We start from the raw sequence: 132,173 nt of genomic DNA, 5'->3' as shown, positions 1-132,173 counted from the left end.
CTTTAGTGACACTGCAGAGGTCATTGTCAGGCGGCCCTAGAACAATCAAGCTCTCCTCTTCCTCCTTCACTTTTCTTTTTGCTGTGAATTACAGTGTCCTTGCCCAGAGGATGGCCCTGCCCTGTTTGGGGTCAGAGTCCTTCACCTGAATTCCTTTACTGAATTCCTGTTGTACTTGTAGTGATTTCACTGCTGCTTAGTGTAGATAACCAGTGTCCAGTGATCTATGATCTGAGAGGATTTCCCACAGCAGGCATAGCAACTCCCTAAAGACAAGAGCCCCATGAGCTGCAGCTCTGAGCCCTGGCATTAAACCAGAGTCTGGTCTCCTCGGGCATCTTCTGCATTATTCCCAGTGCAGGGACCATCTCAGGTAGGCCCTGGCTTGTAAAAACGCTGAGGAAATACACATAATACTCCTGCCAAATGAATGGACACTTGACAAAGGATGTCTTCCTCTACATTGTGTTGAAAATGCACAACTTATGATCAAAACCATTTATTTTTCTCCCAGTGGCCCTTGAAAATAGTTGAGAGAGAAAACCTTGCTCCTACCACTGGAAGAAAATTCTGTAGAACCTGTGACACTTCCCTTCTTAGTTCCCCATGGTGACTCTAAGATTCAAACAGTTTCAACTCACATTGGAAATGTTCAGACCTAGATAGCAATTAAATCTTTGAACTTGATTTATCATTAATATTTCTCCCTCCCTGGGCTGGACGCCTGTGGTAGAAAAGGACCAAAGTTGCCGTGTTCTCTTTTTCTCAGCCTCTCCTCTTCACAACTATATTAGTTAATTTCCTGTCACCATGACAAATATTCAAGGCAATTAATTTAGAAAAGTTAAGTTTGGGCTCTGGAGGTTCCAGGTCCAGATCAATTGACCCCATGGCTTTGGGCCTCTGGTAGGGGCAGTTATGGTGGGAGTGCATGGCAGAGCCAACCATTCCCCTCTGGAGCCAGAAAGTGAATAATAGACGGCTGAAAGCAGAAGAGACCAAGTCCCACAATCCCCTTTGATACAGGCCCCCAGTGATCTAAAACCTCCCACTAGCCCTGCCTCTTAAAGTTTCCCCTGTTGCCCAACAGTCCCATTCTGGGGACCAAGTCTTTAACACATGGGCCTTTGCAAAGGGGACATTATATCCATATTCAAACCACTGCACCATCCTACTTTCTAGCTGGTTTCAGAGGAGGTGAAGGAGACGGGTGCTAAAGATAGGAAAGGACTTCTCTGTATGGGCACCTGATAAAGTGGCTCTTGCAGGCACGTGACACTGGCTCTTTCTTGGGGTGCTTTCGTTGGCTTTTCAGGGCATTCCTGTTGGGCTCATAAGATGGAGACTCTCATACCTGGCAGGTGCCTATCTACTCTGGTTGTTGTCCATGCAGTTCTTAGTAATCAGGCATTCACCTGCTATTGGCTGCCCACTAGTCAGCATTCAAGAGGACCTCGTGTTGCTCTCACCTGGTCTACAAGAGTGGTATGGTTTGGATAAATGTCTCCCAAAGGCCTGTGTGCTAAAGGTTTGGTCACCAAACCTTTAAGAGATGGGCCCTAATTGAAGAAAGTTAGATCAATGGGGACAAGCTCTGGAGGGTGATACTGGGACCCCAGCCCCTTCCTACCTCTCACTCCTTGCTTCTCAGTCACCATGAGGTAAGAGGTTTCCTCTGCCACATCCCCCTGCCATGATGTACTGCCACACCACAGGCCTAAAAGCAAGGGGGCCAAGTGACCATGGACTGAAACCATGAGCCAAAATAAACCTTTCTTTCTTAAGTTGTTTATCTCAGGTATTTTGGTACAGTGAAGGAAAGCTAATTAACACATTTTTGGGGCCTGATCATCTCTAGGAGCTTAGCCAACTCTGACACAGCAATGCTTTCCAACCTCCCTGCAAGGCAGTTACTCCTGAGTCTCCCAGATGAGAGGTTCCCCCTGGTCCACCATACCCCATGCTGAGGGGTTACAGATCAACTCTCCAAGGAGAGGAAGAGGCTGAACCAAGTTGGTTCAGCTTTTCTCTGATAACCTTGCAAAATGCTCCTTCCCCTCCACTCTGACCCCCTTTTACATTCCTCACTTGGCTGAAGGCTTCAATAATCATGGAACTCTTTGCAGACTGCTTCCTTTACACAACTATTTTTGTTTTGTTTGGGGTTTTTGCAATGCTGGGGATTTTCATATTTTTCCACAATAAGCCTGTATAAGCAGGTTAAAAAAATCCTCCTTATGTGATTGGGGGGTCTGTTTTCCTACCACTTTCTCACTGTCCCTGTTCTATACTGCAAATGGACACTGCCCTTGGGTCCCCTGAGTCTCTTCTCAGTTTACCCCTTGTTAAGCTCTAGATGTTTTCAACCAAGGGCCAAAGACAGAAACAGGGCACCTGTGGGTGGCTTTCTGCTGGTGCCTCCTCTCCAGAGGTGGCATCTTTTGGCTCTTTGGGCTCCTTTGCACAGGACAGGCAGGGATTGGGTTGGCTAGCCAGGGCCAGTGCTGGGCCTCTCCAGAAAACTCCTGGCCTTTTCCCCAGAACTTACTCCTGCAAGCCTGCTGCTGGCCTTGGTTTCTAAGGACACTTCCTCCCACCCCCACCCCTCAGGCCTCATCTCTGCAGAGTATGATTACCACTCTCGAGAGACAAAGGGCACTCATTTTTCTGCCTGAATCATTTCCACAGTACTGACTGCTATTTCTGACTGGGAAGTTGGGTTTTATAAAGGCAAAAATCTACTCTGAGGTGGGGAATGGGTGAGCCCCAACAGCTGATTAAAGAGAAGTGGGAGGATAGCTCTATATCAGGGATTCCTGCTAGAAGAACTCTGTGAAGTTCTGGAACCTCCTAATCTTGTCCATATTTGCTCTGATTTTCAACAGCTGCCTGCTCCCTGCAATGATGAACAGGAAAACTCCTGAGCTGAAAAAAGATCTGTTTGTTTGCTTTTCCTATAGCAGCAAGAAATAGAAAAGCAGGGGAGTCAGAGCCCCATTCCTTAGCCCTTGAGAAACAGTATGAGTGGAGGCTGGGCTCAGGGACTCCCACAGGGCAGAGAAGGACCTGGGCCTGAGCAGAGGCAAGCCCAGAACAGAGTTCCCAGGACAACCCCACTGACATTGCATTAAAATCCTACATTCTAACTGAACTCCACTTAGATCATTTAAAACCTAGGACCTCCCCCTTTCGATGCTGTGAGTGCAGTTTGTCTGCCTGGCCCTTCTGTCCCCTGTCCCTGTTTTCCCCTTTGGATGATACATGGCACTCACATTTCCAGAGCAGTGGGGGTGGGGAGTCAGAGAGGCTTAATGTGCAGTGTGTGAGGAATCCTTAGGGGGTATCTGCTTTCCAAGGAGTGTGCTAACTATTCATTCTCCTGGGTGCCGGTGGCCACACTCACAGTCCTCCTTCATCCTGAGTCTAAGAAGGGAGATCCATTGACTGACAGATACCATTAGGCCAGCATTGCTCAATAAAACTTGGACCCCTAAGGAAAACAGAAGTGACTAAGCCTGACTGCTCCCTTCACAGCCCCTGAATGTTCCAAAGGTGATCAAAGGGTGGCATGTAGTAAATTGGCAGCATTTCCAGGCCAGGAGAAACACTTGGAATCTGTCTCTAAAAGTCCTTTGCTCCATTGGTATTTCACCCCAAGGGGCATTTCAAGGTAAGGTAACCAAATAGAGTCATTGTTCTACTCCTTTGATCCATTAAATTACTGGATGATAAATAATTCCTTCTCTCTGTTGACAATAAAATCTTTACCCAGAAATGATTTTGTAGAAAATCATGAAAAAATATCTAAGTTAAAAAAAAAAAGATGTATTCTGTTGTTACTTATTTCAAGGAACCCTCATATGACCGAGACCCTGGGGGAAATTGCTCATGTTTAATGGAAAGCAAATACATTAATGGAGTGAAATTAAAGCAACTGGGATCAGCCAGTGACAGATCTAAAGCTGTGCACACTGTTTACCCTAGCTTGCTTCATTTTCCCTGACTAGATGACAATGAGAGCTAACTATATTTGCAAGATTATTAACAGCCCTACCTATTACGTCCAAAGGTGAGGCGGGTCTTGAAACCTCAGCCCATCCTTCTCTTGAAATAACTTCTCAGCTGTGCCGTATGTTGGTTGTCAGTGGCTCAGCACCTCGGTTCTGTTTTGGAATGAAATACAGTGACACGGTAAGGTACAAGGACCTTGGATGGGAAATCCAAAAGATGGACTAGAAGGTATAATGGGAAAGCAGGGGATGGGAGTGGGATCCTGAGATTTTTTTTTTTACTATTTTGTTCTGTTCTGCCAGTTTTTAATATGTGCCTGAAGATTTCTTGATCTGAAGTTGTTACTAGATTGTATCTATAGAACTGAAAAAGAATTTCATTTAGGGATTCCATGGATGAGCTGTGAAATCTGGGACATCTCAAATTTGGTGTGTGAAGTTTTATTGCATATGGAGTTGGTGATTTTAAAATATGTCTACAGATTCTTTTTTTTAATATTTTATTTTTATGTGGTGCTGAGGATCGAATCTTGTGCCTCACACATGCTAGGCGAGTGCTCTACCTCTGAGCCACAACCCCAATCCCTGTCTACAGATTCTTTAATAATTTTCTTCTCAAGAGTGGAATCTAATTTCTCCTACCCTTCAGTGCAGGCTGAATTCAGCAATTTGCTTCTAGAAGACATATCATAGAAATCTTCCTCCTTGCCCTCTTTCTTGAAAGGTTACTCTGGGTGACACCACCTACTCTGACCTCAGTGTGAGTGAGCCATCTTGGAACTGGCCTCCAGTCCCAGTGCTACAGTCTGAATATCCCCCCAAGACCCACATGTTGAAGGCTTTGTTGTTAGTTTGTTACACAATTGGGAGGTGGTGAAACTTTTAGGGGGTGAAGCCTAGTGGGAGGAAGTTAGGTCATTGGGGTATGCCCTTGAAAGGGATTATGGGACCCTGGCCCTGGCCCCTTTCTCTCTGCCTTCTGCCTCTCTCTCTCTCTCTCTCTCTCTCTCTCTGTTTCTTGGTCTCCATGAAGTGAACAGACCTCCACCACACACTTCTACCATGATGTACTGTGCCACCACCGACCCAAAGCAATAGGGCTAAGCTACTGTGGACTGAAATCTCTGAAACTACGACTCCAAATAAACCCTTTCTCCTTTTAAATTGATATTTTCTTAGGTATTTTATCACAGAAATAGAAAGCTGGCTAACACACCCACTCTTTGGATCAGGGTGTCTCTGCTAACAGGTGGGGATGGATAAATTTTTTGGGGGGGTACCATGGATTGAACTCAGAGGCACTCAACTACTGAGCCACATCCCGAGCCCTATTTTGTATTTTATTTAGAGACAGGGTCTCACTGAATTGCTTAGCACCTCGCTGTTGCTGAGGCTGGCTTTGAACTTGTGATCCTCCTGTCAACATCCGAGTTGCTGAGATTACAGGCATGTGCCACCATGCTGAGCCAATGGATAACTTTTTGCTGTGAGGAGTTGTCCTATTCATCAGGAGGTTGAACACCCTGATCTCTGCTCATTGGATGCCAATAGTACACCCCTCTACTTGGTGATAATCAAATCTGTCTCTGGATACAGCTGAACATCTCCTGAAGGAGCAAAATCACCCCCATCTGAGGGCCACTGCAATAGTTGTCTACAGCTGTGGGCAACATCTTAACTTCAACCTTGTGAGCCAGAATCATCCACCTAAATGGTTTTGGAAATCCTGACTCTCAAGAAAATAATATAATAAGCCACTAAATTGTCAGGGTGATTTATTATGCAGCAATAAATTACCAATTCAATGAGTGTGTGAATTTTTAAGAGGAAGAATCCTACCTTCCTCCAGATTTTCAGGGTCATCTGGTCCTAAAAAGTTTAAGAATCCCATATCTAGGGATTCCAGCTAAGCTAAAAAATCTTTTGCACAGCATCTTTGAGTGTTGGTCAAACCAACACTATTGGAATATTTCCAATAATCCTACTTCATGTGGTCACTCAGTTTGTTGTGAAATAGAAAAATTTGATTTGTACTGAGCCAAAATCTGCTACGAACACCTATCTGTGTGGCAAATAACCTGGTGATTTTTACAAATTCCCTACCCAGCTCCCCAATCTCTATCAAAACCTAGCTTTTTACAGGCTGGAGATGTAGCTTATAGATACAGGTAGATTGCTTGCCTGGCATGCATGAAACCCTGCACTGTAAGCAAAAAAAAAAAAAAAAAAAAAAAAAATTCTAGCTTTTCTTTGCCCTGCTTTTTTATTTTAAATAGCCCTGTTAATTCCCTGTTAATTGAGTGAAATAATTCTCACCACTCTGAAAGTATCAGCTAGCAAAATGTAGTTCATGTTCTGCCCAGCACTTCTGGAATTAGAAGCATTAAATAAATCTGTTCTATGAGTGGTCTGCCCAGCACTTTTGGAACTAGGAGCATTAAACAAATATGGTCTATGAGTGGTCCTGGCTTTGTTCAAGGCTTTAGTCACAAGCAGTGCTTAGGTCATTGGGGGAACATCCTCAGAAGAGATTGTGGGATGTGGTTTGAGCTTTAATAGTGTGCTCTGACGTAAGTTCCTGCCATGATGTGCCACCTCGCCAGAGGTCCAAAGTATTGGTGCTGCCCAATCTTGGACTCATACCTCCAGAAATGTGAGCCAAATAATCTTCATTTTACTTCATAAATGTCTTGTGTCATATATTTTGTTATAGTGACAGAAAGCTGACTAATCACGTGGGCTGAAGAAATATTTAGGATTTCCTTCAATTTATTTAGAACTCCCACCAATTGTTACTCACCTGGACTTTTTCCCTAGAGGCACTTTCCATCTCTGTTAACATCCAGAATATTTTTCCTTTGCTTCTTTGAAACAGATTCATCCCTATTCCTTCTAAAGACAGCTACTGATGGTCAATACTACTTTCCAGAAACAAAATACACACAAAAAACAAGATCATAAAGATATGGAGTTCACCTTTGCAAAATTCAACCAAGGAGGGTACTAGGATACTGACTGACTGAGAGCTTATGCAGTAGGAAGAGCTTATGTATGCTCTCTGGTTCAGGGTTATCAGCACAACCTGCTCTCATTAGCTAAACATACTCTCAGAACAGGGGAAGGAAGGTCATTGAAGTACTGTGAAAGGCTGGGGATGTAGTTCAGTGGGAGAGCACTCCCTAGCATGCACAAGGCCCTGGGTTCCATCCCCAGTACCACAAAATAGATAAAGTACTGCAAATAACTGTATTTTTTTCAAGAAAAACATTTTGAAACAACCTCATATATTACTACAATTCAGATTGCCTTATATAAGGGTATGCATTCATTCATTCTTATTAGATAACAGAATAACAAAAGTATTTATTTCCTGAAAAACCATAAAAAGTAATATAATGATAAAATTTTCAGATGATTTCTACTGTCTGTGGTTATCCACAGGATGGGTATATATATAAATTCTAATTAGTTATACATGACAGTAGAATGCATTTTGATACATCATACATAAATGGAATATAACTTCTCATTCTTCTGGTTGCAGGATGGGTCTTCAACTAACAAAAGCAGTTGGTATGTTTATCTCTGTGTCCTTCTTTCAGACTGAGGTCCTAATAGGCAGGGCCTATGTCTTTGTATTCTTCCATCCTCTGTGTACAGTTTGTATACTACACAAGGATGCTAGCCACAGGGGTAAATATGGGCTGAAGTCTAGTCTGCTCTTTCTTATCAAGGTTTAGCCTTTGGGGTTGTGCCTGCCCTGAGGAGATATACTTTATCTATGTTATCTGATCTATAACTTTTCCTCTTTCCTTAACAGCAACAGTGCCCTTTGCTTTCTCATCTTAGCATTGTGGGAACCCCCCCAAAAAAATGCTTCTATCAAAAGAGAAATGAAAAAAAAAATGAATGGACACATTGTGTGTTTGTTTTTTTGGTTGTTGTTGTTTTGTTTTGTTTTTTTTTTTTGGTACTGGGCACTTGACCCCTGAGCCACATCCCCAGCCCTATTTTGTATTTTATTTAGAAACAGAGTCTCACTGAGTTGCTTAGCACCTCACTTTGGTAATGCTGGCTTTGAACTCATGATCCTCCTGCCTCAGCCTCCCGAGCCGCTGGGATTATAGTTGTGCACCACTGTGCCTGGCCAATGCAATGCTTTTGATGAAGCTGAATAGGAAAGGCAGATTCTACTGTTTTCCAGGCCAACAATCATTCCTCTCCTTCTTGATCCTCCACACATTTTTTTTTCCTGATTTCTATTCCCACCCATCACAACTTAAAATCCTAAGGAGTTTAAGCTAATGGTTCTCAATCTTGGTTGCACATTAGAATCACCTGGGGAGATTATTTTAATTCCTATGCATAGTGTGTTGGTCAGTTTTCTGTTACTGTGGCAAAATGCCTGAGATACTTTACTTATAAAAAGGAAAGGTTTACTTTGGCTCATGGTTTCAGAGGTTTTAGTCCATTATTTCTTGACCTTTTAGCTTACGGGCAAGGCAGAACATTATGGCAGGAATGCATGGTGAAATGGAGCTGCCCACCTTGTGGCAGCAGAGAAGTGAAGAGAGAGAGAGAAGGAGACAGGGTCCCAGTATCCCCTTCAAGGGCATCCCCCAAATGAAAACTTACTTCCTCCTATGGGCCCCACCTCTTCAAGCTTCCACCACCTCCCAATAGCACCACAGGCTGGTGACCAATCCTTCAACACATGAACCCTGGGGAAACACTAATCCAAACCTTAGCATCAAGAGCACCATGCACCCAATTAAAGTGGATGGTGAGGGGTAAACATTCAGGCATCAATGGTTTTCAGTGATTCCTCATACACCTGGCATCTGGTTGATAACCTGACATCATATCAGGTTAGTCATGGTGACCCCATTCCCCTTGCTAGTGCTTCCTGAGGATGAGGAAAGCACACAGCCCAGTGAAACTTGAGCAGAAGATTGCTGAAGGCTTTTGGAAAAGAGGTCCTCACTGATGGTCAGATAAGGGCATTCTGATATTTGGATACCTAGACATACTGTAACCATCAGTCCGTGTGAGAGGTATTCTCCAAGGACAAGATGATGTGTGGGAAGGCAGGGTGAAAAGAGAGAAGGGGTTGACGATAACCTCCCCAAACTGCACATCACCAGCCTAAAGCTGTCATGCCTGGGATTGTCATTACCTGATACAATATCATTCTTTATTGTTTTAAGTCATTCAACTGAGGGTTCTGTTATTTACAACAAAAGATACAACTGAGCCAGATTCAGTGGTGCACACCTGTAATCCCAGCAACTCAGGAGGCTGAGGAAGGAGGATTACAAGTTTGAGGTCAGTGAATTAAAGAAGCCCTAAGCAAGTTAGCAAGACCCTGTCTCAAAATAAAAAATTAAAAGGGCTGGGTATGGGCTGGGTTGGTGGCTCAGTGGCAGAGCGCTTGCCTAGCATGTTTGAGACACTGGGTTTGATTTTCAGCACCACGTATCAATAAATAAAATAACGGTCCATTGACAACTAAAAAAATATTTTTAAAAAAGGGGCTGGGGATGTGATTCAGTGGTTAAGTGCCCCTCAATTCAATCCCCAGTACTAAAAACAAAACAAAACAAAAATTTCCAAAATATAACTGATAAGTAAATGAGTGTGTTGGGAGAGGGAAGAGACAGAGAGAGAGATGGAGAGGGAGATTTTCCCCCCAAAGAACAGCAACGCGTAAGGAGCAAATGAAACAGACCATGAAGGGAAGAAAGGAGAAGAATAAAAAGCTGAGCACTAAACAGAAAATTCCATATAGACAATTTGAGTGAAAATTATGCTTTCGAAGAGGAATTAGAATGATACAGAAAGAAATTAGCCAAGTAACTTTGAGAACTTAAACATATTGACAATCAATAGTGATGTATTATGGTTTGTTTGCTCAATACAGAGGTCTAGGGGAAGGATTAAAATAAAGAACCAAGGCTGGGCATGGTGGCACATGCCTGTAATCCCAGCAGCTAGGGAGGCTGAGACAGGAGGATAGTGAGTTCAAAGCCAGCCTCAGCAAAAGCAAGGTGCTAAGCAACTCAGTGAGACCCTGTCTCTAAATAAAATACAAAATAGGGCTGGGGATGTGGCTTAGTGGTTGAGTGCCCCTGGGTTCAATTTGTGGTACCCCCTACCCCAAATTAAAGAACCAAGGTACCAGGGGAAACGAATTCTAGGACCAAGGGTGGGAGTCAATGAATGCACTAGTAGTTATTAAGTCCCTACTCTGTGTTTGCTCATTCAGGTGACACAATAAATCCAAGAATATTTAGAGCCAAAGTATAAGACTTGCTTTCCAAAGAAAACAAAAACAAAAAATTAAACAACTGGAGAGTGCTTTATGCTGCATGTAAGATGCATATCTTACATGGGCACAGTCATGCACACCTGTGATCCCAGCGGCTCCAGAGGCTGAGGCAGGAGGATCACAAGTTCAAAGCCAGCTTCAGCAATGTAGGGAGGCCCTAAGCAACTTAGCGAGACCCTGTCTCAAAAAATAAAAAGGGCTGGGAATGTGACTCAGTGGTTAAGTGTCCCTGGGCTCAATTCTTGGTTTAAAAAAAAAAATGCATACAACAAGTGTTTGTTTGAATCAACTAGGGACAGAGGATTTATCTGACCATAGAAGGTATAGATTTAATGACATTATCGTAGGTAAATTCTCAAATGTTGTTCCCTGGAAGTTGCTACAGGTCAAATAATTCTTATTGTTGTGATTAAAAGGCAAGTCCAGGGCTGGGGTTGTGGCTCAACAGTACAGCACTCACCTAGCATGTGCAAGGCCCTGGGTTCAATCCTCAGCACCACATAAAAATAAATAAATAAAATAAATATATTGTGTCCAACTAAAAAATAAATATTAAAAAGCAAGTCTATTATGGATGCAGTTAGAATTTGACATGTGACTAATTGTTTTTAATGTTGAAAAATGCAAAGTGTTTCATTCAAACAGAAAAATATATGGAAAAATCTTGAGAGTGACTAATAGAATCCTTGTGTGACTCATTTCAACATCAGTAATTTTTACATTTTTCAATTAATACATGGCAAAGCACAGAAGCTTAATGGAAAGAAAGACTTTGTAAAAACGTAGTGCCTGTGGTGTAGAGAATTTAGAGTTCTCAAAATTCCTCTGAGCATAGGAGAATACACTGCCATTGCTGCTCACCAGTTGTGTGACTCCAGAAAGTTCCTTAAACTGTTGGTACATTAGTAAGATAGGAATAATAACAGAACTTGTTTCAAAAGTTGTGAGGATTGATGGAGAAAAGTGCAAGTGTTAACTACTGACTAATACTAGTGGTAGGAATCTATAAATGTTTACTACTATTATTATTTTAGTGACTAGCTATAAAAAAATACCATAGGTTGGGTGGCTTACAATGGGCATTTATTTCTCCCACTTTTGAAAGCTGGGAAGCCCAAGATCAAGCCACTAGCAGATTCAGGAATCTAGTGAAGGCCCATTTCCTGGTTCATAGATGATACCTTCTCACCATTTTCACATGGTAGAAGGGGCAAAGCAGCTTTCTGGGGCCTCTTCTATAAGGGCACTAACTTCACTCAAGAGAGCTCTATCCCCATGACTTAATCACCTCCCTAAATACCATCATATTAGGGCTTTTGATTTCAACATATGAATTTTGAGGAGATGTAAACATTTAGACCATAGCTATTATTATTATTATTATTATTATTACTATTATTATTATTATAAAAATGCAAAATAGCAATTACCACAGGAATGCAAAATAATCTAAGGCATAAAATCAAGTAGACTAGGAAGAAGAGGAAAATATAACTACCAATTGCCAACAAATAACAACCAAATAACCAAAGATAGCTACAATTAATATTTATATATATTTCTTTTCAGTCTTCTTTCTATATCAGATGTTTTGGCTATAAATTGACAGTGTACACATTTTTGCATTCCACTTTTCTGGAAGCAATTTCTTAAAATCTGCCAGTTTCAAACCAATCTACAGTTTGAGCTCTATGTACAGTCTTCTTAGCTTTCTTTTTTCCAACACTTTTACTTTTGCGGAAATGCTCATGTTGTTTGTGACTCTGAAGTACTGGTCTGCTTCAGACATCCACACACTCTCTCCCCTGATCTGATTCTAGAGGAAAACAGAGACTAACCTGATTTTGCACTCACAGCTCCAAGCAGGTGCTTAGCTTTGTTCTGAATTAGATAATTTCTTTGTATTCATCTCTCTGTCACTATATATCTGTGTCTGTATGTTCCTATGTAAAATACTCAAGATAAACAACTTACAGGAGGAAGGGTTTATTTCAGCTCATAGTTTCAGAGGTTTGCTTTAGGCTTGGGGCAATGCAGTACATCATGGTGGGAGTACATATGGGGGAGATGTCACCTCATGGCAGCCAGGAAGCAAAGAAGAAGAGAATTAGACCAGCATCCTAATATCCCTTCCAGGGACCTGACTTCCTCCTACTAGGCTCCACCTCTTAAAGGTTCTATCACCTCCCAACAATGCTAAGTAGGGGACCAAACCTTTAACATGTGGCCTTTGGGTGACACTTCCAAACCATAGCACTCTCTCCCCATTGTTGCTTATGCATACATGGCAAAGCAATCATGCTTAGATTAAGAGACTGACTTTCTGGGCTGGGGATGTGGCTCAAGCGGTAGCGCGCTCGCCTGGCATGCATGCGGCCCCGGTTCGATCCTCAACACCACATACAAACAAAGATGTTGTGTCCGCCGAAAACTAAAAAATAAATATTAAAAATTTTCTCTTTCTCTCTCTCTTAAAAAAAAAAAGACACTGACTTTAATACAATGTTGGCTCTTTTCCCCAAAGTTGGATGCTAAAAGGATATCCACTAGGAAGTACAAAGTTTGATTCAGCATCATAGGCCAGTGCTTACCAGTGATGTCATTTCATACCTCTTCCTGCCTCCTGCATGGACTCAATAAATCTTCATTCCCTCTGGAATAATTTCTTGGCTCCAGATACATTCCCACTCTACCCTGTACCCTTTGTATCTTGTGTTTATCATATTCATTTATTTGTCTCTTTCACTAGATGGAAAACTTCTAGTAGAAAAGGACTTTTGTATTCTCAGTGCTTTGTACATAGGAGATGCTTAATAAATGTTCCTTGAATGAAAATGGAGGTAGTCTTGGGAAAATTATTAAACTTAAAGGAGACCCTCATCATTATACAAAATACATGTATGAAGATGTGAATTTGGTGTCAACATACCTTATACAGAATCAGAGATATGATAAATTATGGTATAATGGTGTATTAAGAATTGTAATGCAAAAATAAATAAATAAAAATTTTTAAAAAATTATTAAACTTTTCTGAGTTTCAATTCCTTCATCTATAAAATGCTGAAAATGCTGAGATAACAGATGTGAGTGAACTTAACATAAAATATACATTAACTTGTGAAATGTAAGAACTTCTGTTATAGAATACCAGCATCACCTAAATTTAAAATTGCTATATTTTCCTTAGTCATATTTATTGATGGGGCAAAAGTATCAGGCAGTTATCTGAAAAAGCTGAGGCCATAAGAGGGGACCTATACACTGAATTGCATTTATAGTAGGTGTAAGTTAGACACTGTGTGAGATGCCTTAAATGTTTTACTTTTCTATTTTTGTTACAATTTAATAAAGTGGATTGAATTATAAATATCATTGAGCAAGTGGAAGCTAGGACATAGAGGTAAAGTGACTTGTCCACAGTAACTGTGGTAATCTGATATGTTGATGGCTCCAATTTCCAGGACAGAGACTTAAGAGGTCTGGTAATTTCTGCTTTTGCATTTTTGGAAGTCTGATCCACCACTTAAGAATCTGACTATCTTGTTGGAAAGGCTGAGGAGGAAAGGTTCTCAGCCTGAGAAGAAGGCGTATTCAGCTGTTGTTGGATGAAATATTCTATAGATATCTATTAAGTTCATTTGATTAATAACATTTTTTAGGTCCCAAGAGTCTCTACTGAGTTTATTCTGGATGATCTATCTATTGGTGAAAGAATTGTGTTGAAATTACCCAGGGTTGTTGCAGTGGAGTGTGTCTGAGGCTTTAATTTGAGAAGTGTGTCTTTTATGTAATTAGGTGCTCCAGAGTATAGGGCATAAATATTTACTATAGTTATATATTTTTGTTGAATTTTCCATTTACCCATATGAAAGGATCTTCTTTGTCTCTTCTGATAATTTTGGCTTGAATTCTGCTTTGTTGGGTATGAGAGTAGCTCTTTCTTCTTGTTTGGGGGCTCCATAAGCATAGTATATAAATTTTCATTCTTTCATTTTTAACCTATGGCCATCTTTGCCTAATAGGCAAAAATCTCTTGCAAAGAGCATATAGTTGGGTCTTGTTTTTTAATCCATTCTGCCAGCCTATGTCTTTTATGTGAGGAGTTGAGACCATTTATCAATGTTATCATAGAGACATGTTTATTAATTCCTACTATTTTGATTTATTTCTAATGTTTAATTTGATCCTGTTTCTAATTTATTTAGCTACTTTTCAAATGATAATTGTTCATTTGTGAGCTCTAGGGTTTTGTATTTTTTCTGTGGGAAGTATTTCTTTAAGTAAGTTCTGTAGTGCTGGTTTAGTAGTCTGATTATCTTTGAAGATTTTAATTTCTTATTTGATTTTGAAGGATAGCTTTGCTGGAAATAGCAATCTTGGTTGAGTTTCTTTCAGGACATGGAACACATAATTCCAAGCCTACCTGGTTGTAGAGTTTGTGCTTAGAAATTAGAAATGATTCGATTACCTCTAAGTGTGACCTGACATTTTTCTCTTTAGGCTTTTAAAATTCTATCCTTATTCTGTATGTTAGGTATTTTAATTATGATGTGTTGTGAAGAGGTTCTTTTTTGATCTTGTCTATTTGGTGTTCTGAATGGGTCCTGTATTTGGATGTCCATCTCATTCTCAAAGTTTGGAGATTTTCTGTTATTATTTTTCTGAAGAGGTTATCTGTGCTATTAGCCTGCATCTCAGAACCCTCTTCAATTCCAGTGAGTCTTAAATTTGGTCTCTTAATGTTGTTCCAGAGTTCTTGTATATTCTGTAATAGTTACTTATTTTCTTTTCTTTTGTACTGTCTGAATTTTCAAGGCTGGCCACTTTTTCTTCCAGCTCTGAGATTTTATCTTCAGCATGGTCTACTTGATTACGGAGACTCTCAACTGAACATTTTATTTGATGTATTGTGTCTTTCATTTCCAAATTTCTGTTTGGTTCTTTTTCAATATCTCTATCTCTTTATTTAAATTCTTATTCATCTCTTGTACTGACTTCATTAATTCATTCAGTTGTTCTTCTGTGTTCTTTTGGAATTCACTGATCATTTTCATAATCAAACTTTAAAATTCCTTGTCTTTTTTTTTTTTTTGGTACTAGGGATTGAAGTCAGAGGCACTTGGCCACTGAGCCACATCCCCAGGCCTATTTTGTATTTTATTTAGATACAGAGTCTCATTGAGTTGTTTAGCACCTCACTTTTGCTGAGGCTGGCTTTTGAACTCACGATCCTCCTATCTCAGCCTCCAGAGCCACTGGGATTACAGGCATGTGCCACTGTGCCCTGCTAAAATTCCTTATATTATATTTCATCCACTTCAGTATCTTTGGGGTCAGTTGCTGTTGAATTATGAACTTTAGGAGGCATTGTTTTACTTTGTGTTTTTTTTTTTAAATATTTCTTGTATTTGTGTTTTGGGTTTTATGGTTTTCTCTTCCACTTTTATGTGTGGGCCTTTTTAAGGTACAGTGTTCTCTTGCCAAAATGTCCTAGAGTGATCTAGATTGATACACCCTCCTAGGAGTGGTATTCAGAGGCTTTGTGTTAAGTCTCTCTGTTTTTACTGTAGGAGTTCACATCTGTGAGTGGGATTTGAGGATCCACCCCTCGTCACTCCTACTTGGGGCCTGGTCACTAGTTTGGGTTTTTGTTTCTTTCATTCTTTGTATTAAAGCATAGCTGATGTTTGAATGTTGTTTGTATGTGGAGCAAGATGTACTGTCTTTTGATTAAGTTTAGTTCAGCAGCAGAATCTATACCCTGTGAATTTGTAGTGTCCCAGTAGGTTCTCAGCACCTCATAGAAAATGAAGAAACAAATAATAGCAACAACTCGTGCAAACTATATACAGCATTAAAATAAATACCTGGTGCCCACTATGTTCTACAACACCAATTACCATAAAATAGGAATGTGAGGTCAGAAACTGTCAACAGCAAAAACAACAATAATCATGAACTAGATCTGGCATTAAAGCAAACAGCTTTAATTCAACTGTGTCATCCACAGCAGTAATAATTGAAACATGAATGGTGGTGGCAGGAATTATATAAACTAAATTGTTCTAAAATATGGATAAATATAGTTCATTAAGAGAAAAGAATATATGAGAGGAAGGTAATGAGAGTTTAGAATGTTCAGAATGTGAACAGAGAATGAAAAAGAGATGTAGCAAGTGATGGTTATAAAGAAGGAGGAGGTTGAGTTGGAGCTGTAGCTCAATGGTAGAGCACTTGCCTGGCACGTGGGAGGTGCTGGGTTCAATCCTCAGGGCCATATAAAAATAAATAAATAAAATAAAGATATTGTGTCCATCTACAACTAAAAATATTTTTTTAAAAATCGGACTGGGGTTATGGCTTAGCAGTAGAGCACTTGCCTAGCATGTGTGAGGCCCTGGGTTTGATTCCTCAGCACCACATAAAAATAGATAAATAAAATAAAGGTATTGTGTCCAACTATAACTAAAAAATAAAATATTTTTTTTAAAAAAGGAGGAGGAGGGAAAAAATAGGAAAAACTAAGTAAAGAGAGAAAGAGAACAACAGAATTTGGTTGTTAGCAGGAAAAGAAAGAGAAATAGACAAACAAAACAAAAAATAAACCCAAAACCTTAACCCTCCAACGACAAGGCAAGAAAAAATAACTATGTTTAAAAATGCTAAAAATGAGGAAAAAATAACAAGTATGTATATGTCTATATATCCACAAACCAATCAGCACAGTAGGAACATTAAAGAGAGAGAAAGGGCTGGGGTTGTGGCTCAGAGGTAGAGCACTCACCTAGCATGTGCAAGGCCCTGGGTTCGATCCTCAGCACCACATAAAAACAAATAAAATAAAGATATTGTGTCCAACTACAAAAAAAAATGGGGGGGAAGAAAGAAATTCTTAGAGAATGACAGAAGAACTTTCTCCACTAAAGTGGTCAAAACAGTTGACAAGAATGAAGTCACTGGGGCTGGAGTTGTGGCTCAGTGACAGAGTGCCTGTCTCACACATGTGAGGCATTGGGTTTGATCCTCAACACCACATAAAAATAAATAAACAAAATAAATATATTGTGTCCATCTATAACTAAAAATTATTTAAAAAAATGAAGTCACTGCCTATGCCCAAGTGTCCTTCTTTCCATTTTTTCTTGGGCTATGGTGGGAGATGGAGGTGCAAGGGCTAGGGATTGTTAACCCCTTCCTCCTTTTGTGTTGCTCACTGAACTGCCAGTTGGAATGAAACTGGTTGAAGTAGTTCTCAGCTTCCCTTCTCACCAGTAAGATAGAATGGGAAGTACTGTTCACTGGAGTTTTGTTGGCATAGACCCAATTAATGCAACCCAGAGTAGGGTTGCTGCAGAGTCCTCTGAGGGAAGTAGATCTAATCAGGCCTTAAGGGCTTTGTTGGATGGTATCTGCTCTGGAGAGATTAGATCAACATACCTTTAGAGCCCTGCAATTGCCTTCCTCTTCCGGTAGTCTGGATTTCAAGAGCCTCCCAAAAATTCTACTCAAGAGACAGGGGAGCCAACCCAACATACACTATGCTGCCACAAACACAGCCTTCCCAGGCTTAGTCCCTGAGTGTATTCACACCCTCCTGTTCAGCTTCCTGACCCTCTTCATCTGGTCATATGAGCTGCAACTCAAAGGGGAAGCAAGTTGCACTCCCCTTTGTTTTTCTGACTTGAATCACCTTGGGTATAATCTTCTTTATACCTGTTTCACTCATATTCTGCAAGGCACACCCAAATCCACATGTTAGGTGCTTGCCAAAGCAATGTGGTGACTTTTACAATGATCTCATGGGCTTCTGAAGCAGCAAGCTATAGTGTGGTCTTCTCAAGATGGCTCCTGCCTCAGCTCTCTACTTTCTAGCTGAGAAATACAGAGTACTTCTCAAAAGTCAGTTCACTGTGCATCCTCTGGATTAGCTAAATTCAGGCTGTATATCTGATTTACAGGTTGTTTCATACCAAATATGTCCACTGTGTTTCTCTCTCTATGTTATCCTTCCTCTCTGTGGTGAACCAGCACTGCTACTATTAACATTGGAGTGTCCAGTTTGGACCCAGGTCCTTGGTGTCCCAAACAAAGAACTGAGCGAGACACACAGACATAACAGCCAAAGTACAGACTTTATTTAAGGGGAAGGTGAAAGTTGTACTCTGTAAGATATAGCAGAGTGGGTGAGAGAGAGGTTCAAGGTCCTAGGTTCAAGGTCCTAATGTCTGGAAATTCTTTTCTTATATGCTGAGCCATTAGGCGTTCTCTTCCTATATGGACCTGATTGGAGATCTTATCTCATTTACTCCCATTGGTTACTTTATGATACCTGATTAGAATACTGTCCAATTTTTGTCCATTGGTTACTTTAGTATACTTAATTAGAATACTGTCCACATTACCCCCTTGATTATTTTAGAATACCACACCTGTGCCAGGAGTTGTCATGGGTGATAAGTCCTCAGTGATGGGAGTTGTCACGGTAATGGGACTTATTGTAAACAGGAACATAATGACTCGTCTTCCTGTCTTGTCCAATAGCATTTTTCTTGGCCCCTGCCTCCACCATCTTGACATCCCTGAACACTGCCAATGCCACAACTGATTTGTCTCCCAATGTACTCTTTCTTATTCTTTGTTCAATGTACCTGAATTTCTGAGTCTCTAAGACACTCTAACTGTCCAATCTTGAATTTTAGAGAAATCTCTCACTCACCTCATTAAAAAGCAGTACTCTTGCTGCTTGAATCCTGAGCCATGGAGCAACTGGAAATGCAGCCTTCTTCTAATCCACCATCTTCATATTCTTGTTTCCTTTGCTGTGATGAAGCCTTATAATTTGATGCCATCCCTTGATTAATTCTTGGTCTTATTTCCTGAACTTTAGGAGTCCTATTGAAGAAATCCTTGCTTTTGAAGTGCTGACCCTATGTTTTCTATTAGGAGTTGCAAAGTCTCTCATCTAAATCCTAGGTCTTTTATCTATTTCTTTCTTTCTTTTTCTTTTTTGGGGGTACTGGGGATTGAACTCAGGGGCACTTAACCACTGAGCCACATCCCCATCCCTATTTTGTATTTTACTTAGAGACAGGGTCTCACTGAGTTGCTTAGCGTCTCACTTTTACTGAGGCTGGCTTTGAACTCAGATCCTCTGCCTTAACCTCCTGAGCCACTGGGATTACAGGCATGTGCCACTGTGCCGAGCTTCTTTGATCTACTCCGAGTTGACTTTTATGCAGGGTAGGGAGAGGAACCTAGTTTCATTCTTCTACAAATGGATAACCAGTTTTCCCAGCACCCTTTGTTAAAAAGGCTCTTTTCTCTGATGTATGTTTTTTGGCACCTTTGTCAGAACCTGAATCTAACTATAGTGTTTAAGCTTGTTCCCCTTTCCTGTACTAAACACTCTCTAGCAGGAATTTTGTTGGTTTTGTACTGTGTCTAATTAAGCTAGAACTTCATTCCCTAGAATTCCTTTCCTTTATGTGGGAAATATTTGTCCACAGAGAAATTTGAATGAAATATGGAAGGTGGGAGGGAAACTGAATAGCTATTAGATTCAAATGAACACTAAAGGGTGCCAGGAACCCCTGAAGTTCACTCTCTCTGTCACCCATGTACTGGCTCATATCCCTGGTGCGAGAGAGCCAATGGAGCATCAGCTCCCCGGCTCCTACCAAATCCCTTTCCTTGGTCTGACTCTCTCTCTCTCTCTCTCTGGTACCAGGAATTGAACTCAGGGGTACTCAACCACTGAGCCACATCCCCAGTCCTATTTTGTATTTTACTTAGAAACAGGGTCTCACTGAGTTGCTTAGAACCTGGCCATTGCTGAGGCTGGCTTTGAAATCACAATCCTCCTGTCTCAGCCCCTCAAGCTGCTGGGATTACAGGCCTATACTACCAAGCCCAGCCTTCCTTGGTCTCTTAATCCTAGGCCAGAAACAAGCTCCATGACAAAGGAGCTTTCTCTGCAGGTCAGAATTGGGTCTGAAGGCACTATGAGACAGACTGACATTGCAATTTGTCCTGACTCTACTCCACTCCACTTCTATCTCTTCTCATTTGCCAGCCATGCTGATCTTCATCAACTTCAGGCTCATGCTGGACCCAGAGGTAGCCAGTTTATGTAGACTCCTTCACCAGTTCCCCAATCACATTTTAATCCTAATAAAAAGCCTTATTCCACATCATCCATCATTCTTCTCTAGTTAAACTCTGACTGATACATAATTATAATGCTGTGGCACATGCCAGTAATCCAAGACAGGAGGCTGAAGCAGGAAGTCACAAGTTTGAGGCCAGCCCTAGCAATTTAATGAGACCAGGTCTCAAAATAATTTTTAAAAAGTTTGGGGATATAGCCAGTGGCAGAATACCCCTGGGCTCAATCCCCAGTACAGGGAAAAAAAAAATATGTGCCTGTGGCAATGCTAACAATGTATGCAGCTAAAAAAGAAAAAAAAATGCTAATTCTCTTATTCTTATGTATTTGTGTATGTAATAAGGTAGATTTTTTTGTTTTATAGCAATGTTTTTATTTTAATGATGACAAGTTGAAAAGTGTTTATCATTTGATGATCAAATATATTGTAACGTAATTTTACTTATTTTTACTAGAAACATTGCCTAAAAGCCTCAGCTTCAAATGACAAAGGGACTCAGGTGGAAGATCATCATTGTTGCTAGATTGATGAACTGAGTGTTGATTGCTTACTTGCTAATTTGAAATGCAGGTGTGTCCACCTTTGGTACAATGAATAATGGATATGGTCAGTGTTTATTCATTGATGAATATAATCATCCAAAAGCAAATAGAAAAATATGGCAAATTTGGGGTAAGATAATCCCCCAAAATAAAATAATGTTTACTTGAAATGTCTTTTTTTTTTTACCTACTCACTAATCAAGTGTTTTTTTGTTATTTTTTTTTTCAATATAAGTACTAAAGAGACAAAGGAAGGAAGACCAACATCAATGGGGCATGTTAGAAGATGAAATGTTTAAAATTTAATTGTTAACTTCTGTTTCCAGCAATGACAGAATAATTAGTATCATACATGCTCTCCTGCTGTTAGAAAACAGGGCAAAACATATAAAACAATTTTCATTGACATTGTACAACAAGCAATACAACAAGACTGTGATCCTTGAGAAGAGAAAGAAATGAAGTGAGCCCAAGAATCATCTAGGTTTTCTGCCTAGAGAAACTTCCTAGTCTGCTCTAATGCAAGAGGGAATATAGGCAGATTATGGTGGTTTCTCTAAGTTAAAGGACAAAGATTGGTTTAAGGAGGCTAAGGTAACTTTAATTTTCTTTCTTTTTTTTTTTTTTTTTTTTTGTACTAGGGATTGAACCAAGGGGTGCCTTACCCCTGAGTTACATACCCAGTCCTTTTCATTTTTTTATTTTGAGATAAGATCCCACTAAATTGCAGACAGTCTTGATAAATTGCTGATGCTGGCTTTGAACTTGCAGTCCTCCTGCCTCAGCCCCCCAAATTACTGGGATTACAGGCATGCACCACGGGGCCCAGCCAGGTTTAGAATTTGTAAAACAGAGTAACAGAGAGAAAGGAGCCCAGAGAAATAAGCCAAGAAAGAAAGACTCGAGGTCTTCTTGAGTCTTGTACTATAGAAATTAACTGTGTATATATAAAACATGAAATTCTACAAAGCCGGACTATAATATAACCAGGTAGTCAAGTTTTGAACAATGCCCAGAGCCCACACAGTGTTGGAAGATGTTTGAGTTCCAAATAATCCTCAGGTTCAGTAGAGATCCCACAAAGGCCACATCTGCAACCTGGGAAGGAGTAAAGCTAAAATATCCCTATAATAGTGGTTCTCAGCCAGGGATAATTTTAATCCCCAGGGAATACTTCACAATGTCTGGAGACACTTTTTATTAGCACGGCTGGGAAGGGACTACTGGTATCCAAAAGGTAGAAGCCAGAGGTGTTGCTAACCATCCTATAATGCACAGACAGCATGTACTTGGTCTGACTGTCCAACTCAACCACAGGCCCCTCTGCTGTAGCTGGAACAGAACAAAACGGCTGTAGTTCAACAATGCCTGGAAAAGCTATCAACAATTTCAATGAGCAACTCGTTATATTTCTGGCAGCAATGTGTATTCATATTAATAAAAATGAAAATAAAATTGGACTTGGGCCCCAAATGATAATAAAATTGGAACTGAATGAAAACATTGAGAAAGGGCTTTGAATCAAACCTAAAGTATTACTTTATTCAAAACAAAAAATAAGCTATTGGGCTAGGGTTGTAGCTAGCATGTGTGGGGCACTGGGTTTGAACCTCAGTGCTGCATAAAAATAAATAAATAAAATACAGGTATTTGTCCATCTACAGCTAAAAATATTTTTAATAAGCTATTATTTATAGTAGACAGCATACATTAAAATTATCTTTTCAGTTTGCTTACCAGGATTTGTTGTAGTTATCCACTAGGTCATCCAGGGGAACTTGAAGAAAATGACTCAACTGGAGTAAGAAGGCAACAAAGAGGGATTTAAAAGTTGATTTAGGAATTCCCATGTGTTATAAAGGCTTGGCCACCAGCCTGTGGCATCATTTAAAGATGGTGGAACCTTTAGGATTGGGGTCAAATATAAGGAAGTTAGGTCACAGAGGGTATGCCTTTAAAGAAATATTGAAATACTAGTCTTTTCCTCTTTCCCTTTTTGCCCCTTTACCACCATAAGGTGAACCATTTTCTCTGTCACATGCTCCCACCATGATGTACTGTGCTGCCACAGACCCAAAAGCTAGAGGGCCAAGCCACCATAGACTGAAACCATGAGCCAAAAGAAACCTGTTCTCTTTATAAGTTCTTTATCTCAAGTATTTATCACAGCAGTGGAAACACTGAATAGTACATCATGAAATAGGGTCCCATAGAACACATCAATTGTTTAACATGAATTCATTACCATTCTCAATCTTGTAGTGACTCTTCATGGTATTTTGGGTGAACATGAATTTGATTATACTTGGTTTGTGAGGAAGAATATAATTTTAGATTCAGATCCCAGTGAGATGAAGAGCTATTGTTGTTAAGTGTTATAACAATAAAGGAAGAACTAGAAGAACCTCTGAGAGTTGTTTGTACAGATTGTACAGACATTTTCTGTCTTTTTCTATTGCTGGGGATTGAACCCAGGGTCTCACATATGCTAGGCAAGCACTCTACCACTGAGCTACATCCACAGTGTTACTCTTCTTTTTAGATGATGGAACAACTTATTTGGATGAGTTTTGTTGAACATGAGAAAATATTTAGTAGGTGCAAGTGTGACTGAATGATTTTTATAAGTGCTGAAAACTTTTCTTGTTATGGTTTAGATATAAAGTGTCCCCCAAAACTCATGTGTGAAACAATACAAGAATGTTCAGAGGGAAATAATTCAATTATGAGAGTTATATGGATCAAATGGGTGGTAAATGAAGTAGAGAGGGTGTGGCTGGAGGAGCTAGCCCACTGGGGCATGCCTTTGGGGGTTTATATTTTGTCCCTGGTAAGTGGAGCTCTCTCTCCTTCCTGTTGCTATGTTCTGAGCTATTTTCCTCCACCACAATGTTCTATCTCACCTTGGACCCAGAGTTATGGAGTCAGCCAACCATGGACTCACCCTTTGAAACCATGAGCCAAAAATAAACTTTTCCTCCTCTAAATTGTTCTTATCAGTTCTTTTTGTCACAATGTCAAAAAGCTAACTAAAATGTGTCTGTATTAAACAGAATGATTTTTTAAAAATCAAATACCAGACTAGATATACTTTAGATCTAGGATTTGATTTTTTTTAAATTTAATATCTTCTGAAAGATTCAGGACTTTCATTTAACCTTTAACCTTTCCTACTATAGTAGCTCTAACCCCATGGACCACATGGGAGAGGTTATTCCAGCTCAGGGACCACAGAAATGACCACCGGGTACATCCACAGACACAGCAGATCTACTATAAGCTTGACTTTGATAAGGACTCCATTTATTATATTCTACTCTAGAGGGGATTTATGATGTCTTCTGGTCTGTAACTCTCAGTGTCAACTTAGACCTTGTGTTTTCATCAGCTTTTTCACTACTGTGACTAAAAGAACCTGACCAGAACAATTGCAGAGGAGGAAAAGTTTATTTGAGGTCTCAGAGTTTCAGAGGTCTTAGTTCATAGAAGGCTGGTTCCATTCCTCAGGGCTGGAGGTGAAGCAAAACATCAAGACAGAGGAGTATGGTAGAGGGAAGTGGCTCACATGATGATTATGAAGTAGAGAGAGAGGTCTCCACTTGCCAAATACAAATATATACCCCAAAAGCATGCCCCAAAGGATCCACTTCCTCTAGCCACACCCACCTGCCTCCAGTTAATCCCATCAGGGAGTAATTAACTGATTAGATTAAGGTTATAACACAATCATTTTTCCTCCAAACCTTGTATTCTCTCACACGTGAGCTTTTGGGGGACACTACTTAAACCATAACACTTTGCATTCAATAATTCTTGAAATATCTGGGTTTGTCACTTTCCTCATAAGTGCCTTTGGGGATTGACTGGGAATCATTATAATTATCACTTGTTGCAGTGTTAGAGTCCTTCTTCCTAGTCTGGCTAGGAATGGGTTCCAGATCTGAAAGTTGGCATAGGTCTTGGAATCAAGCAAGGGATCATGACTTTTTTCTGGGGGATTGTCCTCAATCTCCCACTCCTCTAATCTTGCCTTCTTTTGATTATAGAAAAACAACAGACTTATTAGCTGCTTCTATATCTTGCCTCTAGAAATACCATGTTCTATTAACCATTTCCATTTCCACATGTCCCACAGGTCAATTTCCATTGGCTATCCTTCAATCTTGTTGACTTCTATGGTAAAGACATAGCATACCCTCTACCTTCTCTTGTTGAGCACTGTCATCTTGCCTCTATTATATTCATCAGGGCATCTATCACACTTAGTGAGTCCAGCCTGTGACTGCCTCTCCTACCATCACCCTTGATCTGCAGAAAAGAGTCACCACTGAATTTCCCCTTAATGCTGCTATTCTTTTCACCAGCACAGGCCTGCTGGCTTTATGTCTTCTGGGCCTCCTCAAGGAACACACTCTTGAAGGGGAATCCTATTGTTTGTCAGAGAGCAGATTCTGCAGTTCTTCCAACACAGAGGAAAGATTAGCTCTTAACAGGAAGGGTTAAACACTTCTTTCACTTCTGAGTCTGCAGAGCCAAATCTTTGAGACCTCCCCACAGATGCTTCCTTTTCACGGGTCAGGGTCTATATCTTCTCCACCAGGATTCTGATATTAGCATAGGAAACCTACCTTGACTGCTTATTTAAATGTCTTTAGAGCTCGATGACAATAAGTATTAAGTCCTAAGTTTGCTCCTAAGCTGTGTCCATGCTTCGTGGAGGCACTACCAGTCTGCTTGTAAACTACCAAAGAGGCCATAGGCTCTCTGCTTAGTGTTTAGGTTGTTAATTCCTTTTTCCATTATTTCTATACAAGACATTAGTACAACTTATAATAACCAGCCAACTCCACTGTCCTTTTAAGTAGTTCTTTTCCTGTCTTGAATGCCTGAATCATCTCACCAGCAAAGATCTTCCTCTCCCCTAGAATTTTTCCCAGAACACCACCGTGACATCTTCAGCCACCTCATGGTAAGTATTCTCCAGGTCCCACATTTCACTGGGGATGGGATACACCTTGCCAGCCAGGTAAGGAGTTATCAGTCCCAAATTATCTGCTTTTCCAGACCACTCCTAATACCATGTGTTCCAGATCAGGTTCTTTGAGATGCAGGTACTAGGACAGAATCAAGTGTACAAAATATCTATTGGTTTTGGGAAACAATTTTGAAGAATAAAGAATGGAGAGAGCATGAGTATGTGGGCAGGGGTGGAGAGGAGCCTCAAATCAGAATGTTGGTCTGCAACCAGCAAGAGGAGAGAGAGAGGAAGGGAAGAAAGGACCATTGGCTGGGAGGAGCTTCAGACTACAGTGCAGCTCTGAGGAAATCCTGGCTAGGCTGATGGAAGGTTGTGTTAATTACACTTGAGTTACCTTCTGTGTTTACTTGCTGAAAGGACTTGTGACAGTTTTTACTCACATACCAAGGTTTTACCCACAAAGGATACAGTATGGTAGTAGCAGATACAATCAAGAGGCTGGAGATTTCAGATACAGGCTTTTTTTGGCCTCCCATTGCTAGGTCTCACAGGATGTGCTGTATTTCCACATCTTGAATCATCATGGGCATGCGTACCAGGACGTCCAGAGCTGACCATGGTTGGAGCTCTTAGAGTAAGCTGGTCATATAGACATCTTTCAACTCCATGACCAGCTTTAGTCATGGAAATTCTTTAAGTTCCAACGAAGAAACTACTTTTAAATGGTGCCGAAAGGATGCTACATGCAGCCTCTCAAACAATGCACAGACCAATATAGAATATAATTTGACATATTCCATAGTGGTTAGCCAAGGTTCACCATCATGCTCCAGGCAGCTCTGTGGATAAACATGTAGCCAGTTCAGATCATGCCATGCAGGAGCTCAGAGCAAAGACCCTAGTTGGGTGAAAATGGCCTGGCTCCAGCATCAATGCCAAGCTCAGTTATTGGCTAGGAGCAGCCTGAGAGAGCATGGCATTAGTGTGAATGCTGTGGTAGATCTTAGTGGGCAGCAGTTAAAGGCTATCAGTTAACAGCACCCCTCACAGCTTGTTTTAATCAGCTTTTTTTGCCGCTGCAACTTAAAGACCTGACCAGAACAACTGTAGAGGAAGAAACTTTATTTGAGGGCTCATGGTTTCAGAGGTCTTAGTCCGTAGAAGGGGCTGACTTCATTCCTCAGGGCTTGAGGTAAGGCAGAACACAATGGCGGGAGAGTGTGGTGGAGGGAAGCAGCTCACATCATGATCAGAAAGCAGAGAGAGAGATCTTCACTCTCCACCCCCATAGCTACACAACCCCCATTAACCACTTCCTCCAGCCACACCCCACCTGCCTCTATTTACCACTCAGTTAACCCCCCATCAGGGGGTTAATCCACTAATTAGGTTGAGACTCTCACAACCCAATCATTTCTCCTCTGAACCTTCTTGCATTGTCTCACACGTGAGCTTTTGAGAGACACCTCATATCTAAACCATAACACAGCTAGAGATAGGAGTGATGTACCTCCATGGCTACCAAAACCCACTTTACAACCAGGTTTTAAAAGTGCACCCCCTCATACTCTGTGTTTTCCCTGTTTCTCTCTATAGTCTTACTGAAAAAGGGAATTAGAGGCTGCTTTTGCTAAAAGCCCTGACTGTTCTCTTGGGCCTACAGATGCCCCATGGGTATAAAAACAGGATAAAAATTTAAAACAGGATAAAAATCTTAGCATCTCTGCCTTCATTTTTATCTGTCTTCTTTCTTACTTTAAACTTTGGGTCAGATTCCTACTCATCTCTGCATGTAATCATGTTAATCACTTGAGGAGTGTAATGCAAGGTTTATTAGCCTTAAATTTACCCAACCCATCTCTTCTCTCTTCAAAACCAAGGACACTGAAATGAGTAACTAAGATATTTTTAGGACTTGCAGAGAGTGACATTCATCTACCAGTTTTAACAACATCCTATTCCAGACCCCCTGGAGCAGCAACTAGAAGTCTTTAGTCATTGCCCTAAACCTGTAGTCACCTTGAATTCCAGAAACAGAGTGGTGCAGACAGATTGTTAGAGTCTGTAAACAAGTCTGGATGGCGCCTGGCAAAATGCCAGAGGGAGTGGTTTGTGAAGTAACGCCAGCGAGAGCCATTAAGTGTGGAGATTTCTTATTGGTTGACTGATGTATCTAGTTTATGCTAATTAAGATAAGCTGTGTGGAATGTATACATACCCCTCCTGTCCTACAATAAACGGCTCCCACTCCTGCTGTATCAATCTACACAAGTTGCTCCTCACCCCCCCACCCCCCCCCACCCCCGTTATTTTGCTGCAGCCAGACTGAGGCAACAGATCACTATTAGATTGTGTCAGTGTGATCAAAGAACAACTTAAAGGTGGATAAATTTATTTGGGGCTCACGGTTTCAGAGGTCTTAGTCTGACTGAGACCATTGCTGACTCCGTAGTTCTGGGCCCAGGATGAGGCAGTACATCATGGAGAAAAAGCTAGTGGAGGGAAGCCACTCAGCTCATGGCAACAAGGAAGTTGGGGAGGGAAGGAGCCAGAGGGAAGATGCATCCCCCAGTGACCTATCTCCTCTAACCATACCCCACCTGCCTACAGTTACTACCCAGTCAGTTCATTCAATCTAGGATGGACTAATTAGGTCTAGCTCTCACAATCCAATCATTTCACCTCTGAATGTTCCTGCAGAAACACAGGAGTTTTGGGGGGACACCTCACATGAAAACCATAACAATCACCACATCATGAGATCATGCCCCTAAGCAGGAGCAGTTGTCCCATGACAGGAACTGAGGCTTGCCTCCCTAAGCAAGACTATTTCATGGGAACCAAATTGTTCCCCTACAGTGATAAGGACTTCTCTGAAGCCCCACCTGGCAGAACCAGAACAGATACAAAGACCAATCAGACCAGCAAGGCTCAGTGGCACACACCTGTAATCCCAGTGGCTCAGGAGGCTGAGGCAGAAGGATCATGACTTCAAAGACAGCCTGAGCAACTTAGGGAGGCCCTAAACAACTCAGCAAGACCCCATCTCTAAATAAAATATTAAAAAGCTGAGGATGTGGCTCAGTGATTTGGCACCTCTGGGTTCAATTCCTGGTACTCATCCCCCCACCCCCAATCAATCAGACCACAGTTTGACCAAGATTACTTAATTATGAATATCTTTAGCTCTCTGCCCCTATTCATTCTCTATGTAAACTTGAAGTGCATATTAGTGCCCTGAAGACAGGGTCAAGATGCTTGATTTCACCTCATCTTCCCAGTATGGCTGTAAAAATTCATGTTCCTTTCTTGCTTTTCCCCTTTACTTTTTCCATTTGGTTTTTGGGTGAGTGGCTGAACCTGATTTGTTAGGACCCTCTGGCCTAGGACTCTAGTAACATTACCTCTTGTCACACTTCATCTTAAATACCAAATTCCTGGAATAAAAACTATGCCTTTGTGCATGCCTCTCTGCCATTAATACTTCTTCTTACATTTCCTCTCCCTAACTTCAACTTATCCCCCAATTTATTTAAGAAATTCTGGACAGTGATTGAGAGTGTTTGTGTGTGGTGAGTATCTCTCTCTACTTTCCTTCCCATAGAATAATCTCTCATAACTTTTTAAAAAAAAAAAACATTTTTTTTAACACAATGCCTTTATTTTTATGTGGTGCTGAGGATCAAACCCGGGTCCCGCCCATGCTCAGGGAGCACTCTACTGCTGAGCCACAATCCCAGCCCTTTCTTATAACTTTTTATAGTTTGTTACAAAAGATATCTGGCAAAAGAGGTTACTGCTATTCCTTCAAGGAAGTGTTGTTCTTCCTCATCCTGGCTTCATTATGCAAATTGGAAACAAAGAGACTTCCATAAATAACCTGGGATATACCAGTAAATTTTGCCAAGAACAATGTCTTTAGAAGCAGTATCTTGGAAAAGAGCTAACAATATTTAGTCCCTTCTGGGTATAACTTAGGAAAGCAGGACATAAGATAGAGTGGTAGAGGGCTAGTGTTTATGTGCTGGGATGTGAGCCAAGTATTTTACATAAGTGATCTCATTTAATTCTCACTATAGCCCTAAGAGACAGGTTTAATAATCCCCTCCTCCACTTTAACCAAATGGTCCATTCACCTGGATCTCAGGAGATACAGGTATTTTGATGACCCTCCTAGGACTCATTCTAAAAAAGCAGGATCTGTTAGGAATTCAGTTTGCATCTTCCTGTAGCCACTTGGGTCCAACAGGAAAAGCAGTTTCTCTTTCTAGCATATTTGCAGACTAGTAAGATGTTTGGAAGAAAAGTCAGAGTGGAACGGATAGCAGTTTAATGTCAGTCTTTGTTTGCAGCAATCATTTTACATCTCCCAGTAGAGTGCCTCTTGGACTTATTTTCATTAAGTGACTTAGAAAGGGATCTGGTACAAAGTAACTACCAAAGATTTTAGATGGAGACAAATCCTAAAGTCTGTGCTATGGTTTGGATCTTGAATGTTCCTCAATGTCCCATGTGTTAAATGCATGGTTCCCACGGTGGTGCTATTGGGCAATGCTGAAACCTTTAAGAGGTGGGACCTAGTGGGAGGTTGTTAGGTCACTGGGGATGGATATGGCCTTGAAGGGGGTTGAAAGACCCCAGTCCCCTTTTCATTCTCTTGTTCCTGGCCATGAGATGAAGAGTAGTGTTCTGTCACCTGCTGCCTTACCACAGGCCCAAACCAATGGGGACAATGGACCATAGACTGGAACCTCCAAAATGTGAACCAAAGTAAACCTTTTTCTCTTTATAATTTGATTATGTATTTTTTATAGTGACAGAAAGCTGATTAACAATCTGAAAATAATATTTTTTGGCAACAGTTTTATTGAGATATAATTCACATACCATACAATTCATCAATTTAAAATTTAAAATTCAATGGTTTTAGTATATGTAAAGAGTTGTACAGGGGCTAGAGTTGTGACTCAGTGATAGAGTACTTGCCTAGCATGTGCGAAGCCCTGGGTTTGATCCTCAGCACCACATATAAATAAAGGTATTGGGTGCAACTACAACTAAAAAATAAACATTAAAAAAAAAAGAGTTGTTCAACCATTACCTCAGTTAGTTTTAGAATATTTTTATCACCCCAGAAAGAAACCCGGTGCCTTTTAGTAATCACTCCCCATACCCCACTTCAACCTTACCAGTCCTTGGCAACTGCTAATCCGCTTTCTGTTTTTATGGAATTGTCTATTCTGGACATTTCATATAAATGGAATCATACATTATGTGGTCTTTTGTGACAGGCTTCTTTTATTTAGCATGATGTTTACAAATTTCATTCACACTGTAACATTTATCAGTACATTCTTGTTATGGCTGAATAATGTTCCATTGTACAGATATACCACCTTTTTTCAATGGTTGTTTTTATTATAAAAGTCATAAAAAATTTACTGTAGAAAAGTTATATATATACATATAAAGAAAATAAAAATCACCCAAATCCCACCTTCCTAGTTAACCACCATTAATATTGGGTATCTTATATTGTTTAGTCTATGCATATATATTTAGTAAATGTATATTTACTGTGTGATATTTGTATAATATGAATTTTTAAAATTGTGGTTGCTCTTGTTAGAATGTTGTTAGACTGTTGTTAGAATGTTGTTAGAATGTTGTTAGACAGTCATTTCTGAGATCTTTTAGTACCATCCCCAGTGTCCACAGGCACTGGGCATGGTGACAAACACCTATAATCCCAGTGATTTAGGAAACTAAGGCAGAAGGATCACAAGTTGGAGGCAAGCCTGGATAATTTAGTGAGACCCTGTCTCACAATAAAAAATTATAAAAGAGCTGGAGTTGTAGCTCAATAGCAGAGCACCCTTGGGTTCAATATCCAGTCCCCCCCACCCCCCCAAACAAACATACATATATATATATATATATATATATATATATAATCTCCTAAAAAATTAATGTCATTATTGTGGGAGTGGATTAGTCAACAAGAAAGTGGGTTCCTGATAGAAGTGTGAATTCAGCCACTTCTCTCTCTCACATGCAACCTCTCTTTCCTTTCTTTTTTCTTTTGAATATATATATATATATATATATATATATATATATATATATATATATATTTTAGTTGTAGGTGGACACAATGCCTTTATTTTTATTCATTTATTTTTATGTGGTGCTGAGGATGGAACCCAGTGCCTCACCCGTGCTAGGGGAGCACTCTGCCACTGAGCCACAACCCTAGCCCCTCTCTTTCCTTTCTGACTTCTACCATAGGATGATACAGCACCAAAGCCCTTTCTAGATGTGAAACTTTCTATCTTGCAGTTTCTAGCCTCCAGAAACATAAAAAATAAAGCTGTTGTTTATAAATTACCCAGTCTCAGGCATTCTGATTTAGTAGTACAAAACAGACTAAAAGAGTGGTTAAAATAACATAAAATTCAACATTTAATTAATTAATTTAGGTACTGGAGATTGAACCCAGGGGTGCTTTACCACTGAGCTACATCCCAGTCCTTTTCATTTTTTATTTTGAGACAGGGTTGTGATGCATTGCTGAAGCTGGCCTTGAATTTGTGATCCTCTTGGCTCAGCCTTCCAAATCACAGGGACTACAGGCATAAGCCACTGTGTTTATCTTATTATCTAATTTTTTTTCACTCTATCTTCACATTATAGCCTAGGTAGTACAGTGGGTTAATCGGCTTTCCATTACTATAACAATACCTGAGCCAGTTTTAAAAAGCAGATTATTGGGGGAAGGGCCTAAAAATATTGTTTTAATCAGCAACCCTACTGTTATGTGTATGTAAAAACTACCTCAGAATAAAACCTAGTTTACCTTGGTCTAACAATACTCCAACCATCATGATATTCACAGAATTTCTGCTTCTCTCACACCCCTAGGCTCTTTCATGTTTGTTTCTATTTTATCATTCTTAGAGGGTTGATTTTTCATAACTCCAAATTGATGATGAAATGCAAGCTGCTAAAGGCCCTCAGGTGCTAGGACCAGTGTTTTCATCTTCTTAGCAGATCAGAATGTGTTAGAAGACACAGGAGGGGTTAAATTCATTGTGATGGGTTACTTTGTCAAATTGAACTTCCACCCTCCTTGTTCCCCCTTCTATTGTTGCTGAAAGCTCCCTCTATGTCCAGGATGCCAATCCAAAAGGGAAAAGAAGGTTTATTGCTTTGCTAGCAAAGGAGAAACACAAGGAACTCCTGTCCCAGAGGCTGTGATCCTGCCCATCAGCAGGAAGAGGGGGCTTTAAAAAGGTGACTCAAAGGCTGCATTTCATAAATTCTCTTGAAGCCAGATTTAAAATTAGGCAGTCAGTGTAGTTAGGTAAATCGGGTCTAATATCGAGTGAAATCTAAAATGGAGGCCATGTTGAGAATGAATTTCCGAAAAAGTTGAGCAACTCTTAAAATGTTAATGAAGTCCCAAGAAAAGCCCTAGGCCCAAAGTCCATCCCAAAGAAATGTTAATGAACAGCCCCAGCAGATTTGAAGATAGCCCATCCCAAAGAAGTGTTTTGTTTTGTTTTTAGAGAGAATTTTTTTTTAACATTTTTATTTTTCGGCGGACACAACATCTTTGTTTGTATGTGGTGCTGAGGATCAAACCCGGGCCGCACGCATGCCAGGAGAGCGTGCTACCATTTGAGCCACATCCCCAGCCCCCAAAGAAGTGTTAATGAAGTCCCTCCTGCCCAGATTACTTCTTTGGCCCACCTGTGTCCCACCCCTTGAGCCTTCCAACCTACATCCCATCACTGAAAGAACTATAAAAAGGGGAAACAACCACACTTCCACGGATTCCACCTCTTGGGTCCCCTTCTTCCTCCGGGAGAAGTCTTTTCTCTCTCTTTTTTTTTAATATTTATTTTTTTATAGTTGTAGTTGGACACAATACCTTTATTTTATTTATTTATATGTGGTGCTGAGGATTGAACCCAGGGCCTTGCATGTACAAGGGGAGTGCTCTACCACTGAGCCATAACCCCAGCCCAGGAGAAGTCTTTTCTGCTGTCCTTTAATAAACTTCTAATTTCTACTCTGACCTTGCCTCCGCGTGCTTCTCTGGTGTTATTCTTCAACATTGGGGAAGCAAGGACTCATCACCGGTCAACAGCGGTAACACTCTGTTGGAAGTTGTAATTCACTTGTTAATTTGGGAGATAGTCATTTCTGAGCCCTTCTAGTACCATCCCCAAAGTCTGGATGACTTCATTCCTATGGTAGGTATGTGCTCCAGGACAGATAAATCTGTCTAAAACTGGGAAGAAAGGTAATTCTGTTTCCTCTGGGTTATGGACCAGAGTGAGATTAGGAAGGAGCAGGGACAGAAGAAGAGAAAAAAAGTCCCTTTTAAAAATAAATTGTAGTGGCAAAGCACTAAGGAATATATCCAAAGCATAAAGTGGACTATTGTTACACCATCCCAGTACTCAGTTATCCATGGCTTCACTAATGAGGCTCTCTTCCTCACTCCAGAGTGACTCAGCAAGCTCTTTTTTCCCATACTTCCTTGTTTCTTTGAGAGGTGGATTGCATCCCCCACCAATGTGTCACATTCTACCCAGTGCCAGAGGTAGTAGTGGCTAACTGCTGCGTGCTAGTAGCTATTATAAGGTCTTCACATCTATCAACTCATTTAACCCTCTGCATTTTACAGATGAAAAGTTGAGGGACTCAGAATTAAGTCAAGAAGCAAACTTGTCTGAGATTATACAACTACAACTATCAGCCAGAATCCCAATCAGGCATCCACACAACTTCTGAACTTCTTCAGCCAGTTGAAGAGACATCTCTCTGCTGTTCTTGGCTTGCCCCAAAAGACTTCCTCCTGCCTGGTTTCCAAACTCTCATCTTGTTCCCCTTCAATCCATTTCTCAAAAGTTTTATTCTAAAACAAATGGAAACACGCCAATCCCGTTATTTAAAATGTGACTTCGTCATTGCTACAATGCTCACAGCAAGTTCAATTTCTTAGCCTTGGCTGGCCTGTTTGTTCTGTTTTCATCTCAATGTATCATCTTTTTAACTTCTTTGATTTTCTGGAATTCATCGTGTGGTTTTTTTCAATTCTTAACTGTCCTACCTCTTATTCCCCATAAATTCCTGGAGAAAAGGCTTGTTACTCAAAAACATTTGTTGAAGAAATTGTAAAAAAAAAAAAAAAAAACCCACAAACAGTGGTTTATTACTGGAAACTGTTACAAACAGGAATTTGTGAAATCTTTTGCTGGATTCTTTCAATAAAGGATCAATTCTCATCCAGTTTCCTCATTACATTTAGATCAAGGTACTTAATCACCATGTAGTGCCACTGTTAGTTTTAGTATGTATCCCCAGGAAGCCATCAGTTAGTCATTTTGTAGTTCTCTCCCAGTTCACTACACGGACCATTGTCAAAAGGATGCACAGGCTGAGCAGAACAGTTCTTAGCTGCCTGCCTAAATGACTAACTTCACGACCTCTCAAGGTCTCTCTTTCCGGGCTGCACGGGGAGCTCATTTTCCAATCTTCAGGAGCTAGAGTCCCCGGCTCACCAGAGGCCGCTGAGATCCTGAGTCTTGGACCCACACACTAGGTGGCTGCAGCAGCTAAGCTCGGGGCTGGGGGTGACCGAGGAGCCTGAGAAACGTGGGTCTGGGGAACCGAGAATACTTGACTTCATGGAAAGCTCCGCTGGCGTAACGTGATCAACACCAAGGGCTCTTCTCCCGTGTCGGGGCCACAGGTGCCCCCTCCCTGCCTCACGCCTCGGCCCGCCGGGGCCTTACTCCCGTTCCCTTCTCGGAACAAACAGCCTGCAGTTCCCACAGCTGCAGCGCGAGCCGCGAAACGCGCGCCGGGAGCGAGCCCCGGAGAGGACAGGCGGGCGGGCGGCGCGGCCCGGGCGGGACTCAGAAGCTGGCGCTGCGCCCCCCGCGCTCGGGCGCCGGGCCTCTCCGCGCGGCCTCCCTCCTCCCACCCTCCGGCCCGGGGCGGGGGTGAGGGCGGAGGGCGAGGCGCGGCCACCCGGCGCACCCGCTTCCCGGGCAGGCGCAGGCGGAGCCGGGCCCGCCTCAGCCGGCCGCGGCGGGAGCAGCGCGGCGCGGCGCCGCGGGCAGCGAGCTCCGCATTCGAACCTCCCTCGCAAAGACAGTCTCCGCCCCACAATGCACCGCGGCGGGCAGCCTTTGAAAAAGCGGCGCGGCTCGTTCAAGATGGCGGAGCTCGACCAGTTGCCTGACGAGAGTGAGTAGCACCTCAAAGCACCCCCTTCTTCCCGCCGGCCGCCTGCCCCGCGGCTGCACCGGCTGGAATAGGCGGCCGTGCCCTCCGGCGGGTAGGTGGGCTGACTGCCAGCTCCACCGTGGTCCCCTAGTCCTCCTACTCCGGTGTTGCCGCCGCGTCGCCGCCTTTGTTATGGTGTCTGTGTGTTGGTTTCTGGGGTTGTGCGAGCGCCAGGGCCGGAAACCGAAAGCCCGGGAGTCCAGCCTGTGCCGGGCGGAGGCGGTGGCTGCTCCCCTGGCCGGACTCCGGCCCCCGGCGGAGGTAGGGAAAGAGCAGCCCCCGGACGCGGGGGCTGTCTTCGCCGCCTGCACCACTCGCCCGGCGCCGAGAGACGCCCGCCGGGGTTATGTAACTCGCCTGTCCGGGGGCCGGGAGAGGGCTTGGGCTGGGCAATGGGTGGTCACAGCCCCCTCTTCTTGTCCCAGCCTCTGATCTTGTCAGCTCCTGCTTCTACAGGCACTTGTGATCTTCACTGCTCCCCCCCCCCCCAATCTCGTCCACCCCTGGAAGTGTTTCCGTGTCAGAGGGTTGGCCCCTTCCCCTGGGACCACAGGTGGCTGTGGACCTTTCTGGAGATAATCCAGACTGGACACACAGTGTTCAAGGTAGCCCCCATCCCACAGACTTTCTTCTGTTAGGATATGTCTTAAGAATCATGGGGGTGTCTTTACACATGGAGATGACCAGCACAGACCGCGTACATATACAGTTCTCTGCCTGACACCCACTCCTGGGCATTGCCTCATTTATCCGTGCTTATCCCCCACCCACCCCCACCCCCACCCCCACCCCCCGCCTCTTAAGACAGGGATACTCATATTTGTGTGGACTGGGCATCAAAGCTAGAATTGCTTTACCTGGTTATCATATATACATATATAGTTTAAGGATAATGAAACTAAAGTTTGTAATTTTCAGTATTGCATAAATTATACGGAAAGGCAGGTATTGCATTTGAGTTAGTTACAAAAATGGTCCTGAATCCCCACTCACTGAAGTTCTTGTATATGTATCACTTGGAGAGAGTTTTAGTATAACAAAAAGCTTACTCACTATTAAATCTATCTGCACACAAGGCAGACTTTAAAAACGAGAGCTCAAGATATTGCCAATGCTCATTATTTTGTGAGGACATATGTTCTTCATATGTTCTGAAGTTCAAAGTTTAGGTTGCCAAGCTGTGAAAAGTTTATATTCAAAGTGTTTGGGTTTTAAATGTGATCTAGACTAGCACTAAATCCCAAAAGAACTTTGTCAGTAATGGAAATGTTTTCTTTTGCAGTGCCTAGTAGGGTAGCCATTAGCCATATGTGGAACACTTTAAATGTGGCTACAGAGGAATGAAATTTTAAATTTTAATTAATCAATTTTAAATAGCTGGTGGCTACTGTATTGGACAGGGCACAACTGTAGACCATCCATGAATTTTATTGTTTCTTTTTTGGAGAATACAGTTGATTGTGATTTAGGTGGGCCTAATAATCATAGTGTGCTACCATATGAAAAACTTTTTCTTACTGTGGTTCTTTTTAAAGACTTGGAATTTATACAAGGTTCAAGTTCCAGCTACATTCTTAAACTGAATAACTTAATCATTTATATTACTGTGTGACATCCCTTGGTACATTGGTGTGTTGGGCAGGGACATGCATGTTTGTGTGGTATATGTCTTATTTAGTCAGACTATAGCTTTGTTGAAAGCTAGAATTGCTTTACCTGGTTATCATATATACATAAATACTTGACTTACATGGAACCAAATGTAGAGTAGTAGGCATTATTAATTAAAATGGACAGGATCTTGAAAAGGAAAAGTGATTTCAATTTAATACTGGAAATAGCAATTTTTTTTTTTTGGCCAAGTTTAGTCTAGGGAGCTAGCTAATATATTAATAGCCATTGTAACATTATCAATAATAAAAGCTATAATTAATAGAGTACTTACCTAGGAACCAGATGCTGTGCAAAATTTATTAATTTAATCTTCATTTGAATTGATGCAAGTATTCGAGGAAACTGAAACTATCTTTAGCCCAGGTCTTTCCTTTGAGCTCCTCCTGTTCTTGATAATCTCTTATTGTTTCATATCTCTTGGATACTTCATAGGCCCCTTCAAACTTCACAGGTTCATAATCCCACCACAGGATATAGATAACTTTCTTTGGTTCTTGTCTTAATGAATGGTTCCACTTTGCATTTAGCTGGCAGAGCAGAAACCTAGAGTTTATCTTTGGCACTTTCCTCTCTTTAATTTCACATGTTTAAACCTATGCTAAGACTTGGAACTTTTTAAAAAACATATTTATTTTTTATTTGTAGTTGGACACAATACCTTTATTTTAATGTGGTGCTAAGGATTGAACCCAGTGCCTAGGCGAGTGCTCTACCACTGAGCCACCGCCCCAAGTCTTGGAACTTTTACGATCTAAATATCTCTCAGTTGTTCCTGCTTCTTACCATCACCTAGTCCAAGTTGTCATCATCTCTTTTGTACACTAATTACTTCAGCTTTCCATTAATCTACTCCCTCCCCTCATATACAGGCCAGGGGGGATCCTTTCAAAATGTATGCATGCCATCCTGTTTAAAACCCATTTGTAGCTAGCTATGAGGCCGTTTGTGATATGGCTACTCCCTATCTCTCCAGCTTCACTATGTATCACCCTATCAATCTATCCCTTTGAGTTACATTGGACCTTTCTCATTCTCACCAGGCTGTCTTTTCTGCAGGGCCTTTGCACATGCTATTCTCAACTGGAATACTTTTTCTCCCCTCACTTCCTGTTAACTTCTATTTATCATTTAGATCCCATTTTGAACTTTAGTGAGTTATTTTTCCATCCTCCTGGATGAGGTTATGTTTTTAAATCTTTTCGTACCACTGTGTAACTTCTTAGTGGCAGCTGTCACAGTTGCAGTTTCATGCTTGTTTATGTGATAATTCAGTTAGTAGCCTAACCAGATTAGAGCGGGTACTGTTTCTATTTTTCTTTATATTGCATTCCCAGTTCTACACATAACACCTGGCTTCCCCTCTGACCTTTTCTCTTATACTCTTTCCTTGTACAATAATTCTTTCCCCCAGCACCCCTCTCCTCTCATATTGTTTTTATATTCTAAGCTGTTTTTTCAGGGCTTTTCCCCTGTTTCTTCTGCCCATACATGCTTTGACTTCCTGTGCTCTAATAGCTAGCTCTTTTCAGATGTTACTACCTCAGAGAAGCCTTCCCTAACTACTCTATATAAAGTAACTTCCCCCACGTAAACATCACCCTGTTTATTTCCTTAATAACAATTGCCACAAACTATAATTATTATTTATATACTTGTTTATTGTATGTCTCTTTCCACTAAAATATAAACTCCCTGAGAGCAGAAGCTTTGTCTGTCTTGTCCTTTGGGGTAACCTCAGTCACTAAAACAGTTGCTGTTGCTCAGTGGCAGAGCACTTGCTTAGCATGCATGAGGCCCTGGGTTTGATTCCCAGCACCCCAAACAATACAAAACAGTGCTATGGCAAACATTCAGTAAATATTGGTTGAATGAATATCCAGTTAGTGTAGGATTCTAAATCAGATTTACCTGCCTTTAAAATTCATGCTCTTTTTTTTTTTAGAGAGAGAGAGAGAGAGAGAATTTTTTTTAATATTTATTACTTAATTTTCGGCGGACACACATCTTTTTTTGTATGTGGTGCTAAGAATCGAACCCGGGCGCACGCATGGCAGGCAAGCCACTACCGCTTGAGTCATATCCTCAGCCCTAAAATTCATGCTCTTAACTTAAAAAGATTTTATAAATTGATCAAAATAATATTAATAGTAACCACTATGAAAATTAGCCATGTGCTGAGTACACTTTTACGTATATATGTTTTTTTTGTTTTTTACTTTTATGTATATATGTTAACTCACTTACTCATTTGCACATGAAGAAACAGCACAGAGAGGTTAAGTAATTTGGGGGAGGTAACATTGCTAAAGTGACAGAGCCAAGATTCAAACACAACTAGTGTCAACCTAGAACCTGTTATTTTGACCACTAGGCCATACTGCCTCTAAGAAAAGGTTAAAAAAGATGGTAGGTCAGAATCTGTAAGATATGGTTCCTGTGTTCATGGAACAGAAATAGATATCCTTGTGGCTTATACTTCTTCCTTCAGATCCCTGTTCCAACATTTCCTTTCAGAACAGCTAATCATGAGCATTTCATATAAAAATAGTCTACCCTTCCCCTACTCCCACACTCACTGGCCCTTTTATCCTGCTGTACTTTTTTCCAGAGTGTTCACCATCACCTGTTGTGTATTTGTTTATCTCTCCTCAGTAGATATGTAAGTTTCAGAAGAACAGGACTGTTTTGCTTTCTGTGGTATCCCTGTTGTCCGGAGCAGAGACTGATGGGCAGTTAGCTCTCAATACATACTCATTGCATGAGTGAATGGTTACTACTTTTTCCTCAAATGAACTGTATTTCTCTTACTAGCTGCAATGATATGGGCACTGTCTACTTTGCTGCTTTTCAGTTGTGTTGTTTTGTTTGAAGTTTTTAGCAAGATTTTATGGCATTCTTCCCCAACTCTTCCTGTCCGTGACTTTACTACCTTTGGTCATTACACTTCAACACATTTTTCTCTATTGATTCTCCTGCACCCTTCATCCATAGATATTGTCCTTTATTCACACCAAAACCAAAAGCTCAGTTTCTCAAAGTGGGTTACCTCCTCTGAAAAGCTTTATTAATAGTATGGATTCTGCATTATGAGGAGCTTCCTGGTTATTCTAATATACCGTAAAGTTTGTTTTATCTAGTGAATCCCTTCAAGTTTATGCTAGCCCCTTTTGTTTGTTCTGCACTTCTTTTTTAAGTGTCATGCATACCTACATTCTAGACTTTCTAGGGACTTATGGCCTGCTATGACAGTCTCTGAAATCATTTCCATTTTGCTTTTCTACTCCATTACCTCATCTGATCTTTCCTGAATAAATGTCATTTCGGTTTCTCTTTTCTTTAGCATCAAAGTACACCTCCCTGCCCCTCAGCAGAGCTAGGGATTGAACCCGGGACCTTGTGCATTCTACCAACTGAGCGGTACCTCCAGCCCATCAAAGCATTTTGAGTTAAGATCCAAAATTACTTCTGTCCCTATTCTTCTTTTTCCCTCTTTCTACATTTTCCTGTCTGGGAATGGTTTCCAACTCTCACAGCTTTTAACAGGACTCCCAGATGTCTCTCCAATTTTTTCTTACCCTATTTGAGTTCTGGTTTATAGTTTGAATTGTATACTAGTTATTTCTTGGATAGATAGAACCCAGGGGTACTTTATCCTTAAACTTTATCCTCAGCCTCCCTCCTTGTTTTTTGTTTGTTTGTTTGGGTTTTGCTTTTTTGTTTGATTTGGTTTGGTTTTTTTGGAGACAGTGTCTCTCTAAGTTGCCAGGACTAGCCTTGAACTTGTGATCCTCCCAAGTAGCTTGGATTATTGGTGTGTGCACTATGTCTAGCCATCTACTTATTTCTAATTGCACGTACCAGCATCATTTCAAACTCAACATTGCTCAAATGAAATGGATTACTTTTACCCTCAAATCATGTTCTTTTTCTCACTTTGATTTTTGAAATGATTATTAATTTGTTTTGTTTTTTATTGTAGGCTCTTCAGCAAAAGCCCTTGTCAGTTTAAAAGGTAAGAATTATATTGTTTTTGGGGATGTTTATAACCTAGAAATTTAATTAATAAAATTAATTTTGACATTATTTCTCTTTCCTTCTGTTATTATTTATTTTAGCTATTGATTTTTACTGATAACTTGAAATTCATAAGCTTTTAGAACATATAAATTGTCCTGAATTATTAGAAATTAAGAAAAGTTTTTTTCCTAAAATTATTTTAAAAACTCCAAACTACACATTTTAGAAAGATCTTATATAAATTTAAAGCATTTATTAAACCTGTGCTGAGCTGTATGTTTGCATAATGGTTTATCTTTTCTTCTAAGTAATAATGCAAGTTCCCTGCAATAAAAGAAGAATAGTACTTTTCTCTTAATGAGAAAAAGCTAGATGACATTCCTTGATCTCATTATTTCTTTTGAATAGGTACAGTAAACTAGCCCTCTTAATATGGTTCATTTTAAATTTTATCTCTTGGTTAAGATTCTACTAGGTAAATAAATTGGGAACCAAGCTAAATATTCTCAAAATTCATTAGTCCTTTGTGTCTTTAAAGCTACTGTGTTGTGCTTTGTAGTGATTTATCAAATGAAGACCTGTTCGAGACAACTTATCTTCTAGAATACCTTGGTTGGTTTGCCTAAACAGATCAATTCCATCACTCTTCTTTTTTTGGTGCTGTGGATTGAATCCAGGACCTCATCACGTACTCTGTCACGGAGCTATATCCCACACCCTCCACTTCTTTTCTTTTGTCCTTCTTAAAATATACATGTGGGGTTGAGTGCTCATGCCTGTAATCCCAGTGATTCAGGATACTGAGGCAAGAGGATCGCAAATTTCAAGGCCAGCCTCATGCAATTTAGTAAAACCCTGTCTCAAAATAAAAATAAAAAAGGGATGGAGGTATAGCTCAGGGTAGAGTGCCCTAGATTTAGTACCCAGTATCACTCACTCATACACGCACACACACACACACATACAAATATCTATCTATAGATAGATCAGTCAATCTAGGGGGTAGGATTATAGAGCAATGGTAGAAAACTTTCCTAGTGTGTGTGAGGCCCTGGATTCAATCCCTAGTATTGGCCTCCACCCTGCAAAATAGATAAATAGATAGATAGATAGATATCTGAAAAAGTATTCTGATCTTTTTCTCCCAATATTAAATCCATTTTTCTTTCTTTTCTTTTTTGGAGACAGGTCTCCCTATCTTGCTCAGACTAACTTTGAACCCCTGGGCTCAAAGTATCCTCCCAAGTAGCTGCAGTAATAGGTGTACACTACGATGCCTGGCTATGTTTTATTTATTTTGTATGTGTGTATGTTTTTTTATTGTTCACAGTGCTGGGGATCAAACCTAGGGCCTCATACACACTAGGCAAGCACTGTACCACTGAGTCACACCCCTAGCCCTATTTCGTTTTTAAAAAAGAATCATACAGGGATTGGGGTTGTGGCTCAGCGGTAGAGTGCTAGCCTAGCACGCATGAGGCCCTGGGTTTGATCCTCAGCACCACATAAAAGTAAACAAGTGAAATGGAGACGTTGTGTCCAACTACAACTGAAATAAATAGATAAATATTAAAAAAAAGAAGAAGAAGAAGAAGAAGAAGAAGAATTATACAGGGGCTGGGGTTGTGTCCACCTAGCACGTGCGAGGCGCTGGGTTTGACCCTCAACACCACATAACAATAAATTTTAAAAAAGGCATTGTTTCCAGCTACAACTAAAATAAATTTCTTTTAGAAATTACTGATGAGCAACTAGAAGAGACTAAAAATAATTATCCTATCTATACTCATCCCAGTTTTCTATGAATCTCTACATATTTAAATATACCTTTCTACAAAAATTAAACTCACTCCCTTTTGTTTTTATAATATATTTAATCAATCACTTGTTTGAATTCTTCCTGGTTGTATACAACTCCATAGACCTTTTTTTAAATTAAGAAAAACAGAAACATCACATTAATTTTATTTTCATATATCAAGGGTTCCACATTTATTTATGTGTGGTACTGAGGATTGAAACCAGTACTTCACACATGCTAGGCAAGTGCTCTACCACTGAGCCACAAACCCAGCCCCAAGGGTTCCAAATATTGAAGCAAAAAAACGTGTGTCCTAAATTAGGAGTTAAAGGAAGAGATAGTTTTGGCAATTGAAGTGGAGGAATTATTAAAAAACAAAAAGAAAGGGGAAAAGATGGTATATGTTTCAGTATAGAAATTCAGTACTTTCAAGATGTATCACTTTATCAAATTATTAAGGGAATTGAACAGAAAAATATAGATAAGATTTTTTTATTCAAAATAAACTAAAATTATTACTACTGTATTTTTTCCACATGGGTGTATATTTCATATATATTGCTACCATTAAGTAGATAGTGCTCATGGTATGAAATCCTTTGAACTAAACTTAAATTTTATTAGTATTAATTATTCATTACAGAGGGAAGCTTATCTAACACATGGAATGAAAAGTACAGTTCTTTACAGAAAACCCCTGTTTGGAAAGGCAGAAATACAGGCCCTGCTGTGGAAATGGTAAGGAATGTGTTTTTCTTAGACTTTAATGATCATAGCTAACTTTTATTATTGTCATGTATAAATTCTTATAAGACAGGAAAAAATGTCCAAGGTTTTGTTATAACCACAAGAATTTGAGTCTTTAAGTAAAGGGTCATTGAACAGTATTTGACCTTAGATAAATTATCTGTAGTCAGTGATATCTGGTCATAATTAAGTATTTTAAAAAGAATTGTAGTGTATTTAAGTAGGAAAAAAACAAACAAACCCCCAGCAATAGCCAAAAGTCTTACTTTTTTTTTTATTTGTTCTACTTAGTTATACGTGACAGCAGAATGCATTTCAATTCATCATACATAAATGGAGCGCAACATTTCAATTCTCCGGTTGTACACAGTGTAGACATACCATTTGTGCAATCATACATGTACCTAGGGTATCATGTCCATCTCATACCACCATCTTTCCCACCCTCATAGTTCCTCCTTCCCCTCCCTTCTTCCCATCCAAAGTTCCTCCATTCTTCCCATGCACCATTCTAATCATAGATCAGCATCCACTAATCAGAGAAAATATTTGGCCTTTAGTTTTTGGGAATGTGGGGGAAAAGGTACACTCATTCATTGCTGGTGGGACTGCAAATGGGTATAACCACTTTGGAAAGCAGTATGGAGATTCCTTAGAAAACTTGGAATGGAACCACCATTTAACCCAGGTATCCCACCCCTTGTCTATACTTAAAGGACTTAAAATCAGCATACTATAGTGACATAGCCACACCAATATTTATAGGAGCTGAATGCACAATAGTTAAACTGTGGAACCAACATAGATGCCCATCAATAGCTGAATGGATAAAGAAACTGTGCTGTAAATTGATGTGAACATACTTTATATACAGAGATACAAAAAATTGTGCTCTATATGTGTAATAAGAATTGTGGTGCATTCCATTGCTGTCGTGTATTTAAAAAAATTTAAAAATCAATTAAAAAAAGAAACTGTGCTATATATATACAGTGGAATATTACTCGGCATTAAAAGAGAATAAAATTTTGGCATTTGCTCATAAATGAATGGAGTTGGAGAATATTATGCTAAGCAAAAGTCTTACTTTTTAATAGATACATAAAAAGTTTCTTGTGACTCTCGTTCCTGCAGCAAGATATATAAATAAGTGTTAGGTATTAAAATCAAGGATTAGTGCATTTGGAGGTGAAAAGTAGAAATGAGCATTAAATTTCATGACTAACAATTTTCAGATCTCTGTCTCTCGCCTGCCCAGTCAGGTAGCTAACAGGTTTTAGGGGTCAATCATCAAACAAGTCTAGAACTTGGATGGACAGCAGCAGTAGCCTGGGTAGTGGCCACAGTGTATGTAGGGAATTTTGTAGTTCCATCGCATCAGTTTCATCATTCTCTTCCTCCTCTCTGCTCATGGTCAGAGAAGGGGGATAGGGTAGAAGGAATTTAAATATGGGCTTTGAAGTGTAAAGACACAGTGGGTTTAATTTTAATTTGGTCTGTTGGTTACTGACCAAATTTTGTTAGCTCTGTGTACCCATTTCCCTTACAACTAGGCCTGAAAATCTTTCCTGAGTAGAAGGAAGTCTTTTAGAAAAGGATGTGGGTCTTATTTCTGTTTTGTTTATTCATGAAACCTCTAAACCTAAGGTGAACTATAAATTTTGAAAAAAATATTACCCATTAGTGTATTATGTACTTTTGCTACTTAATTTTTTTTTTTTTTTTAGTTTTAAAGAATGTTTTCAAGTATCTTGTTTTTTTCTTACAAATGGAAATTCAATTAATAATTTTGACAGCTGATCTAGTATAATATTATATACATTTAGGCATATTATTCTAGAGTCATTTAATGTGTTTGTTCCAGCCCAACTTTATGCAGCAGACATGTAATTCACCCAACTGGTATTAACCAATATAATTTGAACTGGAATTTCCAGAATTTATTTTCCTATCTTCATCATCTAAGGCTTCCAGACTATTAAGGAGCTTAAGTTTTAGTTTTAGTTTAATCAGAGAAGTATTGCATTTGTGAACACATTGCATAAATATATATTTTTGTTTTCTAAATCTAAGATTATGTGGCTTTATGTACTTTGTAATACTCATACTTAGTCCTTTCATTACTGTTGATAATCCAGAGTTAGCTCTGTTTTCCAAATATAGGATTATATTTTGGAACAAAAATGAGGAGTATTCTGCTTTTTCATTAAATAAAAAATTTATATCATAGCCTTTTAGAAATTCAAAACGAAGTCGACTCTTTTCTGATGAAGATGACAGACAAATAAATACAAAGTCACCTAAAAGAAACCAGAGGGTTGCAATGGTTCCACAGGTATGTGTATGCTAAAATTTTTTCATGTGAAAGGAAGTAAACAGTTGCTCAATGCAATAAAGTTGATATGTATTCTTTTATATTTGTGTAACAGTTTCATTTCTTTAATTCAGTACTGCTGCTCAGATCCTATTTTAGTGACCTAGAAAATTTTATGGGTTTTTTTGGGTAACTTTAAACCAGTAGAAAGCCAGTCATCATTCTGTAACCATGAAGATAGTTGACATTAAACAAATTTGATTTGGCAGTATCAAATCAGTTTGGAATTTTGCATGGAAATAAGTGGGGAGAAAAGTTTATCACCAAGGGAAGTATTTTCTTTATCCAAAAGAAGAAAATATATAACATGAAATCATATTTCCTTTCCTTTTTTATTTTCATTTTTTGGAGGTGCTGGGGATCAAACCCAAAGCCTTAGACATTGTCAAGCACTGCACCACTGAACTACACCCAACCTCTCCTTTTATATTTTTTACATTTTTAAAAAACTCATTGGGCAGGTAAGAATCAAAGGAATGAAAATTGGACAAGAAAATATTAACTTTAAGAATAATGTAATTTTTCTCCTATCAAATTTATAACTTGATATAATTATTCCTATTTTTGTTCTTTTCAAAATATTTTTAGTTGTCAGTGGACCTTTATTTTATTTATTGATATATGGTGCTGAGAATGAAATTCAGTGCCTCACATATGCTAGGCAAGTGCTCTGCCACTAAGCCACAAACCCAGCCTTATAAAGTATTATAAAGCAAAAATTTTCAATACAATAATAGAAGTGGGTTTCTCATCAAATAAAGACATGCCCGGTAATATGCCCTACCCCCAAACTCTCAACTTTATGATAATTTTAAAAAGTAAAATATGTTCATCTTTTGTAGAATGAAAAAAATGCGTCTTAAACTTTTTTTTTTTTTAAGCATCAAGAAAATGTACAGAAACACCTGACATGCAATTTAAATTTTTTATTTCATTGAAAGTAAAATGTTGTGTTTCTTGGCTTGGTAGATGTTGAATATAAGGTCAAATGAATATAAGAAATAACTAAATAACAATTCTGTTAGATTTTGGAAGAACTGTTAGGGAAAGTCTGCATGATTCACACATACAGAAAACTTTGGTCTTTGTGACTCTGAAACAGCCTTGTCCAAGCTCTATCCACTGCCCTCTCTCCCAGGCACATCACTCCTTCTTGGACTGTTTCTAAAGTTTTTTCTAATTCTGCGCAATACAGAACAGTTATAAGACAAACATGATGTGAGATTTCTTTATATGGGAAAGTTTTATATACTCCTGAGTTTTTCTTTACTAGTCTTTACACCTCTTAATTTTTTCTGTTTTCATTTATGTGATGTGGCTTATTCTCTCACGCTTCTAGTCCTATTCTCTAAATCTGATGCATTTTGACCATATGTTTGCTTGTTTTTGGGTGCTGGGGATTAAACCCAGGACCTTGCACTGCCAGGCAAGTGCTTTTCCTGTGAGCTACATCTGAGCTTCTCTGTGTGCTTATTTAAAGAACACCATCCAAAATTCAAGAATTATGAAAACCAACTTGTATTGAGTACTTACTAAGCATTTCATATGTATTACTTTAATCTTCAACAACCCCATGAGATAGATTACTATCCCATTACTCCTCATTTTGCATATGAAAAAGCAGACATACAGAAGTTAAATATCTTGCTCAAGATCAGAAATCTGGAAAGTGAAGGTTGATACTAACATGGTAGGCAGCCTATCTGCAGAGTCCTGCTTTTTTAAATGAACAGGTTTATTGAGGTATAAACACATATTAGATAATTCATTACTTAAAAAAATATGCTTTCATGGTTCTTAACATGCACAGTCATCACCACAATTTTAGAATATTTTCATTACCTGCAGAAGAAACCTTGTACCAAGTAGTAGTCACTCCTCATTTTTCATTTATTGAATAAACCCTCAGAAGTATAGTTGCTACAAGGATATTTACATTTAAAATTTGGAAGATACTATCAAATAATTATCCATAAAACTTTAATAATTTATATTCCCATTAACAGTTTGAATTTATTTCCTCACACTCAACAGGAATGTCTTTAACATAATTTTATTATGTGTTACTGGATGTATGTAAATACATCCAACCAATATCCAACTTAAAAATGTGGGCCACTGATTCAATAGAAAGAAGTAGCACTTTTTGTGATAAGAATATTTGATGGTAATTTGGTTGTTATGCTAATCATCTCCTGACTTTCAAAATTTTTATTTTTACATTAAAATTTTAATTTTCCAAGTATGAGATCCTGAATTGGATTCTTTTTTTTTTAAAGAATTTTTTTTAATATTTATTTTTTAGTTTTCGGCGGACACAACATCTTTGTTTGTATGTGGTGTTGAGGATCGAACCCGGGCCGCACGCATGCCAGGCGAGCGCGCTACCGCTTGAGCCACATCCCCAGCCCCTGAATTGGATTCTAAAACAGATTACTATCAGTTTAAAAAAAAAAAAGGTGGAATTCAAATAAAATTCTTAATTTAAGACAGTTGTCATAGGAAATATGTAGTAGTATTTAACACATATAGTTTTTTAAAATGTAAATATTTTTCCAATTACACTTTAGCATCATTTCCCTGATATTGTTCCATACATCATTTGTATCTTTTTTTTCCCTACTCAAAAGTTTTTGGGTTTTTTTGAGTCAGACACAATGGTGCACACCTGTAATCCCAGCTATTCAGAGGCTGCCAGGAGTATCACAAGTTTAAGGCCAACCTCGGCAATTTAGGGAGACCTTGCTTCAAAATGAAAATAAAAAAGGCTGGGGATATTTCTCAGTAGACTGCCCTGGGTTCACAATCTAGTACCATGAAAAAAAAAAAAATTTTTTTTTTTCTCCTATCTGGCTACATTGATACATAGGCAAACAGAATTCAATATTTTGTTTCTTTTTACCAATGTATAATATTCATTCTTATACAATACCATAATTTATTTACAAGTTCTCCCATTTGGGAGCATTTAAATGGTTTCTAAGTTTTCACTCCTAAAAACAATGCTGCAGTGAACATCCCAAGCATGTTTGTATAAATTTGCAAGTGTTTTTCTAGGACAGATGCCTAAAATGTGGAATTGCTGGATCATAGGGTATGCACATTTAAAGTTTTTAAAGTAGTGCCAAATTATGCTTTCTCCCAACAATATAGCAGAGTCCTTGTTTTCCCAGATGCTGGCCAACTCAGTATATAAAACATCCAGATTTTTTGTAATCTGATATGTAGAAATAAACTCTTTTCCCGCTAGCCCTGGGGAATCAACCCAGGGGCACTCTACCATTGAGCCACATGGTTGGCTCTTTATACTTTTTATTTTGAGATAGGGTCTCAGGAAATTGCCAATTCTGGCCTCAAACTTGCTATTCTCTTGCCTTAGTCTGGTGAGTAGCTGGGATTACACGTGTGTGCCACTGTGCCTTGTTTTTGTTGGCATTTAATCTATAAGTGAGGTTGAGATACTTTTCAATGTTCAAAACTATTTCTTTAAATTGTTTCTTTCCTGTTTTTCTATTGGATTTTAGTTGTTTTCTTGCTAATTGATAAGACTTTAATATGTATTAAGAATATTAACCTTTCCCTGTTTATATTGGTTATAATTTTTTTTCTTTTGTAGTTTGGGTTTTGATTTTGCTTCTATATTGTTCAACAAGCAGGATTTCAAAAAAAAATTAACTGTGCTTTTTATAAATTCTTGAGTTTGTCATGCTTGGAAAGGCCTAGGTCCCTAACCTAAAATTTATAGTCTGAGAATTCTTACGTATTTCTTCTTACTTTATTTTTTTTAGATGTTTAAATCTTCAATATATTTGGAACTTATTTTGGATTAAGTAAGGAAGTTAAACTGCAGCCTATTTTTTCTCCCCAGGTTCTATTAGTTGGTCTGGTGATATTTAATATAATCCATCTTTTATATATTTATTTAAAATGCTTTCTTCATCACAGACTAAATTCCTAATATATATATATATATATATATATATATATATATATGTGGGGTTACTTCTAAACTTTCTATTTCTGTGTCTACTGAGTGTTTATATGTGCTAATGTCAAATTGTTTTAGCATGATTTTATGTTATCTTTTAATGTCTGAGCAAGATATTATGTATGTTTATTTTTTTAGATTTTTTGCTGAGTATTCTTGGACATCTATTTTATGTATGTTTATTTTTTTAGATTTTTTGCCCAGTATTCTTGGACTTTTATTTTTTCACATGAACTTTAGAATCAACTTGAGTAGGAAAAAATTTATTGGGATTGCATAATATTATAAACTTATTTATAGGAAATGACATATATATAAAATGTAGACTACTTATTCAAGAACTGGTTGTGATTCCACTTATTTAAGTCCTTAATTGCTCTCAATAGTTAATTTTTTTTCCATTTCTTTGCACATTTCTTAGGTATATTTCTAGATACTTAATATTTTGTTCTTATCATTTTTACTATCAAAAACAGGATTTTTCTTATTTTTGCTTCATCCCCCTATTGGGGATTGAACCCAAAGGGTGCTGTACCACCAAGCTACATCCCTAGCCCTTTTTTATTTTTTATTTTGAGACAGCGTCTCTCTAAGCGGCTGAGGCTGGCCTCGAACTTGCAATCTTCCTGTCACATCCTCCTGAATTGCTAGGATTAACAGGTGTGTGTACTCAGCTTTTCTTTTATTATCTAACCATTTCTCATTTATTTTTAGAAAAGACAGTGTTTTTTTTTTATAGTGACTCTTTTTAAGATACTGATCTTTACATATCAACTTTGTATTCATCTACTTTATTTAATTTTCTTTTAATGATTACAGTTTTTTGTTTTTTTTTTTTAATTAACTTTTCTGGGACAGTCATGTCACTTGAAAATAGTGGTAGTTATGTCTTCTTTCTGTTTTTTATTTCTCTTACCTATTTGGCCAATTCCTTCAAAATGGGGTTTAAAAATAGTAGTAATAGTTGATCTCTTGGTTATATTCCTCATTTAAATTAAAGTGATTTTAGTATTTTATGTTTTAGTACCAGGGATTGAACCCAGCGGTGTTTAACTGCTAAGCCATATCCTTAGCCTTTTGTATTTTTTATCTTCATATTTATTTATTTATTTTGGTGTAACAGGGTTTGAACCAGGGTCACTTGGCCACTGAGCTACATCCCCAGCCTTATTTTGTATTTTAAAGACAAAGTCTCACTAAGTTGCTTAGCACCTTGCCATTGCAAGGCTGGCTTTGAACTTGTGATCCTCCTGTCTCAGCCTTCTGAACCACTGGGCTCATAGGCATGTGCCACTGCGCCTTGCTGTATTTTTTATTTTGAGACAGGATTTCACTAAGTTGCTTAGGGCCTCACTAAGTTGATGAGGAAGAATGATACTGATTTCTTTTTTCCCCACTACTGGGGATCAAACCTAGGGCCTTAGCTTGCTAGGCAGGGGTTTTACTACTGCACTACATCTCCAACCCAGTACAGATTTTTGGATTGCAGTTTGGAAAAATGGGTTTTATCAAGTGTTTTAGTCTGTTTTCTCTTGCTATGACTGACTACTAACAAGTAATTATTTATAAAGAAAACTAGTTTATTTTGGCTCAAGGTTCTGGAGGTCTAAGAGTGTAAAGAGTGTAGTGTTGGCATCTGCTCAGCATCTGATGAGGGCCTTCTTGGCTCTGCTGGATCATGGTATGGTACATCATATCACATGCCAAGACAGAGCAAGTGTGCCAGAGAGATCTTGCTTTTATAAAACAAAGCTACTCTTAACAAGCTATTAATCTGTGAGTTGATTAATCCATTCATGTGTGTGGAGCCCTCATGACGTAACACCTCTTAAAGGTCCTCTCAAATACCATTAACATGTTACTTTGGAGATTAAGTTTCAACTCATGAAATTGAGTGGACACATTGAACCTATTGCATCAAGTTATGAAAGGATCCATTTATTTTTATTTTGTTGTTCTGTCTAGTTCAAGGTTTGTTGATCTTTTCAAAGAATTTGTGGTTTCACTGATTTTTTTTTTTAATTTCTATTTATTTCTGCTTTAATCTTATTTCCTTCCTTCAGGTTGCTTTGCATTTATTTTGCCTTCCTTTTTCTTGTTTCTTACAGTGGAAAGGTAGTGCTATGATTTGTTTTCCCACAGTTTCAAGTGTTGAAATATAATCCCTACTATGAGGTATGAAGATAATGGAAACTTAAATCTGACTATGGTGTTTAAATGCGGGGCCTTTGGGATGTGATTAGATAAGGTCATGGGGTGGAACTTCAATGATTGAATCCTGTTGGCTTTTTTTTTTGGGGGGGGGGGGGCCTGGGGATTAGACTCGGGGGTACTCAACCACTGAGCCACATCCCCAACCCTATTTTGTATTTTATTTAGAAACAGGGTCTCACTGAGTTGCTTAGTGCCTTGCTTTTGCTGAGGCTGGCTTTGAACTCGTGATCCTCCTGTCTTAGCTTCCTGAGCTGCTGGGATTTATAGGCATGTGCCACCACACCTGGCTCCTGTTGGCTCTTATAAGAAGATGGAGAAAGATCAGACCAATACTTAGACACACAATCCATAAGCTCCTTGACTTTTACCATGTAATGTCTTGCATTGTCTTGGGACTCTGTCCCCAGAAGGCCATCACTAAAATGTGGCCCCTTGACCTGGGACCTCCAGAACTGTAAGCTGAAATAAATTTCTTTATAACTTAACTACTCTATGGTACTATATTATTGGCAACAGAAAAGAGGTTAATGTTGGTAGTTTGAGATCTTTCTTTTTTTCTAATATAGATTAGACTAAAACTAAAGTTTATAGATTAAATTTTCCTTTAAGCACTACATTAGTTCTATCATAAAATTTTTGATGTGTTGTATATTTGTTTTTCATTCATTTCACCTATTTCCATTCTAGTGAGTCTGTTTTTTGTTTTTGTTTTTGTTATTTTTCGGTACTGGGGATTGAACCCAGGGGTGCTTAACCATTGAGCTACATCCCCAGTCCTTTTCATATTTTGTTTTGAGACAGGGTCTCACTAAGTTGCTTAGGGCCTCGCTAAGTTGCTGAGGCTGGTTTTGAACTCATGATCCTCCTGCCTCAGCCTCCGGAGCTCTGGGATTACAGGCATGCAGCATTGTGCCCAGTCTATTAAGTTTGTTTTTAATGGGTATTATTCATGTCTTTAGCATCAGTGGAAGTGATTATGACTTTTCTTGTTTTGATTTATTAATAATGAAAATGCATTAATAATTTCCTAATATTGTATCATCCTTGTATACTTATATGAATTCCACTAGGTTGTGTTGTATTCTTTTTATGTTCCAGTGGTAAAGTTTTGGTTTTTTTTTTTTTTTTTTTTTTAAGTTTTCTTTTAGTTGTAGCTGGACACAATACCTTTATCCTATTTATTTTTATGTGGTGCTGAGGATTGAACCCAATGTCTCACACGTGCTAGGCAAGCGCTGTACCACTGAGCCACAGCCTCAGCCCCAAGTTTCTTTTTTTTTACATATTTATTTTTTAGTTACAGGTGGACACAGTATCTTTTTTTATTTTTATGTGGTGCTGAGGATCAAATCCAGTGCCTCATGCATAGTAGGCAAGCACTCTACCTCTGAGCCACAACCCCAGCCCAAGTTTCTTTTTTTTTTTTTAATATTTTTTTTTAAAGAGAGAGAGAGAGAGAATTTTTTAATATTTATTTTTTAGTTATCGGCGGACACAGCATCTTTGTTTGTATGTGGTCCTGAGGATCAAACCCGGGCTGCACGCATGCCAGGCGAGCGCGCTGCCGCTTGAGCCACATCCCCAGCCCCCAAGTTTCTTTTTAATTAAACTGTTATTAAGGATTTTAAAAATCCATACTCGTGAGTGATATTTTCTGCAGTTTTCTTTTATTATACTTTGCAGCTTTTGTTATCATGATGACTTAACACTAGTGAAGCTTTTTTCCCTTCTTCAGTAATCTAAAATATTCGCATGGCGTTAGAGTTCTCTGACTTGGTATAGAATTCATTTCTGGGCCCACTGCTTATTTGCATGCATCTGTGTATTCCCTCTTTCTGCCTTCTCAGCAGAGTACCTTTATTATTTTTATTTTTTTGGTTGCTGGGAATTGAATCCAGGATCTCAAGTGTTCAGCCACTGAGCTACATACCCAGCCCAGCAGAGTTCCTCTTACTGAACTCTTCTGACCCATGACGGGTAGGAATATTTCATATGAATCTCTTCTTCCTGTGTACTTAAATTGATAATGTGTTGCAGTGTGAACATGATGGGGGCAAATATTTCACTTTCCTTGTGAGACTGTGTTGTGAGACTTGAGGCTTTAACTTTGTCAGAAATAATCATGTTTGTTTATTAAACAATAAATTCCATGTGAAGTGCTATAAAAATTTTTGAGTACTTAAATATAACTCACCTTTTTAAATCACTGTTTTAAATGTTTATTTTTACTTAATAGAGCTACAATTTATCTTTTTTTTTTTTTTTTAATCATATAGAAATTTACAGCAACAATGTCAACACCAGATAAGAAAGCTTCACAGAAGATTGGTTTTCGGTTACGGAACCTACTCAAGCTTCCCAAAGCACATAAATGGTGCATATATGAGTGGTTCTATTCAAATATAGATAAGTATGTATCATGACTTATATCATGAATATTACTTGAACTAGAAATTTTAAGTTTTTCAAATGTTATGAACTGCAACTTTTTTATAGTCTTATTTTGATTTTAGATCTTATTTTTCTTGAGTTCACTTTTCTTTTTCTCTCTTTTTTTTCTTTTCTTTTTATACATGGTCTTGTTATATTATCCAGACTAGTCTCAATTCCTTGGCTCAAATGATTCTGCCTCAGGCTCCCAAGTAGCTGGGACTACCAGTGTATGCCACCATACCCAGCAGTTGAATTCAGTTTTCTATTCCTCGTTGCAGTTGGATTTATTTCTGTTTCCCATAGTTTTCTACCCTAGCCTTTTGGGGGAATTTTTTGTTAAAAATTAAATGAAAGTATAATTTCTGCATTATAGTTAACAAAGACTATAGAGATACCCTAAACAAAGCTCCTTTATTTGCAATGAATGAGATTTATTTTATAAATCTAGTGCTAGTGTAATAATATAGAAACTATTATTAATGGTAAAAATGGCTCAATAAGATGTTTTAGGAGGGTAATCTTTATATTTTAGGGATGATACTTAAGCATTTTAATTATACATAAATGTTTAAGTAGAAGAGATTTGGCTGAAATCCAGTTATTTGACAATAGAAGTTAATGAGGAAAAGTTCTGATTTCTAATCTATCCTTGTATGGCTGTTATTGGTGCATATTGTGCTGGCTATTTATCTTTATTTTCCTTTTAGTTTCCAAACCATTACCTACTCTGAAGTTTGTGAATCTAATGGTTGTACATATTTGAGCACAAGGCACTATTGTATGAGACTGGATTCGTGGTTTCTCACACTGTGAATAGTATTTTATTTTTTTCACAGGTTTTCAGTAGGTTTAAGAAAGCTTTCAGGATGTCCTATTGTGACCTGAGTTCTTCTGGGATTCCCTAAAACTAATCTGATCCTCTGGCATCCTCCAGGCTTAGTCACAAAGAGTGATACTCTTGGGGCAAAGATGGCTTTATAGCTGGCATTATTGTTTGTCTTTATCAGATATAATGCCAGGGCCAGGACAGCATCCCAAAATATATAGTCATATAGATGATTGAACAAAATCAGTTTCTTCTGGAATCTCACAGGCAACATTTCTTGAGTAATTTATATACAAACAGTTGTTTCACGGTACCAAGGATTTAGTTTCAATATTTTGAATTTGTATCTGTTTTTTCTATAGATAGGGTCAATATGAAAGTTTAACATTTTTTGATTAGTATGGTGTGGAAAATTGGAATGCATATTTTGAATTTTGTGTCTTTTAAGAAAACAACATGCATTAACCAATAAAATACCATTTCTGTTTTACAGACCACTTTTTGAAGGTGATAATGACTTCTGTGTATGTCTAAAGGAATCTTTTCCTAATTTGAAAACAAGAAAATTAACAAGAGTAGAATGGGGAAAAATCAGGCGGCTTATGGGAAAACCACGGAGGTAAAAAAATATTATTTTTTTAAAATAAAAATAATAAATAGGTGATAGTATCATTATGACATTAATTATGTGTGTGTATGTGTGTGTTATTGGGGATTGACCCAGGAGTGCTCTACCATTGAGCTACATCCTTAGTCTTTTTATTTTTTTATTTTCTAAGTTGCTGAGGCTGACCTTGAACTTGCAGTTCTCCTTAGCCTTCCTAGTCACTGGAATAACGTGTGTGCACCACTGCACCTAGCCATAGTTTTTTTTGTTTTTAATCTATAGATGACTAGTACCAAAATATAACTTTTCAAAATAATGGATTATATGTCATTATATTCTGTTAAACAACTTTAATGAAGGTCTTTTATATTTATCATCTTATGATTAAATGTACAATTTCATTTTTGTTCTAAACATGGGTTTAACATAATTTTACTGTTTTATATTACCTGTGTCCTCCTGTGTTCCAAAATATTTAAGAATGTCCTAAAAGTATTTAAGTAAGCTCTAAAATTATGTGTACATTGTTATTATCTTGTTTGAAACCCTTTGTCACTTCAAGAGGTTTCCTTCAATTACCTATTTTACTTTATGTAAAAACAGAAAAGAAATTAATCTATCTTTTTCAAAATTTCTCTTTGTGTGAAATGATGTTCCCTTTTCTAGTGTTATCCTACCTAGTAACACAGTAGAAACCTTATATTACTTTGTAGTGAAATTTTGAAATATGTTAGAAGCAGAATTAGATTATCAGTTCTATATCTGTCAGCTTAGTAAAAGCATGTGTAAGACTTTTTCATTTTTAAATGGTGGGAAAGTTTAAGGAAGGTCTAGAAAGTGACTTAGACAAATAGGAATGGAACTTAGTTTTAAAGATCTCCATAGATGAAATACAAGGAGAAATTTTAACTGAGGGGTTGGGGATTTAGCTTAATGATAAAACACTTTCTTAGCATGCACGAGTCCCTGGATTCAATCCCTAGCACCACAAAAAAAAAAAAAAAAAAAAGAATTTTTAATTGAACTTCTAATATTTATTTTATCCCTCTTTTATAAGGTAGTCTTGCTGATAATATTTTTAATATTTTCAACATTTATAAGAACAAAATTAAAATTTAGTTTGTTACTTGGTGTGTTTTATACTGAAAAATATATGATCTTTGATAATCACATTAGACTATTTGAGACTTTTTGTTGTGATTTTGCATGTTTTAGCATATTGAACTATACTATTTCTAATTATTGTCTACCAGATAGGATATCAGTTACTATTTATTTTCCTCTCTTAATTCTGTAGGTCTTTTTGAGTATATAATAGTTCTCTTATACTTATAGTCCTTTAATTCCATGAAAGTTAATTGAAAGTTGAAGTCTTTTCTTAACAAAAGTTTATACTTTTTCTTTCCCTTCAGAAGTCAAAGTATAATACATATTATTCATACAATATACTTTTTTAAAAAAAAATTTTTGTAGTTGTAGGTAGATAGCATGCCTTTATTTTATTTGTTTATTTTTATGTGGTGCTGAGGATCAAACCCAGTGCCTCACACATACTAGGCAAGCACTCTGCCACTGAGCTACAGTGCCAGCCCAGAGTATACTTTTTGAAATATTCTAATCTTAAAAATTGGTTTATAGTGAGAGAAGGGGAAAGGGTATGGGGATAGGAAAGATGGTGGAATGAAACAAACATCATTATCCTAGGTACATATATGACTGCACACGTGGTGCAACTCTACACCATGTATAACCAGAGAAATGAAGTTGTGTTCCATTTGTGTTCAATGAATCGAAAAAATTTCTGCTGTCATCTATAACTGATTAGAACTAATAAAAATAAATTTAAAAAAATCATTTGGTAAAACTACACCGTTAGAAAGGAGCTGATACAGTGGCACATTGCCTATAATCCCAGGGACACTGGCAGGCTAAGGCAGGACCACCTTAGGGGAACTTACTGAGAACCTGTCTCAAAATAAAAAATAAAAAGAGCTGGGAATGTAGCTCAGTGGTAGAATGCCCCTGGGTTTAATCCCCAGTACCCACCCACCCACCCTCCCCCCACACACAAAAAAAATTGAAAGGAAGAAACAAACAAGGTGTATCTGAACAAGTGGGAAGACACATGATCTTAGAAAAGAAGACACAACATCCTAAATTCATCTGTAAATTATTCATTCCCAATGAAAGTATCATTAGCCTCTTTTTTTCTTTTAAGCTGATAACTCTAAAATTCACATTTCAAAAGGGAAAATCAAATAGGGAAATTCTGAAAAAACAAACTAATGAAGAGAGAATTTATCAGATATTATTTGAAGTATTGGAATAATCACTAGGATTGAGATTGAAAATATAAGGGCTAGAATACAACATAGATTATTAAGTGACCATAATTAAAACAATGTGAGAGTGCACATAAATAGAATATGAATGAAGAATAAACAGTCCACACACAATCATGGAAGTCTAAAGAAATTTAATAAAACAGTTTCAGTGGTTACCTTTCAAGTACATGGAGAAGGAGAATGGATTATTATTTTGTTTGGTTTGATTTGGTTTGGTAAGTATGGATTGAATCCAGGTTTGTTTTACCACTGATTTATATCCCTAGCTCTATTTTATTTTTATTTTTCATTTTGAGACAGAGTCTCACTAAATTGAGGAGGCTGGCCTGAATTTGTAATCCTCCTGCCTTAGCTTCCCAACTAACTGGGATTACAGGTGTGTACCACCATGCCCAGCAGATTGTTTGTTTAATGGAGATCAAAACTACTGTGTAGATAACCCACTTGAATCAAAGTGTGGAATATGATATGTCAAGAAATTTGTAATGTTTTGAACAACCCACAATAAAAAATTAAAAATATTTAAAAAAAAAAGAAAAGTATGAGTACAAATAAAATAAAAATTATATGATTTATAAAATTTTTTTAGATGTTAATGGATTTTTATTTTATTCATTTATTTATATGTGGTGCTGAGAATTGAACCCAGTGCCTCACACATGCTAGGCAAGCACTCTACTACTGAGCCATAGCCCCAGCCCTAAATATTTTTTAAATGAAACAACAAAACGATTGGAGAAAACCAGCATATTGTGAATCTTGAATTGGAAAAGGTTTTTCTAATAGGCCCTGCAGCTGAGAGCCATAAGAAAATATCAATAAATTGACTTCCTAAAAATAACATTTTTCATGACCAAGAAACAACAAAAAGTCAAAAGATAGCAACAGAACTATCTATAATTGTTATTATAGACAGAGGGTTAACTCCCTAATTTGTAAAGAACTCCTATAAGTCTATAAAAAAAATCAAATAACTCATAGTAAAAAATGATTATAAACAGATAATTCATAAGAAAGGAAAAAATGGCTCTTCTAAATACGAAAAAATTTCAGTTTTTCTCAGGGAAAACTCAAAATCAGGGCTGAGATTGTGGCTCAGTGCCTAGCATGTGTGAGGCACTGGGTTTAATTCTCAGCACTGCAAATAAATAAATAAATAAATAAATAAATAAAGGTCCATCAACAACAAAAAAAGAAAAAGAAAAGTCAAAATCAAAGTGTGCTGGAGTACTGTTTTTTAATTCTCAGATTGACAAAGTTCATAAAGCTTTAACATGTTGGATTGGTGATACTATGTTGAAATAGTCATTTTTTTACATATTGCTGGTGAGAGATTAATTGTATATAATCTCTGGGGAGAAATTTGATAAAAATTGATCAAATTTATGAATTTTCATTCTCTTGAGCCTAATTCTTCTAAGAGGTCATATCACAGAAATACTTGCACACAGGTGAAATGACATGTGCAAAGGTATTTATTGCAATATTGTTTGTAGTAGCGAAGATTGGCAACAATCTAAGTGTCATAAATTTGGGAAAGATTAAAGTATACTACCTAAAATAGAAAATTCCGAAACCACATAACAAAACAAAAATGATGGGCTAAAAGTGTAGTTCAGTGGTAGAGTGCAGGCTTAGCATGCACAAAACCTTGTGTCTATACCTGGCAACAAAAACAAAAATGGAGGATCTCTTTGTGTATTGGTAATAGAGTAATTTGCTAAGATATATTAAGAAAGAAATACAGAATACATAACAGATCATATTGTAGCCATTGAGAGAAGTAAGGAAAGAACATAAGTTTTTTTTTTTTTTTTTTTTTTTTACTTGTGTATGCCTAAAATATCAATGAAAGGCATATAAGAAATATATAATGGTCCTCTGGGAAGTAGACTGGGTAATTGAGAAACATGGGTATTAAAGTTTTCAATACCTTTTGAAATCTTTTAAATTTGAAACCATGTAAATATGTTAAATATTCTGTTTACATAAAATTTGACTGGTGGACACATTTATTTAATATCCAGAATGTGAGAAGAACTCTTCAAAATTCATTAAAACTCAAATAGCCCAATTAGCAAATTGGCAAAGGGTTTGGATAGATTTTTTACTATAGGTATAAGGATATTGAATAAGCACACAGAATGATGTTCAACATCATTAATCCTTAATAAGATGCAAATTAAACTACAATGTTCAAAATTACAAGACTGAACATACCAAATATTGGTGAGGGAAACCACCAAGGGAAACTTAAAGTCTCTTACACTGATAGTGGTAGTGTAAAATAGTATCGCCATTTTGGAAAACAGTTTGGCTCTCCTAGATGGAGTAGAATGAAAGAATAGGTTTATACAAAACTCACACAGGGCTGGGGTCGTGGCTTAGTGATAGAGTGCTTGCCTAGCATGTATGAAGCACTGGGTTCAATTCTCAGCATTACATATAAATAAATGAATAAAATAAAAGTCCATCAACATCTAAAAAATTAAAAAATATTAAAAAACCTCATATACTAATGTTCACATCAACTTTAATAGCAAACTGGAAGCAGCCCAAATGTCCAACAAGTGAATAGATAAACAAATTATGAAATATACAGTATAATATTATCAATAAAAATAATATACTGTTGATATGTGCAACAACATGGAACTTGTGATCCTCGTGCCTCATTCTCCCAAATAGCTGGGATTACAGGTTTGTACATGCTAAATGATTTGATTCATCCTAGAATTTGAAAATGGAAATAAGATAGGCCCTAGAGTTAAAAGTGAATTCAGTATTCAGACTTAAAGGCATGAAGTATGATTAGTTATGAGTTCATATACTGGCAGATCTCATCTTTAAACCTATATTGATATGCTCACTGGATCAGAGAGAAAATGTCATATTCTTCTGAATAGAATATTGAAATTGAACTTTATTGTTCAAAGGAGACCTAGGTTCCAGACATTTTTGTCAAAGGAGGGTGAACAAATCCTACTTTGTAGGAGGAATAATCTAGACGTACATGTAATCTTTGTCTTGCAACACCCTATTTCCTTTTTTTAATTAAAAGTAACTTACAGAGTAATAACTTCTACAATCCCATTTTTAAATCTAGCACTCAAAAGAAATGAGAAGAAAAAAGGGAAAAGTGAAATGGATGGTCAGACTTTTAAGTTTCTGTATAGGATAGTTATCAGTTTATATGATTTTTATAATTCTAGATGTTCTTCTGCATTTTTTGAGGAAGAGAGATCAGCATTAAAACAGAAACGGCAGAAAATAAGGCTCTTACAACAAAGGAAAGTTGCAGATGTTTCACAATTCAAAGATCTCCCAGATGAAATTCCTTTGCCCCTGGTTATTGGAACCAAAGTTACAGGTAAGTGAAGAAGACAAGCTTGTTACTATTGTGATTTGTCATTTTTAGCCAAGATAGTTTCTATTAGAGATTTAGAAAGATTTAGATTCTGCAGTAATTTACTGTATGTTATTTTCTCTTCATGTATGAAATATATTTTTAAAGGGTTCAAATTAACATGTACTACAGCATAAACTAAAAGCTATGAAGATAAAATTTTAAATTCATTAAAATAAGTACAGCTGTGAATTGTTAAAATTTTTGAAAAATTGCTCAGGACGCTGAAGTAAGAGAATTGCAAGTTTAAAGTCAGACTCAACAACTTAGTAAGACCCTGTCTCAAAATAAAAATAAAGGGCTGGTGGGTGAAGCCCATGGGTAGAGCACCACTGGCTTCAATTCCCAGTACCCTCACCCACACACACTTACACACTCATTAACTAATTTTTTAAAAAATATTTATTTTTGAGTTGTAGTTGGACACAATACCTTTATTTTATTTATTTACTTTTATGTGGTGCTGAGGATTGAACCCAGCGCTCAATTTTGTTCTGAACCTAAACCTACTCTAAAAATATATATATTTTAAAAAGTTAGTCAGTAAATTAAAAGCATCAGATCACCATCTTTAACAAGATAAAGGGAAAAAAAATAACAGTCCTATCAATAAGTACCAGTCATTTGACAATATTAATACTCATTGATGTGTACTAGAAATGAACTTCCTTACCCTGATAAATTTCTTATACAAAACTCTACTGACTGCTATATACTTATTTAGTGAAGTTTTTTAATGCTTTGCCATTAAGATTAGGAATGATGTAAGGATGTTCACCATTTCTACTCAACATTCTGTTGGAGTGCTGCAAGGCAAGATAGAGAGTTCAGAAATAGAGCCACACTCAACATGGGCAGTTGGTTTCATAATGGCACCAAAGCACTTCAGTGGAAGAACTAGATACCCATATGGAAATAAACTTAATCTAACATGGATCAATGGGCTAAACGTAAAAGCTGAAGCTATAAAACTTCTAATATCTGTGTGATCTGGATGTAAGCAAAGATTTCTTGGTGTGGACAAAGAGTTACCAAAAAAGCAAAAGATGATTCAACTTGAAATTTTCTATGCATTAAATGGCACCATTAGGAAAATAAATAGGTGCCATTAGGAAAATAAATAGGCACCATTAGGAAAATAAATAGGGGGAAAAATGATTCCAGGACATCTCTGAGAAAGGATTTATACTAAAAAATATAAAGAACTTTATAAATTAGTAATAAAAAGACAATCTGATTTTAAAAAGTAGATCAAATGTTTGAATAGACATACATTCAACATTTCCCAAAGGAAGATCAGTGAATACATGAAAATGCAAATTGGCAAAGATATGGAGCTTTTATAATTCCTGAACATTTTTTTGTGGGATTATAAAATGGTATACCACTTTGGAAAAAGCATGACAGTTTTTTATAAAATTAAAATACCTGCCCTATGCTCCAGCAGTTCTCTTAGGCATTTACTTAACAGAAATGAAAAACAACTGTCCACATAATAATCTGTAACAGAAAGTTCATACCATCTTTTAAGCACTCTTATCATTCTAATCTTATAGCCAAAACTTGGAATCATCCTATCATCAGGATACCGGATAAGCAAAATGTAATTTCTTAGAGTGGAGTACAACTCAGAGTAAAAAGAAATGAATTACTGACATTATATTGAGCAAAAAGCTAAACACTAAACAATGCTTATATTGTATGTTTCCATTTGTTCAAAATTAGAAAATGAACAAAACTAATTTATGGTGAAAAAAATCAGAAATGTGATTATTTCTGAAAAGGGACTTAACAGGGAAGAAGGAACCTTCTGAGGTGATTATCATTCTGAAACATGGTAAAGGTGTTTTTTTTCCATGGATATATTCAAAATAAAAAGAGCTGGGGAATATAGCTCATTGGTAGAGTGGTTCAGTCCCCCAGTACCACAAACAGTGACTGAACTTGAAAAAACAAAAACAAAAACAAAAAAACACAAGAGTTTTAAGGTACTCAAAGTGATGAAAAATTCAAATGATGGAGAAGTTTCAGAGAAGTGTCCAGATATGAAACTTTAGCCACATAATACAGGAAATTGTTTGGCCAAGTATCAGTTACTCTGAATAGTTCTAGAGCTCTCTGAAGCAGGAGAAGTCAAGTTGAAAAGATATTAGTCCCAAGTTTTCAGTTCTTTGAATATTTCAACAAAATTGATGCAGGTACATTAAAATAGGTCAGAAATTGTAATCTAGAGCTTATATATCCATATATATATTCATAAATATATTCATACATACATATTCATATATATGGAATTTTTTTTCAAGTGCTCTAATCATTCACTCATTACTTTCTAAAAAAATTTGTTTTAGTTGTTGATGGACTATTATTATTTATTTAAACACACGGTGCTGAGAACCAAACCTAGTGCCTCACATATGCTAGGAAAGCACTTTACTGCTGAGCTACAACCTCAATCCTCACCTATTACTTTTCTCAAAAGTATAGAACTCAGGCTGCTGATGGAGCTCAATGGAGAGCATTTGCCTGACATACACAAGACTGAATTTGATTCCCAGTACCACACACACACACAAGAAGAATAGAGCTCTAAAAACATTATTTATCTAGTATATTTATGAAGAATGAAAAAGGAAATTTTTAGAAAATGCTTCCAAAGCTCAAAGTGACCATAAATGGTATATTTATTTTTATTTTTAAAATTTTTTTCTTTTCTTTCCTATCTTTTACTTTTTATTCTCTTTAGATATACATGGCAATAGAGTATGTTTTGACATATTTTACATACATGGGGTATAACATTCTTTTTTTTAAACTTAGGCTGTGCAATATATTTAGTCAAACCAAAAAACTTACACAACAACTTAAGTAGATTTGATAAGATTTCATTCAGCTTGAAATTTATATTCTAGATAGAATGGGAAACTGCCTTTAGCTTAAAACACAATTGAAAAGCAAAATGGTTCCTGTTACAACTTGTGGGAGAGTGGAGGCCTGTGGAGAGCTGAGGCACTATAGTAGATTTAATGTTGCTAAGGCAGGTGCCAGCACATAGCCCAGAACAGAACTTAGCCCTAGTGCTGGCTTCTTTACTATGAAGGCAGTAAGGTCCTTGTTATAAAAGTTCAAACAAAATCCCAAAGTCCTAGAATCTTCCTGGAAGTGGCAGTGTACTGTAAGTTTATCACATATACCAGTCTGGAAACTGCAATCACTTTGCTGTAGTCTTTTCAGTTTGGGCAGCATTTTTTAAAATTTTCCTTTTCCATTCTTCATAATCCTGTGTCAGATCTTTATCTTTCTGGGATGTATGTGGGATCTCTCTACTTTCTCTAGTTCCTTCTCTGGTGGTTTAACCACTGTTTTGTTTTGTTTTTTTTTTCCTTTTTCTTCTGGGATGGACTAGATAAATATCCAGGTTCTCTGTTTGCATGCTGTAAGTAGTGCAGCAGTGGTGAAAAGTGGCCTGGATAAGTCAAGATCTACTTGTGTCTGGGGAAGACTGGACTCATAGCTCAGCACTTGAGGTTCAGTGAGGCTTAAGCGCGCTAAGTGCCCAATCAACCCCGACTCCATGGCACTATCCTTGGGGTATAACATTCTAATTAGGATCCCATTCTTTTGGTTGTACATGATATGGCCATTTTGACAATATGCTGCCTATCCAAGAACATGGGGGATTTTTACATCTTCTAAAGCCTTCTTCAATTTCTTTCTTTAGTGTTCTGTAGTTTTCATTGTAGAGATCTTTCACCTCTTTTGTTAGATTGATTCCCAGATATCTTTTTTATTAATAGTAGTAGTAGTAGTACTGGGGATTGAACCGAGGGGCGCTTAACAACTGAATCACATCTCCAGCCCTTTTTAATGTTTTATTTATAGACAGAGACTTACTGAGTTGCTTAGGGCTTCACTAAGTTAATGGGGCCTTCCTTAAACTCACAATATTCCTGCCTCAGCCTCCCAAGCCTCTGGTATTATAGATGTGTACCACCATGCCCAGCTCTATTTATTTCAGCTAAGTTGATCACCAATGGCCAATGATTTAATCAATCATGCCCATGTGATGAAGCCTCCAATAAAATACCAAAAGGACAGAGTTGACCAATTGGAGGTTCCTGGAGAGAGGTGTACTGGAGAGGATTTAGAAGCTGCAGCATACGCTTTCCCCCATACCTCACCTTTGCATCTCTTCATCTGTATACTTTATAATAGCCTTTATAATAAACCAGTAAACAAAGTTAATAGTTCCTTGAATTCTGTGAGCCACTTTAGCAAATAAATGGAACCCAAGCAGAGGTTGTAGGAACCTCAATTTATAGCTATGTGTGAGAAGTACAGGTGAAAGGATACTCAACTAGTGTCCACTGATGCAGCATTGCTTGCTTAGTGTGTTTGGGGAAAATCCCATACACGTCTGGTGTCAGAAGTGTTGGGAGAATATAGTAGGAGAAACAGAGTTTGATTTTCCTCTATATTATTGGAGTCAGAAACAGAAATATACTATATGATCTCACTCATATGTTGTTCTTATAGAATAAAGAGTAGAATGGTGGTTACTAGGGGCTGAGGTAGTTTAGTGGGTGAAGGAGATTGGAAAGATGTTGTCAAAATTGCAGTAAGATAGAAGGAATAAATTCAGGAGATGTATTGTACAATATGGTATCTATCGTTAACAATATATTTTTGAAAAATGCTAAGAGAATGGATAAAACCGTTTTCTCACAAAAATGATTATATAAGATAATGCTAAATTTTGTCATTCCACAGTGTGTATATACTTAAAAATGTCATGTTGTATCCAGTAAATATATACAATCTTATTTGTCCATTTAAAAATGACAAATAAGGGGCTGGGGATGTGGCTCAAGCGGTAGTGCGCTCACCTGGCATTCGTGCGGCCCGGTTTCTATCCTCAGCACCACATACAAAGATGTTGTGTCTGCCGAAAAACTAACATAAATATTTAAAAAAAAAAATTATCTCTCTCTCTCGCTCTCTGTGTCTCTCTTTTAAAAAAAAAAAAAATTACAAATAAGAAGCTAGTCCATAGTGGCACATGCCTATAATCCTAGCCACTTGAAAGGCTGAGACAGGAGGATTGCAAGTTTAAAGTCAGCCTCAGCAACTTATTGAGACCTAGTCTCAAAATAAAATATAAAAAGGACTGGGGATGTGGCTTAATGGTTAAGTGCTCCTGAGTTCAATTCCTGGTACCAAAAAATAAAATTAAAAATAAGAAAGGAGGGGTTGGGGATATAGCTCACTTGGTAGAGTGCCTGCCTTACATGCACAAGGCCCTGGGTTCAATCCCCAGCACCACAAAAAAGTGGGGGAGGGGGGACATAGACTTGACTACAATATATTATCTAAAATTTTAACTGATTCTTTGATCTGCTATCTCAAACCTACTGATGAACCCCTGTAGTAAAGTTTTCACTTTTTGTTTGTTAACTCTATAGTTTCCATTTAATTCTTTTTATAATCTCTTGAGGTTTCTTTTTTATTTTTTTAAGAGAGAGAGAGAGAGAGATTTTTTTTTTTAATGTTTATTTTTTAGTTTTTGGCAGACACAATATCTTTATTTGTATGTGATGCTGAGGATCGAACCCGGGCTGCACACATGCCAGTCAAGCGCATGCCAGTCAAGCGCGCTACCGCTTGAGCCACATCCCCAGCCCCATCTCTTGAGATTTCCTATCAAGTCATTATCATCATTTTTCCTTTTAATTCTTTGAACATATTTGTAACAGCTGCTTTTTTAAGTCTTTGCTAAATATATCATATCTGTAAATTTCTGTTTACTTTTTTCCTGGGTAAGAGTCATGTTTTCCTATTTTTTTTACACATTTAGTAATTTTTGGTTAAAAACTTACTGTAGCATTTCTGTATTCTAATTATTTTGTAGTGTAGTTGGGTTTGCTTTAGTGGCTTATCTACACAACTGCTGATGTCTCATTTCATTTATGCTTGACTTCATAGTAGTTACCCCTACATCTGCATAACTTAGTGGTCAGCCAATGATTTGGGCAGAGATTATGCTCAAATATCTTAGGCCTAAAAGGCCTCTGCTTGATCTGTGAGAAAGTCAGGGAATGTACACAGTTGCTGTCAGTTTTCAAGTTGTCCTTAGCTTTTACTTTTTGTGAGACTTGTCTTGGGTCTTGCCAGTCCATTTGAATAGCTTCCCTATTAATCAGGATGAGTAAAGAGCTTATTTTAGCCCTTTTATGGTTCTCTAGTTTCCAGGTTCTCCCTGTTAAATTTCTGGCTTGTCTACCACTCATTTCAACCAAGACCATATCTTGGGCTTCCAAAGCAGTAAGTTTTTCCAATCTTTCTTGAACAAGTTCACTTCTTTGTTTTTGGTACCAGGGATTGAACCCGGGGCTACTTAACCACTGAGCAACATCCCGGGCCCCCCTTTTTTTTATTATTTATTTTTTTAGTTGTAGTTGGACATAATACCTTTATTTTATTTATTTATTTTTATGTGATACTGAGGATTGAACCCAGGGTCTCACACACGTGTGAGGCGAGTGCTCTGCCACTGAGCCACAACCCCAGCCCATCCCCAGCCCTTTTTATTTTTTATTTTGACATAAGGTCTCACTAAGTCTTTAGGGCCTCACTAAGTTGCTGCGGCTGACTGAATTTATGGTCCTCCTGCCTCAGCCTCATGAGCCACTGTGCATGCACCACTGTGCCCAGCATCAAGTTCACCACTTTAATTTATTTGTTTGTTTGTTTGTTTTTAGTTTTAGGTGGACACAATGTCTTTATTTTATTTTTATGTGGTGCTGAGAATCGAACCCAGTGCTTCATACATGCTAGGCGAGCGCGCTACCCCTTGAGCCACATCCCCAGCCCAAGTTCACCACTTTTAATTGGCAGCCACAGGTTTTTACCCATTCATCCATATCAGGTCTGGTGCTTCTGACAACACTACTGTTTTTTGGCACCAGGGATTTGAACCCAGGGGCGCTTAACAACCAAGCTGCATCCCCAGCCAACCCCCTACCTTTTTAAAAAATTTTTTATTCTAAATTGTTTTATATATATATATATATATATATATATATATATATATATATATATATATATATATATATATATATGAATGACAGCAGAATGCATTATAATTCATATTGCACATGTAGAGCACAATTTTTCATATCTCTGGTTGTATATAAAGTATATTCACACTATTCGTGTCTTCATACCTGTACTTAAGGTAATGATGTCCATCTCATTCCACCATCTTTTTTACCCCCATATCCCCTCCTTTTCTCTCCCACCCCTTTTCCCTATCTATGGTTCATCTGTTCCTCCCATTCACCGCCCCAAACCCCACAATGAATCAGCCTCCTTATATCAGAAAAAAACATTCGGCATTTGGTTTTTGGGGATTGGCTAACTTTGCTTAGCATTATATTCTCCATCTCCATCCATTTACCTGCAAATGCCATGATTTTATTCTCTTTTATTGCTGAGTAATATTCCATTGTGTATATATGCCACATTTTCTTTATCCATTCATCATTGAAGGGCATCTAGTTTGATTCCACAATTTAGCTATTGGGAATTGTGCTGCTATAAACATTAATGTGGCTGTGTCCCTGTATTATGCTATTTTTAAGACGTTTGGGTATAGACCGAGAAGTGGGATAGCTAGGTCAAATGGTGGTTCCATTCCCAGCTTTCCGAGGACTCGCCATACTGCTTTCCATATTGGCTACACCAATTTGCAGTCCCACCGCAAATATTTTTTTATAGTTGTCAACAAACCTTTATTTTATTTATTTATATGCAGTGCTGAGAATTGAACCCAATGCCTCACACATGCTAGGCAGGCACTCTACCACTGAGCCACCACCCCAGCCCCCCTAGCCCTTTTTTGTATTTTTTTTAGAGCAGGGTCTCCTGAGTTGCTTAGGGCCTCACTAATTTCTGAGGCTGAACTCATGATTGTCCTGCATCAGTCTCCCAAGTTGCTGGGATTACAGGCATGGGCCACCAGCTAACACAGTGCTTTTTGTGTGTGACCAGCCCTGCCCTAGTAAAACCATTTTCACCAACCATGTTGATAATGGTGGGGATATGAATAACCTCATGCAAAAAGCCCACTGACTCTTCCAGTCCTAACCTGAAACTCTAGCAGTTTTCAACAAAAAGCATTTCTTAGTTGTTTTATGCATTTGGTCTATTTCCAGTACCCTGGAATGGTTGTTTTTGATAATCTAGTCCAGGTTGTACTTGTCTTTTGCAGAGAATAATCACTCATGTTGTATTAACTATAAGTCCCTTTATATGTTTGTTTATTCAGCTTTATTACTCATATCTTCTATATCCCTAATTCTCTGTTCCTTTAATTGATCTGTCAGAAACTGAGAGTGATATTTTAGTCTCTTGTGATTATGTTTTTATCAGTTGATCCTTTTAATTTGAATACTTTGTTTTGATTATTTCTGTACTTTTTGGTCAGTATAAAATGCAAATTTTGCCCCGTTGAAAAACTTAAATGCTCTCTCTTTTTTTTCTTTCTTTCTTTTTTATTTTTTTAGTTGAGGTGGGGTCTCACTGTATTGCCCAGACTTGCCTCAAACTCACAGTCCTCCTGCCTTAGATTTCCAACTAACTGCAGTTACGGGCATGCCCCACTATACCCAAACTGTACTATAATTCTTAAAATTTTCACTCATGCTGGATATTTGTTTGGATTTTCCTGATGTTATTTCAGACTGGATTTTTTGTTGTTGTTCCCAGGCATTGAGCCCAGGAGCACTTAACTACTGAACCACATCCTCAACCCTTTTTATATTTTATTTAGAGACAGGGTCTCGCTAAGTTGCTTAGGACCTTGCTAAATTGCTGAGGCTGGCTTTGAACTTGGAATTCTCCTGACTCTGTCTTCTGAGCTGCTGGGATTACAGGCATGTGCCACTGGGCCCAGCTTAAACTGGACTTTAATAGTGACAAGAGTTCATCCTTGTCAGCAGTCCCCAAAACCCCTAGGTTTGATGATTCACTAGAAACACTGGGGAGTGCCCAGCACATACTTGTATTCCTGGCTAAGATATTACAACAAAGGATACAAAGCAAAATTACCAAAGGTAAAAGGTGCATGGGGCAAAATCCAGAGGAAACCAGGTGCATGTTTCCAAGAGTCCTCTTCTAATATAGTCACATAGGACTTGCTTAATTCCTCCAGAAATAAATTGTCACAACACTTCTGAAGTGTGTGGACCAAGGAAGCTCATTAGAGTCAGTGTCCAGAGTTCTTACTGGGGGCTGGTCACATAAGCATCTTCTGCTTACTGCACTCTGAAATTCTACATTCTCGGAAGGAAAGCAGACATTCAGCATAAATCACATTATTTGAACAGTAATCTAGTCATAGTAAACCACCCTTGTTAATTAAGGAGCAGTGGGAATACTCCAAAAATCTGGGTTTCCAGTTGCTAGCCAAGGGCCAGCCTTGCAGGCAGGTCTTTCTAAAAATAGCAGTCTCTGTCTGGCCTGTTGTATTGATTGTTTTTTGTGCAGCATTCTTGTTGTCAGTTGTCATTGTTTTCTTCCTCTTTCTTTTCTCCTCCTTCTCCCCAACCCCTTTACTTGTTTATTTTTATTGTGCAGCACTGGGGATTGAATCCAGGGCCTTGTGTGTAGGCTAGGCAACTGTTACATACCCAGCCCTTTATATTATCTTGATACAGGGTCTTGCTAAGTTGCCCAGGCCTGCATCAAACTTGCCAGCCTCCTGCCTCAGCCACCTAAATTACAGGCACATGCTATCACACCCAACCATTCTTTTTTTTTTTTTTTTTTTTTGTAGTTGTTGTTGGACTACTCCCTGTGTTTTGCTCATGAGTGTAATGGCTAAAATTCTTTTGTTGGTTTTTTAGGGATTTAAACTCCAAATGATTTTTAAATATTTTCCCCTTAGTTTGGTAGCTGTATGATTTTGTTGATTTATCATATTAAGGCGCATCATAGTTTTGTTTCAAAAAAGTTACTGTTGTTTCTCTAAACTTAAAAGTTCATATTTATGTTGAAACCAGTAGACAATGACACTGTACTTTATGGCTTAAATTACATGCTTGGAAGTTTTATATTTGAAAATTCTTTGTATCTCTCAAACATGATAACGCCTTTGTTTCTTTTCTCAGCACGATTACGTGGTGTTCATGATGGTCTGTTCACTGGACAAATAGATGCTGTGGATACTCTTAATGCTACTTATAGAGTAACTTTTGATAGGACAGGGCTTGGGACTCATACCATCCCTGACTATGAAGTCCTTGTGAGTAGTATTTTATAAAATATTTATGTTTTATGTTTATTAAGCCTGTTGGATATCATTTCTTTTTTAAAAAATATTTAATTTTTAGTTGTAGTTAGACACAATATCTTTATTTATTTATTTTTATGTGGTGTTGGGAGTCAAACCCAGGGCCTCATCCGAGCTAGAGGAGCGTTCTGCCACTGAGCTATAACCCCAGCCCCTTGGATAGTATTTCTTAGAAACTATTTTATGATGGAATAAAAATTCAGTTTGTAGAGGTTTCAGTTTGTAGAGGAAGAGATCCTTAGGGCTTCCGAACCCTGTCTGCTAGACCCATGAAGCAGAACTATATTGAAAGTCTTTTTTTTTTTTTTCCCAAGAAGCTAGGATCCCTTTGTACTTTAACCACACAATATTTTAAGTTAATAGAATTAATCACACCTAAGTTATCTTTGGGAAGAAGCTACACATAGTCATTCCTGCTGTTAGAGTAAGTTACAGTTTTCTTGCAGAATGCTTTTGAAAGTATGAAATGACATGTTGCACTCAGATTTGTTCTCCTATTCTATCCTCATAGTTATGCAGGATGGGTCATAATTACTATCACTTTTTGAATAATGAAACTGAGACATTATTCATTAAGTAATTTATTCAAGACTCTAGATTGATTTCCTATTAGGTTGGGACTAGAATACAGGTGTTTTAAATTTCTGGTATATTCCATAAAACTACTGGACCATTATTTCACACTTACTCATTCCCACCACCCCCTTACCTGCTCCCAGTGTTTGGGATTGAACCCAGGGCACTTTACCACTAAGATACGTCCTCATCCCTTTTTATTCTTTATTTTAAAATATTTACTTGTTTATTTAGTACTAAGGATTAAACCTAAGGGTGCTTTACCACTGAGCTACATCCCCAGTCCTTTTTATTTAATTTATTTATCTAGTTAATATTTATTTTTTAGTTGCAGATGGACACAATATCTTTATTTATTTTTATGTGGTGCTGACGTTTGAACCTAGGCCCTCGAACGTGCTAGGTGAGTGCTCTACTGCTGCGCCACAACCTCAGTCCCCCTTTTTATTTTTTGAGACAGGTCTCACTAAGTTTCTGAGGCTGGCATCAAACTTGCAGTCCACTGGCCTCAGCCTCCCAAGTACAGGATTATAGTCATGTGCCATGGAACCTGGTTGTTTTATTCTTTATTTTGAGACAGGGTCTTGCTAAATTGCAGAGGTGGTCCTCACACTTGTAATTTTTCTGCCTTAGCCTCCCAAATCGCTGGGGTTATAGGCATGTGCCATCACACTTGGCTCATGATCATTCCTGATTTAGCAGTGTCGTGGAAATTACCCACCATCTTTGTGTGTGGTGCTAATCATCAAACCCAAGATTTTATATATATTAAGTATGCAATCTACCAGCCCTACACAGCTTTCTAATAAATTAAGATAATTTTAAGATCTAAGATAACTGCAGTTTGGGACAAGTTTTTGAAAATAAACAATGTGCTGGGTGTGGTGACACATCCCAGTGGCTCAGAAGGATTGCAAGTTCAAAGCCAGTTTTTAGACTTTTTCAAAACAAAAAATAAAAAGGGCTGAGGATACAGCTCAAGTGGTAGAGCACCCCTATGTTCAATTCCTAGTACTGGAAAAAAAATGAACTTCTTTTAATGAAATGGTTTTCCTCTAAGCATAATGAAAATTAAGCTGTTTGCTTTTAGCCTCCCTTTTTTCATTTCTTTACTATAAACTTGATTTTTATGGATTATGAGCTTGTAATTATTTTTTAAAAACCCTCTTTATTTCCTTAATGCAAAAATAGAAAAATCTTCGTTTTCTAATAGATATTTTTTAAAAACTGTGACCCCTTTTTACTGTGAGCATTTCTTTATCAAATATCCTTTTTAGAGAGAAACTACAGAGGAGAAAGAAAATTTGGACTAAATAGAACAAAATACATCACCCTTAAGTTTTTGCATTAAAGGATGAAATCTTCAGAACTCCCTTTTGAAAAAGGAGAATTGTTTTCCTGTTTAACTGAGATCATCCAAAACTTGCTCCCTAGCTAAATAAAAATTGACTTTACACATCTATAATCCTAATGGCTCAGGAGGCTGAGACAGGAGGATCAAAAGTTCAAAGCCAGCCTCAGCAACTCAGCAAGGCTCTAATAAGCAACTTAGTGAGATCGTGTCTCAAAATAAAAAAATTAAAAATAGGTGGGAGCTGGACACGGTGACACAGGCCTGTAATGCCAGTGGCTTGGGAGACTGAGACAGAAGGATCAAAAGTTCAAAGCCAGCCTCAGCAAAAAAGCGAAGCACTAAGCAACTCAGTGAGACCCTGTCTCTAAATAAAATACAAAATAGGGTTGGGGATGTGGCTCAGTGGTTGAGTGTCTCTAGGTTAAATCCCTGGTACCCCCCAAAAAAAGACTTTAATAATAGTAGAATATGTTCAGATCATCTAAATGTAGATAACCAAAGAACACTTGAATGTTAATCATTAATTCTCTAAACTGTTTTGATCCTTTGACTGTTTTCTTCTAATTGTCTTTCGTGGGTTCAGCCTTTTGGCAGGGGTAGTACTTTCATTCTCCAACTTAAGTTCTAGCCTTTGATATTTGTAGAATAATATGTTCTATGATAGTCATTGAATATGCCTTGTACACTGTCATAAATCCTGGACTCCAAGTAAATATCTCAAGCTGAAATGTAGTGTTTATAAATCTTAAATGATTGGTAAATTTCACTAAATATTGTGGATTATTCTCTTTCTCAAAGAGTAATGAGCCTCATGAGACAATGCCAATTGCTGCCTTTGGACAAAAACAGCGGCCTTCTCGATTTTTTATGACTCCACCACGGTTACATTATACTCCTCCTCTCCAGTCACCAATTACGGTCAGTAATATTTTAGAAATGCCATCAGCAATTTAATTATTAGAATGAGTATATACTATGCTATTATGAAGTACCCATTTATTACAATAACTTCAGGTGTTACCCATATTATTTTGAGTCATCAAATATTAAACAAAATAAGTAGTGCCAACTCTGAATATTTTCCTTCTTAATGGATTTTAATATAATATTAGTTATAATAGTGATTAATTTCACTTTATCTATAAAATATTTTCTTTTGAACAGTCAATGATTAAATGATTCCTTTCTATCCTGATAGGATAATGATCCTTTATTAGGACAGTCACCTTGGAGAAGCAAAATTTCTGCCTCTGACACTGAAACATTAGGTGGTTTTCCAGTAGAATTCCTTATCCAAGTGGTAAGAATTGCTCTGAATATCTTAATCTTTGTTTAAAAACTCAATTATCTTTTGTATTATTCATGGTTGAAGTTTTCTTAGGTAACATTTTTTATCACTGTGTAGATTTGAAGGACCCTGTAATTTCCAACAAAACTTGGAAATAAAAGCTATAACAGCCAAAAAGACTTGATCTTCCTTGTTGACTTCTGTGACTAGAAACAACTAATCACTTGTTGCAAATTTAGGAATTAGACACTAAATAATCTAAACCTAAACCAAGGATGGTAGTGCTACCTGAAATCTCAGTGGCTCAGGAGGATCAAAAGTTGGAGGCCAGCTGCAACAATTTAGGAAGACCCTATCTCAAAATAAAAAATAAAATGAGATAGAATTGTAGCTCACTGGGAGAGTGCCCCTGAGTTCAATCCCCAATCCCCAGTATAGGAAAAAAAAAAAAAAAGAAGTAGAGCCAGGCGAAGTGGCGCACACCTATAATCCCAGCTGCTCAGGAGGCTGAGACAGGAGGATGGAGGATTCACAGCTAGCCTAGCAAAAATGAGGCACTAAGCAACTCCGTGAGACCCTGTATCTAAATAAAATACAAAATAGCGTTGGAGATGTGGCTCAGTGGTTGAGTGTCCCTGAGTTCAATCCCCAGTACCAAAAAAAAAAAAAAAAAGTAGTAGTAAAGTATTATATGGAACAATCTGCCTGAATAGCCTAACTCTTTGTAATGAGCTACTAAGTTTGAAAATATGATTAGATTATGTAAAACATAGTCCACTACTGTTTTAGTTTTGAAAATGAAAACTACTGGCCTGAGATCGATGCAGTCTTTATTAATAAAGATATTTATAACATAATCCATTAAAATATTCACAATGTTTACCTTTTGCAGTTGATATTATTTTGAAGAAAAAGCCTTGTCATTTGAGTACACGTAATATTCAGTATTAATATATTTTGTTCATTGTCCTTGTAGTATAAAATTGCTTATGTCTTTTGGCTTCCAAAGGTAGATAAAATATATAAGAATAGACAAGATTTATCCCTTACACAGGTGGAACACTTACTGTTTTTTTGAGAGATTTCCAGAGAGAACCTTAAACAAAGGGAGCCACAAGCTAAATACCATTATAGTATATCTAAAGTATACTATATTTTTATTTATGTTTATATGTTTGAATTTTTTTAGTTTAATAGGTTTTATTTTTCTAAAGCCCTTTTAGGTTTACAGCAAAATTGAGGGGAAGATACAGATATTTCCGATAGTCTGTGCCCTACACATGCATAGTCTCTCCCCACTATCAGCACAGTCTACCAGGGAGGCACGTTTGTTAGAGTTGATGAACCTAGGTTGAGATATCATTTACACACAAAGATCACAATTTACATTAGGGTTCACTCTTGGTATTGAACATTTTAAGGGTTTGGGACAATGTATCAGCCATTAAGTTTCTGCCATATCTTTTTGTAGCTTGATAGCTCATTTCCTTTTAGCACTGATTAATATTCAACCATATGAATATGTCACCATTTGTGTATTCATTCACCTAAGTGAAAAACTTCTTGATTGCTTCCAAGTTTTGGCAGTTATGAATTGGGGTTCTGCCATAAATATCTATGTGTAGGGTTTGGTGTAGGTATAAGTTTTTATCTCTTTTTGTACCTCATAAACTGGATTTAGAGGCTTGGTTAGATTTTTTCCCTTTGATTGTTTTATTTGTTTTTATGTGACAACTGTACTTTTATAGGTGTTTTTTTTGTGTTCTTCTGATAAAGGCCCATAATGTAAACTTTTTTTTTTTTTAAGTTGTACACAACACCTTTATTTTGTTTATTTATTTTTATGTGGTGCTGAGGATCGAACCCAGGGTCTCGAACATGCTAGGCGAGCGCTCTACCGCTGAGCCACAACCCCAGCCCCTATAAACTCTCTTATTTAAAAAAAAATATTTTTAGTTATAGATAGACATAATATATTTTATTTATTTGTTTGTTTGTTTGTTTGTTTTTTAATGTGGTGCTGAGGATTGAACCCAGTGCCTCACATGTGCTAGGCAAGCTCTCTACCACTGAGCCACAACTCCAGCCCTAAACACTCTTATTTTTAAATTAGATGCCATTGGTTATCAATGCCTAGATTTATTTGTTCATTGGGATTGCAAAATGGTGTTCTTTTCTTTCTATCATTGTTTCTTTGCTTATTAGCCATACTCCTATAAAGAAAAATTTTCCCCCAGCACCACAAAAAAAGTAAAGGAAAGAAAATTTTTCCAGTTTCTTTGTGGTATAGTTTATATAGGAAAGGCAAGATAAATGGTCAATGCTTTATCTTTGCTTCCCAGTTTACAAAATAATGAGTTTGATTACTAACTTTCTCTAACAATTGTTAATTTTTTAAAATTATCATTGTGAACATTTGCACTTCAGTTCTTTCCAGTTATTTTTCTTATTGTTCCACAAATCATCCTACTTTGAGTTGCTTCTTCAGGTTGATTCTTTAGTAAACGTCCTAGTTATAGTGGATTTTAAAATAATATTTTGTCACCTTATCAAATATATAAAATAAAATGCTTTGCTACATTTATATTGAAATACTAAAATTTCCTGCTAAAATATCTTAGTGAAAAATTAAAAATTTGATGTCTAAGTGCGTCTATTTATTCCAAAACATTTTTTCTTTATAGACGAAATTATCAAAAATTCTCATGATTAAAAAGGAACATATCAAGAAATTAAGAGAAATGAATACAGAAGCAGAAAAACTGGTAAGGATTTACTTTTTTTTTTGTCCTTTTGCTTTTCTGCTTTTAAAATGGCAAGGCCTTCTATATTTAATGATTTTAAAATATGGAAGAGGGCTGGGGATGTGGCTCAAGCGGTAGCGCGCTCGCCTGGCATGCATGTGGCCCAGGTTCGATCCTCAGCACCACATACAAACAAAGATGTTGTGTCCGCCGAAAAACTAGAAAATAAATATTAAAAAATTCTCTCTCTCTCTCTCTTAAAAAAAATATGGAAGAAAACTTTGCAATATATTTTATTTTAAAATCATTTACTATTACTATCTCTTGTATATTACATATATGCTAATAAATTAGCAGTGCAATACAATGTATTATCATAGGCTCCATTATACCATTGACTCTACAGTTGAATAGGATTAATAGGTATACTAGGTTCTTTGGCAGTTTGCATGAGTATAGAATCCCTAGGACTAAAGAAGTTTTAATATCAGAGGTTATAAAGTGTTGCAGAATAAGTGAAATCAGGAAATATATGTATCATCCTAATAGAGTTTATTTCTTGATAGAGTTTATTTCCTATTTTAATCTAACAAGCCAAATATTGAGTCAGTTTTATTCATAAGAAAGAATTGGAGGGTTTTTGTTGTTGTCATTTTGGTTTTTTGTAGTTTTTGTTTTGTTTAATATAGAAAATATTCATTAAGGTAGTCTTTATGGCCAGGCATGGTGGTGCACATTTGTAATCCTAGCTACTCAGGAGACTGAAGTAGGAGAATTGCAAATTCTCCCTATGAGCAACATAGGGAAACCCTGTCTCCAAATAAGATTTTAAAAAGGTTGGGCATGCAGCTTAGTGCTTGCCTAGCTTTTGTAAGGTCCTGGGTTCAAGCCTCAGTACTGCCAAAAAAAAAAAATCTTTAAATAGTAATGAAATTCACATCTCAAACATACTACTATCTCTGATTGATTGAAAATGGCTAAATAGAAGTGTGAAATTAAGGGAGTGTTCAGGGAGCAAAGTGCTATAACTGATTATCTGTCATGAGTATAGGAGTGAGGAATAGAAGCACTACTCTCTCTAAAGGAATGTTATAAAGGGTTAGGTGTACAGGTAGATCTCCAACTAAAAAAACAGTCTTCTAGAATTATAGAATTTTTAACCTGAAAATGATTAAATATCTAATATCTTTACATTTTATGGCATTAGAAACTAAAGACCAAAGATATCAGGTGAATTTTCAGTCCAGGATCATACTGTTGTATGTGCTTTCCTACTGGATTCTAATTCTTATTTTGATTTCTATCCGTTCTGTCTGTACCCTTTATGCTTTTTCCAATACTTGGGATTGAACCCATGGCTGCTCTACCATTGGACTACATCCCCAAGCCCTTTTTGATTTTTTGATTTTTATTTTGAGATAGGGTCTCACTCACTTGCCCAAGCTGACCTTGAATTTGCTCTCTTCCTGCCTCAGCCTTCCAAATAGATGGGATTACAGGTGTGCACCACCACACTCAGCATCCCTTTATGCTTTTTCAGGGTTCTCCCCACTTCTATGTTTCTTCTGCTCTCTTAAATCATCTCTCCTGTCTTTATGTATAACAAATTATTTCCATTTAATATTACTAGCTAAGACTTTTTCCTGTGTCTGAGCCAAGGCAATTCTCTTGCCTCAGCCTCTGAGTTGCTAGGATAACAGGCATGCACCACCGTGCCTGGCTTGTTGTGTAGTTTTTGAAATTATTTTCTAACAAGAATGGAATTATGTCATTATATATTGTATCATCTTTTTTTTTTTTTTTTTTTTTTTTTATTGTTGGTTGTTCAAAACATTATGTATCATCTTTTTAAATGATTGTATTGTACCATAATTTAAGCAATTTCCTATTAGTAGATATTTGGATTATTTCCATTGTGTTACTAAAATAGTGCTATAGTAAATATCCTTATTCATATAGCTTTGTACATTTATTTGTTTCTAACTGTAGGATTAAATTTTTTAATTAACACATAAAAATTGTACATATTTATGGAGTACCATGTAACCTTTCAATATATGTATCCATTGTGTAATATTCAGATCAGGGTAAGCATATTTGTCTCCTCAAACATTTATCACTTCTTTGTAGTGAAAATATTCAAAGTTCAAGGGCAAATTCTTATAATGGCTAGGTTACAGTGTATGAAGCTGTTAAAGATTTAATGAAACTTCTAGTTTAAGATGGTAGGCTGAACATATTTGGTTTTTCCCTGTCCTTTACAATTCCACACAAAATATAAAATTTTAAAAAGAAATAGAAAAAGTAGATGCATCTGCTTAACAATGTGAGATTTTATAATGTTAGGTAAAACAGAAATCATGACTACAAGGAGGATGCATATTGGAACCCTAAAGAGAATGTAGGCCCAGAGTTGGCAAATAAGAAATACAGGAGTGAGATGCAGTATTTTTAAAGGGAATTAATTCAAGGTCTGTTTTCTCATTCTTTTTATTCATCTCAGTGACAGAATTCATTTATGACATTCACTCTAGTTCAAAGGAGAAAAAGGGACAGATAGTTCCTTAGGAATTTGAACATAACTATTTGGGAAAAGTCAAGGTTTCTTTTTCTGTTTTTGTTAATGGTAGACTTGGTAATCTGAATTAACCTTCCTACTGAGAACAACTATTTCCTCTCTAAAAAAACTACTTAAATAACCTAGTGCCTTGATGACACTAGGGCATTAACAAGGCATTAAGGAATTATAGCTTTTAGATCTAGGAGAAGAAGGAAATTCAAAAGGGAGATCCCAGTGTTTAGGATTGCTTTTTTATTGGGGGCTTCTGCAAGTTCTGGAAAAGATAGTTGAGAAGCTTAGTAGCATTCTTAATAAGTTTGTAGAAGTAAGTGGGGAGAACAACATTTGAGTCCAGAAACTAAGGTTGAAGGAAATTGGCAACTCACCCATGCTCTGGATTGGGATTCCAAAATTTAACAATGATATTACAAAACAAAAGAATTAAGCCACTTTCATTCATGAATGTAGGTGCAAGAATCCTAAACAAAATATTAGCAAATGGAACTGTTAGTATATTCAGAAGGCATATCATCAGAGCAGAATAGGGTTTATTCCAGTGATTTTCACATTCAGAAAAAATTAAGTAGAGTTAGGACCATAGAAGATGATGATAGTCTCCACAAACAAATTATTTAAAAAAAAAAAAAAAAAGGCTTAGGGATATTGCTCAGTGGTAAAGCGATTGCCTAGCATATAAGACTGCGGATTTAATCCCTAGCAGCAAGCACACACAAAAAGCTCAGAAGCTCTTCCACTAAATTTGTAACAAAATTTATTATAAATACAGTAAGTATTTCCAATGGGATAGTAGACACAAAGAATATACAACTAATAGCAAAATGGCAAGCCATGTAATGTTAAAATTGTGCTGCAGTTAATTAAGATGTCTAATGGCTTCCAAAGAAAATGTGAAACTTTTATTACCAACAAAAGAACAGACAACAATTTTTTATTGGTTCTTTTTAGATAAACACGATAGTATAGACAACAGTTTTTAGAGGATCTCCACTTTTCTTAAATCACAAATCTTCTACTCATTTGTGTCAATGTCTGTATCACAGTACAAAACACCCAAGCACTTAATAAAAATTCCAACTGGTCATTGGTAATAAAATATTATGTATACAATTAGGTTGGTAATAAAATATTATGTATACAATTAGGTTTTCAGATAACAAGTGGAAAAATGTACCAGAAATTTTTTTTTCTTATCAAGACATGATGATTTAGGGCTGGGGATATGGCTCAAGCGGTAGCGCGCTCGCCTGACATGCATGCGGCCTGGGTTCGAATCCTCAGCACCCATACAAACAAAGATGTTGTGTCTGCCGAAAACTAAAAAATAAATATTAAAAAAAAAGACATGATGATTTTTTTTTAAGAGAGAGAGAGAATTTTTAAATATTTATTTATTTTTCTTTTAGTTTTCGGCGGACAGGACATCTTTGTTTGTATGTGGTGCTGAGGATCGAACCTGGGCCGCACCCATGCCAGGCGAGCGCGCTACCGCTTGAGTCATATCCCCAGCCCAAGACATGATGATTTAAATATACATTCAAGGGCTAGAAGTAACTCAGTGGGTCCTGGGTTTGATCCCAGCACCAAAAATGAATGAATGAATGTTTCTATTTGTTGATGAAACCTTACAGAGTTTCTAAAAAGAAAAATAATTATATATTTTATATAAACCCATATTATTTATCCTATTTTGATTATTACTTGCAAATTGGAATTTTACCTTTTACACATTATACAAATTATCCAGTAGAAGGAAGATTCCTAGGTGTTGTAGTAGAATATTTTATTTTCAATATCTCCAGGACTATTATTTAAATGGACCTTCAGAAATCTTCCAGAATTATGGATTACAAATTATCTTGGTTTAAATATTGTTTATTCCTTTTTGGGGAGGGTTGCCGGGATTGAACTTGGGGGCAGTCAACCACTGAGCCACATCCCCAGCCCTATTTTGTATTTTATTTAGAGACAGGGCCTACTGAGTTGCTTAGCACCTCACTTTTGCTAAGGCTGGTTTTGAACTTGCAATCCTCCTGCTTCAGCCTCCAAAGCTGCTGGGATTACAGGCATGCGCCACTGTGCATGGCTATTTATTCCTTTCTTTATCCTTATCTGTTTATACCTTATAATATCTTTTTCCTTTACTTTTCAATGAAGCCTCAAGTAAAAAGCACTGAACTAACAAAACACCAGCATTAAAAACTTAGTTTTTGCACTAAGAAATAATTTTATCTGTCCTATCTCTACCTCACCTCCATCCTAACGAATAGTTAATTTTATTTTAAGTTTTCAAATTTAATTTTTAAATCGACAGCCACTCTATGTCCAGCTTTTACTAAAATGACCTAAATGTTCACTGTTTTTCACCTCTAAGTATTAGACATATTACTTAGTTGTTTTTTTTTTGTTTGTTTGTTTGTTTTTTGGTGCTGAGGATTGAACCCAGGGTTTTGTGCATGCGCGGCAAGCATTCTACCAACTTAGCTAACTTAGCTATATTCCTACCCATTCCTTTAGCTTTTATGAAAAAAAGAAAATTGATCTGGTAAAGTCTTAATTTTTTTCATGCATCCAAAGCAAACGAAAGCTGAAGTAGTCAAAACATAATGTTCAAACTTTTTATTTGTAAAGTGATTGTGGGGGGAATGACTTTAGATTATATTAAAATTCACTTTGTGTATATACATATAAGAACAAATTTCTGTATACCTGACAAATTTATCAAGTCAGAGTTAAAGTTGATCTAATTATATAAGAAAGTTAAGTCAGTGGAAGTTAGACTAAGCTTATTAATTTCAGCATCACTTTTCTGTTTTAGATTTTTCAGTTATGCTTTAAATATGTTAAAATGATATAGAGCATCACATGTGAACTATCAGTGCATAACAGTTTTATTAGTTTCTGATTGCTTTACCATTATATAAAAATGGATATTGAGGGTTGGAATTGTAGCTCAGTGCCTAGCATGTGTGAGGCACTGGGTTTGATTCTCAAGTTCAGGGCCAGCTTAGCAACAAAGCCAGACCCTCCACAACTTAGCAAGATTCTTTCTCAAAATAAAAAGCAGGGCTGAAGATTTGGCTCAGTAGTAGAGCACTTGCCTGGTACCTCAAAGGAAGAAAGGAAGATGATAATAATAATTTAAAAAGAAAAAGAAGACTGGGGAGATAGCTCAGTGGTAAAGCACTGTTATGTTCCATCCCAGTACAAATAAATAAATATCAGAAACATCATACTTAATAATAAATTGTTAATTAAAATTTTCTCTTTCATATTGGGAATGAAATAAGGATACCCACTATCAAAGTAGTTCCTATTCAACAATTTACTTGAGGTTCTAACAGTATGCTCAGGGTTCTAGCCAGTATGATAATACAAGAAAAAGAAGTGAGAATTGTAAAGACTGAAAAGGAAGAAATAAACCATCTTTGTTGTTGTTGAGACAGGGTTTCCCTACATTTCCCAGGCTGACCTGAGCTTGTGCCACTGCAACCAATATAAACTGTCATTTTTGTTTGTTTGTTTTAATACTGAACCCAGGGGCTGGGGTTGTGGCTCAGAGGGGGAGCAGTTACCTGACATGTGTGAGGCACTGGGTTCGATCCTCAGCACCACATAAAAGTAAAATAAAGATACCGTGTCCACCTATAACTAAAAAATAAATATTAAAAAAAAAAAAAAGATGTGCTGGGCGCGATGGCACACACCTATAATCCCAAAGGCTCGGGAGGCTGAGGCAGGAGGATCTCGGAGTTTAAAGCCAACCTCAGCAATTTAGCGATGCGCTAAGCAACTCAGTGAGACCCTGTCTCTAATAAAATACAAAAAACCGGGCTAGGAATGTGGCTCAGTGGTCAAGTACCCCTGAGTTCAATCCCTGGTACCAAAAAAAAAAAAAAAAAGTGAGGATTATCTCATTGTGGTATTTCTCTGGTAAATAAGTTATCTTTTAACATTTTTTTTTTTTTTTTGGTACATCTGAGTATCTTCTTTTGTAAAAAATGTCTGTTTCTCTCTCCTGTTTTCTATTGGGCTGCATATCTTTACCTGATTAATTTATAGTTCTTTATATAGTCTGGATGCAAGTTCTTTGTTAGCTATATATGTTTTAAACATTTCCTTCCATTCTCTGCCTTGTCTTTTATTATCCTATAATTTTCTTTTGAGGAACAAAGGTTCTTCATTGTGTGTGTATGTGTGGTGCTGAGGTCTGAACCCAGTGCCTTGCACATGCTAGGCAAGTGCTCTATATCCTCAGTCCAAAAGTTCTTAATTTTAATGTAGTTTAAGAGTCTTTCCTGGGGGCTGGGGATGTGGCTCAAGCGGTAGAGCGCTCGCCTGGCATGCGTGCGGCCCGGGTTCGATCCTCAGCACCACATACAAAAGATGTTGTGTCTGCCGAAAACTAAAAAATAAATATGGGGCTGGGGATGTGGCTCAATCGGTATCGCGCTTGCCTGGCATGCGTGCGGCCCGGGTTCGATTCTCAGCACCACATACAAAGATGTTGTGTTCGCTGAAAACTGAAAAAATAAATAAATAAATAAATAAATGTTTAAAAAAAAAAAAGAGTCTTTCCTTTATGGTTATTCTTTTAATATTCTATTTACTTTAAAAAGATGTTATTCTAAAGTCATAACCATAACCTTCTATAGTCTCATTCAGAAAATTTCTCTGATTAAAAAAAGAAAATTTCTCTGATTGCTAGAGATGTTGGACATTTTTTCATATACTTGTTGACCCTTTGTATTTCTTCTGTGTCTGTTCTTTTGTGTTTCTTCTGTGTCCTTTGCCCATTTATTGAGTAGGTTGTGTTTTGGTGTCAAGTTTTTTCGAGTTTTTTATATATCCTGGAGATTAATTCTCTAAGGTGTAGGTGGCAATGATTTTTCTCCCATTGTGTATTCTCTGTATTCACATTCTTGATTGTTTCCTTTGCTGCAAAACAGCTTTTTAGTTTGATTCCATCCCATTTATTGATTCTTGAATTTACTTATTGCACTTTAGGAATCTTGTTGAGAAATGGATTCCTAAGCTGACATGATGAGAGAGTTGGGCCTGCTCTTTCACAGATTTATATTAACTGATGGAAGCCAGGAACAAAAGAATTTATACTTGTATGATTGTACTTTGTGGAAGGTTAAAAAGTAAAATTAATAAATGTTTGATGTAAGGGTAATGATTACTTTAGAGAAAAATTATTGTAAGGTAATATTTTAGGGCTTCTAGGGTGCTGGCAATGTTCATTTGTTATTTTCCTCAACTTGAAGTATAGATGATGTGTATATATGATTAGATCATATATGTGTGCTTACACACACCTGTGAAACCATTACTACAAACTCAATTACAAACATTCTGTCTCCTTCCACCCTCAAGATTTCTCCATGCCCTTTATAATCCATCTCTTCCTCCAAGCAATCACTGATCTGGTTCCTGTCATTATGGATTAATTTGTATGTTTTAGAATTTTATATAACTGGATCTATACAGTAAGAACTTTTTATGCTTGATTTCTTTTACTTACTATAACAATTTTGAGATTCAGCCACTTGGTTACATGTTTCATAATTCACACAACATAGTTCCTTTTTTTTTTTTCAGTGTTGGAGATAAAACTGAGGGCCTTTCACATGCTACGCAAATACTCCACAACTGAGCTACATTCCTAGCCCCTGAGCTCCTTTCTTTTTTTTTTTTTTAATTTTTTTTTTAATATTTATTTTTTTTTTAGTTTTCGGCGGACACAACAGCTTTGTTTGTATGTGGTACTGAGGATCGAACCCGGGCCGCACGCATGCCAGAAGAGCGTGCTACCACTTGAGCCACATCCCCAGCCCTCCTTTCTTTTTATTGTTAAACAGTATCACATTGTACAGATGTAGTATAACTTGTTTCTCTTCACTTGTTTGTAGACATTTGCATTGTTTACAGTTTTTAGCTGTTATAATTAAGTTGCTATGAACAGTCATGTATGGACATGTGTTTTCACAAAAGTTGTGTATTTAGGGGCCCGGGTTGTGGCTCAATGGTAGAGTACTTACCTAGCATGCATGAGGCACTGGGTTTGATCCCCAGAACCACATAAAAATAAATAAAATAAAGTTTTTGTGTCTATCTACAACTAAAAAAAAAAAAAAAGGTTTTATAAAGTTGTATATTTAACTTTTAAGAACTGTCATTTTTTTTTTTTTACAAAGGTGTTTAGTGTGTGGTAGATAATTCATTGAATTTTACATTTAGTTTTTGCACTTTTGTCCATGTGTTAGGCTTTTCAATTAAAATAATACTATAACACTAAACTTTCCATAGTGAAAGTATATCTGAGAGATCTCATCCTAGCATTTAGGGAGCCCACAGATTGACAGGTACCCCTTCCTCACTTTAAAGCACAACCTGACAGTTGACATATCCTATTAAAGTAGTCCCCCCCACTCTTATCCATGGGGAATATGTTCTAAAATTCCCAGTGGATGCTTGAAACCTGATGGAATTAAACTATGTATATACTATTTTTCATATACACAAATGTATATAACATTTTAAAATTTTTTTTAGTTGTACGTAACAATACCTTTATTTTATTTATTTATGTATTTATGTAGAGCTGAGTATCGAACCCAGTGCCTCATACATACAAGCACTCTACTACTGACCCCAGCCCTGCATATGACATTTTATTTACAACTTAACACAGTAAGAGATTAACAGTAGTCACTAACAATAAAATAGAACAATTGTAATGGTATCCTGTAATAAAAGTTATGTGAATGTGGTGTGTGTGTGTGTGTGTGTGTGTCTGTCTGTCTGTCTGTCTGTCTGTCTGAAAATATCTTATTGTACCATATTCACCCTTCTTGTGATGACATGACATGATACAATGCCTATATAATGAGATGAAGTGAGGTAAATGATATAGGTGTAATGTCGTGCTGTGTAAGGGTCTTGTCCAAGCACTACAATATTGCAACAATCTAATTACCAACATGGTTACCACGTGACTAATGAATCCAGCAGTATGGAGTGGAATAGCATAAGATTTTATCATGCTACTGAGAAAAAGTATACAATTTAAAATTCAAATTGTTTATTTCTGTTATTTTTCCATCTGATATTTTCAAAAGGTGATTAACTTCAGGTAACTGAAGTCTCAGAAAGTGAGCCCACAGATAAAGGGAAACTACTGTATATACATAGTTACATTTGCCTCTCACAGGGCCTAGAGAAGGTAAAACACCAGGGAAACACAGAGAAGCTACTACCCATTTCTTTATTAAATATGAACAAATAACCAAAGAGTACTGGCCAGACATGAAAATAAGTAGCATGAAAGAAAAAGCAGGATAACCAACTTTTAAACTTTAATTCAGGCAGCAGAAGATAAAATTTTGAAAGCAAATATTCTTGAACTAGAGCGATAGTGGTAAAAAGTCACAAAGTTTCAGTTACAATGAATAAATTCTGGAGATCTGTTGTACAACATGATAAACATAGTTAGTAATAATATATATATATATATATATGTATATTTTTTTAATAAATAAGTAAAAGCTGCTGGGCTGGGGTTGTAGCTCAGTGGTAGAGTACTTGCTTAGCATATGTGAGACACTGGGTTCCATCCTCAGCACCACATAAAAATAAATAACTAAAGGGGAAAGAACTACTGAAAGTATAAATCTTAAATGTTCTCATCACAAAAATATGTCAGTGATGGATATGTTAATCAGTTTGATTTAATCATCTCAAAGTGTACACATAGATCAAAGCATAAAACATCATACACCATAGATACAATTTTTATTTGTTATATTCCTTAATAAAACTGGGGAGAAATTATATACTTGAAGATTCAAGAAAATATTGTGATGGTGGTCCCGGTGGCACATGTCTGTAACCCCAGCAGTTCCAGAGACTGAGGCAGGAGGATTGAGAGTTCAAATCCAGCCTCAGCAATTTAGTGAGGCCCTAAGCAACCTAGTGAAACCCCATCTCTAAATAAGAACATAAAAACTGCTGGGGATGTGGCTTAGTAGTTAAGTGCCCCTGAGTTTTCTGGTACAATATAAATATATATATATATGTTGTGTTCTTAAGTAGGAGGCTATTAAAAGAAACAAAGAGCCAAAGAGTTCGTGGATTTAAAGAAACTAAACATTATATAAAATTCAGAAGTCATAGAAAATTAATAAATTTGCCTACATTAAAAAGGAAAAATTTCCTCAGGATGAGAATCACAATGTAAGTAAAGTCAAAAGGGAACAACTTGAAGGAAATTTGCAGTTTTTATTACAAGGGACTAATTTCCCCAGTGTACAAAATGCTCCCTTGGTGCAGTAAGATGAAAACAATGAGCAAAAGGTGTGAATAGACAGTCTATAGAAAACAAACAAATAAAAACCAATGACTCTTGAATATATGGCTGGCAAAAATAAAAAACTTTAGCCAGGTGTGGTAGTACAGCTGCCTGGGAGAATTGTGAGTATAAAGCCAGCCTCAGCAAAGCTCTAAGCAACTTTGAGACCCTATCTCAAAAATACAGAGTGCTGGTTATGTGGCTCAGTGGTTTAGAACCCCTGAGTTCAATCCCTGGTACCAAAAATTTTAAAAATAAATAAATAACTTTAATAAAACGCTATGTTGGTGAGGATGTAGGGAAATAGGAATTCTTACATGTAAATTAGTACATCTTTATGAAGAGTGCTTTGGCAGTATCTATCAAAATTAAAAATTGACAAGACCTTTGATTTAGCAGTTGTAATATGTTTATATAGTGTGACACCATGTAACTTGAAACAATCAGGGAAGCTTCTTATAAAATACCTGTTATAAGAATAACTCTTAAGGAATATTGTCAAATGAGAAAAACAAAATGCTAAGCATGTTTATGGTGAGTTCTTACGTATTTGGAGAAAAGAATGGCAAAAGCCAGTGGTAGGTAGTACAGGCTAAGACAGAAAGATCAAAAGTTTGAGGCCAGCCTCAGCAACTTAGCTAGACCCTGTCTCAAAATAAAAAGGGCTATGGGGGGCCGGGGTTGTGGCTCAGTGGTGGAGTACTTGCCTGGTATGTATGAGGCACTGGGTTCAATTCTCAGCACCACATATAAATAAGTAAATAAAATAAAATAAAGGTCCATTAACAACTAATGAAAATATTTTTTTTAAGTGGGGGTGGTGCTATGGGTTGTGGTGATGGTGTAGCTTAGTGATAAAGTTCCCCTGGGTTAAATCCCTAGTACCACCAAAAAATAAAAGGCAGAGTCAAGGGAGGAAAAAAAAATACATATCTTTTTCCTTTTGTATAAATACACTATCTCTGGAAAAATGCTAAAGAAACTGGTAATATTGACTGCTTCCATTTTCTTTCTTTCTTTCTTTCTTTTTTTTTTGGTACAAAGGATTGAACTCAGGGGCACTTAACCACTGAGCCACATCCATAGCCCCTTTTTTGTATTTTATCTAGAGACAGGGTCTCACTGAGTTGCTTAGGGCCTTGCTAAATTGCTGAGGCTGACCTTTTTTTTTTTTTTTAATATTTTTTATTAGTTGTTGATGAACCTTTATTTTATTTATATGTGGTGCTGAGAATCGAACCCAGTGCCTCACACATGCTAGGCAAGTGGTATACCACTGAGCCACAACCCCAGCCCTGAGGCTGGTTTTGAACTCACAATCCTCCTGCCTCAGCTTCCCAAGCTGCTGGGATTACAGGTGTGCGCCACCACTCCCAGCAATCGGCTGCTTCTAAAGAGAAGAAAATGAATTATGAGAGGGGTGGGTTTTGGGGAAACTTAACTTTTGAATTTTATTTTTATAAAATATTTTATTAGTTCTTGGTGGACCTTTATTTAGGTGGTTTTTTTTTTTTTTTTCAGTTGTAGTTGAACACATACCTTTATTTTTATTTACTTTTTTTGGTGCTGAGGATCGAACCCAGGTCCTCACACCACGTTAAGCGAGCACTCTACCGATGAGCCACAACCCCAATCCCCCTTTGTTTAGTTTTATGTGGTGCTGAGAATCAAATCCAGTGCCTCACACATCTTAGGCAAGCATTGTACACTGAGCCACAACCTTAGCCCACCTTTTGAATTTTAAACCATGCAAATGTATTTTCTATTCTGAAATAATTTGGGGTGGGTGGTAACCAGGGATTGAATCCAGGGATGCTTAATCACTGAGCCACATCATCAGCCCTTTTTAGACAGGACCTCGCTGAGTTGCTTAGGGGCTTGCTAAGTTGCTGAGGCTGGCTTTGAACTCAAGATCCTTCTGCCTCAGCCTCCTGAGCTACTGGGATTACAGGTGTATGCCACCACACCAGACTTAAAATAATTATTTTTAATTATTTTAAGAAAAGAAAAAGAATGAGAAAAAAAGAAAAAGTTGAACTGTCCCAGAACATAAAGTTGAAAACCAGAAATATAAAATATGAGAGAAAAATTGAGGAACACAGAGAGCCAGTCTAAAAGGTCCATTCAACCAATAGGATATGCAGAAATGGAGCAGAGAAAATGGAAGTGAGTTACTAAAATAATGATAGAAGAAAATTTCCCAAAGCTGAAGAAGAAAAAAATTACCTAACCCTGTTTATTCTTTTTTTTAATACATTTATTTTTTAGTTGTAGTTGGACATGATATATTTATTTTATTTATTTATTTATTTATTTTTATATGGTGCTGAGGATCAAACTCAGGGCCTCCCCTGTGCTAGGTGACTGCTCTTACCACTGAGCCACAACCCTGCCAATTACTCTTTTTTTTTTTTTTGGCAGGGGCAGGGGGATCGTTACCAGGGGTTGAACTCAGGGGCACTCCACTGCTGAGCCACATTTCTAGCCCTATTTTGTATTTTATTTAGAGACAGGGTCTTATTGAGTTGCTTAGCACCTCACTTTTGCTGAGGCTGGCTTTGAACTTGTGAGCCTCCTGCCTCAGCTTACCGAGCTGCTAATTCTTGATCCGTATCTTTCCTACCTTAATCCTAGTCTTACCCTGTAAAACAGGATATAGCAGACTAACTAGGTTTTAGAGAGTAAGACTTCTTTCTGTGTGGTAACTATTAAAATGTGTGAAGACAGCTTACACCTCTCCATCTTCTGTTCCTTTTCAAACAAAATATTCTGTTCCTTCCATCAGTTTTCTAAATGTTTTAAGTGAAGCATTGGTGAGTGTGCTTGGAAGTGAGCAGACTCGAACACTGTATGTAGGAATGTAAGTCAATGAAGAAGGCAGCATGGCCATATTAAGTCAAATTGTACTTCTGGAGTATCATTCTCAAAAAGTAATCACATATAGAGCTGGGTTTATGGCTCTGTGGTAGAGCACTTGCCTAGCATATGTGAGGCACTGGGTTCGATTCTCAGTACCACAAATAAATTAATTAATTAACTAAAGGTTCATTGACAATATACTTTTAAAAAGTAATCTCATATAGGTATAAAATGTGCATACCAAAGATGTTCATTGAAGCATTGTTTGTAATAGCAAACAATTGCAAATGGTTTAAATGGCTATCCATAGAGAACTAACCTTATTAAATCCACATTCTTACACAATGAACTGATAAATCTATTATATCCTTCTTGTACCCTCAAAACATTTCTTTATAAAATGTCTACCTTATAAGCCATGAAACAAAATCATTCATTACTTTGTGGTCATACCTTGTTTTGTGGTTCATATGTTTCACCTGATTCATGTAATCTTAATTCAATATCATATTTTTGCCTTTTTAAAAGTTAACTTTGGCCAGGTGCAGTGGCACATGCCTGTGATCCCAACAGTTTGGGAGATTGAGACAGGAGGATTGCTAGTTCAAAGCCAGCCTCAGCAAAAAAGGAGGCGCTAAGCAACTCAATGAGACCCTGTCTCTAAATAAAATACAAAATAGGGTTGGTTGGGGAAGTGGCTCAGTGGTCAAGTGTCCCTGAGTTCAATCCCTGGTACCAAAAATAAACAAATAAATAAACTTTGATTGTATGTATAAAATCTGAATGTATTCTTCTAAAAATTACCATCTTATTGAGTTTGATGTGTTTTCTTTTTTTCTTTCCATTTTTTTAATGTATTAAGTACAGAACATATACGATTGGAGATTTGGGGGGGTAAACTTTTTAAAAATAAATGTCATACTAGACAACATTCTGCTTTTCATTCTACTATATCAGTAAATATAAATCTTTTTAATCTTAGTATTAAAAGATCCTTATGTTAGCAATCTGATAGGTGAAAATAAATAATAGGTCATTTTATTTTGCAATTCTAAGGTACTAGTGGAATTAAACATCTATTAAAAAGTGGTTAATATGTTAATTGGCCATTTATATCTTTTTAACTTTGTTTCTGATGTTGTAGGACAGAAAGTTTTAACTTTGATGTTGTCAGATATCAGTCTTCCCACTTTTCTGTTCTCTGGTTTTTGTACCTTGTTTAAAAAAGCTTCTGGGGGGCTTGGGGATGTGGCTCAAGTGGTAGCGCGCTCGCCTGGCATGCGTGTGGCCCGGGTTCGATCCTCAGCACCACATACAAAGATGTTGTGTCCGCCGATAATTAAAAAATAAATATTAAAAAATTAAAAAAAAAAAAAAAAGCTTCTGGGAGCTGGGTTGTAGCTCAGTGGTTAGAGCACTTGCCTAGCATGTATGAGGCACTGGGTTTGATCCTCAGCACCACATAAAACTAAATTAATTAAGTAAAGGCATGCTGTCCATCTATAACTACAATAAAAAGTTTTTAAAGGTATAAAAGAGGATGAGAAATTAATTTTAAAAATGGCTTCTCCAGCTCTTGTTTGTGAAAATCCTCCTAAATCTTATAATACGTTCATAATTTTTTATATTTAGACTTTCAGTTTATCCTAAAATTAGTTTTGTGAATGACATGAGATAGATATCTTTTTCCCAGATCACTAGTTTTCCCAATTTATTAATAGTTCATCCTCTTCAATTAATTTGAAAGGCCAACTTTGTACTAAATTTCCATACATATATATACACATAAGCATAAGCAAGTGCAAGCCAAACCAAGCATAAGTAAGCCAAGCATACAACACACATATGTGAATTCAGGATATATTAAGGACTAGCCACAATTCTTTAACATTTATATATTTGTTGCCCATGACAATATTATGTTGATTTGATACAAGAACAAGTAAATGGTGGCATTTACCCTTCTCTTTCAAAATTGGTTTGATCATACTTGTACATTTTTTGTATATTAATGTTTCATAATTTGGGTGTTTAAAAAGCTAAAAAGTTGAGAAATTTTTCATCATTGAGGATATTTAAGAAGATAGGCTGAAGACTTTGAGAACAGTATCATAAAAGGGAACTCCAAAAGTATTTTGAGATGTTGGAGATATAGCCAGATGATGGGCTAATATGTGTTTTTAGTTTTAGAATTTGTGATTCATTAGTCACATCACTCTGTTTTCTAACATCTTAGCCCTCTCCTAACTTTGTACATTTTGATGTCTATATGAAAAACTTCTTTGTTTATTTATTTTGGTACTTAGAATTGAACCCAGGGGTGCTTAAACACTGAGCCACATCCCCAGCCCTTTTTTATATTTTATTTTGAGACAAAGTCTTGCTAAATTGCTTAGGTCCTTGCCAAGTTGCTGAGGCTAGCTTTGAACTTGCAGTCCTCCTGCCTCAGCCTCTGGAGTCGCTGGTATTAAAGGCACGTGCCACCACATGCACCACCAGCTGTGTCTTTATTTAAGTTATTCTTTAAAATGTTGAACACAAAAGCTAAGGATAAAAGCTTTTGACACTCTATGCAGGTTGATACTGGGCCACTAATGATTTTTATTTTTTATTAACTAGCTTGAGTCTGCCAAAGTATATACTTATCCTCAAGATGAGACTTGATCACCAGGCATGGTGGCACACACACCTGTAATCCCAGTGACTCAGAAGGCTAAGGCAGGAGGATCACAAGTTCAAAGGCAATCTCAGAAACTTAGCAAGACCCTGTCTCAAAATTTAAAAAGTTGGGAATGTATAGTTCAATGGTTGAGTTCTCCTGGTTTCAATTCCCAGTACTGCAAAAAATAATGATATTCATGTTTATGGAATACTGATGTGATCTTTTGACACATTTATATTGTATAATGATCATATCAGAGTAATTAACATAAGAAGGCGGGGGGAAAAGGAATATTGTTGCTTCCTCAGAACATGATGAGTTGCTTTCTCAAAAATCCTGAAGAGGTTCCTGAAGGTTAGCTTTGATTAGAGAAGTCTCATTGCCATCATGTATCGCTAGAATGGAATGGAGAGTGATTTATTGGAAGTATTGTGAAGAGGGTAAAGGAATTGGCATTAAAGTACATTAAGTACATGTTCTTAGGAAGCAAACATAAAATGATGGTAATAATTTTTTTAAAAAAAATATGTATTGGGGGCTAAGATTGTGGCTAAGTGGTAGAGCGCTTGCCTGGCGTGTGTCAAGCACTGGGTTTGATTCTCAGCGCCACATATAAATTAATAAATAAATAAAAATAAAGGTCCATCAACAACTAAAAGATATTTTTTAAAAAAAGTATGTATTGGGCTGGGGTTGTAGCTCAGCAGTGGAGCGCTCGCCTAGCGCGTGTGAGGCGCTAGGTTCAATCCTCAGCACCACATATAAATAAATAAAAGTATTGTGTCCAACACAACTAAAATGTATGTGTGTGTTAAGTATTTTCTATATATAGGAGACATGGTGTTGGCACATATTATCTCATTTAATCTTTGCAATAACCCCTTTAGATAGGAATTTTTATTATTTTCATTTTACAGATGAGGAAACTGAGGCAAAGGAAGATTAGGAACTTGCTTAAAGACCCAGCTAGTAGCTGATAAAGAGTTGGAATGTGAAAATATATCTGATTCTAGCACCCATGCCCTTAACCATTATGCTGTATTGGACTGATTTCAGGTAGAATTAATTGAATTTAAACAACTAGAACACTTCATAGGAATTCATGCAATTTTTTAATAACTTCATATTTTGAAAAAGTTGAAAGCTAAAGATTATACATGCAAATTCATCAATTAGCATTTTGCTCCATTTAATTTCTCTGTATAAATATGAAATCTCTTCTTTCATAAAGTAAATGTCAGACATCATGACACACCTAAAGAACAAGGACCTTAATAACCATACCATTATCAAACTTAAGAACTATAACTTTGAGTACAGACAAGTTTGTTAAGCTTTAGTTTGTTTTGGATACATCAAATATTTTGGGTGATTTGAAACTGAATTACTAAATAAAAACCTTGCCAAGATCTAATTTTTTTTTCTCCTCAGAAATCTTATTCCATGCCCATCGGCATTGAATTTCAGCGGAGATATGCAACAATTGTTCTAGAGCTTGAACAGCTGAACAAGGACCTAAACAAAGTTTTGCATAAAGTTCAACAGTACTGCTATGAGGTAGGTGATTTGTGTGAATTTCCCTTCACTTTTTTGTTTAAAGCTTAATACTCTTACCTTCACAATTTAGAAAGTCCAAACTAAGTCAATATCTTTATAAGGCCTTTTAGCAGAACCATAATTGGTATAGATTTTTACTCTTGACTTCAGTGTTGAAGAGTGCTTTGTACACAGTAAGCTATCAATTTGTAGTTACCGAATTACAAATGTTAACAGCTCTCAAAAAAAATTTTTGTTCCAGAAAGAAAATAATTATCCTTAATTCCAAAGACCATGTTATGTTTGGTTTATTTCCTCTTAGTTTTTTGTTTGTTGGTTGGTTTGAGTTTGTGTGATTTTTTTTTTTTTTTTTTTTTTTTTTTGGTACCACTACCTGCTTTTTTCCAGAAAGTTATGATCATGCTGTGTATACAATTTTATTTCCTCCTCCTTTAAACTTTATGTTAGTACTATGAGTTCTTAAACTTCAGATATGTAGATCAAATGGTTTTTTTGTATTTATCATTCATATATAATTTTATTTAGAAGGGTGTTTCAACAGTTTGATTGGAAGCTTTTACTAAAGGAAATTATTGAGATGTGCTTAGAATACTCCTGCATTTGCATTCTTTGAAATTGTTTTTCCAGTAAAGTCACCACTGTGAGATTCTGAAATGGTTGGCTTTTTATTCTAATAAACTCATAGATAAGTCCCACAATTTTTCCAGAAGGTAGTATTATCTATCCATTTAGATTGAACTGAGAGAATGAACTGTGGTCACCTATAACTAAACTCTTGGTAGAGTTCAATCATTTCTTTAGCCACTCATTTATTTTTATTTTCCTGATTGTTGTCCATCATGTGCATAATAATATGTATTTTTCTAGTAAATAGATTTTTTTTCCCCTGGACTAGTAACTATCCACAAGAAGTATAGACCAGGGCTGGGATTGTAGCTCAGTGGTAGAGTGCTTGCCTCGTATGCGTGAGGCCCTGGGTTTGATCCTCAGCACCACATAAAAATAAACAAGTAGAAATAAAGATACTGTGTCCATCTACAACTAAAAAATTTAAAAAATAAAAAATAAATTAAAAAAAAAAAAGAAGTATAGACCAAACAGTTTAAGATAATATGTAGCAAAGCTAATGACACATGCAGAAATAGATTGATCATCATATCTTTTTATAGTATCCAAGTTCATTGATGGTGATAGGCTCTTGTGAAAGTACAGTATCAATATTAAAATAAGAACGTATTACAGAAAATACTATGAGTAAGCAGTTCTAAACCTAAATATATGTGAACACATATGTACAAAAAGACATATAGTAGAGTGATCATAGCATCACTGTTCATTATCACTAAAAATATGGAACTACCCAAATACCCATCAATAAATGTGGTGTAATTATACAATGGAGTACTACCTAGCAATAAGAATGAATGAACACAACTGTAACATAGTTCCATGGATGAATCTCACAAATACAGTATTGAACAAATAAGGTTGGGCAAAAAAGAATAGATAATTGATGATATCACTTTTTTTTTTAATTTTGCTGTACTAAGGATTGAACCCAGGGTGCTTTAAACCAGAGCTACATCCCCAATCCGGGTCTCACAAAGTTACTAAGGCTGGCTTCGAACTTATAATCTTCCTATCTCAGCCTCCTGAGTTGCTGGGATTACAGGCATGAGTCACCACCTGTCTCATAGCTTATTTTATTTATATAATATAGGTGTATATGTGTCTGTGTCTGCAGAGAGATCCTAGGAGCAATGATACCCTTAATAGTAAAGAACACACCTAACGCCCAGACCTTAGTCTAATACTGTCCTCCAATAAAAGGTAGTAGGGATCTTTGAAAAAGACGCTGGCTCTAGGCCTAGGGCAGATAAAGTGGAAGATTAGCCTGGATCTTCTTATTAAACCTGGTAAGTAAAATGTACCCCCAGAATCATGGTGATATATTAAACAAAGCCAGCTTGACAGAGTTCCTGCTGGCCAAAGCTGAGACACTTTGATAGTCTGAGCTTTAAAATAAGCAAATACAATAAGAGTTTATAATCTATAAACGTTTTTTAAAAATCCATTAACCCATACAGAATTAACTAACTCATTAATTTTCAAGGGAAAGTTATTTATAATAAAATGCCAGCTAATGTAGGAGAAATAATAAGATTAAGAAAAATGCCATTTGGGGTAGGGCATGGTGGCATAGGCCTATAATCCCAGTGGGTCAAGAGGCTCAGGCAGGAGAATTAGGAGTTCAAAGCCAACCTCAGCAATTTAGCAGGGCCCTCAGCAACTTAGCAAGACCTTGTCTCAAAATAAAATAAAATTAAAAAGCCTGGGAATGTGGCTTAGTGGTTAAGCGCCTGTGGGTTCAGTCCCTTATAGAGAAAGAAATAAAGTGGGGGTGGGAGAGGAAGGGAGAAAGGGGTGAAGGGGGAAAGAAGAAAAGAAAAAGGAAAATACTATTTAAGCTGGGGGCATAGATCAGTGATAGAGCACTTACCTAGCATGTAAGACCTACTACCAAGAAAGAAAGGGGGCGGGGGAGTGGGAAGGAGAGAGGAGGAAGGAAGGGAGAGAGAAAGGAAAAGAAAAGACAAAGACCATTTGGCAGCCATCATAATAATAATTAAACAGACAAGAATGGTGAATGGGTGCTAAAACTGGTAGGTAAGTTCAATGACAAATAGCTTTACATAGCCTCAAAGTATCTCTTCACAAACACTTATTAGTTAATTACAAAGGGGAAGTTCTTTTCTGTGGGGAAATCTGGCAGACACTTAACAGTGGTCAAAGATGCCATCGCCAGTAAGGTGCTTTCTAATAATGATACAAAGAGAAGAATTCGGCATCATGCTTTGATACTTGTGCTAAAAATGTATAACTTTAGTCTAATCACGAAGAAACAGACAAGCCCACATTGGGGGATATTACAGAAAACAATTAATTGACTGGTGCACTTCAAAAATATCTAGGTTGTGAACAACTGAGGAACTAGTCTAACAAAAAGAAACATGACATTCAAGTGTATTATGAGGAGAAAAGTAGCTGCACATAGAGCATTGTCTGGATAATTAATGAAACTTGAATTTGGACTTTGGATCAGAAAATGGTATTATATCAATGTTAAATTTCCTGATAGTAATCATCGCATTCTGTATGTAAGAGAATATCTTTGTACTATATTTAGGGGTAAAGAAGTACAATGTTTATAGCATATTTTCAAATGGTTAGGAAGGAAAATAATATATACAAACAGAGTGAAAAAGCAAATGTCAAATAATTTGTTTTTGTTTTTGGTTTCGTTACTGGGAATTGTACCCAGAGGTCCTTTGCCACTGAAGTATTTACCCAGTCCTTTTCATTTTTTATTTTGAGAAGTAATCTCAAAAGTTGCTTAGACTGGTCTCTAACTTGTAATCCTCCTGCCTCAGCCTCCCAAGTCACTAGGATTATAGGCTACAAAAGGCAAATCAATTGGAGTAAAACAATCAATAAGTAAATTTGGGCTAGGACTTATCAAGAGTTTTCTTTTTATTTAACTTAGAAGTTTTAAAATTATATCAAAATTATAAGATATGAAAAATGCAAAACACATTAGGGGAAAAAAAACACTGTTGGAGGAAAAAGTCTCCAAAGATAAGATTGAACATTGCCTTAATTATAAATGTTAGTTTTGTGAAAAATCCAAATCTGAAACACAGAGAAATAATAATGGCCTCATTATTTATATTGCGTGTTTCAATTCTCTATATTTAGCTTGCTCCAGACCAGGGACTCCAGCCTGCAGATCAGCCAACAGATATGAGGAGAAGGTGTGAGGAAGAAGCACAGGAAATTGTTCGGCATGCAAATTCCTCAACAGGACAACCCTGTGTTGAAAATGAAAATCTGACAGACTTGATCTCCAGACTTACAGCTATTTTATTACAAATTAAGGTAAATTTCAGAGAAAATGATTTTTTTAATTTTGACACTAAGCAAACTTTGCTAATTTGTTGCTAAGAAATCATAATTTATAAATTATATCAAATATTTTATGTCTATTTTGAGCTACAATTCAATTAAATTTTCAAATTTTTTCCCTTTAGTGTCTAGCAGAGGGAGGAGACCTGAATTCTTTTGAATTCAAATCACTTACAGATTCATTAAATGATATCAAGAGTACAATAGATGCTTCTAATATCAGGTAATTCATTAGGCATACTCTAATCATTTTTATGTTAAATTCATAGTGATTTTCAGAACAAATTTTAAGAATTTTGCATATTGTGAAGTATGCATTTACATTTTTATCCTTTGGATGTATTTTAAAGAACTTTCCAGTTATATCCATACTGTTGACAGAATAGAAATTTCGAATGGATTTTCTATGTAAGGAATTGGGAGACATATATTTAGTTTGGGTTTAGGTGAAGGTCAACTTAGAAGTAGACCTTCCCCAGTCAGGAAGAGGTTTGTCCCGCTGCTCATTTGCTTCTTTACCCCATAGCTTTTCAATGTCACTGAAGTAGAATTATGGCTAAAGCATAAGAAGAGATGTGAAGTTGTTATCTTAGCTATTTTCTAACTCATATTCAGCTCTTCCTTTTTTAAAAATTGTTTTTTGTAATTTTGTGAAATGAAATCTTTAACCATGTTTCTTCTTTCTTTAGTTGCTTTCAGAATAATGTAGAAATCCATGTTGCACATATTCAGAGTGGCTTGAGCCAGATGGGAAACTTACATGCCTTTGCAGCAAACAACACCAACAGAGACTGAGGATTTAAATATTCCAACTGCATAGGACATTGTTTTTGAGAAGTTCTTTTCCTTTATATAGGCTTCCAACACCAAATAACCTAACTGCTGGAAAACAAGGGAAATTTTAATCTCCAAATAAGTCATTTTAATATACTGTACTGCTTCTTAAACCAGCATTGCTGACCAGCATATATTTATTTTTCTTTTATTATTCAAATGCAGTAGCATTGCTTGTGTTACGTATGTTTATTAGCAAGTATTTTTAAACTGAAAATATCTGAACATAATATAGTTTCATGGAAGACTATGTTCACCATTTTTTAAAATATGCATGAATTCAACCCAGCACATGCAGACAACTACTGCAATGGAGAACATGAAGAGACATGGTCTTTTTGTATGTAATGGTGGCAATGTGGAAATTCCATCTGGAAAATTACCACTCTAGTGGATTTAGTTGATCACCGTCTTGGTCTTCAAAAGATAACATCGGAAGGTGTGGGAAGTCCTAGTTTTCAGGAAGCCACTGGAATATAGATGGAAAATATGGACTTTACAAGTATATGTGATACATACTTGCAATGTGACATGGTTCTATAAATCATTTTATAATAATAAATATTTAATTTATCATAATTTATAAAAGAATCTTTTGTTGTTTGTCTGTTGAAAGAAAATGAAGGAGCAGGAAAAAAACATTACTGCAAAATGCTAAATTTCAACAAGTGGATTTGGCATGTCTTTCCCGTCAATTCAGGGCAAAAAGTGCTGTTGTTATGAAATTTATTAAAAGAGAAAAAAAGACTGATAACACACTATTTTCATATTTTTGTTTATTTTGCACAACTTTTAAACCAGATTACTGGTTAAAAATCCAACAATACACAATTTATAAAGTAAAAATATTTTATAAAGAAAACAAAATCATCAATGTTGTGAAGTACAGAAGAAAGGTTTGGTTTGGGTTGATTGTTTTGTTTGTTTTTTGTTTTTCTTTTTTAAGGAAAACCCTGCCTAAAATGTTAACTTTGTAAAAAGTATGTATTTTAATTTTTCTTTGTTTTAATATAGAATATTATAAAGTCAAAATATAATAAATTGTTTTCAAATTTGGAGTTTAAGACATAGCTGTAGATGTGGTTTTGATTCTTTTAGATGGTCTCATAAGATGAGACTTTTTATATGTTAATGTACAATAAAACTGAAGATTATTTTCCATTTGAAATTTTTGTATAGTTTAAAAATGCTTCTGTATTCTTTGTTGGTATTGTGCCATTGCAAAACTTTAGTGCAGAGTTTATATTTAGCTAAACTGTTATGTTAATTAAGAAATGCATAAATCTTTTATTCTTAATATTTGTAATTCTAAATAAATTGATCTATGAAAATTAATATTATCTACATTCTCATTCAATACAAATTGATAGGTATTCCCTCTATTTTAAAATCTTGAAGAATTAAGTTTGTAGGGGAAACAATACAGAATAATTATCAAGTCTTTACTTGTTTATTTGTCTTATTCAGTCCTAGGGCTTGAACCCAAGGGTACTCTACCACTGAGCCACAACCCCAACTCTTTATTTTTTGAAAAAGGGTCTCGCTAAATTGCCCAAACGTTGATTAGAACTTGGGATCATCTTATCTCAGTCTCCCCAGTAGCTGGGATTACAGGCGAGCACCACTGTACCCTGCTCCATTCCCAGCTTTTTCTTCTTTTGAAAAGGGATCTTGCTAATGCTGTCCATGGTGTCTCCTGGGCTCAAGCAATGTTCCTGTCTTAGCCTCCTGCGTAGCTGGGTCTAGAGACACTTGCCACTGTGCCTGGCTCTACCAAGCCACTTTGAAGTAGGCTACATCTAGTATTATTTTAGGGAGGGATTTTTTCCATCTGTGAGTAAATCTCTGTGGAAATATTAAGCAAATAAATTACTGGCCTAGTATAGACCTAGTCAAAGTTGATTCAATGTTTTCTGCCTAGAATTGGGAAGTATTTTTTATATTTTTCTTTTATATTCTTTAAGGTTCACTTGTCACTTAATAATAATTCATTTTACACATATTTAAGCACCATTTGTCTTTCAATGTTGAAAATAGAGACTGTGTCTAGTAATATAGTTGAATTGTATTTTTGTTTAGGAAAGAAGAAATAGATACAACTCAAAGCAGTCATTTTGAGTCAACTATACACTGATTTGAATAATGCTGTCCCCACTTAACACCTTTATGGAGTCCATAGAAAGCTATCAAAAGTCAGATTGGGCAAACAAGCAAGCACATACAGGGTTTTTACTTAAATAGATGTGGTTCTGAATTACATTAAGCTAGTTCCTAAAGTCATATTCCCTTGTTACCATTAGGAATCTACAAAGAGATTTACCTTTTAATAAGTTTTCTCTCTCAAAACTATTCTCCACCTTTATCACCACCATTACTCACAGCCCACTGCCATCATCACTCTTTGGATATCTTAAGATGTAGAACAGGTCATGTTATTCCCTTTCTATAAACATCTTTAAAGTCAGAACTTTAAAGACAAATTCAGAACTCATAAAACTGACAAAGCAGCAAGGCACAATGGTGCATACCTGTAATCTTAGTGGCTTGGGAGGCCAAGGCAGGAGGATTGCAAGTTTAAAGGCAGCCTCAGCGAGGCCCTAAGCAACTTAGACCCTGTCTCAAAATAAAATATAAAACCAGCTGGGGATGTGGCTTATTGGTTAAGTGCCTCTGAGTTTAATCCCCAATATTAAAAAAAAAAAAAAAAAAAAACTGACTAAGCCACACATGATCTTGCCTCCCAGACCTATTTCTCTGTCCTGTCCTTTGCATATGCATGGCTTCTGTTCTGTGTCCTCAGTTGCTCCTGATCATCCTGCAGAGCTTTCCTTAAGCATCACTTTCTCAAGGAAGCTTTCCTTGACCCCAATAAGCATCTGTCATAGAGTCTCGAGATTGCATACCTCTCCTTCCAGCATTTGTAATATTTGCAGTTTTCTATTTCCTGGAGTGGTCTTTTGTCTCCATCCTGGCCTCTTTGCTCCATGACGAGAAGGGACTATTTCTCTGAGAGTTTTCTTTTTTCCCCACTATTTTATTTCCAGCTCCTGAAAAAGTGTCTGTTTTTTTTTTATTTATTTATTTATTAGTTTTTGTTGGCTATTTTACACTTATGTGGTGCTGAGGATCAAACCCAGTGCCTCGTGCATGTTAGGCAAGCACTCTACCACTGAGCCACAACCCCAGCCCCCAAAAAAGTGTCTGTTTGTAAGCACCAAATATTTGCATAATGAACAAACAAGTGTCCAAAGAGCTCTAAGCAACATTATTTTTATTAGAGTAAGAGAATGTTTTTTTGATTACTTTGAAAGATGAGACAACATCAACTTGCATATAGAAATTATGATTTGAGGTGTTTTTAAATCTATCACCTATTAGTCCTAACTAATGGTTAGGAAGGTATTATATGGTAAAAGCTAAATGGTGGGTTGAATTAATCCTAGGTTTGAGTCCTGGCCATTGATATTCACAAGCCCTTGTGATTTCGAACCACTACTTAAATTGAGTTTCTTGTTCTTTAAAATGGGAAGAATAGTCCCTATATTAGACATTATGTATGAGTATTAAATATATAACGCTAGCAACACATTTAGCAGTTAGAGCCCCTGAGAGATGTGCAGACTACTTATGTTCTTAGAGGATCCATGATTTTAAATATTTGTAGATTTTTTTCCTAATTGCTCATTTAAGTAAACAATATAATATTCACAAGGTAATGCAATTAATAAGTTACAAGTTTTATTTATTTTTTTTAATATTTATTTTTTAGGTGTAGTTGGACACAACACAATGCCTTTATTTTTATGTGGTGCTGAGGATCAAACCTGGGTCCGTCCGTGCTAGGCAAGCGCCACAATCCCAGCCCACAAGTTTTATTTTTGAATGAGATTCTTAGTGGATCATAAGCTTAAAGTGTTTTATGAGATATCTTTCAGTCTTGTGAATGTATTGGTACCATCTCTTTTGACCATGACACAGGTTTAAATATGATGCTCTGTGACTGTGAGACCTCCCAGCCCTGCCAGGGTAGGCCCTGAGCACGCTACATGGCACAAAGTAAGTACTTATACAATCTAATATTTATTACCTCACTTTTTGTTTCAGTTTTCAAAAGGTTCAGAAGTCCCTTTTGCTACTAAGCCTGAACTTCCTTGGTTTCTTCTCCTGACACATATACCCCAGTACTGGGGATTGAACCCAGGGGTGGTCTACCACTGAGTTACATCCCTGGTCCTGATTTTTTATTTTGAGACAGGGTCTTGCTGAGTTGGTGAAGCTGCTGGGTTTACAAGTGTGTGCCACTCCACATAGCTCCTTGGATTTTTGTTTTGTTTTGTTGTTTTGCAGTGCTGGTTCTCAAACCCAGGGCCTCACTCATGCTAGGGAAGCACTTTACCAGTGAACCATATCCCCATCCCCTCCTTGTTTGTTTTTTTTTTTTTTGTTGTTGTTGTTGTTGTTGTTATTTGTGGGGGTGGGTAACCAGGGATTGAACTCAGGGGCACTCAACCAATTTGCTACTCTGAAAATTACAAACAACTTGAACATCCCTGAAAGGGCAACCTAAGACACTGAGAGTTCAAGTAAGCTCAGGCTCACAATAAAGACATGACGTTCTGACCCCTTGCCATGGTTTTCCAGGAGCTGCCTTCTACAAAGCAAATTTACAGGGAAACCTTACCTGTCGTCACATCATAGACACTTTGTCCATAAGGAGTCTGAAACCTCAAAATCTCAATACAATATTTTTATTGCTATTGGGCTAACTTAGAAACTCATTTACATACACTAAAAATTATAAATTGGAAAAGAAATCTCCCTAAGCCAAAATATTCCTAAATATTACTAAACTTGAAACAAGCAAAAATATACTTTTTTTTTAAACCAGATTAAAATTTCTCAACATAGTAGCCTATGATAACAATTAGTGGCTATATTTGCAGAAACTTATTCTTTAGAAATGTTTTTCATGGCAATTTTAATATGTATTGAGCAATTGTTCAGAAAGTCTAAGAGCTATCTATCTAAAGGACAGAGTTCATTTAAATAGAAATTCCATTGGGACATTTGTGAAAAGCATTTAATAATCCACTGAAGTTGCATAGGCAATACAATAACAAGTGCTAAGGGTAATGTTGAAGCGATCACAAAAATAGGTACAAAAATCAGATTCCAGTGTCAGGTTTCTGAAAGGGTAGGTCTCAAATATTTTGAAATAGAAAGGTATTAGTCCTAAATCAAAAGAAATGACTGACACAGAGGCACACATTACAGATAACCTGAAGAAGGTTTGCATAGCTGTCCTGTAGGCTAACTATGACATCAGTTATCAAAGAGAGTGAAAAGACTTAATAATCTGATAGCAATTGGAGGTTCCTTCATATTTCTAAAAAGAGTTATATATTTTACCTAAGTGAGAAGCTAGAGGCCCTTGAAATAATCTGGATGTGGAGTCATTAATGATTGGATATGAAGACGACAGGCCAAATGAAAACAAAAGAGGTGATCAGGGAGATTTTGGTCAAAGGACACAAAATTTCATTTAGGAAGAACTAGTTCAATGGATCTATTATAGGGTTAGACATGTAGCTTAGTGGTAGAGCATTTGTTTAGCATGGGCAACACCCATGTTCCATCCCCAGTATCAAAAAAAATCTATTGTATATCATGATTATAGTTAATATATTGTGTTCTTGAAAACTTCTAAGAGTAGATTTTAAGTGTTTTCACTCCAAAATGTTAAGGATGTGCGGTAACACATGTTAAATAGCTTATTTGGCCATTCCACAACATATACATATATCAAAACACCATTGTATGCCATAAATACAATTTTTACATAGCAATTTAAAAAATAAAATACTCATTTTTTTAAAGTAATAAATCTTGGTGATAGGATGAGGATAGAGGAGATGGGTTAGAGTGAGCTTAAGGTTATAAGCCTTGGAAAAGGACCATGAGAAGGTGGCAGCTGTCAGGGTCAAGGGGAAATTGAGGCAAGCTGAGGGGTTCTGGTAAATAAAATGATTTCTAAACAACCAGTCCAAAAAATAACAATAGCCCTGGCAAGAAGGCATAGGTTTTCAGACCAAATTGAATGTGCAGACTTGGAGATACACAGGTACACATGAGTGCCAGAATTCCTGGGTGGGGAGGTAAGTAGCTATAGAGAAAGAAGAGCAGGCCATGTGTGAAGATTCATTGAAGGTTCTGGTCAAAATCATCAAGGTTAACAAGGACATTTTCCTTACATGGAAGTCAGACAAAACGGTTTTCTGGAGTGGATCTGTCAGTCATGAGTCTTATCTGTCTGAGCTTAACCTTAATTTTTCCAGAATCCTCAAAAATTACCAAAGGCAGAAAAGATGTGTTCCTCCCATGAGTCCAGCTTTGAACCAATGTCTTCAGAGAGAGGAGAAAAGGTTTCAAAATTCTGACCTTGGGAGCTAGAGTCAGAGATGCCCCCTCCAGCCCTGCTGGCATCAGGCAGACAGTTCACATCTACCTCAAGAGGCAGCTGGGGCTTCAAACATTTCGTTTCAGTCCCAGGAGCAGAGTGGTGGAGGAAAAGCTCTGGCCTCCCTGAAGGTTGAAAGGATTTCCCACTCTGTCGCCGTGACTTGGCCCGTCTGTTCTGGAACCATACCTGGAAGATGGAAGGAAAAAAAAAATGGCTTTGGATTGGAGTTCTTGTGCATACTTCATAGAAGTTCCAGTTTAACATCCTTGTCTCCCTGCTCCAGAGCTTTATGGTTTTCAGAAAGCACTTGATCTGATGGTTAGAAGTTCAGAGCAACTGGTTTTGTCTGCCTTGGCATTCCCCAGTGCTAAACTGGAATTATGCCTGGTTCTATCCATGCTTTTTATAGGGACATTTGCAATGGAAAAGGGAGCCAAAGAAATAGAGGCACTTAAAATTCTTAGGAAAAAATGTTACTGCACTTAAAAAGATGATCAGCATTCAAATTACTTAGAATCAGCTTTTGAAAGTCTGACTCCTTTTTCAATAACATCAATATTTTGCTCAGTAGACTTCACCTCAATGCATACATTTTTTCTGCTATTTCCCAAGAATACCGAAGCCTCCCTGCCAACAGTTGAAACTGACAATTGTATAGCAGCCAGAGGTACAGATTAAAAAAAAAAAAAAAAAAAACAAGTCCACACTCTTTTTTTTAAATATTTTTAAGAGAGAAAGAGAATTTTTTAATATTTATTTTTCAGTTTTCGGTGGACACACATCTTTATTTTATATGTGATGCCGAGTATCAAACCCAGCGCCCCGCGCATGCCAGGCAAGCACGTTACCGCTTGAGCCACATCCCCAGCCCAAGTCCACACTCTTCAAGGGTTAAATAAGACTCATACTTAAAGTTGCACTTGGACAGACCAACAAGTTACAGACTAATAAACAAACAGGCAGGCTTCTCCTACCAACTCCAGGATTCTGATCAAAATGTTTTAAGACAATAAACATTTTACACTCGATTTTTGAAACTGACAAGAAGTTCCAAATGTTTCAGGCTTTGTCCCAAAATGCTACATCCTTTTGAACCCAAATCCCAGACCAATACCTGCCAACAAAGTGGGCAACTTGGTGAGCCATTCCTACACTCTCTCAACTACCATTTTGAGTTCCGACTCAAAGCCAGAGGGAGACTCCACTGCACTTCCCTCATCTGTGCCTTCCTGGATAAGGAAAAAAAATGTAAAATTATTTCCATATCACTTTCCTGCTGGGAATTTAATTTCTGACCTTTTCTAGGGACCTGCTAGCCTCCTGGGCCCTAATTATACTTAACACGAGATATGTCATTGCGTGCATGTCTAAATTATTTCATTTAAGCCTTACAATCACCTTACGCAACACGCACTGATATTATCCCTATATTGCAGTCTAGAACGCTGAAGCTCAAAAGAAAGCAACTTGCTCAATGTCCCCCAAGTAAGTGGTCACCGGTGTGTGGCCCACGGAGCCCAAGAATCTTGGTTTTGACTCCCTGCTCTTTCACACAGGGAGCACCTGTGAATGTGGCGGGCAGCTCACCTGGATCCTCGACTCCGGTAGCTGGGTGTGCGCTGCCAGGCGCTCCCGCAGGTGGATGTCGGGGTACATAGTCTGGCGGAAGACGCGCTCCAGCAGCTGCAGCTGCTCCTGGCTGAACGACGTGCGCTTGCGGCGCTGCGACGCCGACTGGGCGGCCGCGCCTTTGGGGGGCGCAGGTGAGCCTAGGCCGGCGGGTGGCTGCGCGGCGGGTGGCTGCGCGGCGGGTCCAGGGCCCCTGCCCAGAAAGCCCGCGAAGGGCGCCGGAGCGCGGCTCTCCGGGCCGGGACCGGGGCCAGCCGGGGGCGCGGGGAGCAGGGCAGCGGCGGGACTTGGCAGAGGCAGAAGCGCCCCGCCGGCGTGAGCGGACCGGTACGCGGGGAACGCGGCGCCCTCCGGGAACTGTAGCTGCTGGGAGTCTGCTGCGGCCATCGCTCCGGGACCCCAGTGCGCCTCCTGGGACCCCAGTGCGCCTCCAGTTATACCGGCCCACGGGCCGAGGGAGGGGGCCGGCGGTAGCGGAGCCATCAAAGAGTTGGGCGCGGGGAGGCCCGTGTCTCTTCTGGGTGCGGGCCCGCCCCCAGCCCCGCCAGACGCCGGTGGGAATAATCGCTTCCGTTGAGCCTGGGACGGAGGGAGGGAGGCGTGAACTTGGGCCGGGAGCCCCCGCGGCCCCCTCCGCCGCCCATCCTCCAACTCCCTGCCACCGCAATCAACATCTTAAGACCCTGAGGCGAGCTTTGCTCCGGGAGGGGCTGTCCAGAGAGCAGAGGCCAAACGCAGTCAGAACCTCCTGCTCTGAATCAGATCGGCCCCTCAGAGCGACCGAGGGCCCAGCTCGGACTCACATGGCCAGGCTTTGAGCCTTGCCTGCTGTCTCCCCTGTCATCATCAAAGATATTTATTTACCTCCTCCCCCTGCTATGTGCTAGACCCTATACCAGGTTGGTCAAACAGCCCAGCCCTGTCCTAACACATCCTGAATCCGAGGAGGGTAGGAGAGAAAAGATAAAGGGACCTCAAAGAAGGGCAGGATACTCATCCTGAAAAGGGGGGTCTTAGCCTCCTACCTGGAATATCCGCATGGCCTGCCAATAAGGAGTCTGAGCAGGGTTGACAATACAACCCCATTTAGCTCGTCCCCTTCCCCCCACCCCCACCTCTCCACCCCCCTAGCCCCCAGCCCGCCTGCAGACAGGCCTAGCTGCAGGAGTAGATAAAAGGCACTCCATGAAGTTTTTGTTCTTCTGAAGTAACTATTCTTTGCTTTATCCTTTGGGACTCATTTAAGGCTCCCATTTTATCCTGATTAGTACTTTGGTTATGGTTTATGTTTCTTTCCCCCCTCTTTCATTCATTCAGATCTATTGAGTGTTATACCCTCAAATGAATGTCTCTTGAATTGGATGTCACTGAATTGCTTTATAGAAAGATAAATCCGTGGCCTGAATGTCATCGTGGTGCAAGCCCTCGGGAGAGGAGCACCGAGGCCCAGGTCCTCAGGCTTCCAGCACCTGAGTGCTGCTTCCACCAGGAGGGTTCACTCATTGTCGCTGACTCAAAGCGGGCTCTTTACTGTCTCTATTCTAAAAGGATAATAGAAATCTCAAAAGAGCTTGGCTGTTTTCATTCTGAGCGGACACTGCAGGGGTCAAAGCAGAATGTTTTTCGGGAGCTCCTGCAAAGAGGAGCTCTAGGCTTAAATCTTGTCCAGTTGGGATAGGGGTGGGGCGGTCAGAGATTGCGTCTAAGACTCCCCTTCCGGCCCTTAAGATCCTCTTAGGCAGCCTGACCATGCTCCTTCCCTGCATGTCCGTCTACCACCAGATTCCCACTCTCTCTCCTTTTCCTCCCAGTTCCCTTCCTCTATTATATCAGGCCCAGAATGTATAGGATGAGAGGTCAGACTTTTTAATTTTCTATGCTCATTTAGTCTTTAATCCATTATCTCAAAAAAAAAAATGTATGAATGTCACTATGCTATGCTTTATGTGTGTTCTTGTGAAGTAGGCATTCTCATCCCAAATTTACAAATCAGGAAATACACCAGAATCCAGGCAGAGGCCCAAAGAACCCAGAACCCAGAGTACTAGGCTGACCTCCAGACTTGACTCCTGTGGTCACACTGAGCTTCCCAGTCACCCTTAGGAGGAGGGTGAAGCCCTGGCCCCTTTTCAGTCTTGAAGGTTGTTGTCTTTCAGGAACATGGAGCTCATTCGTTTCCTGGTCCAGGCTGCAGTGTTGGATGCATTACTGTAGCTACAGGGACAGGGAAGTCAACCCCAGGAGAACACCAGAGGCTTGCTGGTTGCTGGCTGCCAGTGGAAGCTTAACAGCTAGTGATAGTCTGGGTAACCCAGACACTCTGCCCAGGGGTCATAGGAATTCTTCAGCCTATTTTGTGGAAATTCCCCTGGGTCCTTCATTCAAGCATCATTCCTCTGCCACCATCTGCTCACTTGGCTCACTTGCTGAGGGAACCCCTACCCTACCTATTTTGTAAAAAGCCAGGGAAATGAACCTGGGGAGATGAGTGGAGTGCCTGCTCATTCCTGCAAGCTCCTGGGGTTTAATGAAGCTATCCAAACGTGCAATGTAGTCTTTCCTTGTCTTTTAAACTAAGTAAGAAATTTCATCTTTCAATTTGCAGTTTGATAATTCTCCATACTGTCTAAGCAGGCATTAGTTTCTTATGACTGTTTTCCCAAGGGTTTGTGTGCCAGTGGAAGCTTACTTAACAAGAATAAAATTTCAGTCTCCCATTTTTTTCTCTTTTTTCTCTAAATTAATGTCTTATTGAGTATGTTTGCATATGCCTAAAAAATAACCTATATAGTGGAAACTCAGGGTTGGCATGGGGAGTGAGTGGTTGGAGAGACTTGTATACTTCAATACTGATTTATTGCTATTTTTTTAATCATGTGCTTTTATTATTGTTGTCAATACTTTTTTTGTTTTGTTTAAATAGGTATTAGGGATTTAATCCAGGAGTGCTCTACCACTGAGCTACATCACCAGCCCTTTTATTTATTTGTTTGTTTATTTATTTATTTATTCATTTATTTATTTATTTTAGTTGTAGTTGGACACAATACATTTATTTTATATTTATTTTTATGTGGTGCTGAGGATCGAACCCAACACCTAGCACATGCTAGGTGAGCGCTCTACCATTGAGCCACAACCCCAGCCCCTCACAGCCCCTTTTTATCTTTTTTTTGAGACAGGGTCTTGCTAAATTGCTGACCTTGAACTTGCAATCCTGCCTCAAACTCCAGAGTAACCAGGTTTTGCAGGTGTGCACCACCATAACTGGCTTATAAATACATTTTAAAATCTTTGGGGGTTTTTTTGTTTTGTTTTGTTTTGGTTTGGTTTGATTTGTTTTGGTTTTTGGGTTTTTTAAAGCCTAAATGCAATGTGGTATTCTGGAAAAATACCAGAAAAGAAAAAAGAACACTAATGAGAAAGGGGGAGAAATTTGACTTAAAAAAAATGTATTATACAAAATCGAAGCAGAAAAGGCAGTGTGATATACCTGGAAAGAGATAACACATCACTCTGGGAATGGATTTCCCAAGTTGCTTGGAATTTTCATTGACTAGGGTTGGGGAGATGGAACCACTATAGAGTCTACAAAAGACTAATATGCAATTTACTTGAAATATAAATACCTTCTCCTCTTTTGTTTGAGTAGTTTTCATAAAATACATGTTCTAAATTCTTTACTCATTTACCCTGCTGCAAACATAAAATGAATACTTGGTAATTCTTTTATACCCTTTTCCCCAACCAGAAAAAAAAAATGGAAAGAGCCCACTCCTTGGCAATAACTTTAAAAAGTTATTATTGTAGGTTACTTTCCAAAATTAGATAATCTGTGAAATTTAAGGCTTCATAAAGTATTTTGTTCTTCAGAAACATGTCAGTTTGCTAGTTTCAGATTACCAACTGAAGTTCAAAGTTAGCTGAAGACAGCAATCACTGAGATTAGGATCTGGAGTCCCCCTCTCTAACACTGGGGCTAGTTTACCACTTGATTTGCTGAGCAGTTTTGGCAATTATTCATATTTGGTCTGTCAGTAACATCTGTTGAAACGGACACAGTGAAATAGAAGATAATGGGGGAGGGCCAATAAATACAAATAAGAAAGGCACCATTATGTGGATCCAGGTCCACTTTAGAGCAGCCCAGTTTAGAAAGGATGGGGCTACTCAGGGTGACTGTCCCCATTCTTCATCCTCAGCATTTCCCATCAAGTTCCTGTTATCAACACCCAAATATCACAGTGGTCTGCCTCTCCTCCCCATGTGCTAAGTACTCTCTTCCCCAGCTCTTTGTTGTTCAAGTCCATCCCTCTCATCCTGCCTAAGACCTGGCAGAGGAGCCCTGGGGGTTTATTAAAGGGAAAACCAGGAAAAAGCAGCCAAGGCTCTACTTCCACCCTGAGATCCACAGAGCTGTTTGCCTCTTTGATCCTGGCCCCGCTTTGATTTCCTGTCCTCTTGCTGCCCAGGCCTCTTCAGTTTCTGAAGTTTATTTTGGAGCTAGTGGTTTGAAGAGACCAAAAGACAGCACCCTCCCAAAGGTATTAATGCGCCAGGAAAGTGATAAAAGGTTAAGAAGGCTTTTTGTATTGGTTAAGCAGCACCTTATAAATTCAAATAGCAAACACAAAATAGATTTTGAACTCATGTTGAGTTTTTAAAAAGAACAATTATTTTTATTCTTCCAATTATTTGTACTCAAAGACTCACTCCTCTGTGTGAGTCTTTCATGACCACACTCCCCATTGCTAACCCATAAGTTTGCAAAGAATGTTTCAACCTCAGAGAAAGGAAACAACTAATTCTCCAAGCTTATGGGAAATGAAGCTCTGAAATGACTGAATATATGATTCTCAACATTTGACTGACATTTCTTTCTGCAAAATGCCTTTTGAGCACTGAAAATGGGACTACTGGCTACTGTGACTACCTGAATTGTTTTTCTTTCCCTTTTTTTTTTTCCTTCAGTACTGGGGCTTGAACCCAGGGACACTCTACTGCTGAGTTACATCCCCAGTCCTTTTTATTATTTTTTTAAAATTTTAAGACAGTGTCTTGCTAAGTTGCTGAGGATGTCCTTGAATCTTCCTGCCTCAGCCTTTGGAGTAGCTGGGATTACAGGTGTGCACCACTGCACCTGGCACTATCAATGGAACTATCAATTTTATTTCATTTCAATTGATTTAAAGTCAAATCACCATATGCAGCTAGTGATTCTCATATTTACCAGTAAAGATTTATGCCATCATCTAGGAAATCATTTTTCTTTGCTAACTTTTTATGTGTATGTATAGATGTGTCTAGTTGGTACAACAATCATATACTACATTTGAATTCTAGATTTCCATTTTTATTGTTTAAACAGAATTCCAGGTCATGGAAATGGCCACCTTATTTTATCCCAGTCTCATATAGATTTGACTGAATAATGTGTTAAGTATTACCGTTGTGTTCATAAGTGGTCTTTCTTCAAAAGTGGCAGTTTGGAAGCAGCCTAAGGTGATCTGTAAAAATGACTCATTATTGTCTTGACACAGAAAACCCCACGAAATCATGCAAATCAAGAGGCTGAGGGCTGGGGATGTGGCTCAAGCGGTAGCGCGCTCGCCTGGCATGCGTGCGGCCCGGGTTCGATTCTCAGCACCACATACAAACAAAGATGTTGTGTCTGCCAAAAACTAAAAAATAAATATTAAAATTCTCTCTCTCCCTCTCTCTTTAAAAAAAAAAAAAAAAAAAAAAAGAGGCTGAAATCTTTCATGGGTGTTCACTTTAAGAACACCCATGAAACTGCCAAGGCCATCACACGTATATCTGAAAGATGTCACTTTACAATGTGGAGTTGGCCGGTGTGCCCAGGCCAAGCATTGGAGCTGGACCCAGGATTTATGGCCTAAAAAGAGTGCTGAATTTTTGCTACACATGTTTATGCTTAAAATATGCAGAGGGTAGCTGGGCACAGTGGTGCATACCCATAATCCCAGAGGCTCCTGGAGGCTAAGGCAGGGGAATCTTGAGTTCACAGTCAGACTCAGCCAAAGTGAGGTGCTAAGCAACTCAGTGAGACCCTGTCTCTAAATAAAATACAAAATAGGGCTGGGGATGTGGCTCAGTGGTCAAGTGCCCCGAGTTTTCAATCCTGTGTGTTTTCAATACACACACAAAAAAAAAAAAAAAGAAGAAGGAAGGAAGGATGGAAGGAAAGAAAGAAAGAAGAAAGAAAGAAAGAAAGGCTGAACTTCAGGTGTAGACGTAGATTCTCTGGCCATTAAGCACATCCAGAACAAAACACCCAAATGCATCACCACAGAGAGTTCTTGATCCAATTAACCTGTACATGAGCTCCCCAGCCACATTGAGGCAATCCTTACTGAAAAAGAACAAATTGTTCCTAACCCAGAAGAGAAGGTTATACAGAAGAAAAAGATATCCCAGAAGAAACTGAAGAAACAGAAAGTTTTGCCACAGGAATAAATTCAGCATAAAATAAATGCCAATAAAAATGTTTTTAAAGGTGGCAATTTGAAATCACTTACTTGTTAAAGTTTTCTGTAGCTACAAGTTTAATGTTGTTGCTTGAAGTAAACCTCCTTTAGTTTGTGTGTTTTTTGTTTGTTTGGTTGTTTGTTTGAAGTGCTGGGGATGGAAGCCATGGCTTCCTGCATGATAAGCAAGTGCTCCACCTGAGCTACACACCCAGCCCTCTTATTTAGTTGCAATCATTCTGTTTTCTTCTAATAGTAGAGTAGACCTATGGAACTCTGACTCTCCATGGCATGTGACTTGGTGTTGAATTAATATATATCATGTATCCTATGCAAAGTCATTCTAGACAGGGACAAGTAAAGAGAGAGAGACTCAGGAGAACATGAAACTTGTGAATACCTGTCTTTTCTGTTCTCACATAGTTTATTAATGTGTTAGCAGATACCTAGAGTAACTTAAGATCAGTCTGAACTCGGCCTCAGCCTACATGTATTGGATGTGTATTTCCAAAGTACTGTTTTTCAGTGGGTTGCCTATATTATCAGGAGAACATCCAAGCAGGTGAAATAGCACCCTAAGTTAATCTAATCACTTTGGTACATGAAGGATATAAGAAGATACTTTCAAATGGATCCTAAACATTGATTGTTTTTGGTGCTAGGAGCAAATCCAGGGCCTTCTTTATGCTGAGCTAAACACCCAGCCCTAAAGATTTGCCATTAAATTTTTCTTTAATGCAGTGCTAGGGATTGAACCCAGGATATAATGCATGCTAAATAAATGCTCTACCACTGAACCATGCTCCCAGCCCCTAGTCCATTTTAGTGTGTGCTAGAAAGGGGCGTATGTATGTATGTATTTATTATTGCAGTACTGGGGATCAAACCCAGGGCCTTGAACATGCCAGGCAAGTGCTCTACCTCTGGGCTGCATCCCCAGCCAGGGAGAGGTGGTTTTGAATAAACAGTTCTATTCTCTCAGCTGGGCCATTTAGTTTTCACACTTGAACTCTCTCTTCTTATTTAGATGGAGGAGAAAATAACTCCTCTCCTTCTTTCTGATGGAAATTATCTACTCTGTTCAGCCAACTGCATGGCCCCAGGCGGCAGCGGGTCAGGAGAATTCTGTTCACAGCCTGGTTGCTTGGATGAGTGGTTGTCCTGCTTTGAAGCCAGTCTAGGTCAGCTGACTTACGGCCCATGGGGATCTCAGACCCAGACTCAGCTCATTCCCATATAGTACTCAAATATGCTTTCACTTGAGGTTTATCACTTTACAAAGAGTGCCACAGAGAACCCTGTAACTTGGTTGCTTACTCTAAGATTATTTAAACTTATTAACACTGAGACTCTGGTATCTATGTACCATTTCCCACTAAAAGGAGAAAAAATGCTCCTTTGAAAAGTGGCTTATTCTAAGCTTAGGAGAACAAATACATAAGCTGGGAATATTTAGGCCATTGCAAACTACTGAGGTAGCAAATGCGCTCGAGAAATAATTTGAAGAGGCTCCCCCTGGCCAAACATAGCATTATGTAAGCATTAATAAGAATAATAAGCGGGTAACAACAAATCCCACCGCTATGCACAACTGTAAGGCACCAATTACAAAAGGAGTGTGGAAAAAAGTTATTCCACTTTTTCTTAGAATCTAGTAATACCAGTTAAAACTTTGAAGCTATTTTAAAATAAATAAATAAAGCAGAAGTCAAAAGCCAAAAAGAAGAAGAAGGAGGAGGGGCTTGGGGTATAGCTTAACAGTGTGAACCAAGGTACAAATGCAGAGCATGTGAGGACAGAGAACCAGAGTCAGTAGGTGAGGCCTTGCCTTGTTCAGGACCTGAACTTTACCCCTGACTTGAAGCAGGGGGCAGGGACCCTGATAGCCAAGGACCCTGGAGGATGATGTAGTCCACATAGAGAAGGAAAAGCCAGTTTCTTTCTCTACTTTGGACCATTTTCTCCTTTTGCACACAATCTTCTACACTGGGGGTCACAGGTCCTGCTTCTCCCACATTGTCCTGTGCCTGTTTCTGGGGGCTCTGGTTTGAGTTCTGGAATGTCTCTAGGAATTTTATGTGTTGATTTCCGTAAAATGGGGAAGAGCTAGAATCATGCCAGCTCCCATAGCAAGAAGACCCACAGCAGAGGATCAGCTTAGAACTGATCACTCACAAATCTGGTGTAGAGACTTGCCCAGTGACAGTCCAGACAGCCACCCAAAGTGAGGTGGAGGAAGCCTACCACACTGCCCTATTCCTGCTTCGAACACAGTGGAAACATCCCTCCAGCAGCCAGGGCAGGGAAGGCTACACAGGCTGGGTCCCACCTTGGGGCCCCTGCAGTGGAGTCTACCCTGGAGGGCCACTCCTGCCCCTTGCTCACTTGGTCCTGGGCTCCCAGGCTGGAGACATGGAGTGGGGCAAGAGAGTTTCTCTATGTAGAGTACTGAGCTCAAGGGTCCACCCTAGGAGCTTTTGTAGGCCTAATAGTGGATTTACCAAGCACTTCCTTGCCTGGAGGTCCCTGGGTGGCCCTTGGAGGCAAGGGATTCTGAAAAGCCTCTCTGCATGTGATTTCATGGATGTGACCAGTAGGGTGAAAAGTGAGGTGAGTGTGGCTCAGTGGCAGAGGGCTTACCTAGCATGCACAGAGCCCTATATTGGATCCCCAGCACTGCAAAAACAACAAGAAGTGGACTCAGGAGGCTTAAGGTAGTGGGGATCATACCAGGGCCTGGGCCACCTGCTCCGCCTTTAGGCTATCCCTCTTCCCCCCTAAAACCCCACTAGTCTACTCCCTGCTCCTCTTGTAGGCTAATGTGCTGCCTCCTCCTGATACTCGTCACAAATCTCACTCACCCTGCAAGACCAGGTTCAAGTCCTGCTTCCCCTAGAAACCTAGGTCTCTCTACCTGAAACTGCCCACCTCACAGTTCCTTAGCTAATTACATGTTGGTCTCTAGTCTTCTCATGTTAGTCCTATTTTCTGTAATATCTTCTCTTATTATAGAATTACTGTATTGTGTACATTATAGAATAAAATATAAACCACAGAATAAAGATCCACATACATAGCTATCTAGAGGCAGCCACTATTATCAAGCCTTTCATGTAAGGCTTTTCTGTGACTTCATATATTTTTTTCATGTTTAGTTTTTGTATAATTTTGTTTCTCTAACAATATTACAATTTATTGATGGGCATAAGTGTTTAATATTACTGTATATTTGCCTATTTTCTGTGACTATAACAGAATATCTGAGACTGAGATATTCTATTTATTAGAATTATTCTGTTTATTCTGTTCCAGAGGCTGGGAAGTCTAACAGCCTGGCACTGACAAGGACTTCATGTTACTTCAGCTCATAGTGGACAGCAGAAGGCAAATGGACACAAACAAGAGAGGTGGTCTCATAACACCCCACTCCCTCGTGGTAAACTAATTCAGTCTTGAAATAACTACATTAATTGCCAGGCACAGTGGCTCATACCAGTAATCCCCGCAGCTCAGAAGGGTGAGGCAGGAGGATTGCGAGTTCAAAGCCAGCCTCAGCAAAAAGGGAGGCACTAAGCAACTCAGTGAAACCCTGTCTCTAAATAAAATGCAAAATAGGGCTGGGGATGTGGCTCGGTGGTCAAATACCCCTGAGTTCAATCTCTGGTACAAGAACTGCATTAATTCTTTTTAATGGCTTAGTCACTTTCAAAGTAGCACCTCTCAACACTTATACTGGGGACCAAATTTCAACATGAGTTTCAGAGGGGACAAACCATATTCAAACCATAGCAAATTATGCCCCTCATGTGCCTGGGATACTATAAATATCTGTAATAGCTTCTCAATATTTATTTGATCAAATAACTGAAAGAAATCTCTGAACTCATAACCCAATATCAGTGTATACACACGTTGGTAAGGGGAAAGGAACTAAATTGGAACCAGGCTTTCATACTTTATTTACATGCTTTTAAAATATTTGTACTTTTTATAATGATCATGTCTTAAATGCTTATAATCTTCTGTGAGTTCTAAATTTGAAAGGACTCAGGATACAGCAGGGAAATTACCTGAATGCACTAGTTCTGAGAAGACCTTGGCATTACCAGGGCCAATCCTGCTTTGGTATCATCTGACTGACTTTGAGGGTGGGAGAACAACAAAGTTAAGTAAATGAACTCCAAGAGAGCCCCAAGGGAGTTCTCTTTGAGCTGGAGTCTTTGGGACAGCCTTTGTCTTGACCCAAAGGTATTCTTGAAGTCATTAGCTCAGGAAAGGCTTAGCAACCTGAACAGCATCTGCTACCTAGAGCATCTAGGAGGAAAATTAGGGTTTGTGGGGGAACTCTGGGTTGAAGACAGGGCACATTTGTTCCTTAGGACTTCATGAGGTACTTTGAGTTGAGAGCTGAGGGGTCGAGTTAGCCAGGCCTAGGGGAGAAGGGACTGGCTGAGGTTGTTTGGGATAATGTACTTCAGACTCTAAAGGGCCTCTCCCCTATTATAGAGCCACAGCTTTCCCATACTAACTATGCCTGGGTGTCTTCTGCAGTCTGGAGCCAGCCTCATCCTGGTGACTCCGCTTCCACCCACATAGTCATCATAGTTCCTGACTTGAGCTAGATGGATAGCTTGGGGTTCTGTCCCACATAGAAGTATGGGTATATCACACAACTGCAACCCCAATAATTTGTAGGCTGAGGCAAGAGGATAACAAAGTTCAAGGCCAGCCTGGGCAACTTAGTGAGACCCTGTCTCAAAATAAAAAATAAAAAGGACTAGGCATGTAATTCAGTGGTAAAAGGTATCCCTGGATTCAATCCCCAGTACCATTAAAAAAAAAAAAAGTGGGTATGCAAATATTTGAAAGTTGCCCTGACTGATCTTAAGGTCTTCTGCAGGGCACTGTCAGCCATTCCTCATTCCCATCCTTACTGGTCTCGTGTGACTGTCCAGTTTCTCAAGGAGACTGTTAGAAACAGAGCCTGATATAGTCACCACACGCCCAACACCAGCCCAGAATCTGGTACATAAGAAAGACTCAGTGATGGGGATCTGGGGTTGTGGATCAGTGGTAGAGCACTTGCGTAGCATGTGGGAAGCACCACATATAAATAAATGAATAAAATAAAGGCCCATCAATATCTAAAAAAAAAATTTAATAAAACTCAGTGAATATTTCATGAAAGAATAAACATGGAGGGGTTCAGGGTGTCTCTGTTGCTAGTCCACAAAATGATCTGCAGCAGCTCCCCCTCTCTCTAGGTCAAATAACTGAATATTCCAATCCCATGAATGATGGAGAGTCTTTAATTTGTTTTTATTTTAGTCCCTTATCAGTTGTCAGTCCTCAGACAAGTCCCTTAACCTCTCAGAGCTGTACAAAATGTACCTTGTACCTGAGAGGAGCCAAGACACTTTTTAAACTGGTTAGCTCCACCCAAGCCATTGCTGACATGTACATGGTCCTGAACCTGTTAGAAAATGTTGTGTCTTTTGGGTCCTTCTTTCATGAGTGTTGGTGCTGATGCACTTGAGACTACAGATTGAGTGGGGTGGAGGGACCTACACAATCACATGGGATCTACTCATAGCTTTGTCTGCTGTCCCTGGCCTCCACCTGGCCAGCCCCCTAGCAGGCAACAGCATGGCTGGCCCCTGGCCCCGTCTGTCACATCTCACTGAGCTGCTTTGCAAAGTCAGTGTTTTTTCAGGTGTGCTCCTCTTGTCTCCCATCTGGTCTGTGAGCTCCTGGTGGGCAGTGAGCTCCTGGGGCCAGCTCCAAAGGTGGCTGCTGATGCCGTGGTTGTATGAGGAGCTGGGACCTTGAACTCCTGAGGGTGCCAAGGTCAGGAAAGTGCCCACCTATGGTGCTGAAGTACAAGGGGATGTAGGAGGGTGTCCATCCAACAACTGTCTGAATCCTTATCTCTTTCTGGAAGACTCAGTGGGGTTCTTTTTCGCCCCTGCAAGTTTCTGTCAACTGATTTATCTCAAAAGGAACTAAGTACCCAGCTGAAGATTCACAGCTCTTCAGCTGGGGCTACTGACAGCTTTTCCCAGAGCCTCAGTTTTGCCAACAGCGAAATGGGGAAAGGGGAACGTGATACCTGCCCACTACCTTCTTCATGGGGCTTCTTGAGTAATTGAAACTTTTCACCACACGTTAAAAGGCTCAGATGAAAGGCAATAATGGGATGAAAGGCTCTTGGAGCCATATTAAGTTTCTCCCAGGTTTTTGAAGCCTTGGCAGAGTGGCTGGAGGAAGTGGTTCTCCAGCTAACAGGTAGTTGTGAAGCCACCTGGAGGGTGATGCAGAGGGGAATTAGCATGCCAATCAGCCACACCTAGGGCGTGAGGGCTGTGGGAAACTGAAAAGGGAACCCTTGTTAGGAATGAAATTTGTCATTTCCCTGAGGAGGGGAGACTGGGACAACATGCTGAGGAAACAGAGCCCAAGGGATGGAGGCCAGAAAGGCATCCCTGTTAACCTTGGACAAGGCCCTCACCCTCTCTGAACCTTGGTTTCTAGATGTTTGAAAGAAGACTGAGTACAGCAGTTCCAGAACCTGGCTGCACATCATAATCTCCTGGGGATGACCTTCCTTCCTTTCTCTCTTTCACCCACCCCCTTCTTTCTTTTTTCTGGTGCTGGGAATGAAACATGTTCAGCATGCACTGTACCACCAACTTACAGACCGAGCCCCAGAACTCAATTCTTAATTTATTTCCAACCAATTGTACATTGGGAAGTAAAGTATGACAGAACTGAAAATCTATATATACAATCTTTTTTAAAAATATTTTTTTAGTTGTAGATGAACATAACATCTTTATTTATTTATTTATTTATTTAAATATGGTGCTGAGGATCAAACCCAGTGCCTCACACATTCTAGACAAGCATTCTAACACTGAGCCATAAACCCAGCCCCCATGTACAATCTTTATACTACTTTTCAGCTAGGTTTTAATTCTCCCTTGACCAATTATTTTTTTAAAAATTAGGGTTGCAAATAGATAATCTCATAAAACTATTTTGTGTTTCCAATCTCTTCTTTCCTCCAGGCTCTCTTTGGTGGAAACCTGAAAGCCAGCAGAGGGAAGACAGGAGGAGTGACAGGGATTGTCCACAAACTCTCAAATTATAAGAAGGGGTTTTTGAAGCCTAAAAGCTGGCCTCTGTCCCCCTCTCTGCCTCAGAAAGTCCAAGTTACTCTTCTCCCTGCCCAGAACAGACTTGGATGAACCCTGGACCCAGGATGGGTCTTTAGACCTACCCCCCACCCCCCACCCTCTCCCCAAGGAACTTGGGTACAGAGAAGAAACCCACAGTGCTAGGGCCAAGGACACACAGAGGCTACTACAGAAAGGATCCCACCCTGTCCTATGCATCATGCAGGAGCATCCTGTTCAGAGGGGGTACTTAGGCCATCTGCCCTATATAGCTCAAGAAAGTGAAAAAAAGCCAGTGCTGTATTTAGAGTTGCAGAGGCTAAGGGGACAGACAGAGATGACCAAATGCCTGGTAGGTGTTTCATTTGTACTAAATTCTTCAGCACCTGGCCATTCCTGCTCCCCTTTCCCCCAGTGTTCTAGGGTTCCCTTACAAATGTCTGGGGTTTTATAGAGGGCCTGAGTCATGCCCTGGTTGTACATTACACAAAGCCTGGCAGTCAGAAAGTGGCCTTCAACAGCCCAGGCAGTCCCCTCATTTCCACTTCTCTGTTAGGAGATACAGCCATATTTTTTATCTGACAGCTAATAAAAACCCTAAATACATTGGGATTTTTTTCCTACCGATGTTTTTTTTTTGTTGTTCTTTTTAGTTATATATGACAGTAGGGTGTATTTTGACACATCATACATAAATGGAGTAGAACTTCCCATTTTTGTGGTTGTACATGATGCTACCCAATATTTTCATAGACTCTGACCAGCATCGTACTTCACATAGACCTCAGTTACAAACCTGCTTATGAGACTTAGCACACATATACATCCACTTAGAAATGAATGGCAACTCAGCATAATCATATAGTAGCCCTCTCCCACCTACTGATAGGAGGAAGCAGTGGCTCTACCAAGCCAGGCATTGTCCTGCCCACAGGGCCTCTACTAATTCCCCAACAATCCATGCTGCCTCTACCATTTCTCCCATTTGACAGGTTGGGAAACTGAGGCTCTCAGAATTTAATGACAAGCTCAAGATTCCATAGCATATAAGCTATATATAAGTGGTGGGGATGGATCTGCCCACACCTCCAAACCTCCACTCAGTTCTTAACAGAAACTTGTGCACACCAGCACCCCAGTGGGAACCAGGGGCAAGCCAAAGCGACCTGCCTTAGAGCTCCCCTGCCTCCTGGCAGTTGTTTAGGATCATCGAGAAATCAAGCCATTCTCCCTACAGGAATCCCAAAGAGATTGAGTCTTGAGACAACAAAAAAATCTGGGAACAAAGCAAACAGATATTCCCTGACTCTACTGTACCCTGACATCTGGTTAATGTGCCCTCCTTCTTGCCATCTCTCAGCACCCCTAAAGGAGAACCCCATCACCATTTTAGAGTGAATAATTGTGGCATTGAGCATATCCACAATAATGTGCAATCATCACCTCTATTGATTCCCAAATAACTCTACCGCCACTAAAAGAGACCCCACAGCAGTTACTCCCCATTCCTCTCAGTTTGTGGCAACCACAGTTTGTGAGTTCTGTCTCTATAAATTTGCCTGTTCTGAATATTTCGAAGAATGCCATCATACAAGATGAGACCTTTCAGGCCTGACTTCTTTCACTTAGTATAATGTTTTTAAGATGTATTCAATGTTGTGGTATGTATCAGTACAGTATTCATTTTTAAAGTTGAATAATATTCCAAGGTGTGAATATCACCAGTTAACCTATTTTACAGATGAGTATACTGATGCTTTGGGGCTGGGACCAGATAACTTACCCAAAGCTTGGTTATCCCATCTACTTAGTGGCTAAGGCTGGGCTTGAACCCAGCTCTGCCTCCTCACCACAACAGTCCTCTCATATGCCCTCACTTCCTTCTCTCAACTCTGGTACAGAGATAGAGTCTCCAGGCATTCCTGGTGTGGTGTATGCAAACCTTTGGCTTCCTAAAGACCAGGACCATGACCAATACTTCTTTCCTCCTTCCCTTGGCAACTGGACACTGAAGAGGTACACAGGAAATACATGTTAGTTGGTACCTTGACCTCTCTACATCTGATTCAATTATAAACCAGCACAAGCAGAAGATTGGTTAGGTGAATTAGGGTACATCAATAAGATAGAATGCTATGCAATCATTTTAAATAGTGCTGTAAGCGGGGTGTGGTGGTGCATGCCTGTACTCCCAACCACTCAGGAGGCCGAGGCAGAGAATTGAAAGTTTGAGGCCAGCCTGGGCAACTTAGTGAAAACCTGTCTCAAAATAAAAAATAAAAAGAGCCAGAGATATAGCTGAGTAGTAGAGCACCCCTGGGTTTAATCCCCAATACCACGAAAAAGAAGGAGGAAAAAGACACTGTGAAGTAGCAGGCATTAATTACCATGGTATTATGGTGTGTCTGAAACATCCCCTGAAAGCTCGTGTGTTGAAGTCAATGCAACAATGTCCAGAGGTGGGGCTTATAGGGAGTGATTGGATCATGAGGGCTCTAACCTTGTAAGTAGATTAATCCATCTGATGGATTAATAATTTGAACAGACTACTAGGTGGTAACTGTAGGCAGGTGGGGCATGGTTGGAAAATGTAGGTCACTGGGGCATGACCCTGAGGCCTATATCTTGCCTTGGCCCCTCTCTGCTTCCCAGCTGCCATGAGCTGAGCAGTTTTCCTCGGCCATGCCCTTCCACCATGATGTTTTACTTGGAGCCAGTCAAACATAGACTGAATCCTCTGAAACTGTGAGCAAAAATAAATTTTTCCTCTTTTAAATATTTATGTCAAGTATTTAGGTCACAGCCATGAAGAACTGACACACAGGAGAAAAAGATACCTTCTCTGAGAGAAACAAAATATCCATTAAAACAATATGGGAAACAGCATTTTTCTTGAAGTAAAAAGATACACATATACATATTCACAGAAAAAAACTCTGAAGGGGTATCTTCCAAAATTTTAATTGTGTTTATTTTTATTTATTTTATTTATTTAGGAGTACTGGAAATTGAACCCAGATGCACTCTTTCACTGAGCTACACCCCAGCCTTTTTATTTTTTATTTTGAGATAGTCTCACCAAATTGCTCCGGTTGGACTTGAACTTGAGATTATCCTGCCTCAGTCTCCTGAGACAATGGAATTATAGGCATGCACTTTGAGTTTATTTTAGAAGATGAGATTATAGGTTGTACTCACTAATCAGATGTGGGTAAAAATATTCTTTTTTTTTTTTTTACATTTGAATCAAATGGAGTATAATTTCTAATTTTTCCAAGTGTACAGGTTGCAGAATCACATTGGTTATACAGCCACGTTTATACATACAGCAATACTAGTGTCTACTTTATTCTGCTGCCTTTCCTATCCCTCCCCTCCCTTCCCCTCCCATCACCTCTCTCTTCCCAATCTAATGTTACACATTTCTTTTTTTTTCCCTCACATCATCATACATGTATTTTGCATAACGATGAGGGTCTCCTTCCATCTTCCGTGCAATTCCCCTTCTCCCTCCCATTCCCTCCCACCTCTCTTCCCTATTTAGTGGTAGTCTTCTTCTCATGCTCTTCCTCCCTACCCCGGGTAAAAATATTCTAAATAAACATTATTTTTTAAATCAGTCAATCACTGTGGTTCAATCCCTGATACTAAAATACAAAACAAACAAAAAAATTAGTCAATCAGATCAATTTGCCCTACAAAAATAAACTACTCAGAGTCCCTTGATGCTCCATCTCCACTCTTCAAGGAAGGCCTTTTAGTGGTTTTCAAAGCTCTTACTGGGGCCTTGAGAATGTATCTAGGACCAGGAGGATCCATCCTTCTCTGATGGCAGGCCAAGCTGATGTAGCATCCAGGTGGGGAATGAGGCGGGAGGAGGGACAGATATCCTGAGCAGATCTGTGGGTGAGCTGGGCACATGGGACTTTGGGTCAAGGATGGGCCGTTCCATCATCTGGTGGTGACTCAGACCAATCCTCAGCTCCTCAGATTTCTTATCCATATAGGATGGGCACTGTCTTCTAGGCTCCTTCCAACTCTGACTCAAACCCTGACCTAGCTAGCACTGGGAGAAGACATAGCTACTGACAAAGATTCTTTGCTTGGCCAAACTTTACTTAGGCTTCTGAAACTTCTCCTACGCCCATCTGTGTTCTTCCTTGTAAAATCCACTTTTAGCAAAGAACACTGCTAAGTCATCCATCCTTGATGTCTGAACACCCTTGACATCTGATGCAGTTCCTCATCCCTCCCATCCCTCGGGTAATGTCTGATTGCCCTGGACTGTCTTTAGCTAGAAACCTCTTAGGTCAGTTTAGTCAGAATCCCCCTTTCCCCTGTTTCTTCTTGGTCATTTTCCATCCATTGATCCCTTCCCTGTTCCTTAGTTATAAATTCCCATTTAAAAAAATAAAAAATAAAATAATAAAATAAATTCCCACTTGCCCCTGCTGTTTGGAGTTGAGCCCTCTCTTTCTCCCCAACAGCAAGGCTCTATACCTAACATGATGTTCCTGAAAACAAATGTCCTTACAATCTTTCACAAGTGTCAATAAAAAATAGTTTTTTTTTATTACCCAGCACAACCACTTTCTGGGGTGTGGCTCCCTGCCTATCCCAGGTGTGCCTGATAGTCTCCTGCATGGGTGAGTTCTACATGCCTGTTTGCTGTGTCCCGCCCCACAAGGTTCAGAGTGCCTCTTCCCTGGTTCAGCAAACTGGCCTACATTAACACAAAGGACATCCAGACCCAGCAAAAAGAACTTATAGCTTTAAATGTACCATTATGGAAAGAGGATCCTCAAGATACTGTGAAATGGGAAAAGCAAATTGCCAAACAGGATGTATACTAAAAGCCCATTTGTGTTGGGTGTGGTCACTCATACCTGTAATCCCAGGGACTCTGGAAGATGAGGTAGGAGGATCATAAGTCCAAGGCCAGCCTCTGCAATTTAGCTGCATTCTGTCTCAAAAAATAAAAAGGGCTCAGGATGTAGTACTGGGTTCAATCTACAGTAACAAAATAATAATAATGAAAAAAAATTTTAAAGCCCATTTGTGGGGCTCAAGTTGTGGCTCAGTGGTAGAGCACTTGCCTCACATGTGTGAGACACTGGGTTTGATTCTAAGCACCACATATAAATAAATGAATAAAATAAAGGTCCATCAACATCTAAAAAATATATTTTTAAAAATCCAATTTGTATGTTTTTGAAAGGCTGTATGCTGTCTATACATGTTTATATTTGCATATGCATAGAAAAGCTTTCAGGGAAAGATGCATAAAAACTCTTACTTCTGGGACAGGGGACTAGGGAACTACAGTGGAGGACTTGAATTTTACTTTCCAGTCTTATACATTTCCTTGGGTGGTATGTGAGTTTTTTAAACCCCAACTATGTGTTATTTTAGGGTTAATTAAGAAGTGAATACATTAGAAAGAAGTTAATTAAAAATAAAAGGTATTCCTTCATTCATTAATAACAATAATATTTATATGCTTATATTAATTATTCTATTATAGTAGTGGAATATACATTTTACATTTCTCAGAATATCATATATTGAGTATATAGTTAGTATTAAGGATTAATAAATAAAATTCATAAGGGATCAAAATAAGAAAATGTTGCCTCAGGCCACAGTCTGACTCTTGCCTGCTGGTCCCGTTCTCTGCGGCTCTGTCTACTCCACACCTTCATGCAACAGTGAGCAGAGCCCTGCTTTCCAGACAGTTTTAAAAACATTGCTTTTACATCTTTAAAGAATACTTTTTAAAAGTTTTTTTTGTAATTAATAAAGGCAATTTTGGGGAGTTGCACAGAAGATGGAAGGAGAACCTCATTATTATACAGAATACATATATGATGTTGTAATGAGAAAAAGAAAAAAAATGTGTGTCACATTAGATTGGATAGAGAGAAAGGATGGGAGAGGAGGGGGGACTAAGGAGGATAGGAAGGGCAGCAGAATAGAATTGACAATATGATTGATGTATGTACATTCCATGTATGTATTATATGTCAAAATTCATTCTGCTGTCATGTATGACTAAAAAAAATAAAGAAAGAATTAAGAAAAAAATAAAATAAAGGCAATTTTAACAAGAACATTAAATCTCCCAAAATCCCATTCCTTAGAGAAAACTATGTATTGAATTGTCAGAGAATTTCCTTCAAGTGTGTTTTTTTCCTGTGTAAGTGCATAATAAACAGACATTTGTAAAGGGGTCTAATTAGGATTACATTGTATACAAAGTTCAGGCTTTGATTGTTTTACTGAATATTATATCATTAGCATTTTACTTGCCAATAAATATCCCTTGAAAACATTATTATTATTATTATTATTCTGAGGATTGAAGTCAGGTCCTTGAAGATGCAAAGCAAGCAGTCTACCAACTGAGCTATATCCCCAGCCCTGAAAATATTATTTGTAAAGACACTGCAGCATTCTCTCTGTCACACAGACATATGAAAGCATTCTACTCCTGTTGAGTGTTTAGGTTGTTTTAGGATCATAATCTTTCCTTTTACTATTGCACACGATGCTGCAGTGAACACGAGGATGGCATTTGTGAATAATGGCAGGGTAGGCAGGGCCCTTGGTGGAGAGGGGGAGGAACTAACAGAAAAGGGGGGGATGTTGCAGCCGCAACTATTGGAGAGGCTGAGGCAGGAAAATCCCTTAAGCCAGAAGTTTGAGGCCAGCTTGGGCAACAGAGAGAGACTCTATGTTATTAAAAAAGAAGAAAAAAAATGTTGTCTTTAAAAAAAGTGAATAGATGTAGCCTGGCACACAGGCCTGTACCTTGGGGGAAGGCATGGCAGGTCTGCACTTTTGGTGCTTAATATAAAGTCCTTTATAATTGAGGCTTTATTTGATTATCACCTTCATATCTTCCTCAGCTGGAATCCTGCAGTCTGACACCTGGGAAACCAACACTCTTGGCCCAGCTCTGGGGCTTGCACACCACATTTTCCTGGGTGTCAGAACTTCCTGCTGTTTGAAGATATGCAGTGAGAGAGGAAAGCTTCTGACTTTAGTCACTGCCTCACCTGGCTGCCCTGACCCCAGCATTCCCAAGGGGCAGAGGCATTCCTGTTTTGCTCAGCCCTGGAGACAGAAGAATTTGGTCGCTGATGGATGGGGCAGGAAACCTAGATGTCTGGCAATGCATGGATCCATCATCCACCATCCCAGGTCTGGCTGGCAGTCATGGAGACAAAAACATAGTCTGTAATGATCTGAGCTGAGAACATGAATTTTACAAATAAGCACAATGCATTTGTACATGGTTTTAACTTACATTAAAACGTCCAGAACTGGGGCTGGGGATGTGGCTCAAGCGGTAGCGCGCTTGCCTGGCATGCGTGCGGCCCTGGTTCGATCCTCAGCACCACATACAAACAAAGACAAGACGTTGTGTCCGCCAAGAACTAAAAAATAAATGTTAAAATTCTCTCTCCCTCTCTAAGCCAGGAGCAGTGGCATATGCCTGTAATCCCAGTGGCTCAGGAATCTGAAACAGGAGGCTTATAAGTTCGAGACCACCTCAGCAACTTAGTGAGGCCCTTGGCAATTTAATGAAACCCTATCTTAAAATAAAGAAAAAGGGGCTAGGGATGGAGCTTACATTAACATTAACACAGGACCTTTGTCCCTGCGTTAAATCCCCAATACAAATAATAATAATTATCATCATCATCATTATTATTATTCCAGGAAAGTGTCTACTATTATAAACTGATTTTTTTTTTTTTTTTTGTAAGGGTTGTTCAAAATTCACAAGATCATGTCACTAGACTGGGAATGTAGTTCAGTGGTAGAAGACTGGCCTAGCATGCATGAAGTCCAAATTTGATTCTCAGCACCAAATTAAGTAAATAATAATAATAATAATAATAATAATAATAATAAATCCAAAAGCAAGAAGCAAAGATCACCTCACCTACAGAGACACTGCTCACTACTGTCTTCATCGTAGCAATGTTTTCAGGGTGGTCCCATAGAAAGAGGCTCAAGCATCTTCATTATTGTGGTAGGAGTCATGCTTATCACATTCTCTGTATTTACCCTTTATATTTCAATTAAGACATTTCCAAATTCACTATGTAGATATGTTGTTTGACCTATGAATTTCCTCCACATAGTAAAAATGAAACTAAAAATAATAGACAAAGAGACTTTATGTCTAAAAGGGCTAAGATCCATGGCACCCAGATCTCAAAGTACACTGAGCAGAAACCACTCCACAGCCCCAGTACCTGGAATATGTAGAAGGCACCCAAATATTTGTGAAATGAATAACTTCATGAGGACAATCTTTTGGGGACATTAACACCAGCCCCTTGCTCTGTCCTGTGCATATAGTAAGTGACCAATAAATATTTCTTAAAAGAATATTTGAGGGCTGGGGTTGTAGCTCAGTGGCAGAGCACTTGCCTCGTATGTGTAAGGCACTGGGTTCAATCCTTAGCACCACATAAAAATAAACAAATAAAATAAAGGCATTCTGTTCATCTACAACTATAAAAAAAT

The 132,173-nt window shown here is 38.1% G+C and overlaps 2 protein-coding genes across 5 annotated transcripts; one reads left to right on the top strand and one right to left on the bottom strand.

The window, feature by feature from the left end:
* Nucleotides 1-36,162: 36,162 nt before the first annotated feature.
* Lin9 (lin-9 DREAM MuvB core complex component) lies at nt 36,163-103,215 on the top strand. Of its 3 annotated transcripts, XM_046419548.2 has the most exons (15): nt 36,166-36,290; nt 41,983-42,015; nt 44,465-44,559; nt 46,799-46,903; nt 55,421-55,554; nt 56,897-57,022; nt 62,568-62,725; nt 72,931-73,064; nt 75,841-75,960; nt 76,241-76,342; nt 79,015-79,095; nt 96,958-97,083; nt 100,840-101,019; nt 101,172-101,269; nt 101,736-103,215. In XM_046419548.2, exons 1-15 carry the CDS (start codon nt 36,212-36,214, stop codon nt 101,839-101,841), a joined length of 1,677 nt encoding a protein of 558 aa, XP_046275504.1. In that variant the 5' UTR covers nt 36,166-36,211; the 3' UTR covers nt 101,842-103,215. The 3 variants fall into 3 exon arrangements, with proteins under 3 accessions (XP_058427845.1, XP_046275504.1, XP_058427846.1); XM_058571862.1 differs by lacking the exon at nt 101,172-101,269 and having other exon boundaries at nt 36,163-36,290; XM_058571863.1 differs by lacking the exons at nt 36,166-36,290; nt 41,983-42,015; nt 44,465-44,559 and adding an exon at nt 51,513-51,590 and having other exon boundaries at nt 46,824-46,903.
* Nucleotides 103,216-106,950: 3,735 nt separating this feature from the next.
* On the bottom strand, nt 106,951-110,356 carry Mixl1 (Mix paired-like homeobox). Of its 2 annotated transcripts, none has more exons than XM_046418927.2 (2): nt 109,904-110,356; nt 106,951-108,526 (listed from the first exon to the last, which is right to left on the bottom strand). In XM_046418927.2, exons 1-2 carry the CDS (start codon nt 110,354-110,356, stop codon nt 108,221-108,223), a joined length of 759 nt encoding a protein of 252 aa, XP_046274883.1. In that variant the 3' UTR covers nt 106,951-108,220. The 2 variants fall into 2 exon arrangements, with proteins under 2 accessions (XP_046274883.1, XP_046274884.1); XM_046418928.2 differs by having other exon boundaries at nt 109,928-110,356.
* Nucleotides 110,357-132,173: the final 21,817 nt, after the last annotated feature.

This window comes from Marmota monax, unplaced genomic scaffold (assembly GCF_021218885.2).
Source record: "Marmota monax isolate L192 unplaced genomic scaffold, Marmota_monax_Labrador192_F-V1.1 WCK01_AAM20220418_F8-fsc00153, whole genome shotgun sequence".
NCBI lineage: Eukaryota > Metazoa > Chordata > Mammalia > Rodentia > Sciuridae > Marmota > Marmota monax.
The sequence above is the reverse complement of the archived record's forward strand: the minus strand, read 5'-3'. Positions and strand labels throughout refer to the sequence as shown.

Excerpts from the sequence above, each read along its gene's own strand:
- Lin9 (XM_046419548.2), top strand. The coding sequence starts at position 36,212 with ATGCACCGCGGCGGGCAGCCTTTGAAAAAGCGGCGCGGCTCGTTCAAG. Across the intron at positions 46,904-55,420 it reads GGGTTGCAATGGTTCCACAG|AAATTTACAGCAACAATGTC; the intron begins GTATGTGTATGC and ends TTAATCATATAG. Across the intron at positions 79,096-96,957 it reads ATACAGAAGCAGAAAAACTG|AAATCTTATTCCATGCCCAT; the intron begins GTAAGGATTTAC and ends TTTTCTCCTCAG.
- Mixl1 (XM_046418927.2), bottom strand. The coding sequence starts at position 110,356 with ATGGCCGCAGCAGACTCCCAGCAGCTACAGTTCCCGGAGGGCGCCGCG. Across the intron at positions 108,527-109,903 it reads GCTGCCCGCCACATTCACAG|GTATGGTTCCAGAACAGACG; the intron begins GTGCTCCCTGTG and ends TCCATCTTCCAG.